Source organism: Crassostrea angulata, chromosome 8 (genome assembly GCF_025612915.1).
Source record: "Crassostrea angulata isolate pt1a10 chromosome 8, ASM2561291v2, whole genome shotgun sequence".
In the NCBI taxonomy this organism is placed as follows: domain Eukaryota; kingdom Metazoa; phylum Mollusca; class Bivalvia; order Ostreida; family Ostreidae; genus Magallana; species Magallana angulata.
The window spans coordinates 59053685-59197863 of record NC_069118.1 but is presented as its reverse complement, the minus strand read 5'-3'; the positions used below and the strand labels follow the sequence as shown (position 1 = coordinate 59197863).

The 144179-nt window shown below is 34.4% G+C and overlaps 7 protein-coding genes across 23 annotated transcripts; 5 read left to right on the top strand and 2 right to left on the bottom strand.

The window, feature by feature from the left end:
- The first annotated feature begins 4243 nt into the window (after positions 1–4243).
- On the top strand, positions 4244–20849 carry LOC128161678 (sulfotransferase 1E1-like). Of its 2 annotated transcripts, none has more exons than XM_052825040.1 (5): positions 4244–4330; positions 15965–16291; positions 16461–16567; positions 19201–19390; positions 19883–20840. In XM_052825040.1, exons 2-5 carry the CDS (start codon positions 15994–15996, stop codon positions 19990–19992), a joined length of 705 nt encoding a protein of 234 aa, XP_052681000.1. In that variant the 5' UTR covers positions 4244–4330; positions 15965–15993; the 3' UTR covers positions 19993–20840. The 2 variants fall into 2 exon arrangements, with proteins under 2 accessions (XP_052681000.1, XP_052681001.1); XM_052825041.1 differs by lacking the exon at positions 4244–4330 and adding an exon at positions 11449–11521 and having other exon boundaries at positions 19883–20849.
- Positions 20850–37283: 16434 nt separating this feature from the next.
- Positions 37284–60308, bottom strand: LOC128161659 (uncharacterized). 8 transcript variants are annotated; one of them, XM_052824981.1, is made up of 11 exons: positions 55289–57235; positions 54870–54973; positions 54152–54231; positions 53725–53933; positions 49759–49826; positions 46931–46993; positions 42493–44201; positions 42091–42156; positions 40855–41826; positions 40267–40349; positions 37284–39912 (listed from the first exon to the last, which is right to left on the bottom strand). In XM_052824981.1, exons 7-10 carry the CDS (start codon positions 44168–44170, stop codon positions 40282–40284), a joined length of 2784 nt encoding a protein of 927 aa, XP_052680941.1. In that variant the 5' UTR covers positions 44171–44201; positions 46931–46993; positions 49759–49826; positions 53725–53933; positions 54152–54231; positions 54870–54973; positions 55289–57235; the 3' UTR covers positions 37284–39912; positions 40267–40281. The 8 variants fall into 8 exon arrangements, with proteins under 8 accessions (XP_052680941.1, XP_052680945.1, XP_052680942.1 ...); XM_052824985.1 differs by lacking the exons at positions 54870–54973; positions 55289–57235 and adding an exon at positions 60293–60308; XM_052824982.1 differs by lacking the exon at positions 54870–54973.
- An 8863-nt stretch (positions 60309–69171) lies between these two features.
- LOC128161679 (ADP-sugar pyrophosphatase-like) lies at positions 69172–79935 on the top strand. 2 transcript variants are annotated; one of them, XM_052825043.1, is made up of 9 exons: positions 69172–69330; positions 69690–69752; positions 70503–70551; positions 70674–70781; positions 75233–75328; positions 76123–76178; positions 77130–77175; positions 77895–77948; positions 79132–79935. In XM_052825043.1, exons 1-9 carry the CDS (start codon positions 69202–69204, stop codon positions 79206–79208), a joined length of 678 nt encoding a protein of 225 aa, XP_052681003.1. In that variant the 5' UTR covers positions 69172–69201; the 3' UTR covers positions 79209–79935. The 2 variants fall into 2 exon arrangements, with proteins under 2 accessions (XP_052681003.1, XP_052681002.1); XM_052825042.1 differs by having other exon boundaries at positions 69690–69757; positions 70502–70551.
- A 1454-nt stretch (positions 79936–81389) lies between these two features.
- LOC128161673 (uncharacterized) lies at positions 81390–102911 on the top strand. Of its 4 annotated transcripts, none has more exons than XM_052825033.1 (2): positions 81390–81496; positions 101616–102911. In XM_052825033.1, exon 2 carries the CDS (start codon positions 101672–101674, stop codon positions 102878–102880), a length of 1209 nt encoding a protein of 402 aa, XP_052680993.1. In that variant the 5' UTR covers positions 81390–81496; positions 101616–101671; the 3' UTR covers positions 102881–102911. The 4 variants fall into 4 exon arrangements, with proteins under 4 accessions (XP_052680993.1, XP_052680992.1, XP_052680994.1 ...); XM_052825032.1 differs by lacking the exon at positions 81390–81496 and adding an exon at positions 89470–89789; XM_052825034.1 differs by lacking the exon at positions 81390–81496 and adding an exon at positions 90753–90833.
- An 8615-nt stretch (positions 102912–111526) lies between these two features.
- LOC128161664 (uncharacterized) lies at positions 111527–121844 on the top strand. 3 transcript variants are annotated; one of them, XM_052825020.1, is made up of 7 exons: positions 111536–112680; positions 112825–112914; positions 118728–118872; positions 119698–119843; positions 120456–120621; positions 120848–120959; positions 121126–121844. In XM_052825020.1, exons 1-7 carry the CDS (start codon positions 112032–112034, stop codon positions 121489–121491), a joined length of 1674 nt encoding a protein of 557 aa, XP_052680980.1. In that variant the 5' UTR covers positions 111536–112031; the 3' UTR covers positions 121492–121844. The 3 variants fall into 3 exon arrangements, with proteins under 3 accessions (XP_052680979.1, XP_052680980.1, XP_052680981.1); XM_052825019.1 differs by having other exon boundaries at positions 111527–112914; XM_052825021.1 differs by lacking the exons at positions 111536–112680; positions 112825–112914 and adding an exon at positions 115100–116371.
- An 864-nt stretch (positions 121845–122708) lies between these two features.
- LOC128161670 (uncharacterized) lies at positions 122709–131662 on the bottom strand. 3 transcript variants are annotated; one of them, XM_052825029.1, is made up of 5 exons: positions 131518–131662; positions 127857–127985; positions 125546–125675; positions 124894–124987; positions 122709–124246 (listed from the first exon to the last, which is right to left on the bottom strand). In XM_052825029.1, the coding sequence occupies exons 1-5, from the start codon at positions 131540–131542 to the stop codon at positions 123290–123292; spliced, it is 1335 nt and encodes a 444-aa protein (XP_052680989.1). In that variant the 5' UTR covers positions 131543–131662; the 3' UTR covers positions 122709–123289. The 3 variants fall into 3 exon arrangements, with proteins under 3 accessions (XP_052680989.1, XP_052680988.1, XP_052680986.1); XM_052825028.1 differs by lacking the exon at positions 131518–131662 and adding an exon at positions 128245–128437 and having other exon boundaries at positions 125546–125663; XM_052825026.1 differs by lacking the exon at positions 131518–131662 and adding an exon at positions 128245–128427.
- A 3824-nt stretch (positions 131663–135486) lies between these two features.
- LOC128161672 (uncharacterized) lies at positions 135487–143324 on the top strand. Its single transcript, XM_052825030.1, has 8 exons — positions 135487–135593; positions 135782–135851; positions 135960–136064; positions 136238–136342; positions 136868–136912; positions 139939–140073; positions 141775–141888; positions 142437–143324. Exons 1-8 carry the CDS (start codon positions 135534–135536, stop codon positions 143057–143059), a joined length of 1257 nt encoding a protein of 418 aa, XP_052680990.1. The 5' UTR covers positions 135487–135533; the 3' UTR covers positions 143060–143324.
- Positions 143325–144179: the final 855 nt, after the last annotated feature.

Genomic DNA, 144179 nt, shown 5'->3' with positions numbered 1-144179 from the left:
ACGTGTAGATACTAATGCCCTAGCGAACCGTTGTAGAATAACTTAATCGAGTAAATACTAATACCCTAGCAAACCGTCATAATTTAGCACTAACGGGTAGATACTAATATCCTAGCGAACCGTTCTAACGTAACATTAACGTGAAGATACTAATCATAGGCGTCGTAACAAGGTGGGGGGGGGGAAGCCCCCCTCCCACTTTTTAGCTCACCTGAGCTGAAAGCTCAAGTGAGCTATTCTGATCACATTTTGTCTGTAGTCCGTCTGTCCGTCTGTCCGTAAACTTTTCACATTTTCAACATCTTCTCAAGAACTACTGGGCCAATTTCAACCAAACTTGGCACAAATCATACTTAGGCAAAGGGGATTCAAAGTTGTGAATATTAAGAGTCACAGCTGTTTTCAAGGGGAGATAATTAGAAAGTAATGAAAAATTTCGAGAAATTTTCAAAAATCTTCTTCTCAAGAACCATAAAGCCAGGAAAGTTGAAACTTGTGTGGAAGCATCCTCAAGAAATGTAGATTCATTGTTGTGAAATCATGACCCCCGGGGGTAGGGTGGGGCCACAATGGGGGCTCGAAGTTTTACATAGGAATATATGGAGTAAATCTTTAAAAATCTTCTCCTCAGAAACTAATCAGCCAGGAAAGCTGAAACTTGTGTGGAAGCATCCTCAAGAAATGTAGATTCAAAGTTGTGAAAATCATGACCCCCGGGTGTAGGGTGGGGCCACAATGGGGGGTCGAAGTTTTAAAAAGGAATATATAGAGTAAATCTTTAAAAATCTTCTCCTCATAAACTAATCAGCCAGGAAAGCTGAAACTTGTGTGGAAGTATCCTCAGGTAGTGTGAAAATCATGATCCCTGGGGGTAGGGTAGGGCCACATGGGGGGGGGATGTTAAAGTATTACATAGGAATATATAGAGTAAATCTTTTAAAATCTTCCCAGAAACTAATCAGTCAGATGATTCTTTATAATTGCTAAGACTTTGGCTCCAGGACAATTCTTCGGCCTCACGAGAAGGTTCAGAGTTTGATGTAGCTTTATATCCCATTTATAAACAATTGTAAATAATTAAGGATCTTTTTAAGAACTGCAATACTAGTGTGATATGACTATAAAATCAGCCTGTTAGAAAAGGGAGTAATGATTAAAAACACGTAAGAATATCCAGGGGGGATGGATTTTTTTTATACAGGATCTACATGTATTATTGTACATTGTCCAGATAGTTTGTATTATGACTCCATTAAGCTGATTTTATCATACCTATTGTTCCTCAGGTGAGCGATGTGGCCCATGGGCCTCTTGTTTTGCAAAGTTGTACCAAACCATTAGGCACATGATATCATAATGGGTTCAGCCCCCCCCCCCCCCCCACACACACACACACTTTTTCCCGCAGGAAAACATAATTGTTCCTTAATTTAGGCATTTTAGCCCCCCCCCCACCCCCCCGAATAAGAAATTTCATTTCCGACGCCAGTGTTAATATCCTAGCGAACCGTTGTAATGTAACATTAACGTGTAGATACTAAAACCTAAGCGATTCGTTTTTACGTTACATAAGCATGTAGATACTAATACCATAGTGAATTGTTTGAACGTAACATTAACGTGTAGATTCTAATACCCTAGCGAATCAACATAACGTATCATTAACGTCTAGATACATGTACTAATACCCTAGCAAACTGTTCAGTTTGATTTATAATACTGTATGCATAGACCTGTCAGTAGGCCTGTCAGTAGACCTGTCAGTTGGCCTGTCAGAAGGCCTGTCAGTAGACTTGTCAGTTGGTCTGTCAGTAGACCTGTCAGTTGGCATGTCAGTAGACCTGTCAGTTGGCCTGTCAGTAGACATGTCAGTTCACCTGTCAGTAGACCTGTTAGTTGGCCTGTCAGTTAGCCTGTCAGTAGGCATGTCAGTTGGCCTGTCAGTTAAGATGGTAAATCACTGATAAATAAGGATCCAAATTTTCCTGTCCAATTTTTTTTTTACGCCCATGCCTCGAATTTTTTTATGCTTTTACGTATCAAAATATTAAACTACTCTCGCACATTTACCTAACGCAATTAAAGTACGTTTCATTGAAAGTCACGGAATTTGGCAGACTTAAAGCCAATCCTCAATGACTCACTGTAAATAGTGCGCTTACGACGTATGGACGATTTATTGACAATTCTGATCGTGATCACTTTCACAGGAAGTTACGTCATCACAAACAGGTGACTACTGTTTCAGACCGTTTACATTATCTTTGACAAGCCAAAAATTTACACGCTAGAAGTGTCAAAATGAATTACGTACGTTTTGTTCGGATACAAAGTACCAAACAAAATTTTTTTATCTAGAAGAAAATAATAATTGAAGTTTTGTTTTCACAAATAATTTAAATGTCTTCCCACAAAATACAATCAGCTCAATTTCATTTCAAGTTTTGGGAAGAGTAAATATTGAATGTGATGCTGCGATATTAGTAGAAACAGCGGCGAGATGAGAGGGAGCGCCTCAGTGATACCAGTGATTCTACCACGGGAACGACACAGCCAATGACAAAGTGCAACAAACGACTGTACATTAGACAGGCATTTCATTTTCATTCGTTTGAACAAGAGAACGACAACTAAAATATCACCGTCAACTTACTCTGTGACGTCATATTCTTTTGTCTGCCGTTGGAATTTTAAAATAGTTAACATTGCATATTTACGCAGTACTTATAATAAAACCATGAGTGTACAAGAAGTTAATGCTCTACTCTTGGTGTTGTGATATTCGGGGATGCAAAGGATCACCTACTAAATCACTGTAAGTATGTGTAATATACACATATGTATATGCTTTTCAAAAATGATAAATTTTCAAATTTGAATATTGATGGTTGTCTTAACTTACGATGACGTGTCGTATATGTTGTTTCAGCTTTTATCTCGGCGTTCTCTCTCCCTAAGATATTTTGCGACCCTGCGCGGCGTGCTGACGATGTTATGAAATGTTACTGGAATATGTTGACGGTTTGGTAATCAGGAGAAATCAGAAAAAAGATATATGTTACAAATCAAAGTGATAATGTAGACCTGCACAAGATCAAGTGTTTGCTGGCATGGATAGAATAAACTGGATGTGTTATTATTAATGTACGATCATCCATAAACTTCTTTAACAAGACTATCATCAACTGATATAGAACTGATATTCATCTAAATCAGTTTTATCGAATTTATTGAATGTAAACAAAAATATGTAAAATATCTTACATTAAGTCAAGATAACCTGGTTTATTTGAAATTGGAAATAATATATACCACTGCAGTCTTCTTTATATGAACCTTGGAAATATATCGGTTATATTGATTACAGGTGGCGTGTTTCTTCGAAAATTGCATCAGAATTTTAAAATTTGATTCCAACAAAATATTAATATTTGATACGTTTAATAAAAAATATTTTGCATACAAACATTTTACTAAGAAATTATAGAGATTAAATTGTTTAATTTTCTTCTTTAAATAGGGAAACAGTCTCCGGCGTTGTCATTTTTGGATGTTTTATCAAATCTCCATCAGTAATAACGGGTTAGAAATTCGCTGTAGCACTGTCATTACAGCAGAGGCATTATTTATGTAGCGGCGACGCGAAAGGACAGCTAAGATACACTATCGTACTAATAAATAATACATATAGTACAGACCAATACACCCCTGCAATGAAGGAATGGAACTTCATTAGAACCATTTTAACAAGAGCTTGAACTTTGGGTAGCTGTGTCAAACAGCAATGTGACGTATGCCTGTCTATTTCATCGCTAGCCACTCAGCCAGGGCTCTTTGAGATCATCAAGATTTGTGTGGCTTTTGAGGTAAGACTACGCATTCGGTACACATTTCGCTTGAACAGCGTCATTTTAACTCATTTTGACGCAAGGACAGATAACTACGCCCTACTGAAAGTCCAAGGTCTTGTTAAAATGGTTCTAAATTTGCCATACCCCGAACTTTGCAAGACATAGTACCTTGTTCTCTACGCATGTAGAATACCAGAGGCTCTCAGCAATAATGGAATTATGGACCTTCCTGTATCCCTTACTCCGAACTGCAGGGTCGTGTTTCTCTATGTTGTGTAGAGCTGGGGATCAGAGCGGTGGAAACCTCAGGTCTCCCGCCGCTACATGTACACTCGGGGAATACCTGGCGGTGTTCGCGTATCCGACATGACAGAGCGATGTTTGCTATTCACGATAAAATCGGTTTCCTCTCTTCCTCGATTCAGAAGTCGCTACATCATGTCAGATTCGGTGGTTGGACTGTTCACTTAATATACGAGGTAACACTGTGTGAAAACCCGTTTAGTTATAGATAATGAGTGTACTTTTTAAAATTTCAAATTGTATTCTGATTGAAAATTATATAATCGTTAGTGTCAATTAAAAGTGAACTACGGTGCCTTACAACCCCCCGATAGTTTTGGTTATGTTTTGTATCGCGAAGGCTGGTTAGTTAAACTTATTAAATAATTTTAGATATACTGTCGCTTCTCTTTCTAATAAGCTTATTTTTTAAAATGCGCTTTCCTTTATAAATCAGAAAAACACAAGTTTGTCCCGTTAACTATTAGATAATAATTGGCCTTCAACTCGCCGCCATTTTTAGTCCACGAAGCTCTACCGGAAGCTTATCAAGTTTAAACCTACAGTTGTTTAAAAAGATCAGTTAATTACTCCTAACTGGATGTTCAATTCTTATTCTTAGATGATCAATTATGTTTAGAAATATGTATAATATGCATTCATTTCGATTGATTGCTTCCGGTCGAGGTACAATGGCCCAAGCTTAAGATGGCCCCAGTCATAATGTCCTTTCTGGTATAATATATTTCAACAAATAATTTCTACAACATAAATGTTTTATTAGAAAGGACAATGGTCATTTATTTATATTATAAGCGCTTTTTGCAGAAATGTAGACAATTAATGTGTATGGCATTGTATATACCGGGTACATGTAGGTTTTGTTTATATTTGCCCAAAATATCAGCTGTTGCTGACCACACTATTTGAAAAAAAATATATAGCAAAATGCTGATTAAGTATATTAACGTTTTATATTCATTTATCATTCATTTTTTTTTAAATTCTAACACAGTTTGGTATCTGTTCGTACCGTCTGTATTGTTTACATTAACTCCCCGGTGAGCTCAGATGTCGGACGGCAGATTTCTTTTTCTGACGTCTAATAATACACGTGTGTTGACAACGTTAGTCTTCACATCCTCCCACGCGCGTGAGATTAACAAGATAATCCCTTCTCGAAGGAGGGGCGACAACATTCGACCGTACAGATATATTGTACGTAGAGAAGAGAAGCAATTTTATTTTCTAAGATGGCTAATGTACGGGGGGGGGGGGGTCCTGACTGATTCCACACTACAAGTCTCAGGATATATACATCTACAATACATGTCACTGCGCTGAACAAACTAATTCATCAGCGATGGTACTTTAAGGTTAATCAGCCTCCAGACACAGCGTGCCTCAGTTTCTGTGTACAATGTACTCACATATAATAGGGCTGTTATAATGATAATAGGGCCGTTATTTATTACGTCGGCTCGGTGACCTCTGCTTCTACCGGGTTTATACAGTGCAGTGTGCTGCAGCTTTCACAATGAATTGAAATTGATTAAAGTCTCAAATTATTCTTTAAAATCACTCGATCTCGCCTCATGAACATAATAAATATCGTCAAATAATAATCAAAATGTCATCATCATCATCATCATCATCATCATCATCGTCATTATCATCATCATGATCCCTTACACATAGCTTCAACTCGACCGAAAAACAAGCATGATTTAATGTTTTTCACAGGTCGTCCATCCGAATTATTTTTCAGAACGGGAGCTACAGACCTGCGTCTACATTTAACCCTTCTCACCTCCGCTATTTATTTTCAGACCGGGAGCTACAGACCTGCATCTAAATTTAACCCTTCTCACCACGGCTATGTATTAATATTATCGAAAATCTCGCAAACCGAAATGTACTGCTGCATGTATACACGACTTTGACACCAGCGGCCCCTAGCTTGTGGTTAACGCGGTGCGAAGAGTGGGGGATAGTTTCATGTCTAGAAAATATTCTAAATATTTAGCACATTAAACATCAGAAGATATTTTAAGAAGTCGATCAGTAAACGGTTTGATATAGCTTTCTTTCTTTTTTGTATTGCCTAAATGATTTCAAGCTACATGTATGAAAGAGGTAAGCTTTTTTGATAAATTATTGGGGGGGGGGTCAGAAAAAAATATTTTAGATCAATACATCCCTTTTTAGAGATTTCAACATTTTACATGTATATTCAGCATGAAACAAACCAAGAATGCTGAGAACATATTTGTATTTATTAGATTTTATAAAAAATAAAACTCCGAGCAAGAACATTTTTGACACATGCGCAGTAAAACTTGATTGATTACCAACGTCAATTTTTTGTTTCAATTTCTTTCTTTTTTTTCCATTTTGAAACAACCTAGAAACTGTTTTACGAAAACTTCAACACAGTCTTCAAATACATGTAATTGATAATGATTTTTTTTAATATTCCATATGTTCATCTTCTTGTTTTCCTTTGAAATCAATCTTTCCATTTTCAAATTTGAATTATTTCAACCCCGTTGTTTAATAGAGAAAATTGTGAAAGATTTAGGTTTGATTTTTTTCTTATTAATATAAAGATGTTAACTTCATAGAACAATATACACTTAAACTCGGTTCGTCAAGCTGTATTGATTTGCGAGTTTCTCTGAAAGCCCAAGCAAAACTAATATGTGAACGCGATTCTTCATACCTGTACATCCTGTTCCCGCGGTCTAGAGCTAGCTTTAGATACTAAAATGAGAAGAAAGAACCAGCTATAACTATTCGGCAATAAAATAGGCGCAGAACAACAGCTATATTGTCATTACAGCATTGTGCCTCCAATCGACATCGAGATGAGATTCAGTTCAGTTTTCTTTGTCTATACGATTACTTTGTAGCATTGTTTTTTTTTTCAAAATTGAAATTTAGATGATGATGTCGGAGTATAACAAAGGACGACATTTTTTTAAACAATTAATGGTTAATTCACACACACCCCAAACATTTCCCTTTGTTACCATGGTATTTCACCTGTCAGGTGAGATATTTTCCTTTCAAAAATAAATTCCTACAGGAAAATAATTTTTTCCATAGGAAAAACAATATTTCTATCGGAATACAAGAGCTTCTTATAGGAATTTCAATTCCGATAGGATTTGATAAAAATACGATAGGAACTTTTAATTTCCTATAGGAAAACTACCTGAATCAAATTCCAACAGGAAATAGTTTTCTCTTATAGGATTTTTAGATAATCCCTTAGGATTGTCAATATTTCCTGTAGAAGAATCATTTTTCCTATGGGAATTATCATTTTCCTATGGGATATTAATTTTTAAAGTTAAATATATCGCTGTCAAGTGAAAGACACTTAACATAAAAGTGGTTGTATACTATCTAGTCAATAGTCTATCATTTGGTATTGAGGATTTTACGAAGCTGCATCTTATAAGCGGGTGCACCTATCCGGCATGGTGGGTTTTTTTTTTTTTTGGTTTTTTTTTTGTTTTGTTTTTTTTTAATTTCCGGAACCAGAAGTGTTCATATCATGCAAGATACTTTTCTTTGCAATTCTTTCACACACACGGTATATTTTTTTCTTCTATTCTCTTCACTACATAATGTTTCGTGGCGTAGAATGCATGCATTGATATCGCAAATTTAATCATTACTTGAATGTACCCCGGAATTAATCATTATGTAGATCTTAAAGAAATGCACTAGGAAATGTTGTTCTTTTTAAACGATTTGTCAAAAGTTTGAATTGTTTATCTTGTGGAGGTACCACAAGGATAAATTAGAAATTGGAACTTTTAATTGACATTTCGATTCACTTTTTTACGATAGAGATAGGACAGAGATACTCTATCTTCAAAAGAAATTACAAAAACGGTTTTTCTGGATGAGATGCTAGTAGATCATAAACTCGTTTTCTTTGAAGTTTCCAATACAGGAATTTTATGATGAAAATATACGACATCAGACAATATTTTAGTGATTAATTGGAATTTTTTCTTTGAGAGTTGAGATTATGTCACAGGTCTTAATTGTTGCTGATACATGTATATTGCAATTGGTTTCTGACTAGAAGCTAATCTCTCTCTCTCTCTCTCTCTCTCTCTCTCTCTCTCTCTCTCTCTCTCTCTGAAAAAACCCCAAACAAGAACAGGAACATATTCCTCCTTGAACTTCTCTCAGTCTGCCTTTTAAATGAAGAATCTGATTAAAACCAAATGCTAGATCCGAGAATAGCTATTACTTCATTTAACGAATTGCTGTATTTTTTACCCACTTCTCGCACAATTCAAACAAATACAAACATTCGATGCAATAAATTAGTTTAAGAAATAAAAAAGAAAACTGTAAAAACGTTCTCTCTTTTTGTTTGATTAATTTACTATTGCCAAAAAAAATTTTAACAACGAACATGCGGCCATCTTTTAGACCCTTCGCTGACGTAATCAATGTAGTAAACTGTATTAATAAAACCCAATCAATGAGGATGTGAGTTGGTTTATCAATGATTCTGTCTAAGGAATCATGATCAAAAGTATTGTAACTGTCCAGATAGGTGTTGGGACAAAATGTAATTTATTCTATAAACAGTGCAGGTTAATTACTAAACTTGTTTAAATGGAAGTCATGCAGCCCCATCCGCATCAGCCCCGTCACATAGTACATACTTTGAAAATCTTATACTTGTAAATGAAATATCATTAATTCATGCAGTGACTCAAATAGTATTCATTTATCCTCCCGAACGTCCTCTATTAAAGTTATAACTCAGCTATTTTATTAATATGGTGTCAACTCCCATTACATGTAGTTCGAAGCATTCGCGAACTGGAGCAGAATTTCATTTTTGTGTATATTTTAGATTATATGGGAGATTCAATGAAGTAATTATAAAAGTGTCATTCTAAAAACAGAAAAGATAACAATTACATGTATACCCCTGTGCCGGATAATGATGCCAGTGCAAAAATGCCCATTTAAGCTGCATGTATCATATGAGAGACCATTGCTTAAAAAAAATTTAACCACCTTTGTGGCGAAGTTATCTCACCTGTCAGGTGAGATAATTACCTTTAGAAATTAAATTCCTACAGGAAAATAAATTTTCCTACAGGAAAAACGATTTTCCTAATGGATATTTGGCATTTCCTATCGGAATAAAAGAACTTCCTAAAGGAATTTAAATTCTGATAGGATTAGAACAAAACTTCCATAAGATTTTAAAAACCAGTAGAAAATCTTAATTTTCTAAAGGAAAACTACATGTCTGATTCAAATTCCTTCAGGAAATTCTTTTCTCCTCTAAAAAAAAAAATTCTATAGGATTTAAAAAAAAATCTATAGGAGTTTTTTCTTATGGGAATTATTATTTTTCTGTGGGATATTAATTTTTAAAGGTAGATATCTCAACTGTCAGGTGAGACACACTTAACACAAAGTGTTTGTATACTCTCCAGACAATGGTTTATCATTTGGCATATACATGCATGGATTTTTACAAAACTGCATCTTAAGCGGGTGCAAAAATGTTACCTTGGCACGGGTATAATTATCAGGCACAGTGTTTTAAATGAACTGTAATAGTCTACTAAATTTATTTTGATATACTGTCATAGTCTACAACGTCATATTTTCGAGGTGTTCACTCTTCGTCTGAGAGGCAAAAGAAGTTACGAGTGAACATCTGGGATTTTTCTTCCATCAGTTGATACTTTGACCCATTGAACAGAAGTGAAAGTTACCAAAAAACAAATATTCTAGATTCCGATTTATTTTGATAAAATTTCACCGAGATTAACGAGTAGCGTCGTCTCTTGGAGCCCCTCAAGCATTACACTGTTTCCAAAACAGCCCTCCGGATTGAACGAAGTCGAAATGAAAAATCTAATTCTTGAATTTTTTTTCCTTGGACAAATATTACTTCCGTACGTGATAAATCGATATTCTGTAAAAAAATTTCAATATAAGTATTGATTCTGCAACGTAAGAGTATTGATTGCAGAACTATTTTCATTTATCAAACCAACAAAAAATTTTATTGATGCATTTATCTGTAAAATGCGCATTCGTTTTGGACCGGAATCACTTCAGATTTAAATTGGGTTACTTTACATACATCATTGAAATATCTTTAAATGCGACACATGATAAAACCTTTTATTCCATTACTTTGATTTTGTTTTCTTGAATTTTAAGATCGAAGACAAATTACCAAAATCATTTCGTAAAAATTCATTTTATGCACGTACAATATAAAAACAAATAAGACAAAATACCAAAACATTTTAACGGAAAAAAATGTTTATAATAATACATGATAAAAAATTACAATAAAACCACAAACGCTTAAGTGCAGATATTGACAACTGCCAAATACTGACAGGTTTTATGGTTGAAGACAGATTTATGTTTTATAAAAAAACGCAAGCATTAGTTTGAAACCGAAAATAAGTGTTTAAAATTAGCTAGATTATCTGCACGAGCCCTGTTATTGGCGATGAAATGCATCTCCGTAAATGTGTTCAAAGTTGTTTTTTGGAGTGAATTTAACCGAATTTCTGAAATAGTGTTTTCAGCTGTGCAAACACAACAAGGGAAAAAAACAGTTTGTGTATTGGACGAGTTCCCTTATTTCTCTCTCTCTCTCTCTCTCTCTCCCTCTCTCTCTCTCTCTCTCTCTCTCTCTCTCTCTCTCTCTCTCTCTCTCTCTCTCTCTCTCTCTCTCTCTCTCTCTCCCATGCCATGGATTTCATTGTTATGATATCTTTATCCTTTTTTTATTTCTTCTAGCAATTACATTTCATCCGTCGAAAAAAAATAGCTCTTCAAGCATTAATCTTTATACTCGTGAATTGTACTGAATTAAAGGCGCGTTTTATAGAGACTCATTAAAATTTTAATTTCGCCATTATATGTGTCTCCATCGACACAGGAGTTCTAAGTATAGACTGGATTTTTCTTGTTCTTAAAATGATCCCATGTCGACTGATAAATATAGAGTAACATTTTTTGAGGCAAAGTTACAACATTAATGTGCAAAATTTAAAGTTTTACTCAAAAAATCGTTGTAGAGAGGATATTTATGAACCTCTTCATATTTTTCAGATATTTAGATCTTCAAAAAATATGCAGTTCGGCAGCTCTTCTAAGTGATTAAAAAGACATAGTTTTATACTTGTATGCATACTTTGTATATTAAACAACATTTAGAACCACATATTTATTGCTCTTTTATCTTTTGGCAATATTCTTGGTCAATTTGGTTATAAACAGGTCAGTTCAAGAAATGTTACATTCTTCTCCTCAATTGCACAAGGTGGAAGTACATCCCTCTTCAAAAGATATCAAGTTAAACACAGGTATTGTGAGTGCCCTTTATTTTCGTCACTATTCTCTTAAAGTCACTTAATACTGAAAAATATATGTCATTTAGTTAAACATCATAATGTCTTAAAATATCCTAAGTACACTTTAAAATCACTTACTAACTGTTTGGCATTTTCATTTTTATCACAATGCAAATTTCGTCATCACTTCTGATATGGACTTAGCCAAAAAGTATATCAATTTATTCGTTTTTTGCCATTTCGTTAAATCAAACAGACAGAGCGGGATTGCTTCTAAATCCAATCAAATATGGAAGGAGAAACATCCAAACCAAAACATACTGGACCCATTGTGTTTGATGAAAAATAAGTGGGTCTCGGTCATCAACAAAAACACGTCATGATAGCAACGTGTATACAGATTGGCGTATTTATCTATTTTGATATTTTAAGGTCAGTAACCTGTTTAACATTTAGAAGGTTATAAAATAGAACAACTTTGTAGTTTGTGAACAGTGAATATTCAGTGGTAATTAATGATTATTAAAATAGAGTTTGCTTACTGCAATTGAATCTCCTAAAGCAAAAAACAGTGTGTGGTATTTATAGAAATGACCTTAATTTTGGATTAAAAAAAAACAAACAAAAAACAAAACAAACAAACATCGGGTTGAAAAATAAGTGGGTCAATTACAAAAGCATGATATTTCTGTGACCAAATATAACATAATTAAAATTTGAAATTCCTATTTGTGTTCTGAAAGTCTAGCATACAATATATAGAAAAAAGAGGAATTTGTTAATATATAATCAATAAAAGCTTCTGACTAAATAATTGCTTGATTTTTTTAGTCATATATATCTACAATATATATCGTCTTAAAGCTTGTGCATTTGAACGTTTATAGACTAGCTTAAGGGTTTCAAAGATTTCTCCGAGGGATACTTTAGCATAAATTTTTGCATCTTTGAAGTACGAGCAAATGAGAAAAAATATTGTTGTTGAATAAATTGTAATAGTCTTGTGAAAGTTGATGACAAGGCCTGTAAATGTTTATTTATTTCTATTACGATTGTTTATCAATTAAACGCTCTCAGTAAAAGGATTAATGTTGTAATCCATTTTTCCCCAGCATACATCTGTTCTGATGTAGATAAGCTTCCAATTCATTGCTGCTGAATAGAACGGGGTCATTGTTTATACAGAGGTCATAAAACTTATTAAACAAAATATGCCTAAATGTAAAGCAAAATGTTATTCTGTCATGAGAGGACAAGGACTCATTCATTCTATTCTACTGACCTAACGTCAGTAGTTGGTTTGTGTAAAATTGAATAATTAATTTCTTAAATATGAGACCAATGCATTATGAATGTTTGTACGGTAATTTGGCAGTCAGTGTTCAGTGTTCTCATTAATAAAATGCTGTTGATAGATTTCAAATAAATAAAAACTGGATGTTTTTCTTTGTATGGGTCATTTACTTTTAATTTTTATATAAATGCGCTAGAAATCTTTCTCCCTTATTGTTTTCTAATATAAGATCTTGATGATACGTTTGCCGGTTTGGTTTATATTGTCAGAAAGAATTCAGGATGCTGAGCAATGTCATCTTCGCTAGCCAAGGGTTTTCGCTCCACTCTGCTCCCCATAAACCCTTGGCGGATTTCATTACGAAAACTCGGTGACAAGCTCCGGTTTATGATTGGCTGCAGCTGCGAGTAGCTGATCCAATCGCAGTGCTGGTAAATATAAACTTTAAAAGAAAACACAAGTGTGATCTTTGGTAAAACATTCAGTGCTTTCAACAAGTTGAGACACAAGTTCCGAGTATAGTGCCTCCCCAGCGATGGTCTAACCAGATCGCTTTAAAAACCTATATATATATATTACTGTGATTGAACATAGTTCTACAAACTTGTCAAGGCTCGCGTGATAGCATGGGAAGTAAACATGGCGAATGTAGAAGTTGCCTATCCCGTTAGTATATACGTTAATTCCTGCCAATGATTATTACTTTTAAGGGTTCAATGAGCTGTGTTTTATTTAATTTCTTTGGTCCGCAATATTCACGACAACGATACGTGATGTTTTCACATAAATCGGCGACTTTTTCACCCCTGGTACAGGAGTACCAAAACACTATGAATAAACATCCCGTGCTTTCCCTAGGTTATAACTTAGTTAATTCGTATTTAATAACATCGTTAATTATATGTATGTTCCGATATTCGGTAGTCAACATGTTTTCAAGTTGTATTAATGCCGCAGTGTGTATAAAACGCGTTGTTTAATTCGATTAAAATGTAAATATGCAATGGGCGCAACTCAAGTTGCTCGCTAGATAGCGCCACTACATCACCGAGTTTTCGTAATGAAATCCGCCAAGGGTTTATGGGGAGCAGAGTGGACCGAAAACCCTTGGCTAGAGAAGATCGAGCAATGTTCGTTTTTTTATGTTGCACATATAATATCCAAACTCATAACAAGATACAGCAAAACTCGTTTAGAGCGAATTTCAGGGGACCACAGAAAAAACTTCGTTATAGCCGTAATTTGTTATATGTTTATAGCGAATTCGCAATTTTTTATAGCGAATTCGCTATAAAACTACACTTAAGCTGACAATTCTTCAAACTATTGTACGTTAATAGAGACCATCGTCAGTAAAAAGAAATAGTCAATACAATATTTTACTTAATTCATGTGATTGTTCAATTCAACGATATTGTGCGTAATATCTAATCTGCTTTTTTTAAAATGTTTTAACTAGCAAAAAAAAGAAATAAAACTTATCATTATTCGTCATTTAACTTCATACCACAAACTTGCAACCGGATACATGTCTGGCAAATTAAAAATAGAACAAATTCTATTTATAGAATTTCTTTTTATTGTGGTAGACAATGAAATTGTATACAATTTATTAACATTTCTTCTATTGTGGCAATCAATGAAAATAAATTAGATTTACAAACATAGATACATGAACATGTGTTCACGGCATAAACCGGTTTTTATCTCGGGCATTATGCCTCGTTAAAGTAATCGTCGGGTTTTAACTGCTTTGATTTACTGGCGTGTATGAACTTTTCAATTTCACACAGATAAGTAAAGAGACGTTCTGGGGCATTTTCACTTCTTTCAAGACATTGCCTCAACGAATGAATAGAGTTAATGCCATCGTCCAGATTTGGAAGATCTGTGGATTCTACGAGTTCGTCATCATTGTCGCTATCAGCGCTGTTTGGTTCAGAGTTAACGCCAAGAATATCGTTGACGATGTCATCTTCGGATCTTGTCTCAACACTTATCACGTTCTCGTCCACACGAACAATATCTTCAAATGACCCGTTGAATCTCTGAGCATACAGCGCTAACGGAACATCATCATCGTAAACACTTTACTATTTACATCACTACACAAGACAAATTTAACATTCTTACGTACATTTTTTAATAAATTTTGTTGAAAAAATATATTCAATATAGGAATTTTCCCGTATCTTAAATGAATTTTTTAGTGAAAAAAAATTTATAGGAAAAATAAAAAAACGTTCAAATTTCATCAGCGGGGATCTTAAAATTACTTTGTTATAACCGTAAATTCGTTATAGCCGTGTTCGTTATACGCGACAATTTTATAAAGGATTATATAAGGACTTTGCCGGGACTTGAAAAAAAAAATCGTTAAAGCCGTAAATTCTCTATATCCGTGTTCGTTATAAACGAGTTTTGCTTTAATATGTAACACCTTCCTTAAATGAAAAAAAAAATTAGATAACAATAATGTTGATCCAAGAACATTCTATTTAGTTACATGTAACATTAACTGCGGGTGGGAATTCATCCTGAGATTCAAAATCTTCCTCCACAAACTGTGAACATGTAAACTTTGCACATCCATTAAAAGTCTCATTTTGATGATGGCAATATAACAATTTAACTCTGTTGCTAAGCGCTTGCAAAAATGCGATATATATCACTGACGTCAGCAGTGCTGCCCTATCTTGGATGTTTAGAGATAACTCAGCAGGAAGTTAATGTTTTGAACAATATGGCAGCGATAATGGATTGCAAAAAATAGCTATTATCAATGGTTTGTCTTTTTACTGCAAGAGGCTGTGTCTAAATGGTTTTCAGATATCCTTACATGTGTCATACTGACCAATTTGAGCTTTTTTTTTTATGTTCGCTGCCTTTAAGGTCAGACGACACGTTCCTCGAGAAACCTTTTGTATCTCCTCGTAATAAAGAGTTCAAATAAAAAATATTAATTTTGTAAATACTTTAAAAATGATCAAAATTTACTTGTAAGTGGTAATATGTCTGGATGGTCGAGTGGTTAGAACCGTGGCCGCTCAATGCCTGAAGCATATAAGTTCTAGAGGTCGTGAGTTCAAAGCCCCGCCCCGGCGGAGATGTTTTTCTAAGAAGATTGTCATTTACGTACGTTTTTTTCTGTTCTTGTTTAGGCACGCACTGGGCGTGGGAAATAGTAACCATGTTACTGAAACAAAGAGCGGAATACTCAAAGGAACCAATGGAGTGTTTCTTTTTGGAAGCTATGCCAGATTTCAATTTTGTGCATAATTTGCCTTCCCCTAGGATCGTCAACACGCACATTCCTATTCGATGGTTTCCAAATCAGTATATCGAAAATGGCGCGAAAATTGTCTACGTTCTAAGAAATCCTAAAGATATCGCTGTGTCAATGTATCACCACTTCAAAAATGTTGGGATGCTTGGCGATGTCGAAAACTTTCAAATCTTTTTGGAAAAGATGTTCATGAATCCAAAAGGTAAGACAAAGACAAATATTAATACAGAGAGGGAGCAAGAAGGATGTTTGAAGAAATGTTAATTGGTTAACGTTGGTTGTAGAGTTTACAATCAAAAGATTTTGGGGTTTTCTTCTTCTTACAAATGTCAATTGATAAAGCAGAAATTAAAACATATTTTATTTGATAGCTCAAGTTATGGATGGATGGTTTAAGTTTGAGAAGGACTTTGAAAAAGCAAAAAAGAACGACAAACGTGGAGCTATTATCACTGTTCATTATGAGAGCTTAAAAAAGGTAATTTCAATAAAAAGCTGATGACTCCATTTTGGCTACTCCATTTTGTGGCTATTACAAAAGCAAATTATTTTTGTTAACACCAGTATCATTGACGTGTTTAGAAAGAAAACCGTTTTGTTTTATAAATATATTAGGTTAATTAAAGCTGCATATGTTTTGTGGACTATAAAAGTAGAAAGAAATATTTAAAACAAATTACTCTTCATTTTAGAAATCATGGTATTAAACTTATTTGCTTTATCAACTGCTAATGACGAAGTCGCATAATAATCAAACCTGTCTTGCTTGGGGGGGGGGGGGGCGAATCCTCAAAAGTGGCGAAATAACGCGGTCTCATCTTATGCAGAGTTTGTTTTCCAGAAAACGTTTCCTCGTTAAAAACCGCAATGCCAATTATTATACATATTTTTAGCACATTTATCATTTTAAAGCGTATATAAATGAAGTTTTATATAAAATCGGAACAAGCAGTTTTCAGGAATTTTGCTTTAAATAGGTCTTACCCTTTATAATGATAACACTTTTTAGAGAATTAATTGACCATAATATGAATATATCTATAAAAAAAAAAACCACTTCGCAATCTTTTTAAGTTTCATTTTAAAATGTTTTGTGTGAATGTTTGTTGCAACCACTATTGAAATAAAACCACTATTGAAATAAATTATTTCAATAGTGGGTGGGAATGCATTTCATTAGAAAAATCACTTTGCAACCACTATTGAAATAAAACCACTATTGAAATAAATTATTTTAATAGTGGTTGGAAATGCATTTCATTTGAAGAATCACTTTGCAACCACTATTGAAATACAACCACTATTGAAATAAATTATTTAAATAGTGTTCCGGGATGTATTCCATTTTGAAAATCAATTTACAGACACTGTTGAAGTAAAACTACTGTTAAAAAAAAATTTCAATCGTAGCTTAGAAAGAATTTCTTTATAAATATCACTTTGAAAATTTATATATTTTTCTTTTAATTTCTCTTTCCACAAACATTTCATGTCCTATGGATATTGTATATTATTTGCACAATAGTGAACATCTTTTTAATTGCCAGAACTTCTATTCAAACCCCCTGCAGCTGTATATTGAATAATTAATTATTGATAAATATTATTATAAATATCACTATTAAAATAAATTATTTCAATAGTGGTTAAGGATGCGTTTCATTTCAACCACTTTTGAAATAATTTATTTCAATAGTGGTTAGGGATACCTTTCATTTCAACCACTATTGAAGTAAAGTATTTCAATAGTGGTTGATGATGCATTTCATTGTTATGTCAATTATTATGTCTGTTTGTAACACTTTCCTTTCTGCTAGGGGAGTTTCTGAATATAAGATGTGTGTCTTATGAGAGGATAAATTCCTTTTTGATTATGATGTTCTTTGATTTACCTCTATATGGTCATGTTTCCCATACCACCTGTCATCTGGAACCGAAAGTGTCATGCACAGTCGGAATAATAGGCATTAAAATGACATGCATCTCCACCACTATTGAAATAGTTTATTTCAATAATGGTTGTAATGAACCACATCCTTCACCATAATTGAAATACTTTACTTCAATAGTGGTTGTAATGAAATGCAAACCTAACCACTATTGAAATAATTTATTTCACTCAATATTGGTCATAATGAAGTACATCCCCAACCACTATTGAAATTATTTATCTCAATAGTGATATTCATTATAACATATATCTATAATGACATGTAAGCTATAAAATATTTTTTTAATATGCAGGGGTTTTGAATAGAAGTTATTGCGTTGTCCTCTGGTACGAATAATTTACAATTTTCATAAAACCTGATATATCTATAGAAAGAGAAATAGGTAAAGAAAAAACATGAAAACAATTCTATATGTTAATCTGCGAGGATTGGTTATTTCTGCACAACAATAAAAATCCTAAAGTAAGTACATTTATTTCACAGTCTTGATAATCATTACCGTAAAATATGCAAGTCTTTAGTACCTTAATTGTGTATTTGAAATTGTTTGTTAGATAAAAACAAATGTATTTGCATGTTTATTTGCGAGAATTGGTTATTAATTTCTACACAGCAGTGAAAATTGCAACATACTTGTGTATTTGAAATTATTCATTAGATTTCTTTTATTTCAAAATAGTTTGCAAATATGATATTCAACTTCTTTTTTCCAAATGAGTTACATTAGTGATTACATAGTTATATTTATAAAGTAATTCATTCCCATCTACGATTGAAATAATAAATCTACTAGTAGTTGAACTTTAATGGTGTTTGTAAAGTAGTTCTTTTAATGAAATACATCCCGAACTTCTATTAAAATCATTACTTCAATAGTAGTAGTGGTTGCAAAGTGATACTTCAAATGAAATGCATTCCCAACCACTATTGAAATAATTTATTTCAATAGTGGTTTTATTTCAATAGTGGTTGCAAAGTGATTTTTCTAATGAAATGCATTCCGAACCACTATTGAAATAATTTATTTCAATAGTGGTTTTATTTCAATAGTGGTTGCAACAATGTTTTTAATTAAACTTTAAAGAAAAACAAACTAATAAAAGGTCATATATAATGATGTGCTAAACAAAGATATACCAATTACTTTGTACACTTTCAGAATCCAGTTCAAGAAACCAAACGACTGGCTGAGTATTTGAATGTTGAACTTAGTAAGGAAGAAATCACAGAAATATCGGATAAATGTAGCTTCAAGAAGCTAAAGCTGGCCAGTCAGACTGTCAAAGACAACTCATTAGTGGCGAATGTTGAACTTTTTAAAAAGACGGAGCCGTTTGTTCATAGGAAAGGTATGGATTTTATCACCATATATTTACATTTTTCCAGTGTCTATGCCTGTGATAAAACTACGTATCGATTTTTACTAATTAACTCATAAAGCCAAATTGAAGCGGCAGCGGGGTTTGCTTATTCATATTTAAACATTTAATTGTACGATGGTGGAAAATTATATAATTAAAATAATAAGGAATCATTCTTTGAATATTATGAGATGATAATTTCGGTCGGGCGTGATCAAATCTATCATAACGCCTTTCGAGCTTTATTGGATTTGATCACGCCCCGACCAAACTTATCACCTCATAATACTCAAAAATGAATCCTTATTCCTTATTTAATAGAAATAACAAATATTGAGTTTGATGCACTAAGCATACTGCAATAGAGTAGTGATAAACATTTTGTCTTAATTTGATTTTTATGTATTTACATAGCCAAACAGATTTCGCGATTATTGAACAATTTTATAACCCAGGAATATATATGTTCTTCTGTTTCAGGAGAAATCGGAGACTGGAAGAACCATTTTACCGTTGCTATGAATGAAAATTTCGATGCAATCTTCAAGGAGGAAATGAAAAATTCTAATATCCAAGTGCAATTCGAGTGACAATTGGTTTTGAAAGTACCAATTCAATCTACGTTTATTTTGGAACGAATATCAATTATATGTATTAGGTGACGTCGAAAAGGAAGCATAAAAAAGAACCCGTTTCATATCTTCCTTTTTTTTTTTTTGTTTAAGGTAGTTTTAGATGTTGGAAGTGCTCACTTCTTGCAAAGCACATTGCATAACTAGGTCACAAATTGAAAGTATTTTGATTTTTTTAGTGCATTGGTTTTTTAAGCTAGTAGTCGTTCGCTTGCAAATAAGAATTAAAAATCTGGTTGAAATAGAGTAATCTAGGATAACAGAAAATATAGAAACATTTTTTTTTCACATTGCATTGCTTGGTTACATATTCAAAGGATTTGTTATTTTAATTGCGATGATTTTTAAGACAGTGCCCATTTGCTTGCAAAATGAACTCAAAACGTAGTTAAATTCCACGTAAGATCACGTGTGATGAGGTGCATGCTCCAAAAAGTTGCATGTACTGTTATCATCTTTTTACATTAAGAACATGATATTTGAATACAAACTATGTGCATGAGGCAATTTTTTTCATTCATTTGTTTTGTAATCATTCTAATGTACAAGTAGCGAACATTCTGCATATTGGTTTCATATAATCTGTCTTGTGCCAAAAGCGGTTTATCAAATTTGTAATATCACTGAAAAACATCAGAAGGAGGAGAAAGATGAAGCATAATTCAGAAAATGATATTTAAATGCAAACAATGTGCATGAGACAATTTTTTTCATTCATTTGTATGAATATGTTTCAACGTCATTGCCTTTATGGTTATTTAAAAATAATCCACATGTTAGATATATTTTAAATGCCCACGAAGAATAAATCTTCTTTTCTTTGCTAAAGAATACTGTAATCTTTTGTGATTTTTTTTTTACATTTAAAAAGGTTTAGAATTTGCTCAGTTTTTTACATGGCTTTTCGCGGGGTTACTGGTAGTATCCATTATTAAAGAAAACAAAAATTAAAGCATATGTAACAGCAAGAATACAAAGCAATCCTTTTCAATCAAAAATGAGAACCGAATGAATTTTTTCTTCTAAAGTTAACTTGTTGCAAATGAAAAAAAAATCATAGCTCATGTTATGTACTAAGTAAACGTACCCAAATGTTAAATAAGTATTATAATGTCTTTGTACTTGGGCATCGTTTTGCTAAAAACATGGCGTTTTGCCTTTTTAATCAATCACACCGCGTTATCAGATTTTCTCTGAGGTTCAATTAAATGTGTCCATGTTTCACCACCTATAACAATATTCGATAAACGTCGTCCATTGCAATTTTTGTATATTTTAAGTAATTTTCTACATATCTCAACCCGCAATTGTTTTTGTTTTTCTGTTAAATAGATGATGTTCCCATCTTGTACCTACCTTTTTCGATTTGAACATATTTTATTATGCAAAATAATATTTACATAATAGGATTGGGCAGCAGGCAAAGCCTATTTAAGCCTTCTCCACTAGGTACAAGGTAGTCATATGTATAAAATACAAGAATTGTGGAGTTAAATGATACAATTAAGAATACATGATTTTTTGTGTGTAGCAAAGTGAACAAAAGAAAAAAAGAGGGAAAAAAAGATAAAATTGACAAAACCGGTTATAACAAAAGTAGAACAGAATTAACAAGTTTTGTCAATAAGGTTACAGCATATATATATATATATAAATATAGGTATATGCATAATTTTGTTTACATTTTCAGTATATGTGTTAATTACATTATTTTCTTTACACAAATCTTCTGGATTTTTTAATGTATTCATGTACAAGCTTGAACAATTTAACATTTTCATCATATGAAACATCATTATCTCCATACAGTAATAGATCTAAGGTAATTGGTTTTTGGAGATTTAACATAGATATTTGATGAAAGAGACAATTTCTTTCATCATTATATTTTGGGCACTCAAAGAAAAAATGATTTGCACTTTCAGTATGAAAACCACAATAATCACAAACAGAATTTTCTCGAATAAAATCACAAAATAAGTCAGCATTTAAACTGCTAGCATTATTTCTTAGTTGACAATGTATAATGTTTTCCCTCCGATTCCCTAAATTAAAAAGTGTTGTTGGAGTCTTAAAAAAATGTTTCTTAATAGCATTTGAAAAGCAAGCCAACTTTGGAAGACTTCTAATAGCTAGTGGAAGATCATTCCATAGCTTAACTGTAGATGGTATGAAACTTTTTAAATAAGATGTTGTTCTGGCTTGAGGGATAGTGTAAGTAGATTCATCATGATTTCTTAAAGGATATGGGGTTATACCTTTTTGAGTCCAAGTTGTTCCTTAAAAATTGTAAATACTGTTCCCGATGAAATGCCTACTAAATTTGCTTTTGTTTAATGTCTAATGGACCATCATCAGTAATGATATCGGTAATGTTGCAAGTTTTGCATCCGTTTAAGCCATACGAGGTGCTCAAAGACGTTGCTTATCCTCGTATTCAGTCTACCTGTAAACTCGGTGACATACACTTGTTTGTATACAAATCACACAGTGTTTTGAAAACTTTGTTCGAGTTATTACCAAGTATGACACTTGCTTTTATGTAGCCTCTTATTTCAGCCTTATTGAATGATGACTTACCAGTTACATTTTGAAACAGTGTCTCGAGAAGGAGTTATATATCAGCTTCTCAAAGAGGTATTCGGTGATGAAACGTGGTCAGATAAACGACCATAAATAGAATATACACAAAATCATGCGTTAAAGACATTGAACCCTGTATTTTATAGAATCAGATAACTGAATTTATTTTCGAACACTCTTCGTATGGCTACAACTTTCTAGTCATCTTAATTAAATCAAGTGTGTGTCTGAGTTTTTATGAACATCTATAAAATAACTGTTATATATTAAACATAGCATTATTTATTTAAAAGCAAAACCGGACAACTTGAAGTATCTTTAAGTTAGCTTAAGGCATATGTTCTTCTCATTTAATGTTAAAATCTAGTAAATAAAATGAGCTAACATTGAATTCTTTTAATTATGTTTCATATCATTAAATTACAGTCATAATGTTAACGGGGCTTATACGACAAAAACAAATTGTGTTTTATACTGTCTTTTCAATATATTATGAGGGAAACTTGCAACAATCTTTTTCAAATGGTTTTGATGAATGAAATATATGAAGAACGCCTATAGTTACTAAAAGAATGCTTTTGAAGATATTAAGTATGCGGAAATATATGTTAATTAGTTTGAACACCATAACATCTTAATCCTAAACACACTTGGAAATCATTCACTACTTATTTAGCATTTTAATTTTTTATCACAAACTTATGCAAATCTTTTGAACTCAGACAAAAAGTAGGTCAATGTATTCGTATTTTGCATTCCGTCAAATTTAAAATTTGTTTTTTTCAATAACACTTTCACAAAAACAAATACCACTTATACTTTAGTAGTTTCTTTTTTAATTAAAATAAATATGACTCATTTATTAAAATATTTATTAAAATACAGAGGAGAGAAATGTATCTTAATAGTTTAAGCTCTGCAACCCGTAGAACATTTAGAAAGTTGTGAAATAAAAAAATCATGGTTGATGAACTTTGGATATTCAGTGGCAAGGAAGACTTTTTTTAAATAGAATTTGTTAATTGTATTTGAGCGGCCAAAAATCCCAGTGCGTGGTACATACATAAAGTGACCTTACATCGGGTGGAAAAATAAGTGGGTCAATTTCAAAAACAAGTAAAAACAGGTAACTAATGGAAACATGTTCATTTGTGCGTGTATGCTATATAAAATCTTTTTATGTGACTGAGTTTAACAGAGTAACAATATTATAAAGTATTATTAATTTAAGCAAAATCTCGGCATACAAGATTTATTTTAAAGCAATTAACCATCTACTATATCTTGGTGTGCATTTGAGTGTTTACAATTTAGCTTGAGGATTTCAAGGTGCCTGTAATAAAGTTGATTCTGTTTTGTATATACTGATGTTTATATTTGTGTTCCTCTTTAATTTTGTTATGAATGGGTTACCGTATGTGAGTGACGAGTGTCGGGTGAGTGTGCTATTTTTAGATCGAGTAATTAAAGTGACCGGTTTGGGTGTAGTGGTCAGTAGAGGGTCCGGTAACGACATCAGCCGGGTGCCACGTTTTGCAGCTCCTGTTTTAAGATATGGTGAATATCTCCAGTTAGCTTAATACTAAGGAGAAACGGGTAGCCATTGAATTTTGGATTCTGTTAGGCGGGCACATGTTTTCCTAGCCGGTAAGGTTGTTTTGTTGTTATTTTGTACATTTCGCTGGTAATTTAGTTCTTAGTGTAATTGGAAGTATGTTTGTATGTTTATCGGGACTTTATTAGTCACAGTATGTTATTTTCAGTGCGTAAGGGTGTTTGATACAATTTCCTGAAATACAGACTGGTGTGCTAGACGGGAATTTTCCTATGGAAGGTCAGGTGGGCAACTGACGAATGTCGGGGACGCATTCTGTGCTGAGTGGGGCGAGGCTTTCTATCCGGGCAGTGGTCGTAGACTGGAAGCGAGAGACCTGCGAGTCCGGGGCTTTCGGTTAGGATAGCGACAAGAGGAACAGGAAATTTGACGAGGGCAGGAGCGTCTCGAGTGCATAGTGACCTTGAGTTCATTTTCAGAGAGGTTTTAAGTGTTTAAAAGCGACTGTTATTACAGGCTTAATTTTCATATACACAATTTTGAGCTGAAATTTGAACTAATTGTAATATCACGGTATTTTGAATTATTGAACTTTAACATTTTTCTAGTAAATTTTTCAACAAGAGTTTTATTGGTTGAAATAGCTTATAAACAACATTTTGTAGTTTACTTCCATTTTATATCTGATACAGTGTGATTTAATCTTGAATTTAGTTGATAGTATCAGATATTTGTTCATTGGTTTAATTGAATTATTATTCTTTTTTTTTTGTAATGTTCGAATGGCAGTGGTGTGAAAGGGGGAGTGAGAATAATGATTTGTTTTGTTTATTAATTTTTTTTTCAAATTAAACTTGTTTATTTTTTTTTACAAAATCGTATTGTTCATTCAGCTGACAAAATCCAAAAAGAACTCATTACAGTGCCCTTGGAGTGATACTTTAGCATTGACTGTATCATCTTTTAAATACATGATAAGGCTTTTGATACAATTGTATTACTTCGCAATGGTAAACACTTAATTAACGCTTTTAATAAGAAATATGAAAGGTAACATGCATATGTGGCCATCATTTTAAAAATAGTATATATGTATTAAAATAAAAGAGAAACTATATTCTGAAGTCGTAATGCAATCACACCCGTCTCGAAGTTTTGGGCGAATCTTCATAAGTGTAAACTACTGTGGTCTCCTCTTATGCAGCGTTTGTTTTGTAAAGAAATTTTGCACATCTTTTTCTACTTTTCCAATAAATGACCGGAAAAACAACTGCAATGCTAATTATTATACACATTTCAACACATCCATCGTTTTAACACTTCGCTGTCTTGTTAAGTTTTATTTCAATATGCTTTGAATATGTTTATTTTAACTTTAAGAATAACAAACTAACAAAAGATGTCACATAATGAATGACCATCTCCTTAAAGATAGCTTAAAGGTGCTTAAAGGGGCATGGTCACGATTTTGGTCAAATTCTATTTTTCTGTTTTTATTTTTTACAACGCTTTAGGAATGCATTTCTAATGATCAAATGAAATTTAAGAGCCAGTTTTTAAGTTAGAAGCAAGGCGCACAATTCTTTGTCATGTAAACAAGGCTCGTGCCCTGTTTTTGTTTACATAGGTTAAATATAAGACTAAAAAAATTTAAAGCTGATTTGTCTCAAGGTGCTTAAAGGTGCTTAAAGGCGATCTTTAACCGACCTTTAAGCCACGTTTAAGCTATAAATGCTGCTTAAAGACTCCTTTTAAACGACGTTTAAGCGAACTCTAAAGACAACTTATTGGTCCTTAATGTCGAAACGTATTTAAACCACCTTTAAGCCACCTTTTAGCTATTTTTTATTGAGCTTAGAAATAATTACAGTTGAAAGAATACATTCAATAAACTGATTATTAACTAAATCGTGTATTATTTCTTCTTTTTAACTTTGTTTAATGAACGAATACACTTTTTTTAATGAAAAGAAAGAAACCCATTGTCGTTGTTAGTTTGTGTGATAGCGTGTTCTTTTACGAAAACAAATTTTGAATAAAAACGAAAAGAAGTAGATTTGTATTGAATTATAAATCCGGTACAATGAAAAAAAATGAATTTAAGATCGCGTGTCACCATCCAAACAGAGAGAGAGAGAGAGAGAGAGAGAGAGAGAGAGAGAGAGAGAGAGAGAGACAGAGACAGAGAGAGAGAGCGTGACAGAGAGAGAGCGTGACAGAGAGAGAGTGAGAGAGAGAGAGAACGAGAGAGAGGGAAAGAGAGAGAGAGGGAGAAAGAGAGAGAGAGAGACAAACAGACAGACAGACAGACAGAGATTTCACCGATTAATAAAAGGCAGAAATAATACTTTAATCTTATTCCATGCGCATATCTAGAGATATGGACGGCGCTTGCCGCTACAATAATTTTGAAAAAAATGGACCAGAAAATATTGTACCGGCGATTTATTTTCATCAAATTGTTGTTGATAATGTTGTTGATAATGGCAATATGTGTTCAATGGAGCGGCAAAATGTTTACGCCAGCAAAACCTGGGTGTAGATACATGTTTCTGCATGATGTGTATAGACAACTAAGACCACCATGGACACCAACCCCCCCCCCCCCCCACCACACACACACATTTGAAACTTTGTCATCACTCAGATTGCCCCCCCTACTTTTACAAAAGAGGTCTGGCATTAAATGTCATTGATAAAGTTAACTGATAAAGAAACTTAAAGACGGTGTAATGACGACTTAAAGGTAGCGTAAACGCCACTTAAAGGCGATTAAATGTGGGTTAATGGTGGCTTAAAGACGTTTGGAATTTACTAATAATTTATAAGGACCTACGGTGCTGTCATCCTAAAAGTTGACAAGAACAGGAAATGATAGGATGCAGGATGCACAATACATGATAGAAATATAAAAGTTAAGTTCTATCCTATCCTATCCTATCCTGCATCCTGTAGCCAATCAGATTCGAGTATAAATTTCAGAGTTATTTTGCAATAACAATATTGTATTAGGTGTAGCTATTTTTTCCGGATTTCTGAACGCCGTCAGATAATTATCTCCGTTTATACATTATTGTCTATCGAAACAAAATGCCCGACGGGGCAGACGATTCAGAGTCGAAACAAATACCACGAATAAAAGGCAAGTCTGTAAGTCGTATAAAACCATGGCGGTCATCTAGATTAAAACATATGAACAAGAAAAGGGATGTAGGTGAAATAGAGAACGACCATGACTATTTCTATGACAAAAATGCCGCCTGTCCACCGGCTCCGTGGCCGGTGTAATGAAGAATAATGACCCCCGTAGAATAATGACCGGGGGTCATTTTTCTACGTAGAATAATGACCCCCCTAGCTGAAGAATATTTGGATTTTTCTGAAGAAAAAAGACCCGGGGGTTATTTTTCTTCATGTTAAACATGAAGAAAAATGACCCCCATAGAAAAATGACCCCCCCCCCCGTAAACATGAATAGAAATTGGTTACCCCGTATCCAAGATATGACTTTGAAATTACTTAATTTTTCACTCTGTTCAACTGATTTTGAAGTTATACACCGAACTTGTAAATAAATCGCTGTATATAGTTTTTCCATATCCGTAGCAAGAACACGCAAAACACTCTGAAAGTGCCACAAATTGATTGTTAACAGTTACGTTACTTCTCTTGTCGACATACGGCGGGAAATGAAGCAAATAAAGAAAAATTCAAATACAATGAAGATATTGTGAGATAATCAACGAACAGTAATCATGAAAGAATAAATGTTGTAATGATATAAGCAATATTCATTGGTGAATGAATTGTCAATCGAAGAATGATACATGTGTATATCTTTATGGAATAAGACTAAGGGGGCAGGTAACGTATGAATATGGATACTTCTTATTTACATTTCTTGGGGAAAGTGATTTTTAAAAAAATCATTCTGCGTTAGTTTTGTTTTCTTCTACGTAATACATGAACATCAATATTCAAACATTTGTTGTAATGTTGTTTTGTGATCATGGATAGACTTTATTCTTTAAGAGCACATTTGTGAAGAATACCTGACTATAGTAAATCTTAATAGATAATAAACAGTGATCGATTATAATAAGAAAGATTGTTTTTAAAAGCGTTGATAAGAGGGTAGGGGGATGTTAGGGGTTTATATCCCGCTTGATTTTGATCAAACGATCTTTATTGTATCCAAAGTTACCAATGCTCATACAAACTATTGAAGCATTAATCATCTTAGCATTAACTAAACTTACTAAAGTATGCCGAGGATAAGGTAAAATATACTTTCTGTACGAGAACTCTCAGTACTTTGACGATTTTCCTTATTGGCCGTTAACCTCTACTGGCGTAATGGCTGCTGTCAGTGCCTACTAACTTCAGCTTGGTTATAATGCCTTACAGTGGAGTAAACTTTTCATAATTTTGGTTTCATCATTAATTCTGGGTGATGAACTTGTATGTACCCAGCAGTATGTATTGTGGAAACCCTCAATGCAAGTATAATTCATAAACAATATGAAGAATATAAAAGATGCGACGGCGAAGCGCAAAGATGCGAAGACGAAAGTGCTGAGTTAAGTGCGAAGAAGTGATACTACTATCACGTCTTCGCCTTTGCAACTTCGCACTCTCGCCTTCGCATCTTCGCGCTTTCGCCATTTAGTCAATGGGAGCATATACTATACCCCCGGCGTCGGCGTCCGGAGCTGGTTAACGTTTTAGTTGCAGCTCCTATATCAAAGCTATTACTTGTCCTCTCTTCACCAAAATTACATGGATGATGCATCTTGACCTACTAAATCTGGTTCCTAACTTTCAGATGCTGGAGGAGGTTAAGGTTTTTAAAGCAGATAAAAGTTTTTGTTGCAGGTGCCCTTTAATAGTAATATCTAAGTTACTTCACCAAACTCGCATGGATGGTGTGTCTTATGATACTGATGCACCTGACAGGCCTAAATGCTGAATTTGAGCCACTGGTTTCGGATGCTGGAGGAGGTTAAGATTTTAAGAGCTGGTTAATGTTTTTGAAACAGGTGCCCTCTGATGATGATGATATCTTAGTTATTACTTGTCCTAACTTCACCAGACGTCCATGGATGGTGCGTCTTATGATACTGATGCACCTGACAGGCTTGACTGCTGAGTCTGAGCCATAGGTTTCGGATGATGGATAATGTTAAATTTTTTGGAACAGGTAACATGTTTAATAGATAATAGTACTATTTCAAACTTGCATATCTGATTAATCTGTAATATGAATGAATCGCAGAGGTAACTTCAAATGCAGAGCCTGATCTCCATTATTAAGGATGCTCAAAATATATATCTTAGTTATTGCAGGTCCTTACTTCACCTAACCTGAATGTATGGCGTGTCTTATGATACAGATGCACCTGACAGGCATGGATGCTGAATCAGAGCCACAGGTTGGAGATGTTGGAGGAGGTGAAAGTTTTAATTGCTGGTGCCCTCTGATGATAATATGTTAGTTAACTGGTCCTAACTTCACCAATCTTGCATGGATGGTGCGTCTTATGATACTGATGCACCTGACAGGCTTGAATGCTGATTCAGAGCCATAGGTTTATGATTCTTGATGAGGTTTAGTTTTTTTTGGAACAGGTCACATGTTTTATAGATAATAGCTTGCATAGTTGATGTAACTATATTATAAATGAAACGCAGAGGTTGCTTTAGATGCAGAGCCTGATCTCCATTTTTAAGGATGCTAGAGAAATCTCCTCCCTCACCCAAACCTGCTTGAAAGATAGATGTGGTTGTTGTTAAATGATGTAACATGATTCCTATGATATATTATTGTATGATTTGAAACACTATTGTTTAATAGGATACAATATAATACCATATGTTATATTGTAAAACGTTATATGATACGATAAAATATTGTATCAATTTGTATGCTCCCTTCGAAGAAGGGATGGCATATTGCTTTGCTGCTGCCGGTCTGTCGGTCGGTCCACTAACAGTTTCCGTTCATTTTCTTCGCAGAGGATGAACATATTGAAATGACATTTGGTATACGTTTTATCATGATAATTTCTAGGTCAATTTCGATATTGGGTACGATCGAGCAATTTTCGACAGAGCTATGGCCCTTGGACGTAGAAAAATTCCAGTTATTTGCAGTTTCCGCTCATTTTCTTCGCAGAGGATCAACATATAGGAATGAAATTTTATATACAGGTTTATCATGATAGTATCTAGGTCACGTTCGATATTGGGTACGATCGAGCAATTTTCAACAGAGTTATACCCCTTGGACATATAAACATTCCAGTTATTTGCAGTTCATTTTCTTTGTGGATGTTTCCAAGGGAGGGGGGCATACTTGTTTTACAAACATATCTTGTTTTTATATTTTATGATATGATATTGTATCATGATATTGTTATGTATAGTATTGATTAATATGATACAATATTGTATAGTATTACATGTATATTGTATTATTTATTTATTATTTAATCACATGATACTATTACATATGATATTGCAATATATAATATTGCATCCTATGATATTATATTGTATATTCTATGATATTTTATCATACAGTATTGTGTTATGATATTGGTTTCTGTAATATAGAATTATATAACATGACATTGTATATATGATATTGTAATATTATAAAATATCGTATCATTCGATATTGTATAATATGATATTGGTTTATATGATATATTATCATATCACATGAAATTGTATTTTATGATATTTTAATATATGTTATTGTATCATATGAACAATGTGTATAATATGATTGTATTATATAATACTTTACTTTATCCCATGATATTGTATCATTTGATATGATACAATGTTGTATCAAATTATAGTGTATTATATAAAACAATTATTATATCATATTAATTATTAAATATGATACAGTATCATACAATACAATATCATACTATAATATTCACATTAACTTTCTTTCCCTCTGTTTAATTACATTGGTTCATTTGAGTGATATTTACGCACAACACAGAAGACCCAATCACCAAATCTGGTGCGTATGAATACATTTAGTATTCCTTCAGTATTTCTCGAAGAACAAGAACCGACTCTTCTCGCGACTTCAAACCGGATAACGACCTGATATTATACTTACGCTGATAAAAATTTCATTGATGTAAATATAGTTTGACAGTTAAATGAATTCAATTGATTAATTTCTTAGTTTACCAAGAGTAAATTCATTTAATTACAGGAAGAAAAATAAAATTGGGTTATTAGAATTTAAAACACTGTGCACTATTTTTGTCAGCATATTTCGGTTGTTCCAGTAGCCATTCCGTTAATTTCGCATTACTCATTAAATAAGACAGAGCTTTTAAAAAAAAAAGTTATACATATGTATTTAAGGTAGGAAATACATGTTTAAAAACGTAAATATAAGCGGTGATTCATTATTTTTTTTTTAAAAATGAGGTCTTATAACTGCAACGATGAGTGAAAACAGATTTTCATAACGCGCTAGCGCGCGTTATACAATTTGTATGCACACCGCTGCAGTTATGTGACCACATCTTTCAAAAAATAATGTTTGAATACTTAATTATACAATATAATATCATATGTTTCAATGTTATGATGTATTATTACAATATGATATCGTTCCATATAATACTATTTTGCATTATGTTTTATGATATTCTATTATTTGATCAAATACAATTATAATGTATAACACAATACAATGTCATATCATACGCTATGATATCATATCTCACATTTTTTACGGTATTTTATGGTAGTATATGATATATATTGTAAGTATGATAGGATGCAATTTTAATTATATATTATTGTATTGAATAACATATGAACATATGATTATCATACAATTTTTTAACAGATGATATACGATATTGTGTCAAAACAGAATCCATGAATATCCAAGATCATAAAGGATGGTTTTCATACAATATGATAAAGGTGGTCTCATAAAGGTGATGCCTCATAAAGGTGATGCCTCGTCTCGGTGAGCTTTGTAGTCTGTGATTACCTATGTTTTATAATTGCGGAGCTCTCCATCGTTTAAAGGGTTCCGTGGCATATTTTGGAATTCTTTTTTTTTTTTTTATAAAATTATCCAGGGGGATAGGGTCCGGACTCCCTTTTCCGTTTTACTGCGTAAAATTATTAATATTGAATTTTCCGGGGGGGGGGGGGGGGGGGGCGGACCCCCTCTCCCCCTCTAGATCCATGCATGAGCAAGGTGTGTCGCATAATGAAATTAGAATGTTACTGTGTTTGGTCCACGGTAAACAGACGGCTGGTAAGTGACAGGAGTTTAGAAGTGCATATGTACACATTATGGCGGACATTAAATTTTGTGTTGAGTAGATAATGATTAGGCATAGACATTACTGGTAAATATATATGTTACATGTACACATTAAAATATTTATAAACATTCATAATTAACGCGATGGCCTAGCGCATTCGTACCAATAAAATAAAGATGCGAAGGCCAGAGTATCGCTCCTTCGCCTTCGCACCTTCGCACTTTAGGCATCACATCTTTGCGCTTCGTCGTCGCATCTTCGCACTTTTGCTCCTTCGCCTTCGCACTATCGCCATTGCAACTTAGGTCGAAGAGGCCCTATCGGAACACCATAGATAAATGTAAATGTAATTGTTAAGATGACAACCATACCCCGATGAAATACAATCAATATCTTGTTATAACGGAAGGATTTTTATATACCCCTTCTTCACTTTAAGTTTATATGAATATGAATTATAATTTCTGTTACTTTCTGTAAACTGCAGCAGTAAAAATTACAATAGTATAAAGACTATTTTACAAATAATAAAAAAAATATACTGAAAAACGTTAATCTACAAGGGGGTCATTATTCTACAGGGGTCACTTTTCTTCATGTGGAGTGTGCTCATTTTTATGAAAATGACACTTATTCTTCAGGCAAAGGGGTCATTTTGCCACGTAGAATAATGACCGGGGGGTCATTTTTCTGCGTAGAATAATGACCGGGGGGTCATTATTCTTCGTAGAAAAATGACCCCCGGTCATTATTCTACGGGGGTCATTATTCTTCATTACACCGGACGTGCCTGACGTTGCTTTGCATTTGGATGTCGAGGACCACGATTCAGAAGATGTCCAATGGTATGATGGAAGAAGAATTGTGGAAATTAAACATTTAGCCGATCAACTGTATTGTTGTAAATGCCAGTCACATTTACACCTCTCTGACATAGTGAATGAAACAAGATACGGACTCGGAAGCTTGTTTAACATTATCTGCAAGAATCAAAGGTCAAATACTAAGTATTCAATTTATAGTTTCTCTACACTATGTTTCAATCGCCCCCCCCCCCAAAAAAAACAACAAAACAAAACAAAACAAAAAAACAAAAACAAAACAACAACAACACCGCAGACATTCTGTTTGTATACAGTTAACAGGAATAGAACTAATTTGCAGACACCACAAAAACAATTTTACAACTCATCGACGCCTTACTAGATGATCATATCGACAATAGCACCCACTAACCACCCTCGTCTCCTTAAAAGAACACGAAAGCGGCAGATAATTCAACTTCACTTCTACATGTAACATTGAGAGTGTGATAGAGTGAGGAAACCCGACGATGATAGCAAATACTTATATAATATACAAATGACAATTAAACGAATGCAGCATGTTATATTATATCCAATTTATGTGCTTATATGAATAAAAACAATCGAATTACACACACACACACACACACACACAAACCCACAGAAAAATAACAAATTACAACAATTTTGTGAATGTTGTTTTGTAGCTTATATGCATATGATATGGTTTGATATACACAAATTATTAGAAAAGAGAAAAAGTAAAGTTTTTAATATGATATATTTTATTTGAACACATATTTTGCATTTCTATCTACTGTTTACAAAACCCTTTATATATACAACATGTGTACGTTATCTATTGACAATTATTATCAAGTATGGTTTGCAAAATAATAAATGTTCAATTTAAAATTTATACAGTATGCAATATGTTCTACTCCCCCGTACGTTCTGATTTCCAAAAAAACGACTCACCTTACGTTATCGTTACGTCTGAATAGAAAAGGCCCCGATTCGTCATTTTTCCAAAGATTTGTCAAGATTTGATTATTGCACTTACAAGGTTGACTAATTTTTTAATTCTTTCAACTGTCTGTAACCCAAAACAAATCGCATATATTTTTTTAAGTCATGCATATTTTGACAAATCGATTACAGCGAATTTGAAATCTGCCAAATAGCATCGAAGTCTTTGAGACTTGTAGACGCATAGAGCACTCGGACCATTGACCAACAAAAGTTTGACCATCGCTGTTTTCCGTGCGGTATATATTATTTAGAAATACTTATTATAATACCTATAAAAGGCGTGACCTAAATTTCTTACGTTTCCGCAGTGGAGAAAATCCACTCCTCCATACTGTTTGTCGACTCCCCCGCGGTAGGGGTGTATACGGTGAATTTCCAATACCCCATCAACACTCTCAGTGAAAATTTCAAGTAATTTTATTTAAATCGCGTAGAGCAAGTTCCAGTTTTAAGTCAATTCAAAACTTTTGTTGTTGGGGTCAATTATCAACAACAAAGTTTTTTCACAGGGTACAGAACATTAAGAAATGGACTTAATGTCTTCCCAAGTTATACGAGTATAACCTGGGTTGGGGCAGTATAATAAGCAAAACGGTTTATAAAAAAGCGTAAATTTCTTCAACCCAGATTATACAAATATAACTTGGGTAGATATTGAGTTAATTCCCTATAATTTAATTTTTTGTAATTAAGTGTACTTTACGTGGCGTTTTTCTTTAAAAAATAATTTTAATCAGTTCAAAAAGTCAAACGTTACGTCAAGCAGATTAATTAGTACATTTTTGACGTCAGAGTATTATGACGTGTCTTGTGACGTGCTTACCGGGTTAACAAATTTAAATTAATTTTTCTAACCGATCAAATGCCGCGTTGCAACCAGAATTAAAGTATTTAGAGAAAAGAAAATATTTCAAGCTGTACCCTGGGTATAAATTTTACGACTTCAAGTCTCCATTTTCTACGTTGATATAAGCACCCCTAGGATCACTATTCAACGTTGAAAAATTACTCTTGTTTCAATGTTAAGTCAATATAGAAGCATTGAATGCTTATTTTTTAAATTGCCGGTCCTAAAACACGGCGGGCCGTGCAGACAAATTGAATAACGCGCGTTAGAAACATTTGTTCATATAAAAGAGTATATACACACCAAGCAATTTCTTGAAAATAATGATCATTTATCACAACGGCATGATAACGATGGCTGTATTAATTCGTCGCTGAATATTAAAATAAATCGTTGCTGTTTCCCCATCAATTTTTTGATTTACCGAGCAGAAGGATAAAAAACTTCAATATTTGAATAATATTTTCCTCCTGAAATGTTTAATAATATCACCCTCGCGTGCAATTATTATGCATAATATATTTACGGGTGCAGCATATGATTAAATATTTGTATATTTCCAGTGTCTTTGTCTGTGATAAAAACTACGAATCCTATAAGATAATTAAGATCAAGCTCTGTATCTTCAGCTACCGTCTATTTACACATCCATTGTAATATTAACTGCACTATATATGGGCAGATTTTTATATATATTTTTTAACCAGCTTTCTGAGTCTAACACAATTTGAGTTGTTACAAAATTTTGGACATGTCTAAGCATCTAGATAACCAAGATCACTCTCTGTATCTAGAGCTACCTCTGCGATTCATTTATATAGTTAAATCAACTATGCATGTTTGAAATAGTACTATTTAACGAATAAAGACTCAGTCTTTGAGTATTATGAGGTGATAACTTCGGTCGGGGAGTGGTCAAATCCAATAAAGTCCAAAGGGCTTTAAGACAGATTTGACCACGCTCCGATCGACATTATCACCTCATAATATTCAAAGAATGATTCCTAATTACTTAAATTTTTATTATTTCCAATTTGTACACTTCAACACAACATTATTTCAAAAGCACTATTTTTTAATGTAGCACATGCTATGTATTACTACGCAGCGCAGCCAATACCGTTTTTCGGTTAGGCTATAATACAAGCCCATTTTGTGTTACTCATGTTTTATGAATTTATTGGGTTTTAGAGTTCAAAATTGATTCTTAATGTTTTCACAGACAAAGACAGTTGAAAATGTAAATAGTATCTATATAAACATGTGGCCTGTTCCAAAAAACTAAACCCCCTTCACATCTGGAACATATTGCTCAGATTCAGCATCCAAGCCTGTCAAGTGCATTTGTATCATAAAGACGCACCATCCACCCAAGTTTGGTGAAGTTAGGAGCTGTAATAACTAAGATATAATCATCGGAGGGCACCTGATCCAAAATCCCTAATCTCAATTCAGCATGCAAGCCTGTCAGATGCATCAGTATCATAAGAGTATCATGCAAGTGTGATGAAGTAAAAACCAGTAGTAACTTAGAATTGCTATCAAAGGGCACCTGCTCTAAAAACTTAAACCTGGTTTAATAACATTAACCTCCTCCGTCATCTGCAATTCATGATTCAGATTCAGCATCCAAGTCTTTCAAGTCCATAAGGTCTAGATGCACCATCCATGCAAGTATGGTGAAGATAAGACAAGTAATAACTTAGATACAGGACAGGCACCAAAAACTTTAAACAGGTCCGTACGCCGACGCTGGGGGTATAGTATAAGCTTCGCCCGCCTTCTTTTCGGTAAGCTAAAAAGTCAAGATTATCTGTTCTAAAACGCCCCCTCTTTCGCTTCAGGTTTCAATAAACAACCAAAAATAGAAAGCTTACGGGGATTTTGCATTGTTAACAAAATTAAGTACTCCGGATGATAAATAAATGTTAACAAATGTGCGAGGTGTTCCGAGTACTTCCGAATGGAGAAAATTGTTAACATTTCCCATTTAGAACCTCTGTACGATGTTTGTTTTTGTTCATGTGAAATTCTCCGCGTAGAAACAGATGATGAATTAAAAAAAAAAAATTTGGATATTTTTTCCCTTTGATCAATTTGAATTGTACTTCATTGACAGGCTTGTTTATTTTAATCAAAAATCTTCAAAATATGAAGGAAGCAATAACTTGAAACAGACTATTGTACAAATTTAAGAAAATGATTTGTTTTTAATTTTAATAAAGGGCGAACAACTCCTTAAAAAGTTTTCAAGTGCAAAACATTCACTCAGTGTTTCTAAATTCTCTCCTGTATTAGAGCAATGCTTCTTTCATATTGAAATATATTTTTGGTGTAGTGTATATTCATCAGATTCGTTCTGTTAACCTCAATAATACATGAACTATCACAATATATACTTTGACTTTATCTTAAGGTTCTAAGAGGGTGACTAACTCTTTTTATTTAGGGAGGTATTGGACAGCTGTCAATGATAGTGTGAAAAAGTACATTATTATCAAAATACTTTCACCGATTCAGAGTTTTTAAATTTTACAATATTTAACTAAAACTATTTTCTAAAACTTTTTGATGACAATTTAAGAAGAAACTATTTATAAATTAAACTTCATTTTATTGTTTATTTCAGAATATAGTACGTCACAACATGATACCATCTTAAAACTGAAATATACAGATTTGAGTTATTCCCATTTGACTATGACATTAAGCTAATATGCAAGATTGCCTGTGTACTTCTCAAAAATAAAAAATAAAACTTTGTCACACACAGCAAAAATTTCAAGGGACAGCTTTAACCTTTCACCAAACTGCACCCGGCCCTTTAAAAAAATGTCAAAGGATATAAATACAGGGAAAAAGTGTATAAATACTGATACTATACCTATTACAATCTACAGAAAGTTTTACCTATATAAAACTTATAAAAATTACAATCACTGATTAGTGCGTAAGTCATATACAAAGAACACAGAGTCCATTAGTGAAACTTTATATTACCATAACATATGTAATAAAATAGTAACTAGAAAACTGACCAGTCAGGAAGGGCCCCGCTATGACAATTAATATAGAGAAGTGAAAAAAACTTTGAATTCCATCCTCTTTATATTAACAATGATGAAAAATAAATGCCCGGCAGAAGATGTAAAGAACTGGAATATATAGGATCTCGTGATTTGTAGTTGGATATGATTTTCATCCAACAATTAAAGTGTTTTTTTCTTGAGCCTTAGTGAGGGGATAAAACACACAAGTTGGATAAAAATCATATTATACTACAAATCATGAGTTTCTATTTATCCCATATTTTATACACCGCAATCAATGTTTACACTGTTTATAAAACTCTACATTATTTTTACTTCATTATGCCTAGGCAAATCCCATTGTAAAGTCATAACTGTGGAATATCAAAAAAATATCCAATGAGTCATATCCACGGGATAAAGTGGGTTAACATGGGATGAAATAAAATTTGTTAAAAAAACAAAGAATTGATACCAATGCAATGATACCTAGGCTTTGCCTCTATTCAATAAAACTATCATAAATCATTGTGTACGGTATTTTAACCAAAAAAAATATGAATATTATATTTCAAATCCATATTTCAAAGAATGTACACAATACTACACATCATTCAAAATTGACCTTAACTTCAAAACAAAGTTCATTTGCAGACACAGGCAGTGCAGTAATTAATCTCAATGTGACAGATAAAGATAAAGCTTAGGATTTTCTTCCTGTGGAAGGTTAATTAATCCCAAAGGACAAATATTGCACAGCCTTCCATGTATACAATGGTAACATTCTCAGCAGTTATCTCTCTTTGCCCATTCATTCTCAGCAGTTATCTCTCTTTGCCCATTCTTCTTATGCATAGTTAGGAATCTACCCCACCACCCCAGCTCCAAACCAGAAGATATAGAGAACCAAACTTAGCATCAAAATATGTATTTCTGCCTACTGAACTACCATACCAAATTTGAACTTGATTGGGCAACCATAAAAAAAGTTATTAGAAAAAAACAGGAAATTTGTGGACGGAAGAGTGACAGACGGACGGACGGACAGAAGGACGGACGGACAGAGTGATTACTATAGGGCACCCGCAAATCCTTGCGGGGCCCTAATAAATAAATAAGTTTTGTAGCGCTCCATATAATAACATAATCACTCTAGCGAACTTTATATAAAATGGACGTGACATAAAACATAGTACATGTATAGGTCACTTAAAAAATAATAGTATTGAACATTATTTTACAACAAATAACAATGAGGATAATTAAAATTCAAACCAAAAAAATCACAAGATTAATAATTCTCAAAAGTTAATTAAATGCTAATTAGAAAAATTGTATTTAATTGTCTTTTAAAAACTTTGAACGGATTACGCATGAGGAATACACATTGGAAGACTGTCGTAAGTAGGAATGATCACCATAGACAAATTGTCCTTTAAGTGCACACCCTCGATAAATTAAGTAGCAAGCTTCCGTCGGATCGTAGGATTCGGTTTATTTTACGGATAATAATCAGTTCTTGTCCTGGACCCGATCCACGCAATGCTAGGTAGGCGTACACAAGAGTTTTGTATGTAGGAAGGAATTTTAGTGGAAGCCAGTGCAAGTCACTAGAATAGAAGTGATATGACCCTTTTTCCTTTTCTCTGTAACAAGTCAAGCTGCAGTTACTCCACCACAAGGCATGGAGATAAAGTTTGCTCACCTGCATAAAACAGAAATAACAATTAATGATATTGTAAATGATTATTTTTTATCAATTGAATATTATTACATGATGGCATATCTAGGAGGGTTAAAATTAATTCTCAAATCCACAAAGTTTAATTTTGCTAAAATATATACTTTATTAGAATACCTGTTAGATGTTTTTTTCCCTATATAGCAATAGACAGCCATGCATGTTTGGAGTATCTCCAAGTGTGAAATAAACAGGAGTCAGTATTACAGTCCATGTGAATTATACACAGGTCAATTTCAGCTGCAGATGTTGAACAAAGTGACAAACAACATGTGTGGTTTTGAGAGCAGACTTGATTTTAACAGAAATATTTACAACCTGTCAATATCCAAGCTATCTCCATTCTACGGCTGGTGTTGAGCTGTAAAAGACATCCTCATCTCTTGAGTATGTATCCTCATCTACAACAATCATCAATTAGCTGTTAATTAATAGATATTATACAGTACATGTATATATACATATATTGATAATGTTAAATTCACAAAAAAGTTTAGACCAACTTCATTTTTTACATTCTTTATTTTTCTAGCTAGTCAATAAAATGGATTAAAATGAGTTGTAACAAAACACATAATTACAAATATATGTGTCACTATGTCTTATTACCAAATTAAAATGACCTCTAATAAATTAAATCAACTACATGTAAATACATTGCGATGGTACTGTACAATAACATCCAATTATTGAATTAATATATCCACTTTCTACAAATTTTATTTGAAGAAATAATTTGCAATGACTGGTAGATTCCACTAACCCTGTAACAACGATATTTTTATTGACAAACAATCACACAGATAAACATGTCTTACATGTATCTTATTGACTGATAATTAACACGGACTGTGTGTCTTAGTTATCTTTATCTAGTTAATGTGAATGATAATGACTCAGACTTACCTGTCAGAGCGTCCTGTGTGTCTATATAACTGTAGACACGCACCTTGTTGTTGTCCCGTGATCCCACCCAGAGACGGTGAGTGTTGACATCATAATTCAGGCCCCATGGTTCACCCATCTCTTGTGATTTTGTCAGTAGATGTGACAGGAACTGACCGTCCTTGTCCAACATCTGTACTGTGTCGGTTACCCAATCACACACCAGGATGTGTGACAGCGCGTCAGTACAGATTCCACGTGGCAATAGTCCTGATCCTGATGGATGTCCTGTGTAGGAGAAACGATGTCTTCCTCGACGCTCTGTCACCACTACAGCACTGAACGAGTCAGACACCACGACATCCCCATTGTTGTTCTCTGTTATATAGCGAGGATCACTATACAGTCCCAGTTCTGTGTTGTCTTTCTGTATGGTGTGTGTGAGTTGTCCACTCTGGTTGTACCGGGTTACCTTGCCTGTCTTTGTATCATTGTTACACATCCCGACCAGTAGATCCCCAGTGGACGGGGACCAGTACACACACTGTGGTTCCCATTTAGAGAATATTGTTTTCTTTTTCAATGTTTTAGTTGTTTTCATATCCTTTGATCGTTTCTTAATATTATAATTCCTATCTATATAAATCAGTTCACTCTCACTGTTCACTGTGTGTAATCCTTTACCACCACGACATGAATCCTCCACACGATGTAGAGGGACACCTGCTGTGTCTGTCAACATGAGATTGTATCTACCACTGACCCAGACCCGGTCTGATGTCACACAGGAAATGTGTTCACAACGATGAACACCTGTCACTGTGAGAGATTGATGGAGTTCAGCACCAGACGTCAGTTTCAGCAGACACTGGTTTCCTACGCGTCGGTTTCCTCTCTCTGTGATTTGGATTGCACTCAGTGACTCCATCACATCCTCCTTGTTGAGTGACTCAGTCATGGAGAGCTGGCTGCTGTGGAGTTTATCAGCAGTGTCTGCAATAAAACAAACATCAGACATGTAATTATATATATATATATGTGATTAATGAATAAAAATAATAAATCTTATTTAAACAGTTGTCTGCATACTAACACACATTCTAGATGTATTAATGCAGTTTATCAATTACATTTGTAATCTTAAATGGCATGTGATTGTATTAATTGATTAATTAATTGAAATCATACACAGATGTATCTAAATAATTAATTTAAATAACATATTCCTATGTGTTTTTGAATCTAATAAGCAATCACCTTGCTGTGGTGTTTCTGTCCTTGTGGTTGGGATTTCACTCAGTGACTCCATTACATCAGCTGAGGCTGCAAGAAAATGTGCAAACATCAGACATCAACAGTTTAAATGCAGCTTATATAAATTAATTACAATGTCATGTAATTGTATTTAATTAATTGATTAATTTAAATCATACACAGGTGTATCTATAAATAACTAATTATAATAGCCTATTCCTGTGTGTGTTATTTGCATTTAACTAGCTATCAACAGCTTAAATCTTGTACATGAAGTTAATAAACTAATATAAATAAGCTGCTACTGACAGCGTGTTAATTTTGTTCTCAAACAAATCAATCAATACCAGACATATGATACATATACGTTCTACATGACTGTCAATGATAATGACTCAGACTTACCTGTCAGAGCGTCCTGTCTGGTGATATACCTGTATATAACCACCGTGTTGTTGTTCCCTGATCCGACCCAGATACGGTGAGTGATGACATCATAACTCAGGCTCAATGGTGAGAATATCCCTGATGGTCTTATCAGTAGATGTGACAGGAACTGACCGTCCTCGTCTATCATCTGTACTGTATGGGTTGTATCATCACACACCAGGATGTGTGACAGCGCGTCAGTACAGATTCCACGTGACCGTAGTCCTGATCCTGATGGATGTCCTGTGTAGGAGAAACGATGTCTTCCTCCACGCTCTGTCACCACTACAGCACTGAACGCGTCAGACACTACGACATCCCCATTGTTGTTCTCTGTTATATAGAGAGGTACACTATACAGTCCCCGTCCGGTGTTGTCTTTCTGTATGGTGTGTGTGAGTTGTCCACTCTGGTTGTACCGGGTTACCTTGCCTGTCTTTGTATCATCGTTATACATCCCGAGCAGTAGATCCCCAGTGGACGGGGACCAGTACACACACCGTGGTCTCCTTGTAGGGTTTGTTCTCTCTATAAATGTGGTGGTTGTTTTCATATCCTTTGATAGTTTGTTGATGTTATAATTCCTATCTATATAGATCAGTTCACTCTCACTGTTCACTGTGTGGAATCCACTATATAAACCACGACATGAATCCTCCACACGATGTAGAGGGACACCTGTTGTGTCTGTCAACATGAGATTGTTTCTATAACTGACCCAGACCCGGTCTGATGTCACACAGGAAATGTGATCACAACCATCAACACCTGTCACTGTGAGAGATTGATGGAACTCAGCACCAGACGTCAGTTTCAGCAGACACTGGTTTCCTACGCGTCGGTTTCCTCTCTCTGTGATTTGGATTGCACTCAGTGACTCCATCACATCCTCCTTGTTGAGTGACTCAGTCATGGAGAGCTGGCTGGTGTGGAGTGTAAGATGTATCTGGGGGAGGGCTGTCTTTATAGAGGAGAGGAATTGTAGCGCACTGAATGTTGACTGTTCATACATGTGTACATATCTCTGTAGGCTGACTATATGTCTGTTTGTTTCCATCTTCTGTTTTAAACATCTGTGTTTGAAATTAAAGTCACAAAACACATTGTTCAATAGATCATATACCACATAGTTAATGAGATCATTCAGTTTCTGGGCCTTTGTTAACATCTCTGATTGATAGCGGGAGAATTCTGTGCGACAGGTTTTGATGTCATCTGTGATTCCTGGCAGGAGAACAGGTCTGTAAAAGAGAGCCTCACTTCTGATGGTGTAAATGGTTCCTCTGTGTTGTTGTTGCTTTGTTTTATAAGCTCCTTGTAAGCTAAGAATCTTGTGCTTACTTTGTCGAAAGAGAGAAACTGGGAATCTATGAGATTTATGATCAAAGCAAGAATCACACACAGGAACTTGACAAGGTTCACAGTACTTTATATAAACATGGCTAGGATGTCTCACACAAATCTCTTGTTTTGGGATATAGTTGAATTTATCACGATATGTGGCAACATTGTGGTCTATTGTTTTGAGGTTTTTCACATGGTTTTCTTTACACTTTTGACACAGATCATATGGACACGATACACAATAGTACTCCGTGCCCCCCGGACACTTAGAGCACTGATGTACTCTATATGTTGTACTTGCTGGGTCCATGGTCTGGAGGGTCTAGGTCTTTAATCCTTGCCTGCAAGTTCAATGAAAACAGAGAGTGATGTCAATCGGTGTCATTCATGTAAACTTCTTTCTATAGATATAATATCAAATCTTTTGAAAATTTTAATAAAAACAGATGTACCTTTAAGGTAAAAATGTATTTCTCTTCATAAATATGTGATGGTTCATCATTCTTGTACAGATCATAGAAGACTCAAACAGTAGGAAAATGAAAATTATCCCCCAAAAATGACTGTGTAGGAGAGAGAGAGAGAGAGAGAGAGAGAGAGAGAGAGAGAGAGAGAGAGTGTGTCTCTAATAAAACTGTATAATTTCTGAGCAAGTATGATCATCAACTAGAGTTTAACCTCAGGTGTTCATGTATTTTCTATCTCTCTCCCACTTTCTCTGCAAAACGTGTACTTATGTGTATTTGTTATACTTTCATGTTAAATACTGAAAAATGATTGGTTTAGACGCAGTTCATAATCTGTTCTATTACCCTCAGCGTTAGCAACGCACTTAGCAACAGGTAACATAACGAATTGTTACATGCGCGAAAATCATGCGCGTACGGTTCGCCTTTGAATTCAAGTTATTCCTATCTAGAAGCAGTGATGTTTTCTTTAAAATTGAGACATTCAGTACATGTATAACATGTATAACAAAATAAATAGTGCCTGTTTGGGAGGATAACAGTTGAAATTGACGGCCCTCGAAAACTATTGTCAACCTCCGCTTCGAATCGGTTGACAATGGTTTTCTCGGGGTTTCAATTTCAACTGTTACCCTCCCAAACAGGCACCATTTATATAAAGTGTCTTTTGCTAAACTTAACTTTTATTCTCTTTCAGTCATGTGATTTATTTCTTTTCTCTCTCTCTCTCTCTAAAACTCACTGCTAAACATGTTCTTTCTCTCTCTTACTCTGTGCAACATGTACATGTACTCTTCCCCACTTTCTCTGTCTGTCTGTCTGTCTGTCTCTCTCTCTCTCTCTCTCTCTCTCTCTCTCTCTCTCTCTCTCAGACTTCCTTTGCTTAACATGTACTCTTTTCCTTTTTTCTCTGATTTCCTTTCCAAAACAGGTATTCTTGCTCTTTTTCTTTTTCTCTCTCAGACTTAACATGTACTATTGCTATTTTTTATTTTCTCTGTTTAAGCTTTAACTTCCTGTCAAACATATAGTATGTACATTGTAAATCTATCAGACATGTACTTTTGCACACTGTCTTTCCTCTCTTTCTCTCTCTGTACTTTTGCTGTCTTTCTCTCTCCCTTGCTTATACTTTCTTTATTAAATATGAATCTTTTCCCTGTCTTCTTTTCGTAACATGTAGCCTTCCTCTCTACTTCTCTCTCTTTCTTTTTTCTCTATAATTGTATCTCTCTTTCTCTTTTTTCCTCTTTCTAACATACTTTTACTCACTCTTTTTTTCTCTGATCAACACGTTCTCGTGCTCCATCTATTGAACTTTCTATGTCCAAAAAGTTCGTGGACAATCGCGCTTTCATCATTTTAACCCAGGCCTACGACGTTATAGAAACGTCATTATAACTCGTCGTCAGACTGGGGCATGTGGCCTGTATAGGCAATGAATATATAATGACAACTTCAACACAAAAACGTACATTGCTCTTATTTTTATACATATACATTATTTTACACTATATTAAGATATTATAATACTTTCTTGATAATGGCACCAAAATTTTTAAAAAAAATTACATCTGTCCATGAACTTTTTGGACAACCCTAATACTCTCTCTCTCTCTCTCTCTCTCTCTCTCAGAGTTTCTGTCCTTCACATGTACTCTCTATCTCTCTCTGTAAGACCTTCTCTCCTGAACATTCAGCTTACTAGTACTATCTCTCTCTGTTTCTCTCAAATTTTCTCTCCTCAGTATGTACTATCCTTCTCTGACTTTCTCTCCTTAACATAAATGTACTCTCTCTCTCTCTCTCTCTCTCTCTCTCTCTCTCTCTCTCTCTCTCTCTCTCTCTCTCTCTTGCTCTCCCTGTTTAACATGTACTATGTATTATCTCTATATCCCTCTGCTTTCCATCTGTCATTCTTTCTCTCTTTCAGACTTTCTCTAAACTAGAACTTGATTTTAATTTAAGAGAAGATGTCTGACAACGACTTTGCCTTTTGGTTGATCCTGTTTTTTTTAAATGAATTGGCCCATAACTACTGCATTTGTAAGTTACAGTATCTATACAAAGCATTAAAATATACAGGTGCGACGCAGTTGTGTCTCAGCTCCAGGTAGAGAACAGACTATAATTGTTATCGAACCACAATTCACATCTTGTTATCAAATATGTGCGAAACAGGAACACGAAAAGTGTTATATGAGGTCGTTTGACTACTGGCTTATGGCCCATGCTTTGCTATTTTACACAACCTTGCTGATTATTTGACTGTCCCCCTGGGCAGATCATTTGACAGTATTCCACATAACCACATGGATTTTTTTTCCTTGTTTGAAAAAACAATCCCTAAATGGGAATGAGGGTGGTTCTTATTTTGTTAATCTCTTGGTAAGAAATTGCTATGCTCTCAAGTAACAACTAGTTCTTACCATAGGGCTTACACAATGACTACTGCCCGCATACCCATTTAAGAGCTGTTTAATATAATGTCTATGAATGACACACAACAACGAACTTACGATAACAATAGGTCACCTGAGTAACCAAGAAAGGAACAGGTTAGCTGCCTTATGAACAGTTTATAATATTCATGAATACTATACCATATACAATTCCTCTTTTCTTTCTCTTGTCTACTGTATCTTTGAAAACCATACTGTATAGATCTAAAAAGAGACCACACAATTCTACACAATGGTACATGTATTAACATCAAAGGCCGGAACGGCCACAAAGGCGTCGAGCTGACATTTTTTTTCTTTTATATAGAATGATATTAATAATTTGAATTTCTGTACTAATAGTCATATCAAATGTTAGACTTAGAATAGAAAAGTATATGAATTCTGTTTTCTGCTGCTTTAAAAACAAAATTCGGTATATTTTCTAATAAAATAGGTATTGGTGCTTTTATAATACAATAACTCATCATAGTTGCAAAAATCGAAGAAATTTCAAAGTTCAAAAATAATTTTTTTCTTTCTGCTTCAGTCTTTGAACAACTTTCACAGGTTCATAATTTGAACGCATTAACAGCGTGTCCCTCATTATAATAAAAAAACATACATTTATTTATTTCAATAATGAAACAAGATTTCCTATGGTATGGTTGTTTACAAACAAATCCACAACACGTGCTATCTAAAATGCTCGACCGAACCAACTGCATTATCGTTTTTATTTTTTGCAACAAAATTGATAGATACCTTTATCGCTTACATTTTTTTTCGAGACCGTGCCCGATAACAAATAAATTTACATCTAAAATGTTATTTCTATCGGGCACGGTCTCCAATTAAAATGTGAGTTGTTAATAACCAGGGAGGCAAAGTTGGGTTTTTTGTACACAATTTAGTTGAATAAATGGAAAAAAAAATCTTGTAATACGTTTAATACTTTAAGGAACTTATTTCTTATGCGCATTTAAAAGGCGGTGCAGAGCATGAATTTTTGGAAGATTGCCAATCCAGACAATCGCTAGAAGGCTGCCGAGCATTAGCTCGACGCCTTAAAAAACCAAAAGACAAGCAGGATAACACACATGTAAAAAAAGAAAAAAACAAACAAATGCTGATGGCAGAAACCATAAGTTAGGGATTGAGCTATTCCGCTACTTAAAACAATTATGGGTGAAAATTGTGAAAACTTGACGGTCAGACCCGACATCGGTTGGGATGCCGGGGCCAGATAGTTATTGGACACTAAAACACGACATTGTCAGAATCAGTTTTGTTTAAAGTTGTTGATAAGAAAGAAATTAAGTAGGGATATCTTGGGAGAGAAATTGACTCTGAACAATCATCATCATGACTTGTGTCTGTCTGGCAGTGTCTTAATCAATCATTTCAGGTACATGCAGTTATTCAAAGAATTTTACATTAGTATTGGATCAGTTTCTTTAGGATACTTTGCATTTTACTTATATTCTGACTAGGTAATGGCTTAAATTTGTTACTCTGTGCATTGGTAGCTAAATCAAACTTGAGTGCATGATTTAGGAAGATGAATAAATTTAACATTAAATAAAAACTTGCTTTAAAAAACATGTGAAAAGGGGAATAACTCCTATTTGTTTTAGCTATTAAAAAAAGAAATTGAGTTGTTCCCCTTTTCACGCTGTTTGACCAGTAAGACTTTTTTATCTAACGTGGTAGTGTCCAAGACAATTAGCCAAATGAACCTGCACATTCGTATATGTAAACATAAAATCTAGTAATCAATTCATCAATTAATTCTATTATTGAAAGAATACAAAGATATGAGCTCAATTAAATATGATTAAAATGAACAACATTACTGCTTTAAAACTGAATACATAGGAATAAGTGTCAGAGAATGTTAATTTACCTCGACTTGAGTTTTGTATGTAATGTAAACAGATAATAATCAATTCACTTATACCATTGTTGAAAGAACAAGATATCTGTGAGCCAATGCTCACTAGTAATACCCCCGCTCTGATGTGAATATACAAAATTAGTAAAGTCATCATTTAACAGGAAGTGAGGTCCAATCTAATTTGTGTAGCGATCTAATAGGAGTGGATCAATGATATAATTTTAATTAGATTGAGTGAGGTCCGATTGGTACAAAAAAATATCCCACTATATCGCATGCCTAAACATATAGTGTATTAAAATTTCAAGCGTCTGCAATAAACAGTTGCTGAGAAATCTTTGACAAAAATTTGTTTGAAAATTTAGGCTGAAAATGAAAAATTTCGTCATTTAACAGGAAGCTGACGTCAGATTGGTACAAAAATATGTCTCACGATATAGTATGCCATAACAAATAGTGTGTTAAAATTGTAAACATCTGCAATAAATAGTTACTGAGAATTCTTTGACAAAAAATTGTTTGAAAATTTAGGCTGAAAATAAACAGTCATCATTTAGCAAAATGTTGACGTCCAGTTGGTACAAAAATATATCCCACGACATGGCATGCCAAAACAAATGGTGTGTGAAAATGTCAAGCATCTGCGATACATAGTTGCTGAGAAATTGTTGACGAAAATTTGTTTGAAAATTTAGGCTGAAAATAAACAAAGTCCTCTTTTAACAGGAAGTTGATGTCCAATTGGTACAAAACTATGTTTCATTGATGAATTAATTAGGTTAGGTAGGTAGGTATTTTTTTTTATTTTATCATATTTTTTTCTGCATGAATTCTAAGAATGTTTGTTTGTGCCTTATTTAAAAACAGATTTTTTAATAGAAATAATATAATAAAATTCACAATGACAATCGAATAAAAACAGACATCTAAAAATGGTAGGATCGGGGCATTTTTGTAGGTTAGGTCGGGTTACCCTAAACACACAACCTTTTTTATTTTAGGCCTAATGGCTATTCCTTCGGAGCGGGGGAATAATAATGATTGATTCTCTGTATAAATTATTAATGTTTCATAATTGAATAAATGTACATACTATACCACGACTATTTGATGGTTTTCCATTAATGGACCAGATGTTTCTACCTTGAATGAGGATAAAACCTAAAAAATGAACACATCATATTAAAATAAATATTCATGCATCACTTGATACGTGTTCAAATTAGTTTCCATTACATGTAAACTTTTACCGTGTAGTTTTCAAGAAAAAGATAAAACTGCTGATGGATTACACATGCACAGCAATACTTTAAGTAACAGGAGGCCGACAGACCTTAACGATCACCTGAGTTTCAAAGCCCATACAAACACCTTTTACGGATTATCATATATGCATTTAATTAAGCTTCATTATCAATATGGAGTAAAATGTTTTTAAAATCTAAAATATGGTAATGACCACCACCTTCCTACCTGAAATCGTACACGTCAAGGACATTGATAGGAAATAACTGTTCTATATTTGTTAAATTTCAAGATAGCTTTTTATAATTTACATTTATACATGTTTTCATCGATAAAACAAAGATGGCTGGTATACATGTTTATTAAAAACAACACCCCCCCCCCTTTCAACAATACCATCTGGCATTTATTCAAAAATGATTGTACACTTACCATACTTTAGTATTTTTGGCCAGCCAAGTTTTACTTTAATATCAACAAGTCTACTGTTAATTTTTAAAACTTCAAATACTGTTTTAGTTGTTTTGTTTTAAATAAATAAAAGACCTATTTAATTCTTTTTAATAGGTCTTTCCACCTTTCAGGTGAAAGACCTTTTGTATTTCGTATGTTTTTCATTATTTTTTTCTTCTTTTTTTTTCCAGGGACAGCATTTTTATTTCTAGAGATATTAAAATAATTTTGTCTTTATGATATTGACCATTAAAAGTTATGGTACCAAATGACCCTTTGCTTGATAACTCCCAGAACTTACGAAGTTATTGCCCTTGTGTACTAAAAGCATGTTATCGCACTCCTCTGAAACCAAAAGAGATAGAGACTTGAAACGTTTACCAATGTCTTAAGTACACTAATAGGGTTCTTCATTCTATTCATACCTAAAGGATCTGAAGTCCCCTTCTAGTAGTTATTGCCCCTGAAAGTTTTTAAATGTTTAAAAAATCACTTCCAACTTTTTTATTTTTTGTCAAACAGATTTCGGATCACTTGGGATGGAAGCGTCTACCTTGGCCGAACAAAATGACATAAAGGTCAAAGGTCAAGGTCATTTGAAAATCTGTTTAGTACACTAAGAGGGTTCTTCAGTCTATTCATACCGAAAGGATCTGCAGCCCCCTTCTAGTAGTTATTGCCCCTGAAAGTATTTAAATGTTTTTAAGCGTCTACTTTGGCTGAACAAAATGTAAAAGGTCAAAAGTCAAGGTCATTTGAAAATCTGTTAATTAATGAGTTTTTAGATCTTTTGTTTAGGATGGTACAGAAAAACTTTTCAGGGATATTGTAGGACTTCTTAAGATATTTCAAAATATAACCCTTCTGCCCCTACCTTGAAACAATTAAAGAGTTTTTGTCCCTATTGTACAAAAAGCTTGTTATTGCTATTTCTCATAAATTGTTAGAGATAGAGAATTGAAATATTACTAATGTATTCAGTACTCTTAAATAGGGTTCTTCAGTTTATCAAACCGAAAGGGCCTCTACCCCTTTTAGCAGTTATTGCCCCTGAAAGTTTCTAAAGTTTGTTTAAAACACTTACAACTTTTGAACCTTACTTCGTAGGGTCATCCAACCTCTTTAAACTAAATGTTGACCTTTACCAGTCAATGTGACATAAAGGTCAAAAGTCAAGGTCAAACCCCCCAAAAAATTCCCATATTCAAGTTTTTTATTTTTTTTATAAAGCTACGCAGAGAAAAGGGTTTTATCAATTATATTGCAAAAAAACATAAAAAATAATGAGGTGGAAAGACCTCTAATTGTTCGATAACAATTAGTCTACTAGTTATATTTTTACTTCTTAATTACATAATTTTACAATAATATATTATTAAATATGAACAGGCAAGGGAGGATAACTCCATTCATTGTAACAACCCCCCACCCTCTTACCCAAGCTCTTGCCAAAGGCTTTCATGATACATGTATCTTTGATTTTGATAGACAGCTTTATTCATTCTCTTTTCTAAATATGTACACATTTCTTTCATTAAAATTCAAGAGCTGAAAAAAATAATTAAAATTTTTAACATAATATACAGTCAACTGACACCCATAATATGGTTTAATTTAACTAACACTATAAGACTATTTTGGCCCCACCCTTGAGTCAAAACCCCTTCCCAGGTGGACATGAAATTTACAATTCTGGTAGGGAACTTCCTTGTCTACATAATTATGATTTTTGAAGATTTTTGAAAGTAAAGTAGATTTCCAAAAAAAAAGAACACATATCAATTCAATATTGCCAAGTGTCAATTTACCATATACCAGTAGTTTTCAAGATGAAGTTAAAATTCTTAATGGATGACAACCAGCAATTAACGTTAATTATAATACATGTTCAATATATGGGCATATTTGACCCCCCCCCCCCCCGCCTCAACTTCTGCCCCATGGCCTGGGCACCACGAGCCTCACCATTTAATATCAGGACATTATGAACATAATACCAATGCATGACTTTATCTTCAACAACTGTGATAGTACAGAAGTAAATACCAAGTCAATACAATTTCAATATGTGGCCACATTGGCCCCGCCCTATGGCCTGAACCCTGACCCAGGAACCATGAATTTCACAATTTGTGTAAAGGCCTTCATGGACATTATTACCATGTAATTAGTTTTTCTCAAATATGTATTGGGGGTAGAGAAGATTTTTAGTACCGTGGTAATATATTTTTACTATATATGGCCATATTGGTCTCCCCTAAGACCTGAACCCCTACTCAGGGGTCATGAACAGAACTTCGGTAGAGTGCTTCGTAACCATGCATTTCATTTTTCTCATATGTATATGGAAGTACAGAAGAGGATTTTCTAAGATTAAATACATTTTTACTGTATTAGCCCCACCTTAGGGTATGAATTTTAAAAATTTGGTAGAGGGCTTCATGGACATCATTACAGTGAATTTATTTTTTCCCCAACATTTGTGGAAGTAGAGAAGTAGATGTTTGATATTTAAGCTTTTTTGTATATTCAGCCCATCTATGGCACCCCAGGGGTGGTAGAGCCATGAGTTTCACATTAACAATTTTGATTTCTCTTACCATAGAGATGCTTCACACCGAAAATGGTAACAATTGGCCTTGTAGTTTTTAAAACGGAAGTTAAAAATCTAAAATTGTTATTAATGCAAGACACACACCGAACAACGACGGACGAAGACTAATTGCAATAACGGTAGGTCACCTGAGTGACTCAGGTGACCTACAAATACATGTTCAATATATGGCCATATTTATCACCCCTGCCTCCTTTCAACTTATGCCAAGGCTACACAAAAAAGGAAATTCATCAAAAATGGAATTACAAATAGGGTTGGGTTTAAACAATAATTAAAACATGTTTGTTAAACATGTATATTCAATTAGGAAAAGTATTTAAAATGAAATCAATGGTAATTGTTTATAAATGTTTTTATGAATAATTTAAACGAGCAAGTTTTACAAAATCATGTTTCATAATGAAAATGTTTCATCATACATGAAATTATAAGTCATTGTTATCCATTTAACAACAGTAAAGATATGCATATGATGACATTGAAATTGTGACCAAACATGATGCATTGCAAAAATTATTCTCTCTTCTCTCTCTCTTGCTCTCTCTCTCTCTCTCTCTCTCTCTCTCTCTCTCTCTCTCTCTCTCTCTCTCTGACAAGACGCATTACCTAATATTATTTAATTATTTAATTTAAATTCTAAATTTAACAAAATATTTGCATGATCAAGGGATCAACTCACATTTATAGTCTGTCCCAAGATATTTATGCAGCACATTTGGACGATTTAAAAAAAAATACACATACCTGTGAAAGAAGTGCACTTGTAATAGTTGAAAGGGATAATTTCCAAGATAATTTCATTGACACATTATCAACTGTCACTCAGAAAAATTCACAGGAACGAAAACAGATTCCTTATGGAGATTTATAATGGGGAATGTTTAAATCTTTACTCCAATTGGATTACACTCGGAATACATCGCGCAATTTTTCAACGATATCATCTGGGCTTGCTGCAATACAAAATCTCTGTAGACATCACATTTTTTAGCATTGAATTGAAACCTGATACGCTAACAGGGGCGTTTTGACTAAAAAATCTTGGATTTTTTTTATACTTTTGAATGAACATCGTTTGAACTCTGAAGTATGTATAAATATCAAGCAATTAAGCAAAATGTGAATCCAAGATATATGGGGACAGACTATAGTGCTGAATTCATTTACCTACTTTACTTTATATATGTTCTGTTCTTATCACTTATTGTAGATGGCTGTCATGCGTTCACTTCCACTGGCCAAAATCTGTGCCTGAATTAAAAAGAAATATTTTAAGGTATGGTGAACCACGACCCCTGTAACTCTAGTCAAGAGCTCTACCACATGCACTCAGCTACCCAGGCCAATATCCTCAGTCCATATAGCCTCAACTACTACACTCCTCCCTTCTTAAGTGATCTTTGCCCTCGAAGCTAGATCACTCCAGGTTATTCCCCCGACAGGAGTAAACCTGTTATTTCCAGGGGCAGGTCACTGTACCAAATGTAATAGAAAAGGAGGAATATTAAAACATATGGCTGGACCGGAAACCGATCCCAGGACTCCAACCTGGGACCCCTGTAACTCTAGTCAGGAACTTTACTACTGAGCTATACCCAGGCCGATATCCTCAGTTCATATAGCCCCAGCTACTATACTCATGTATGTACTCTTGCATGAATGTTCAATTAAACTGACACATCGTTGTTATTTATTCATTGCGCCTCTCAAGAAATCAAAGTTTTATTTGAAATTCTCATACCTGATTAAAAATATTGATTACCCTCCTCAAACATCACGAAAAGTTTATCTACATAAACAATTTATATAACACTTGTGTGCTCTCTATCACTCTCTGTGTATACAGCTCTCTCTCTCTCTCTCTCTCTCTCTCTCTCTCTCTCTCTCACCTGTATTGTCGGATACATGTGTGGTGGTCAGGGTTATGGACCATGCCTATCATATCGCCTCAGTGGTAAATTGTCTGACTATGCACGGGTCCCGGGTTTGATTCCTATACAACATCACGATAATTAATTTTTCATTGATATAAATTTGGTTCAATACCGGATGTTGCACATCTTCGCTAACCAAGTGTCCGATTCGTTTTTCTCATGGAGATGAGACAAACGAATTTGCATTAGTTTTTGGTTTTTTAAAATACCTCTCAAGTACAGAGTAAAAATTTTAGAAACTTCCTGGTCACTGGTATCATACGGAAGTCCTAACATTAACCTATACCTACATGTAATTACAAGTTGTTTGAGGGGAAAATAAATTACAAAGCAGATCACATCGTACAATGTAAACATAATTTAAGCAAACTTACATATTTCTTTTCTCAAACAGTCACAATTTAAACTTAATCAATAAAATCGTCCTTGCTCTTTCCTACATGTAAAAAGTCGTCTGTTCATTACACGGCCAAATGCATTCTCTCACCAGAGGTCGTGCTACAGCGAAGCAGCACGACCTCTGGTGATAGAATGAATTGCAGACGTTTAGGCCCCAACATGTTTAGGCCCCAAGACGGTTAGGCCCCAGGTTAGATGTTTAGGCCCCAAGATGTTTAGGCCCCAAATGTTTAGGCACCTGTTGTTTATAGTAATAACTGATAGTTGAAAGAACATGGCTTTTAAGCACTTTTGTAAGAATATTACCAGAAGTTGTTGCAGCTAGTGGCAATATTCTAGGTGCATGTTAATATAATTTTTTACAGAAATAACTCTAATAGTATTGCCAGAATGCTGCCAGAAGTTATTGCCACTAGCGGCAAAACTCCAGCAGTATTGCCACAATGTTACCAGAAGTTGTTGCAGCTAGCGGCAACATTTCAGTATAGTCTGTCCCAAGATATTTTTGCCGCTTATTTTCTTAAATTATTCAATATAAATACCTCTTGGTTCAGACGATGTTCATTCAATAGTATGAAAAAATCCCAAGATTTCCCCTTTGAAACGCCCCCTCAAGCTTGTCGGGTATCAGTACACGGCTAAAAATAAAAAAGTCTACGAGGTTTTTCCATTGCCAAGGAGATGAAGACGCCCGGATGATAACGTTTAAAAATTGCGCGAGGTGTCCCGAGTACTTCCGAATGGAGAAAAGATGTCAACATTCCCCATTATAAATCTCCGTAGGAAATCTGTTTTCGTTCCTGTGAATTTTTACGAGGGAAAAATGATAATGTGTGAATGAAGTTATCTTGGTAATTTTCCCTTTCATCGATTTTAATTGCACTTCAGTCACAGAAATGTGTATTTTTATTAAAAATTGTTCAAAAATGCAGCATAAATATCTTGGGACAGACTATAGTATTAAAATCTGGTTTCTGGTACCAAAAATGTGTTGCTGTAATATTGCCGCAATATTGCCGCATTGTTGCAGCAATGTTTGGACGTTTCGGCATCCAATAATTTCTACCCCAATTAGTTTCGGTCCCAGATAATGAATATAATAAATAATTAAATATTGATAACTATTCATAAATTCCGTTTTAATGCTATAATTAGCTATAACTACAATTTAGCGAGTTAATATTACGTAACTATATCTTTATTTCAGTCATTAATATACTCAAAGATATAACTTTTTTGAGTTAGGGGGGATTCAACCGACCTGTAGTCAGGGAAAAAAAGGATAACGAAAGACTAAACAAACGACATTAGAAAAGGAAATATTCAACCTTTATAGAAAGGGCTGTGTTGAATATTATAGAAACGATCTGTATATATATACGAGTTGGTTGGTGTACCGTGGGGTGGGTTGATCCACGTTTGCACATACATGTATAAAACAGGTTTGATGCCACAAATGATTATAACATTCCTATATTTACAACTACTAAAAGAATCTTTTCTCTTCGGTCAGACACTTGGAGAAAGATAATGCCCATCATAAACTAATGCACCACAAGTTAATTCACCAGTTCACCGCCCATTCACACTGCATGGTCTGATTACTTCATTTATTTCAAAATGCATATACTGTTTATAAATAATCACGTTTTCAAAGAATTAATGTACGGCATAAATTTTAGACGGCCATAAATGCTACCTCTACCATTCCTGCCCAGTCAGAAATTGATGCATTTTGTCAGTGACTTTGTGACTTGTTTGCAATTTTAATAGGTTTCATCATTTAACAGATGTCAGTTTCTGACACCATGTCTGACACCAGCAATCGTGTTTATTTCAGCAGCAAAACCACCGCACACTGCCACTTGTTGTAAGGAAAGGTTATATACATGTACATGTATCAGTGGTGTCAGAAGCAAATTGAAAGGGGGGAAGGGGGGGGGCTAGACTTATCAGAAATATTGACAATCAAAAAATAATGATGGTTATAATTATGTCTAATGTCTAACTTTGCAAAAAAAAAATTAGAGGGGGGGGGGGCTATATAAGCACCTTAGCGTCCTATGTACTTTATGTATATAATGAAATGTCAAGAATATGAGGGATATCATGAACTTCTGTACTAAATAGGATAATCAATGAAATCGAATTTAACGATTAAAATTTAACTATACATATTTTTTTAAAACAGCGTTTTACAACTCAAGCTTGTTGCCCCCCCCCCCCTACGCACCCCACCCCCTGCATCATTATGCTGTGAGTGAAATGTTACAGGGTTAAAGTACAACAAACAACAAAATTTATCATGAGTGACGGAATTATTGTTTTGTAAATCAATCCACTTGAGTGTTTAAATCAAATTTAAAATAACAATTATATTTACTATAAAAAAAAAATCACCAAAATCACTCATTTGAAGCATAGGCTCAACTCAAAAGGCTTACAATTAAAATGCATGTAAATATATACAGTACCTTTATTCGACAAACATCAAAATACACCGATGATAAGAAATTAACAAATGCCATTCAAAGGGCTGTTTTTCCTATTTTACAAATGATCCCCATCAATCAAGATCATGTGACTGATTTGTAAATAGGTATTTAAAATTACCTGCACGTTATTCATTTCTCTATCTGTCTGTCTGTCTGTCTGTCTGTCTCTCTCTCTCTCTCTCTCTCTCTCTCTCTCTCTCTCTCTCTCTCTCTCATTCATCGATTCTTCATTATTCTGGTTGAGTAAACGTATCTACAATGAGCTAGACCTTATATTGTAATTTGACGTTTCAATAAAAGCGGTCTATTTAATTCCATTAACAGACCATCGTCTTTTTTTCATTTAAATGGAGTTATTGTACAGTTTGAACAAGTCTACCTATTTATAAACATTCCTGGTGCCGCTCTATTGAATCGTTCGTCATCGCTCTATTTCTCTTGTGCTATGAACGTTGTTTATTTTGAGAAATTTAAACCTAAGTATCCAAGTGTTAGGCAGACCTTCTCAGTTTATAATGAAAGGAAAAATGCTATATGGAAACATCAAAAGTGATCATGACGCTGTTGTTTTTTTTCTCTTGAGCTACATGTACATGAATGCATTCGGTGTATCTTCTGGTGTTTAAGGTGATTTAATAACAAAAACATTTAGTCTAAAAGAGAGAGCGTAGGCAATGAATAGACATACCGGTAATTCCCAAACATTTTCATATCTTCTCCTACAATCATCACCTGTTCGGATTACCAGTAACACCCCCCCCCCCCCCACACACACACACACAAAATCGATATACACATACGTATATTTCACTATCATTAATACCCCTGAAGATAATGCACATACCTGTAAATGATATTCTGTATACTATTAACATCTCTTTAAAAACCAGTGCTAAACTTATATATTATATATGTACTTAAATCAAGACCAATCCTTATTTACCCATAATTCTTATCCGGTCTTTTTTAGATATTTAAATGTCCGCAACAGATAAGAATCCTTTACGTCACGCATTTGGAATTCAACTTATCATGCTAATACATTAACGAAGCGTATTGCTACCTGGTTGATACCTTTAAATATTTTCCAATAAATGTATATGATTATATATACAACGGATATCAAGATATCGTTTTTTTTTCCGAAAAAATGCATCCAAATGGAGGGAAGCGAGTTGGTGAAAATTCAAACACTCGAACCGTCAATGCAACTGTCATTTATGTGTCTTTAATTACAATGTCAATAATTATGTTCCCGTCACTACTTATCAATATCAATACAATACTGTAACAGTGTTTTTACTTTTAAAACTTTCCCAGTGGTTATCTTTGGGTTGTGTTTGGTTTCTTTCCTTTTTCTTTATATATTATGGCAGAATTTACTTTTCTATAATTATGGAACGTCACGTGACTATTTTGGATTTGTCTTCCATGATTTGTATCTTAGGTGGTATATAGATTTATGACTTTAAACAGACTGCAAGGAGTTCATTTATAATTTGGATCTATATATTTGTTGGATAGAAATCGGTCCTACATGTACATATAACAGGAGGATGTGGTCGTCCGGCCCTCATGCTGTTTCTCCGTCCCTGTCCTCATCACGATTCTAGGAGTCATCTCGGGGATATGTGTGGAACTAATCGATTGAAACCCATTATAATCATGTTCCATACGGACCCGAGGGGAGGGGGGAGGGATACATTAAAATTGTCAAAATTTGATAATTTAAAAAAGCACCTCAGCGTCCTATGTACTTTATGTATATAATGAAATGTCAAGAATATTAGGGATATCATGAACTTCTGTATTAAATAGGATAATCAATGAAATCGAATTTAACGATTAAAATTTAACTATATATATTTTTTTTAAAACAGCGTTTTACAACTCAAGCTTGTTGCCCCCTACGCACCCCGACCCCTGCATCATTATGCTGTGGGTGATATGTTACAGAGTTAAAGTAGAACAAACAACAAAATTTATTGTTTATTTTGAGAAAATTAAACCTAAGTATCCAAGTGTTAGGCAGAACTTTTAGTTTATAATGAAAAGAAAAATGCTATATGGAAACATCAAAAGTGACGCTGTTGTTGTTGTTTGTTTTTTTTAGCTACATGTACACGTATGCATTCGGTGTATCGTCTGGTGTTTTTAAAAGGTGATATAACAATGAAAACATTTAGTTAAAAGAGAGAGCGTAGACAATGAATAGACATAGTTCCCAAACATTTACTTAATGTTATTTTTATATCTTCTCCTGTAATCATTACCTGTTCGGATTACCAGTAACCCCCCCCCCCCCCCTTGCACACACAAAAAAATCGATATACACTGACGTATATTTTAGTATCATTAATACCCCTGAAGATAATGCACATACCTGTAAGTGATATTCTGTATACCATTAACATCTCTTTTAAAACCAAGTGCTAAACTTATATCATATATGTACTTAAATCAAGGACCTTACATGTACCTTACCTGAATAAAGACCAATCCCAATTTACCCACAATTCTTATCGTCCTGGTATTTCTCACAGGGACCCTAGCGGATAATGACGATAACTCTGTCAGCTGTGCAGTGTTAAAGGCAATGTTTTATCTATGTGTCTATTTCAGTATGAGAACTAATTTTCATCTTCTCATATATCTTAAGCATTATAGCTGCTAATTATTTTGTACATACATTTCATAATGTATGAAATTGTGTTTTATTTTAAATGAGCCGTTACCCTGTTTGCTTAAGCGGTATTGATAATTTATGCACCTACTGCCAGTTGTGACGTTTTACTCTGTTTCAGGATAAACTATATATCACTGCGATAACTGGCCAAGAAATCTCAATAATTGCTTCTTGCTTTTAGGATGTAAACAATTGTCAGAAACACACTAATTAAACAAGTTTGCCTTTTCATATTTCAGCAATTATGCTTCATCGATAAATTCAGTCATTTTCAACGCATTAATTTATAGTTGAGGCAGTATATTTATTTTGTTGTAGCTTATTCCAAAGTACTGACAATGAATATTACATAAATTACATTTAATTGAACTTCAACCGATCAATGGCACACTTTCTTCTACAAGTGTGCATATGTTTTCAAACATACAAAAAACTTAAATTTTACGATACAAATATGTTTAATTTTGGACTGACCCACAGGGGCATCGTATCCGCTCTAGATACACTCTATGATATATATAAAGAATACACATAGAGAGTGTAGAGCGGATACGATGCCCCTGTGACTGACCTGTGATTTACCTTATTTTGTAAATTACTCAGTCTGTAGAAACATTATTTTCATTACAGGCACCTCAATATTCATCAGACAATATTTACTACTGATGGTGACACTTTACTTACTGCTGACTTTCTCTCAAACACGCTTATCGACCTCGGATTGTAAAATTCACGTGCAAATCGAGTCGCCATTTTACAATTGTACATGTATATAAAGAAACCACATTTTACGATGTTTCAAAGATTTTCAGTTCAGATTTTTTGTAATCAAATAAGAGATTGAAGATATATGCTGTAAAACGTCTTATGGATTTCACGGCGTGTCAGCTCGTGTATCTCTAATTTGCAGCAAACGCTAGCTTTTTTGTGAGAAATAACAATCGGTTTAACTCATGCGATATTCCATTTACATTTACATGTATGTTACATTGTGAATGGTAATGTAAGGTATAATAATTTTGTTCACTTAACAGTTTCTGACGAATTTTTTCACAATAAACTGAATAACGCAATTCGATGAGCGAAGTACAACCTGTGACTTTAATGCGCCCGTCCAGGCTGTTATTAGAGAACCTTTTCTTTGGTTTTGGGGGGATTTTTTTCTCTAACAGATGACATTATTTACACATGTACGTAAACATCGCCCCGTTTAATTGTTCTCAAATAATTTTAAACTCGCGAGTACAACTCTATTATGAGCTTTCTTCGATATTTGTTTCCATGTGTTAGTATATAAATAGAGCCTGTTTGGGAGGGTAACAGTTGAAATTGACACCCCGAGAAAACCATTGTCAACCGACGCGAAACCATTGTCAACCGACGCGAAGCGGAGGTTGACAATGGTTTTCTCGGAGTGTCAATTTCAACTGTTATCCTCCCAAACAGGCACTATTTATTTTGTTATACTGAATGTCTTTTTTAAAATTTTTAAGAAAATTTTACTTCTTTTATATAAGAATAACGTGAATTCTACAGCGAACTGTACGCGCATAATTTTCGCGCATGTAACATTTTTTAATGTTATCCGTTGCCAAGTGCGTTGCTAACGCTGAGGGTAATAGTAAATATTATTAACTGCGTCTTAACCAATCAGATTTCAGTATTTAACATGAAAGTATAACAACATCATATGTTCATATGTTGTCAACATGCATTTACAACTAGGCGGGCCTATATAAATGTGCCAGTTTTTTGCGACTCGCATTGAAGTTATACTCTGTCCCAAGTTTTTGCTTCCACCACTTTTTGCTTGCTATTTCAATAATAGTAAAAACCTTTGTGCTCAAACTACGTTCATCCACTAATATAAAAAAAAGTCCAGATTATATGTTTTGAAACGCCCCCACTACACATCCCGAAATTGAAAGTCTACGGAGATTTTGCATTGCAACAGCCATTAATAAGTCCGGATGATAACGTTAACAAATTGCGCGATGTATTCCGAGTGTATTCCGAATGGAGAAAAGATGTAAACTTTCCCCATTATAAATCTCCGTAAGGAATCTGTTTTCGTTCCTGTGAATTTTTCCGAGTGGAAAGGGATAATTGTTCAATGAAGATATCTTGGATATATTCCCTTTTAACGATTTCAACTGTATTTCTTTAAAACTTATTTTGAAAATGTCTGGCCTGAATACTCCAATAATGACATCAACAGATAAGGATCACTTACGTCACGCATTCGCAATTCAACTTACCATGCATGCTAATACATTAACGAAGCGTATTGCTACCTGGTTGATACCTTTAAATGTTTTCCAACAAATGTATATGATTATACAACCGAAAACATTCACACATGTCAAAATATCGTTTTTCAGAATAAATGCATCCAAAGGGAGGAAAACGAGTTGGTGAAAAGTCAAACACTCGAACCGTCAATGCAACTGTCATTTATGTGTCTTTAATTACAATGTCAATAATTATGTTTGCGTCACTACTTATCAATATCAATACAATACTGTAACAGTGTTACTTTCCCAGTGGTTATCTTTGGGTTGTGTTTGGTTTCTTCACCTTTTTTCTTTATATATTATGGCAGAATTACTTTAAAATTTCTATAATTATGGAAAGTCACGTGACTATTTTGGATTTGTCTTCCATGATTTGTATCTTAGGTGGTATATAGATTTATGACTTTAAACAGACTGCAAGGAGTTCATTTATAATTTGGATCTATATATTTGTTGGATAGAAATCGGTCCTACATATAACAGGAGGATGTGGTCATCCAGCCCTAAGGCTGTGTCTCCGTCCCTGTCCTCATCAAGATTCTTGGAGTCATCTCGAGGATATTTGTGGAACTAATCGATTGAAACCCATTATAATCATGTTCCATACGGACCCGAGGGGAGGGGGGAGGGCTACATTAAAATTGTCAAAATTTGATAATTTAAAAAATACGTGGTTTCTACTTCTGCACATCGGCAGGCTAAACTGCATTTACAGTTCAGTAGAACAGGAAACCTTTGACCAATTGTTTTCTTCTTTAATTTCATGTCCTCTTTGGTAAGAGTTTTGATTCCAGAACAAGGATTATATGCTATATAGTGTTAATGTGTATATATATATATATATATATATATATATATATATATATATATATATATATATATATATATATATATATATATATATATATATATATATATATATATAATGTTTAAATATCTTCTTCTGTTGATACTAAGTTTGATCTGACGACTAAATCCTCTACTAAAATGTTCAATTCCATGACCCCTTTTGGTGAGGGATTTGACTCTAGAGCGTACTGTAATGTTAAAAATTCTCTTTATTTCCGCTGAAGGTGAATAAATGGTCTGACGGTATACTAAGAGAGACTCTTAAGCCCTCTACCAAATTTTAAATTCCATGTCGCTCGGGGTAAGGATTTTGACTTTGCGGCGAGGCAAAAATACATGTAATCATATCGTGTTGATGCATATATTACGGGTTAATGTTTATCTTTTTTCCTTGACTTCTACTCAAACTTAATTAAAACTGACTTCATGATTCTAACCTCTACCGTAAATTAAAATTTTACAACCCTCAGGGTAGGGGGTCTTACCGGAGGGCGGGGCCAACACAATCAAGTAGGATACTATACAGTGCTTAAAAAATGTTATTAACTTTACTTTTGGGGGGCTGTAAGTTCTCCATATAATCACCGAGTTGTTCCAAAAAATCAGCAAAACGATTCCTCTTGGTTAATCCCATGTTATCGGATTTCCTTAGAGATGAACTGAATTCAATTGTATGTTATTGATTTTATTCAAAAGAAAGGAATATGTCTGAAAATCACTGTGAAGTTAATCGTAAGCAGGAAATTACTATAATCATCATTTTATTTTACAATTTGTATGCTAAGGATATAAACTGTGTGTATGAGATACATGATACTGAAGCAAAAGACAGAATATTCGAAAGAATCAAAGATGTTTATCTTCATAGAAGCCACGCCAAACCTTAGCATGCATGGTACAAGGAATGCCAGGACACACATGTATAAGCAACATGGACGTCCCCTACTGATGGCTTCCAAAGCGGCGGGAAAATCATCCATGTGGTTAGAAACCCAAAAGTTGTTGCTGTATTACATATATATTTAAGAAATGAACTCAATGTATACCCAAGTTATACGAGTATAACCTGGGTTGGGGCAATTTACGCTTTATAATCCAATAATCTGGCATATTGTGACTTGTTTATACCAGAATATATGTATCGACAAATAAAACTTGTGTTTGTTTTCATTTTTTTATTAAAAAAATACATCATTAGTATATTTCCTCAATTGTCCTTCCTTGTTAAAGGTCAGGATATGCCATCGGTCCTTGGAGAGTCTGGTGATATCAGGTAAGTTGTTGGAGAGTCTGGTGATATCAGGTAAGTTCTTGGAGAGTTTGATGATATCAGGTAAGTTCTTGGAGAGTCTGGTGATATCAGGTAAGTTGCTTGAGAGTTTGGTGATATCAGGTAAGTTGTTGGAGAGTCTGGTGATATCAGGTAAGTTCTTGGAGAGTCTGGTGATATCAGGTAAGTTCTTGGAGAGTCTGGTGATATCAGGTAAGTTGTTGGAGAGTCTGGTGATATCAGGTAAGTTGCTTGAGAGTTTGGTGATATCAGGTAAGTTGTTGGAGAGTCTGGTGATATCAGGTAAGTTCTTGGAGAGACTGGTGATATCAGGTAAGTTGTTGGAGAGTTTGGTGATATCAGGTAAGTTGTTGGAGAGTTTGGTGATATCAGGTAAGTTGTTGGAGAGATTAGTGATATCAGGTAAGTTGTTGGAGAGGTTAGTGATATCAGGTAAGTTGTTGGACAGTGTGGTGATATCAGGTAAGTTGTTGGAGAGGTTGGTGATATCAGGTAAGTTGTTGGAGAGTTTGTTGATATCAGGTAAGTTTGTTGATATCAAGTAAGTTGTTGGAGAGTCTGGTGATACCAGGTAAGTTGCTTGAGAGTTTGGTGATATCAGGTAAGTTGATGGAGAGTTTGTTGATATCAGGTAAGTTGTTGGAGAGTCTGGTGATCAGGTAAGTTGTTGGAGAGTTTGGTGATATCAGGTAAGTTGTTGGAGAGTTTGTTGATATCAGGTAAGTTGTTGGAGAGTTTGGTGATATCAGGTAAATTGTTGGAGAGTTTGGTGATATCAGGTAAGTTGTTGGAGAGTTTGTTGATATCAGGTAAGTTGTTGGAGAGTTTGGTGATATCAGGTAAGTTGTTGGAGAGTTTGTTGATATCAGGTAAGTTGTTGGAGAGTTTGTTGATATCAGGTAAGTTTGTTGATATCAAGTAAGTTGTTGGAGAGTCTGGTGATATCAGGTAAGTTGCTTGAGAGTTTGGTGATATCAGGTAAGTTGTTGGAGAGTTTGTTGATATCAGGTAAGTTGTTGGAGAGTCTGGTGATCAGGTAAGTTGCTTGAGAGTTTGGTGATATCAGGTAAGTTGTTGGAGAGGTTAGTGATATCAGGTAAGTTGTTGGAGAGGTTGGTGATATCAGGAAAGTTGTTGGAGAGGTTGGTGATATCAGGTAAGTTGTTGGAGAGTTTGGTGATATCATGTAAGTTGTTGGAGAGTCTGGTGATATCAGGTAAGTTGTAGGAGAGTTCGGTGATATCAGGTAAGTTGTTGGAGAGTTTGATGATATCAGGTAAGTTGTTGGAGAGTCTGGTAATATCAGATAAGTTGTTGGAGAGTTTGATAATATCAGGTAAGTTGTTGGAGAGCCTGGTGATATCAGGTAAGTTGTTGGAGAGTTTGGTAATATCAGGTAAGTTGTTGGAAAGACACATCGCTTTGGCCGGAGGAAAGTATTTTATCTTTGATTGTTATTTCCTGGCGAAGATTATCCCATTTTTGAGATTTTCAATTACGTTGTAATTTACTTCGCCATAGGGTCTGGTGTAATCAAAAATGGCATACTTTTCCTTTTTGTAGATATGGGCTATATCTGCTGTCGTTCCGTTGAGGAGAATGATAGCATTATATCTATATTTAGATATTCATCTGAGTTTGATTTTCCTCAGTTTTCCTCCTTCTTGATCGTAGATCCATAAGATCTGTTTGTTATTTTGTGATAACAGAGCGAGTTCTGCTTTACGCTGCCAATCGTAGAGTTGTAAATTTTTTTTTTCATCTGTTAATATTTCTTCGTCTTCTTCTGTCTGGAATTCGTCTAAGTATTCCTTGAATTGTTTCTGATGCCATGGGATCATTCCACAATAAGGATACTGTTGGGTTGAATTCAGCATGTTTCCGGGAGTAGAGGTATGCCTTGGATATAACCGAGAGGTAATCCCTGTCATGTCCATCGCACATACACTTGTAGTCCTTCTTGCTGATGTATCTATATAACGGAGTCCTTCACACTTAATATTAGTGACCTGGATATCGTTTGGTTTTATCCGGTATTCCTCTTTGAGAGCTTTCTTCATGTCCTCTAGTCCTCATTCATCTTTGGGTATGCTTGATAAAGCATGACAATGTCCGTTTGGGATGTATTAGCAACCCCATTCGTTTCCGATAGTAAGTTCGTTGATGAATGGATTATGTTTTAATCCTAGTCCAAGTTTCTTCACAACTTCGTACTTACATGATTTCTGGAAAGTCAGGAAAAAGTTAATTTAATTTTCTGTAACTTGTTGTACAAATTGAGTCCGTTTTACTTTTAAAAATAACATTAATCTGTTTAAAATTTAAACGTAACGTCAAGCGGATTAGTCCCTTTTTGACGTTGGTGCATTGCGACGTGTCTTGTGACGTAAAATCCAGGTTTTACAGATTTAACTAAATTGTTCTATCCAATCAAATGCCGCGTTCCAACCAGAATTAAATTATTATAGCAATGAATCATAATTTTTTGAAGTATACACTCTCATAACTGCAGCGGTGTGTGCATACAAATTGAGTAACGCGCGTTAGCGCGTTATTTAAGCATTGAATCATTATTTTTTGAAAGATATAGTCTCATAACTGCAGCGGTGTGTGCATACAAATTGAATAACGCGCGCTAGCTTCTTCCCTTGTCTGCAAATGTGATTTTTACGTCAAAATTTCTGTTTTATCCTAAGGGTAAGTTCAAATTAATGGAAGAGCCACTGTAACAGCCACAAGCGTGAACTTTAATTCTCGCTTGTTACGTTGCATTTTACAGGGTTCAACGTTTGTGACGTCATAATAAAACTAGTCATTCTAACCTTTGAGTACCCTGTGTGTGTTAAAGTCTTATAACTGCAGTATCTTTTCACACACTTTACATGCAAAAAATATTTGGAATGTAAATATTACAATTTAAAAAACATGATAGAATCTACACGAAGCAGTATGGGGGACTTTAAAATGTTCTTTAAAACAAAGTTCATGAATCCTAAACGTGAAAGAAAGAAAGATTAATTTAACAGTATTTTGATGAATATTGTCCACTGTCCGAGAGCTTTGCATTGGGGTGGGATAAAACGTTACATTTTTTTTCAAAAACATTATTACATCAATTTTAGTTAATTAATTGTAGCGGCTAGCCCATATAGCACCAGCAAGGAACGATGTCCAGCGTTAATGAATACCAGACAGCAATTTTTAAGAATAAAGAATCATTCCTTGAGTATTATGAGGTGATAAATTTGGCTGGGCGTTATTAAATCCAACAAAAAGGTTGAAGGACTCTTTATAAAATTTGATCACCCTGACCCTATTTGATCTTTTCACAATAATCAAAGAATGATTCCTTATTAATTATATTTATATTATTTTCAGCAATTGTACGATTAAATATTAGATAATGCAAACCCCGTTTGCGCCCCAAGAATACGTCATTTGAATTTATTGGACAAAGACACTGAAAAATGTATTTTAAAAAAATTCTGCGATAAACAATAAAAGACTTAATTTCATAATGTAAGGACATTGGAGAGACAATGTATTTTTATGATTTTATATCTTTTATTTCCGACTAATGTTTAAATGAAAAAAACCCAAGAAGTCTAGATCAAGGTATATTGTGAGAGGGCCAATGAGGAGGACCTTTATTATCATAGGAGGCAATATTAAATACCTTTATTATCCTACATGTATTTACAAATCTATTATTTAAAACTGAAATCTATCAATGCTGCATAATGACAATTTGTTAAATTCAATAAGTTTTTACCATGTTATTTTCTTTTTATGATTAAAACCACATGCTGTTATACACCGATTATGACGTACTATGACCTACAATTTTAAACCTAAAATAAATATATGGCTGTGTAGCATATTTTAAAATTGAAAATCGTCGATTAACAAGCCTATACATCAAGTTAGTTTGATTAAGGAGGCTGGTTAATAAATCAACCATCAGAGCTTCCTAAATTTTTAAGACTGAGCTATAAACTATAATATAAAATAGGAACAAATCCAAATATTTTAGCTTTTAAATTTGGGTATTTTCCTGCATTCTTTTCCTAATATTCTTTTTATGGAGCTCTTCTTGTAAAGAAAATTAATACAGTCCAAGGCCACGACCATCAATCCCTCTAAAGAAGTTAATCATTATTAAAATGAATATATTACAATAGAAGCAAATGATGTGTTCAAATACAGCATAACGATCGGGCTCGAAATTTCATTTTAAAAGTGAAAGTACAAGGCAGAGACGTTTCTATCGTCAATGTGTTTTTGTACTTTTAGTTCCGTTCTGCGTTTACAACAGAGAACAACTTCATTACGGAGAGTAAAATTAATACAAGCATTCTATACCATGGCTTCTCCAAACGCTGCCAAATTTGTGAAAGAAGAGGTCTGCTCTTTAATTTAAAATTATTTGCATTTTAAACTTCAAAAGCCTCAAGGGGTCGTAATAGCTGCAATAATCATTAATGTAGTTCTCTCCGATTTTGTACACAGTCGTGAATTCAAATATTATTGATTTGATTGGGTGTTTTTTTTAAATTATTGTTTATTTACAGGTAGCTAAAAAGGAATTAATTCTTTAAAATGCTTATTCAAATGTTTAACTTCTTTTATTCAAAATACCCATGTGATTGCATATACTTTGATATTTGATGCAAGTCAATGATATGATTTTCTTTGTTTATAGTCACTGTTGTTGCTAATTTATTCTAGTTTACTTATCGTTTTTGTTTAAATTTTCTTTAGGAAGTTGCAAGAGGAAAGTGGCTTTCCTTGAATAATATCACCTACACAGATCCTACAGGAAGAGAAAGGTATGTTATATCAATGATCTGTATAAACCTCACATCTAACAAACAATATAAAAAAGAGTTATCTACTTGTATTTATTGTATTTATATGCAAGATTTTGAGATTTTTTTGGAAAGTCACAGTTTAAAGGACATTGTAAGAATTTGGTTCGAACTTTATTTTTTGTTTAATTGTTTACAATGTTTTAGTAATGCATTTCTAACGATCAAGCAAAATTTGAGTGTCAGTCGTAGATTTATATGCAAGATACAGGGCTCACAATACTTTGTCAAGCTCACAAGGCTCGTGCCAATGTTTTTGTTTACATTGGTTCAATATATCAGTAAAGTTCTTTTTCAAGCTGATTTTCTATCTGCTAATTTATTTTGCACATAAATAAACCTATTGTTTGTCTTATTCATTTTTGGTCGTTTAAAACTGGAATTTTCTTTGTCATATTTTGAAAAATGTATGCACTAAAAAAACATGACCTGAGCTTTGCTTACATAACAAAAAATTCCGTGTCTCACTTATAACCTCCACGCCTGTCAAACAATTTGATTGACTTTGCTGAATCATTGTAAACATTAAAAAAACAGAAAAAATGAAATTAAATCAAAATCATGACCATGTCTCTTTAAAGCCATTTAAAAAATCATTGTTTGTATAAATTTCATTTAATTGATAATAAACTTTAAAAAATCACTAATACTGTCAGAAAAATTATACATGTAATAGGTATTTTAATTGTTCTGCTCTATACAAAGACAGTGGGAGTGTGTGAAGCGGACAACGCGACAAACAGATTCAGCCGATGGTGGGTAGATATTTATATAATCACAGTAAACTTTATTAATAAATTTTTAAGTGAGGTCAAAATATAGTTTAGGGTGATACCTTCATTAACAACAGACAGTGCACTTGTTATTTATCTGACAGCTGTTGGTATCATCGCAATCCTGAAGCGGATGCTGAAGTTTGACTGTATCGTGCTGGTCCTCCAATATCGACCGCCGATGAAATGCTGCACCGTGGAATTTCCTGCTGGTGCGTCTACATGATCCTGTCATCTGTTATTGTGTATACTTTATTAGTTTGTTTAATGCTTTTGAGTTGTTGATTCTTTTTGTTAAGGGGAAAGGGGGTTGTTCTTTCTTTTCTACGGTGATTTTTGTTGTTTTGTTTTGTACATTATTTTTTGGTTGTTTTTGTTGTTTTTTTTTAGGTCACCTGAGTCACTCAGGTGACCTATTGCAATTGGTCTTCGTCCGTCGTCGTGCGTTAACAATTTTACATTTTTAACTTCTTCTTGAAAACTACCTGGCCAATCATTACCATTTTTGGTGTGAAGCATCTTTATGGTAAGAAGAATCTAAATTGTGAAATTCATGGCTCTACCACCCATGGGGTGCCACGGGCGGGGCAAAATATGCAAAAAAAGCCAAATTTTCAAAAATCTTCTTCTCTACTCCCACGCATGTGAGGAAAAAACTGGTTGCATGGTTATGATGTCCATGAAGTCTTCTACCAAAATTGTGAAATTCATGACCCCTGGGTCAGGGGTTCTGGCTCTAGGGTGGGGCCAATATGGCCATATAGTAAAAATGTATTAAATCTTAGAAAATCTTCTTCTCTACTACCATATATATTTTTAAAAAACTAAATGCATGATTATAATGTCCATGAAGCCCTCTACCTAAATTGTGAAATTCATGACCCCTGGGTCAGGGGTTCATGCTCTAGGGTGGGGCCAATATGGCCAAATAGTGAAAATGTATTAAATCTTAGAAAATCTTCTTCTCTACTATCATATATATTTGTTAAATTATAAATGCATGATAATGACGTCCATAAAGCCCTCAACCAAAATTGTGAAATTCATGACCCCTGGGTCAGGGGTTCAGGCTCTAGGGTGGGGCCAATATGGCCATATAGTAAAAATGTATTAAATCTTAGAGAAAATCTTCTTCTCTACTCCCATATATATTTTTAAAAATCTAAATGCATGATTATGATGTCCATGAAGCCCTCTACCTAAATTGTGAAATTCATGACCCCTAGGTCAGGGGTTCATGCTCTAGGGTGGGGCCAATATGGCCAAATAGTGAAAATGTATTAAATCTTAGAAAATCTTCTTCTCTACTCCAATATATATTTGTTAAAAACTAAATGCATGATTATGATGTCCATGAGGCCCTATATCAAAATTGTGAAATTCATGACCCCTGGGTCAGGGGTTCAGGCTTAAGGGTGGGGCCAATGGCCAAATAGTGAAAATGTATTAAATGTTAAAAAATCTTCTCTACTCCCATATATATTTATTAAAAACTAAATGCATGGTTATGATGTCCATGAAGCCCTCTACCGTAATTGTGAAATTCATGACCCCTGGGACAGGGGTTCAGGCTCTAGGGTGGGGCCAATATGGCCAAATAATAAAAATGTATTAAATCTTAGAAAATCTTCTTCTCTACTATCATATATATTTGTTAAAAACTAAATGCATGGTAATGATGTCCATGAGGTCCTCTACCAAAATTGTGAAATTCATGACCCCTTTATTAGGTGCTGTTGGGGGGGGGGGGGGGGGGGCAATATGGCAATATAGTGTTAATGCATATAATGTTTAAAAATCTTCTTCTCTTTTCTTACTCAGCTATATAAAAAACTGACTAATAATTATGTTAACTAGGAAGTCCTCTACTGAAATTTTAATTTTCATGTCCCCTCAAGGATGGGTTTTGACTCTAGGGCAGGGCCAAAATGGATGTATAGATGTTAATGCATATAACGTTAAAAATTTATCTTCTTTACTCCCACACACCTGAAAGGAAAACTGAAATCATGATATCATGATTTTGTAGACCAGATCTTTTAGTTTTTCACCAAAATTATAGCTTTCACAGTTCTTTTTGAAATGTGGTTGTCATTACAAGTTTATAATTGTTCTACTCCAGTATAAAACCTAATTAATTAGATGCATATGAGTCATTCTCCAAAAAGGTGGTTTTGGGTTGTTCAAGGGCACTAGAAAGTATAATCCTTGATTTTTGCCAAGTTTCACTTTTGTGCTACCTTTGGATATATATTAGCATACATATTGGCACATAAACAGTTAATTCTAACAAAATCTTAAAAATTTAGAAAGTTTATAAGTTGATTTTTTCACATTATTTGACTGTTCCCACTCAGAGTTTGCGACTTTAAATAGGTTTTGTAAGGTAGTAAGACCATTTTTTATTAAAATAATAGGGTCAAGAGATAAAAGGTAAGTAAAATACCTCTCTCAAACAAAAAGACGAAGAAAATATATGAACAATATTTTTCAGCGAGATCAAGTTTGTCTGTTACATGTTTTTATGTCCATGGTGTAACGAAACAAAATATTGGTGTGTAAGAGTTGTTATTCTTAGTAATTTGAAAGATAATTGATGCCTCCTTATTCCCATCGTATAGCTATAAACAATGATAGAAAACAAAATAGCTGAAGATGAAATTTACTCAATTTTTTTAATGATAAGTAAGTAGAAATAAATGTGTAACTTTTTATATTGTCTTTGGGCTAACAGGAAATACTTAGGAAAAAGAAATATTTAGACACTCTGGAAAACAGACAAACTATTGCTAAGTGTTGTTGTAGCAGATAATATGCTCTTTTACTCTGAGGGAGCAGTAATTATTAAGCAGAGACAAGTTAATTCATAAATATGTCCTTTGTGTAACAGTCCTTGGTGTAACAAGAACAAAAAGTTACACCATAGACTATCACTGTTATCCCAGAGACTATAATTTACATAATTTATTTTTTTGGGAAAGATATGATGAAATTATTCAATAAATATATCACAATGTATCACATTTGTTAGTTTATGCTTAAATATAATGTTGATGCATCTGTTTGCTGTAGATCTAGATTATTTCTCAATCATGCAATATTTTGTTACCCCAAAGACACATATAATTAACACCAAGGACATATGACCTAAAATATTCATTTAAAAAAAATTCAGCATTGTCAAATCAAACCAAATTTAGCAATTCAAGTATAATTAATATTGAATTTGATATTGGACTTACAGCTTAAGCCAAATTTTCCCTTAAAAAAATATTATTTGACTTTAAACAAAATGTGTTACCAAGGACTTTTAATGTTACACAAAAAGTATTTTAATTCCCATGCATGTATTTCTGATAGAAAAATTAATAAAACTAGTATTGTATAAATACATTTTATGACAGATTATGCAATGTAGTATAATAAAATATTAAAATTATTCATCAACTAGATAAAATGGTGTCCATGGTGTAACATGTTGTGTCTTTTGTATAACAAACTTAAATTTTAAGCCTGAACTTGTAGAGAATAACAGTAACATGTATAATATATCTGCTGAAAAGTGCATTTGGTAATTTTGAATTCATTTAAAATACTGGTACATTCAAGCTTTCAAAACAAATTGAAATATTATTTAAAACTTTGATTCTTATAACAGACGAAGTCCATGGTGTAGCATAAGTGTCCTTGGTGAAACATACTGGAACTAAATTGTGTAAATAATTTGACTTTAGGGGCACTATTATGCACATTGATAATGATTACTGTTAAATATATGCATTCATAAGTTATAGCTATGAAAACATTCAGTTGTCTCTATTTTGAAATCTGATATTTTTGTGTTTAAATAAAGGTTGTCCTTGGTATAACATTTGGACTAACAATAATTGTCCTTAGTGTAACATCCCTTATTTTGTTTTTATTTTCAAAGATTTTTCAAGAAATATTGAGGTTTTTTCACTTAAGATTATTTTTCATGTCACTTACAAGTGTCTCCCAAAAAATATCAGACATTAAATGGAGAAGAAGTTTTCAGTGCGCTATACAATGTCATGAGATAGATGCATATTTCTCATTCACAAACCAAATATGAAAAATTAAGGAAAATACATTATTAAATTCTTGTTTTATGATTAAGTTCAAGAAAAACTTCAAAAAATTTAACTTTAACACCAAACCAAATGCATGAACAATAAGATTTAATGAAATTTATGAATATTTCTTATGCGTTACACCAAAGACTGTTTTCTTTTCATGTGGTTGTAAATATCATATTTTTATAGATTTTCACTTGATGTACTGTTGGCATATTTTAGCAAACAAACATCATGATATGCCCGATACAAACTATGATAAATTCAATCTGGTTGTAAATACTTTGTTTTTAAACAAGTGGTACTTGAAAAAATCCACCTTTTTTTAGAATGACCCATATATGAGACTCCATGACAAGATTGTGTATGGGATATATGCTACTCAGGTGACCGTTAAGGCCAGTTGGCCTCTTGTTTTTTTATATGTTTGTTTTTGGGGTGTTTGTTTTTCTCATTTTTTTTTTGAGGGGGGGGGGGGGGGCTGTATGCTTAATCATAACTCCTGTTTATTTTTAAAGCACTTTAAACCATGATAAGTGAACTACCAGATATCTGACTTTTTGTTGCAGGCCTAGTGGATGCTGGTGAATCTCCTGAAACCGCGGCCGTCCGAGAGCTTTACGAAGAAACAGGGTACACAGCCTCAGTCAAACATGTCACCCCAGGTAAGTTAGTGTGGGAAAGTTATAAGTATGAGAAATACAGCAGGTAACAATCTAAATGGAAGCCTGAAATATAGTGAGAATAGTTATTACATGTTATTGAAAATTAGAATCATTTTAACAAGAGCTTGGACTTTTGGGTAGTTGTGTCAACAGCATTGTGACGTAGACCTGTCTATATATTGTTGCTAGCCACTCAGCCATGGCTCTTAGAAATCAACAAGATTTGTCTGGATTTTGAGCTAAGACTATTCAATCGATGTATATTTCGCTTGAAAACAGCTTCATTTTTAACTTGTTACTGAAAGTCCAAGGCCTTGTTAACTTGTTACTGAAAGTCCAAGGCCTTGTTAAAATGGTTTGACATGTATTTATTTGATATTTGTTTGGTTTTTATTGCTCCGAATCAGCTTTCTATATGTATATCTGATGAATTATGCATAAGAGTTCAGATTTTGACATGAGAGTGATGGTTATAGACCAGTCAATAAATACTTATGAACTACAGGTGATGGGATTTATGTAAAAAAAAAAAAAAACCTGAAATTAACTAAGGCAAAACAAAACTTGAGACAGCTGTGTATGAGTAAAGAAAAAAGGTAAATACATTATGATTTTTCTTGTAATATAATTATACTCTTATATTTGCGTATTTCATCAGCTATTACATCATCCTGATCTGAATTTGATGTGTTTTCTGTAAAAGTTGATTTGGACTGATAGAAGACAGAACATTGAGACAGCCATGATCTTTGTTCAGAAAAGGAATGAGGACTGTTTTGTTTGTCTGGTTACAGCTCTGTGTTTTGACCCTGGCCTTGGGAACACAACAGTACAGCTAGTCACAGTGGAGGTGAGTCCAAGGTCATTAAAACTAGATCTTTGATCCGCTCCAGTAAGATCACTACACAACGGAGGGGATCAAAGTTTTAATTCTAATTAGATTGAGGTGAGTCCAAATGTACATATACATTAGATAGTTTTGATGTAACATATTTCTCTCAGAGTTATTTCCCTTGGACACCATTTTGTGGAAAAGCCAGTGAATTTTTGTCTTCAAGCAACCAATACTGCAGTATATTTCATAAGATTTTAGTAGAAAAGTCTAAACAATATCACAGTTACTGGAATAAGTAAATAAGGCTTTAACAAATGTAAATTAATCACAAAAACAGCAGCTATAATTACACTTAGAGCTTGATCAACCTATTAAGAGGGCTTGATGGTCAGTATAGCCATTTTTAGAATATGTACAGACTTTCTGTAGAAAAGAAGAGTTCTATATAAAAATAAAGGAAAATACTCATAATACAAAAAGTAAAATATGTAGGTTTTTTTTTTAGTTTATTATGGTTTATGGCTAGAAATCTTAAAATTTCAAGTAAATTTCGAGTAGATCTGATGGTTAATTTGTGACTGACGAGATTCCTTAAGTTGAATCTCCATGTGAAATATTAATACGTGTACCCTGTAAAAACATGTCAGAAATTAAAATACCTCTCCTCAACAGTATGTTATACGCACAGTTTCTAACTCTTGCTCTTTTTAAAACTTCTTATTAATCAATATACACCTGCATGTACATATCACTTCATGCAAACATAACAAATGGCATTGTTGCTACTTGAGTATGTTGTATGTTTTTTGATCTATTACATGTACATTTATATTCATTGATGGCAATGATGAGTCCAGTATACGTTAATTTTGTTATGAGACTTAATATGATGGATATGATGAGACTTGATCAGTTTATGGCTTTTTATAAGAATTGAAAATATGGGTTTTTTTGTTTATTATTCAGATTGATGGCAATGATGAGAAAAATCAAAACCCACAGCAGAAGACTGGTGAGATATTTTTTTGTCAATCCATCATTTACCTTTCGCCCTTGATTTCTGTAGCTGAAAAAAATAAATCAAACATCTGTCCCTCTCTATTCTAAAATAAAATTGTACAAACTACATGTATGAAAATATACTACACATTCCTGTGTTTTATTGATTTTTGAAAAGCATTTATTTTTCTGTTTCATCTTACCATCACGACTTACAGAAGAATCAGGTAAGATGGCCATGTAAAGTATTTTACCTGATTTATGCTTGTTAAAATCCTTCACCGTCTATACATTTGAAGAAGTGTACTGACTTGAGAGAAGTTGTAGATGGTGTGACAGGCACGTGAATGATATTATGCCCCTCTAAAGTATATCTTTAATCATTTGTTTTGTTGTGAAGTGAATTCATAGACACTTTGAGACTTAGCTAGAACATATGATTTTTCTCACACTTTCATGTATCCTCTACATTTATTTGTCAAAATGTATTTTGTTTATCTAATCTATCATCTCTCTCTCATCGCTAAGCCATATTTTTTCTCTGGTAAAACAAAGATATTTTCTATACCCCTCTCTCTCTCTCTCTCTCTCTCTCTCTCTCTCTCTCTCTCTCTCTCTCTCTCTCTCTCTACTTAGACACTTTTTTTTCTAATAAGCAAAATAAATTTTCTTATAATCGGCAATCTGATTTCCAAACTATCACTTTCATGCCATTATTTTGTTTCTATCCAGAGTTTATAGAAGTGGTATTAATTCCTGTGGACGACCTCCTACAACGACTGGATGGTAAGCTTAACTCAGCGCTTTTCATTCTTATAGAACCTGATATACATATCCTCTATTTGACAAAACAAACCAAAATTAGCCAATAGCAAGGACAAAGAAAAAACTATTTACATTGTTAATCAGGATACTTCATTAATTAGAATGGTAGAGAGTTCAGTTAACTCAAATTGATTTTTTATGGCTCCCAACTTAATCTAAGATGCATGCTATTTTTTTTGTGTTTGGTTTGTGGTTTTTTAATCAGTATTTTACATAAAGATGTACTTTGTTGGACAGTATTTAAACAGGTGCTTCCTATGAACAAGATGACCTTTATTAAAGGGACTTTAGGTCAAGGTTAAAGTAACTCTTATCATAACTGCTAGGTTGTCAGATCAATACCTTAAAAAAACATTCGCTGTACATACTTAAACATTAATGCGCAGGTGCCCCTCCCCCTCAAAAATAGATGGCCCTTTTATTGATTTTGAGTTTGCAAACTTTAAGGTCAAAGGTTACACTATCTTTGAAATTGACCATTACACCAATAGATGACTCAACCTTAAACTTAATGCCCCTTAGAAGTAGATGTCTCATTTTAAGATCACAAAGTCAAGGGTCAAGGTTTTATTGATATACAAGTATATGTACCTGATAGAGGAAACATAGTGTACCACTTCTGTTGGTCCACTCAGCACATTGGGATGTACAAGTAAATCTTGTCAATACTAGTATTGCCACTTGGTGGTATATTTTGTTTTGCATGGTCAACATTTTACTTACTAGTCTGGTCTGCTTTGCTGTATTATAATTATCACTTTTACTACTGCATTTTTTTTTAAATTTTATCATTATAATGACTATTTCAATTGTCAGAAAATTCCACCAAATTCATATCTTTTAAAAAGAGATTCCATGCAGCCAATATGTAATGAGTTTGAATTTACTTGTAAACTTAAGCAGTTAAGAGGGCAAGACGGTAGTGGCCATTTTTAGACTGTATTAATCTCCTTAAAATGAAGAGTTATGTATACAGATATAGGAAAATATTCAGATTTTAAAGCTATAATATTTATATTTTTCTTTATCAAATTATTGTGTATGGTCATAAAATCATTCTTCAAATTTTCAGGTAGATCTGTTTGTTAACATTGTTAATTCGTTGACCATTAAGCCTCTTTAATCTTTGATTGATTTGTTTCAGATTATGCAAAGTCGGGATACAGTGTTGATTCACGGGTGTATTCATACGCGTTAGGACTACAACCTAAGACTTCTTGATTAAAACTGTATAGATCTCATAAGATTGCATTATGTTATTATCTTTTGTACATAGTCTCTATAATAATACATGTAATATGCATTATGATTTTACTAATGTTCTTCATTCATACACAACAACTTTACATAACTAGACCAATAAATTCAATTTTATTTTTATACATGTGTCGCACACATTTTAATTTAACAGGCCACGAACGTATCCATTCATCCAGAAATTACTCCTGGTCCCGTTTTCTGCAAGAGAAATTAACAGACACATGTACATGTAATAGTAAATGGTACATGTAACACACTACGACCAACGCGGATCCCGTATTTTCATAAAAGATTGCAATATGTTATTATCTTTTGTACCAAATCTTTATAAAATAATCATTATGATGATACCCATGTCCTTCACCTATACACAACAACTTTACATAACTAGACCAATAAATTCATTTTTATCTTTAATTTTACATGTATGCCATCTTTCTTTTGTTAAAAAATGTGTATAAAACAAAACTTTTTTTTAAAAACCCTTAATGGTTAGTAAATCTTGAAAAGTGTATACTTAATAGCATCGGGGAAAGTTTAGGTTTACGAATTGTTAAGTTGACATGTTATATAGCCCATGCAATGTATTGCCCTGTTCTGTTCGTTTATATGTTTGGAATCCGTATCATATTTACATGTACGTGAATACTGATGGGCTGTAACGTGAATAAAGAATGAATGGTATGTATATGTCGGTTATTGTTGTTGGCATTGCCCTTTCTCTTATGTCTTACACAGTTGAATTTACAGATTTAACGTAGAGTGTAAGCTGTAACAGGCAACGAACGTAGCCATTCAGAATTTACTCCTGGTCCCGTTTTGTGCAAGAGAAATTAACAGACACATGTAATAGTAAATGGTACATGTAACACACTACGGCCAACGCGGATCCCGTATTTTCCCGCGACGGTGATCGCGGGGCCACGATTTTACCGTGATGGTGAAAGACACCGTAACAAATGTGTGCTCGGTCTCATCGATTAAATCGAGAAGAAGAAAAACGCTCTTTGTTTTCTGTTTTAATTTTTGTTAGAAGTAAGATATTATAGATATTATAAGAAAAAAAATTACATGTACATATGTAATAGTACATGCACAAGAAGATGTTCAAGAATATGTTACAACATGATGGTATTATACACTGTATATGTTTATCTGTACTGTCGGTCATTAAGCAGTCTGGGCGGACTCCGAAAAAGGAGTAAACTCCGAAAACGGAGTATTTGGCACCGTCATGCATTGCGATTTTCTCAACTTCCGTTTTGTAGCTAATGTAAATAATGGAGAGTTGCCTCCCTTTCCCGTAAAAACGTGATTGAAAAATAGATTAAAATCCTTCAGAAGCGTGAAAAAAAATATGGAAACGATTCAGAAATGATTAATCTTAAAATTATACCTAAAAAAAATGTGGAAATGTTTCGGTAAACAACAGGAAAAATACATACAAATATTCAAACTCATACGTGGTCGACCAGGACTTATAAGATAAGAAAATCAAGCTTCAAATTAAGACTTGGAAGTATGGAAATTGAAAATAAAATGTTGCACTAATGTAAGTATTCAAGCCTTTAATATAGATGATGTTTTTTTTGAAATACGACAAAAGTGCCGACTTGGCGAGTCAGCGCGTGATCAAAAGAACGGTGTAATGACAACAAACGGGATAAAAAACTAACAGTAATAGTGTACTTCACATCCTTGCACATAAATTATCTTTAATAATAGTGAAATCATGAAAAAAACATTAATTTATTCCCTTTATTGGCTTCGTCATCGGAAACAGAATTGACCAACTTTGACATCAAATAAAATTTGATTTGCCCAACGAACGTATATTTTTGCCAAATACATTCTGTTGAAACATGTCTTATAAAGCATTTAAACGTATTTTCAGACCTGCATATGAATAATCCGCTTTGCACGATCAATTTTCCTGAGTGCCCTGTTTTCACGTAAAAATGGGATATTTTGATTAACTGCGCATGCGCCGAACTCCTTTTACGGAGTATTTTTTCTTTTGATAAATCACTTCCGATTACTCCGTTTTCGGAGTCCGCCCAGTTATAATTGATAATAGTTTATTAATTAATAGTATAGTCAAAAACAAGACACCGTTAATAGTCACCGCGCCTGTGGGTGAATGTAGCGAGTTTGTAGACGATTTACAGCCGTTCACCAGAATTTTAGATCCCTGGAAAGCGATCTGAAGTCACCGATAAGGAAGTTTTCTTGGATTGAAGTCCATGTGGGTAATGTATTGGGTGATTCTATTATCTGGCGATACCTTAAAGTGCCTAGAGTGTCATTAATCTCTAAGGTTCAGTCGTTGAAATTGAATTCATGAACTAAGTTTATACTTATTGTGGATCAAAAGGGAAGTACATGTAGTTGTATTGACTTGGGCCATACAGATGAAAATAGTTTTAAAAGTGGTATGAAACACCTCCTGATATTAATGTGGATAAAAGTACACTATATTTGAAATACTTTTACCCGTTTTGAATTTTTAAATTGTTCAATATATGACCTCAAATATTTTTATTTATTTTTTTTTTTTTGTGGAAAGATAAAAATTGTGAAATTCCAAATGGGTGTCGAACTCATGACCTACTCAAATGCCCATACCCAATGCTCTAAGGTGTAAGGAAACTATTTCGGGAAAGAATTTTTTTTTTACAAATATACTTGATTTTAATTTTTATTTCGATAGAAAGATTGTCACAATATGGAAATGTCGCATACCACCCTAAGTTTGTTTCTGATGAATATTTAGTTCATTCTCAGTCAAATACATTTATATATTAGTTTTTAAAAATCCATGAACCACGTCGTGCTTATAGAATGTTGAATGACTAAAAATAAGAATCCCAATAGCATATTATATGACATCGTCCCAAACTAAAGGTCTCTGATCGAGTAGCGGAGCGGATCTGAAAACCTTGACTTGGGAAGATGTTTAAATGAAAAGAAAACTAAATAATTCCTTTAATTTAATGCAAATTTAGATAATCCAAAGAATGCGGGTTATGTTGAAAATGTAGCCAGTTATTAATAATCATTTATTAAAAGAAATAAACTTCACCGAAGCCTAAATGTATTCTTAAAATGAAAGAAAAAGTACCATACGCCAGAGAAAACACGTTATTGCTAGAATGTGTTTTCTATTATGCAATAATTTAAAAAATGACAGTACATTGCCTTTTTCCTGAGTGTTATGCAATTATATGTCATTGGGAAGCTATATATAATCTGTCAAGCCATGAATGAGATGTGCATACTTTGGAGAGTCACTGCACCGTTTATTGATGTGCTAAATATATACATACTCCTTTATACATGATGTGGACGACTGTGTTCTATCATTCAAATATGAAACAAAATACTAGACACTGAAATGGACCAAGTCCTTGTGAACTTCCTGTTGGTTTTTGGGAAAAGTCTTGATTATTTGATCATTTCCATTGGCGGGGGGGGGGGGGGTGTTCTTCGTAAAGGACGACCAGTATTGAATAAGCGAAGAATAATGTACGTCCATGTAATTTTAATCGTAACATTTTCTCTCCTCGTGTACTTCCTCATGCGCAGATCTGGGGGAGCTTGTTGGGGTGGGTTAAAATTCACATTGTAAAGGTACCGGAAATCAGTCTTGTTTCTCCCATGGAAACAAATATAACACCCCCCCCCCCAAAAAAAAAAATTACTATTGGCGCATGCTTGTTTTCCTTATTTGGTTGTGATAAGGCAAAGGAGAAATAATATATTTTATTTATTTTTTGTTTATCTTTTTAAAATTATCCTGACAGCATTTTCCTTAAACTGCTTTAAGTACACCTAAAGATGCAAGTGGAAATAGGTCGGCTTTTTTAGTCTGAATTTTCTATAATCTTCCTCTGTACATACTAAAGGGGCGGAAATTAACCATGGGTTTAGGACAAGGGGACTTACCGCTGACCTATGATGGATATTACCGATCAGGATATTGGAAAAAGGAAAGATTGTCTTCATCTCGATTGTTCTGAAGGCTGTGACAGAAAACGTGAATCATTTTGTTAAAGGAAACGGTCTATAACTTTAAAATTCGAGTCAAAGACAGCGCACGTCAGCTCAAATCGCGTTCCACTACCCAGATATTCTCCTTTTATTATTTTTTTTATTTTTTTTTTACTTTTTAAAAGAAATGTAGAGTACATCTCTCCAGGTTTATGATTAAAACTTTTATAATTGGAAGAACACCAGCTGTATGTACATTGTATGATCAATGATTGTTTCGGTTTAGTCAAAGTAACCTGTTTAATGTAAAATGGTGTTGTTAGTAAATAGAGAGTATATATTACATATAAAACAAATGTATAACGATTTATTCCGTAGATCACTAGGCATGTTCACCCCTCCAAACTCTGAATTAGATTCTGGGCCTCTCTCTGAAAATTGCATGTGTAAAACTTTACCTGTTTTTTAAAAGATGTACATAAAGAATCTATAAAAATGGTATGTATTTTTTATATTGTTATCATTAAATCTATCACGGGTAAAAGGGGCACATCTTGAAAAATGTGTTCCTATGTGACAGGAAATTCATCGAGTGTGACATGGGAAAATATTTGTTCGGTATACATGTCGATTCGACCAAAAAAAAACAACGATCGTGTATATGTGCGTTTAGGAAGGAATTCATGAATTCGTGCACATTTCATGATTATCGTGTAAATATTTTTTAGTGCAACTCAAATTGAATTTTATAATTGTACGTGAAGAAATTCATAATTATGCTGTTCATCAGCCAGTGTAACTGCATGTAGAAAAGACGATGAGTTGTAAAACTCAATGATAATAAATTGAAAATTGAAATTGACGCAATATGCAGACCGCTGCATAATTATGATAACTTTAATTATCTACGCATGTAATCGCCTTCTCTACAGAATTGTTTGTCAGTAGTGAAAACATTCATTTCGTTTCTAACTATTAAAGACGTCAGTGATTTTATTAAGAAACAACATTTTGTAGATGAAGATTTAACACATACGTCATGTATTGTACGCTGACTAAACAAGATTGAAATAATCAGGCTAATCTTAATCCAATGCCTGATCATTTAACGAGGCGTCACCGATTCACGCTTATATAATGTATTTTCATTTGTTTTCTTCTGTTCCGTGTCGCCGGTCATCATCATTAACTTATAAAGATAATTGTTAAAATTAATTGGACTGTTTTGATTTTAGTGCTTGTTTGATAGTTGTGCAATAATTACATAAGAATATTGAGCCGTTTGCTGTAATTTTTCAAACAATTATGTGTATGCGTTCTTCTAGAATAAACCTTGCATTTGTTTCAAGACAGCATTTTTTTTTTATTGTTAAACAATTATTTTTATTATGCAATAAATATAATAATGATTCGGCTCCAAAAAATATACCTAATGTACTCGGTGTTTGTGCTCTCTGGGGGGAGGGGGGGTATGTTTTCTTTTCTTTCTGTGATTGGCTTCTTCCGATCACGACTGTGTCCCTATGAGACATCCGACAAATTATACTATTTGTGCACGCATTGCGCCTCGCACTTCTTTGTTTTCTATGCTGAAACAGCTTCATGTAAATCTAAAAAAGCATTCCAATGCGTTTTATTTCAAATGAAAACATTTACGAAGGTTGTTCGGAAATTATTGAGACATTTACTCTTACTCGAGAAAAAAAATCATTGAAATTTCACTTGAAAATAAACCAGGATGCCTTTAACAATCTTTAAATTTAACGAAGTTAATGACATCATTTGTTCATTCCTGGTAAACTAACAAACAAACTTGCCTACATACAATGACCCGGCGCAACCACAACCTCATCGCAACGTCATTTTAACGTTTTTTCCTTGGTCCTATGTAATTAACTCCTTACAAATGAAAGTAAAAGATGAACTATTCTTCATTTTTCATCTTTTCTTTTTTATTCCAAAATGACAACAATCGTTACATATACTTTCTATGATTTTCTGTGAAAAAAAAAATCGATCGAGTTATTACTTCCCAAAAGTCAACTTACTGTGGAACTTCTCTTTCATTCACTCTGTACATATCTTAAAACTGTTAAAATCAGTTTGTGTTTTAAAAACAGTACTAAATATTCAACCCCTTTGTTTTAATTGTAGTTAAACAATCGGTAAATGAACCCCAAATAGCTGAAGCTTTTGGCCCCTTTCCATCATATACGGTTACATTGTGATTCAAATCACGTTTTTAAGGTACTTCACTTCACCTACACTTATACTTTTTTTTAGACAGTACGTCACAAGATGGCGATTTAAATGTTTTGTTAACCTGTTTATATCGTTCGAATGGGTTGTATATCGTTGTAGCTCAGTGGCTTAAGTATTGGGATTCTGAACCGCAGATCATGAGTTCAAATCCGCGTGGAGCTTTTGTTCATGTTAACTGAATTAAATTTTTGGAAAAAGTAATTTATCATCAAAAATTGCACGTTTTTTGCCTATTAGACTTAAATACTTCTTATCCATTATAATACCTATCATAATCAAGTAATTTTCTGCTGATTTGAGAAAATATTTCACGGTGTAGTGAGCCACCTTAAATGCGCAAGAATCGTAATCAGAAGTACACTTCGCCTTTTATAAGTGAAGCTTATTCAGTCCTTGCTACTTCGGAAATCAACAAAACGGTTCTTCATATACTATTTTTCATGTTTATAAAATTGCATGTAATTCTTTCGCATTTCATTAACATGAAGCTGATTGGTGGTAACACATTTCGCCAATCATCCCTTTAAAAGAAATACTTGTTATTTTTTCATATTAAATGTACCTTTTAGAATTTTTTTTTTTTTTTTTTTTGGGGGGGGGGGGGGGGTCAAGACTCCATCTCAGACACTGTACTATTCTGGGTATGGTAAGTATTTGAATAGAGCATCAAAAAGTACATGTAATTTATTTATTATATATTGACCTATGTATCGTTTACAATGAAGAGTATACATTTACATAAAATCAAACACCCGGCCAATTGGACTTATAAGTCACTGATAACACTAAACGATATTTTGACACATGCTGCGAGAATTTGCTTTGATTTCTATTTTGGTCCTCAGTTCTCTTGTGAAAAAAGCCTTGAAACACTTCACTGATCCTTGAATCTTAAGAGCATGTATTATAATAATAATTTCCAGACAGGTAACGTAACATAAATTAACATGTCGATATTTATACCCTAGCGAATCGTTCTAACGTAACATTAACGTGTAGATACTAATACCCTAGCGAATCGTTCTAACGTAACATTAACGTGTAGATACTATTACCCTAGCGAACCGTTGTAACGTAACATTAACGTGTAGATACTAATACCTTAGCGAATCCTTCTAACATAACAATAACGTGTAGATACTAATACCCTAGCGAACCGTGGTAACATAACATTAACGTGTAGATACTATTACCCTAGCGAACCGTTGTAACGCAACATTAACGTGTAGATACTAATACCTTAGCGAATCCTTCTAACATAACAATAACGTGTAGATACTAATACCCTAGCGAACCGTGGTAACATAACATTAACGTGTAGATACTAATACCCTAGCGAACCGTTGTAACGTAACATTGACGTGTAGATACTAATACCTTAGCGAATCCTTCTGAAATAACAATAACGTGTAAATACTAATACTCTAGCGAACCGTGGTAGCATAACATTAACGTGTAGATACTAATACCCTAGCGAACTGTTGTAACGTAACATTGACGTGTAGATACTAATACCATAGCGAATCCTTCTAAAATAACAATAAGTGTAGATACTAATACTGTAGCGAACCGTGGTAACATAACACTAACGTGTAGATACTAATACTCTAGCGAACTGTTGTAACGTAACATTGACGTGTAGATACTAATACCATAGCGAATCCTTCTAAAATAACAATAAAGTGTAGATACTAATACTGTAGCGAACCGTGGTAACATAACACTAACGTGTAGATACTAATACCCTAGCGAACTGTTGTAACGTAACATTGACGTGTAGATACTAATACCATAGCGAATCCTTCTAAAATAACAATAAAGTATAGATACTAATACTGTAGCGAACCGTGGTAACATAACACTAACGTGTAGATACTAATACCCTAGCGAACTGTTGTAACGTTACATTGACGTGTAGATACTAATACCATAGCGAATCCTTCTAAAATAACAATAAAGTGTAGATACTAATACTGTAGCGAACCGTGGTAACATAACATTAACGTGTAGATACTAATACCCTAGCGAACTGTTGTAACGTAACATTGACGTGTAGATACTAATACCATAGCGAATCCTTCTAAAATAACAATAAAGTGTAGATACTAATACTGTAGCGAACCGTGGTAACATAACATTAACGTGTAGATACTAATACTCTAGCGAACTGTTGTAACGTAACATTGACGTGTAGATACTAATACCATAGCGAATCCTTCTAAAATAACAATAAAGTATAGATACTAATACTGTAGCGAACCGTGGTAACATAACACTAACGTGTAGATACTAATACTCTAGCGAACTGTTGTAACGTAACATTGACGTGTAGATACTAATACCATAGCGAATCCTTCTAAAATAACAATAAAGTGTAGATACTAATACTCTAGCGAACCGTGGTAACATAACATTAACGTGTAGATACTAATACCCTAGCGAACTGTTGTAACGTAACATTGACGTGTAGATACTAATACCATAGCGAATCCTTCTAAAATTACAATAAAGTGTAGATACTAATACTGTAGCGAACCGTGGTAACATAACACTAACGTGTAGATACTAATACTCTAGCGAACTGTTGTAACGTAACATTGACGTGTAGATACTAATACCATAGCGAATCCTTCTAAAATAACAATAAAGTGTAGATACTAATACTCTAGCGAACCGTGGTAACATAACATTAACGTGTAGATACTAATACCCTAGCGAACCGTGGTAACATAACACTAACGTGTAGATACTAATACCCTAGCGAACAGTTGTGACATAACGTTAACAGTAGATACTATCAACGCAGCGAACCGTGGTAACGTAGCGTACTAAAACCTTGACGATTCGTTCTTACGTAATATAAGCATGTAGATACTAATACCATAGTGAATTGTTTAAACGTAACATTAGTGTGCAGTTACTCATATCCTAGCGAATTGTACTAACGTTACATTAACGTGTAGATACTAATGCCCTAGCGAACCGTTCTAAGGTAACATTAACGTGTAGATACTAATTTCCTAGCGGACCGTTGTAAAATAACATAAAAGAGTAAATACTAATACCCTAGCAAACCGTCATAATTTAGCATTAACTTGTAGATACTAATACCCTAAGCGATTCGTTCTTACTTTACATAAGCATGTAGATACCAATACCATAGTGAATTGTTTAAACCTAACATTAACGTGTAGATACTAATATCCTAGCGAATCATCATAACGTATCATTAACGTGTAGATACTAATATCCTCGCGAACTGTTCAGTTTGATTTATATTACTGTATGCATAGACCTGTCAGTAGACCTCTCAGTAGGCCTGTCAGTTGGCCTGTCAGTAGGTCTGTCAGTAGACCTGTTAGTTGGCCTGTCAGTAGACCTGTCAGTAGACATGTCAGTAGACCTGTCAGTTAAGATGGTAAATCACTGATATATAAGGATCCAAATTTTCTTGTAAAACTTTTTTTATTTACGCCCATGCCTCGAATTTTTTATGCTTTTATGCATCAAAATATTAAACTACTCTCGCACATTTACCTAACGCAATTAAAGTACGTTTCATTGAAAGTCACGGAATTTGGCAGACTTAAAGCCAATCTTCAATGACTCACTGTAAATAGTGCGCTTACGACGTATGGACGATTTATTGACGATTCTGATCGTGATCACTTTCACAGGAAGTTACGTCATCACAAACAGGTGACTACTGTTTCAGACCGTTTACACTATCTTTGACAAGCCGAAAATTTACACGCTAGAAGTGTCAAAATCAATTACGTACGTTTTGTTCGGATACAAAGTACCAAACCAAATTTATTTATCTAGAAGAAAATTATAATTGAAGTTTTGTTTTCACGAAAAAAATTTAAATGTCTTCCCACAAATGCAATAAGCTCAATTTCATTAAGTTTTGGGAAGATCGCAATGGTTATAGTAAATATTGAATGTAATGCTGCGATATTAGTAGAAACAGCGGCGAGATGAGAGGGAGCGCCTCAGTGATACCAGCGATTCTACCACGGGAACGACACAGCCAATGACAAAGTGCAACAAACGACTGTACATTAGACACGCATTTCTTTTCATTCGTTTGAACAAGAGAACGACAACTAAGATATCACCGTCAACTTACGCTGTGACGTCATATTCTATAGTCTGCCGTTGGAATTAATATTTAACATTGCATATTTACGCAGTACTTATGATAAAACCATGAGTGTACATGAAGTTAAAGCTCTACTCTTGGTGTTGTGATATTCGGGGATGCAAAGGATGACTTACTAAATCACTGTAAGTATGTGTAATATACACATATGTATATGCTTTTTAAAAATGATAAATTTTCAAATTTGAATATTGATGGTTGTCTTAACTTACGATGACGTGTCGTATATGTTGTTTCAGCTTTTATCTCGGCGTTCTCTCTCCCTAAGATATTTTGCGACCCTGCGCGGCGTGTTAACGATGTTATGAAATGTTACTGGGATATGTTGACGGTTTGGTAATCAGGAGAAATCATGAAAAAAGATATCTGTTACAAATCAAAGTGATAATGTAGACCTGCACAAGATCAAGTGTTTGCTGGCATGGATAGAATAACCTGGATGTGTATGTACGATCATCCATAAACTTCTTTAACAAGACTATCATCAACTGATATAGAACTGATATTCATCTAAATCAGTTTTATCGAATTTATTGAATGTAAACAAAAAAATGTAAAATATCTTACATTTAGTCAAGATAACCTGGTTTATTTGAAATTGGAAATAATATATACCTCTGCAGTCTTCTTTATATGAACCTTGGAAATATATCGGTTATATTGATTACAGGTGGCGTGTTTCTTCGAAAATTGCATCAGAATTTTAAAATTTGATTCCAACAAAATATTAATATTTGTTACGTTTAATGAAAAATGTTTTGCATACGAACATTTTACTAAGAAATAATAGAGATTAAATTGTTTAACTTTCTTCTTTAAATAGGGAAACAGTCTCTGGCGTTGTCATTTTTGGATGTTTTATCAAATCTCCATCAGTAATAACGGGTTAGAAATTCGCTGTAGCACTGTCATTACAGCAGAGGCATTATTTATGTAGCAGCGACGCGAAAGGACAGCTAAGATACACTATCGTACTAATAAATAATACATTTAGTACAAACCAATACATCCCCGCAATGAAGGAATGGAACTTCATTAGAACCGTTTTAACAAGAGCTTGAACTTTGGGTAGCTGTGTCAAACAGCAATGTGACGTATGCCTGTCTATTTCATCGCTAGCCACTCAGCCAGGGCTCTTTGAAATCAACAAGATTTGTGTGGCTTTTGAGGTAAGACTACGCATTCGGTACACATTTCGCTTGAACAGCGTCATTTTTAACTTATTTTGACGCAAGGACAGATGGCTACGCCCTACTGATCTTGTTAAAATGGTTCTAAATTTGCCATACCCCGAACTTTGCAAGACATAGTACCTTGTTCTCTACGCATGTAGAATACCAGAGGCTCTCTGCAATAATGGAATTATGGACCTTCCTGTATCCCTTACTCCGAACTGCAGGGTCGTGTTTCTCTATGTTGTGTAGAGCTGGGGATCAGAGCGGTGGAAACCTCAGGTCTCCCGCCGCTACATGTACACTCGGGGAATACCTGGCGGTGTTCGCGTATCCGACATGACAGAGCGATGTTTGCTATTCACGATAAAATCGGTTTCCTCTCTTCCTCGATTCAGAAGTCGCTACATCATGTCAGATTCGGTGGTTGGACTGTTCACTTAATATACGAGGTAACACTGTGTGAAAACCCGTTTAGTTATAGATAATGAGTGTACTTTTTAAAATTTCAAATTGTATTCTGATTGAAAATTATATAATCGTTAGTGTCAATTAAAAGTGAACTACGGTGCCTTACAACCCCCCGATAGTTTTGGTTATGTTTTGTATCGCGAAGGCTGGTTAGTTAAACTTATTAAATAATTTTAGATATACTGTCGCTTCTCTTTCTAATAAGCTTATTTTTTAAAATGCGTTTTCCTTTATAAATCAGAAAAACACAAGTTTGTCCCGTTAACTATTAGATAATAATTGGCCTTCAACTCGCCGCCATTTTTAGTCCACGAAGCTCTACCGGAGGCTTATCAAGTTTAAACCTACAGTTGTTTAAAAAGATCAGTTAATTACTCCTAACTGGATGTTCAATTCTTATTCTTAGATGATCAATTATGTTTAGAAATATGTATAATATGCATTCATTTCGATTGATTGCTTCCGGTCGAGGTACAATGGCCCAAGCTTAAGATGGCCCCAGTCATAATGTCCTTTCTGGTATAATATATTTCAACAAATAATTCATACAACATGAATGTTTTATTAGAAAGGACAATGGTCATTGATTTATATTATAAGCGCTTTATATAAAAATGTAGACAATTAATGTTTATGGCATTGTATATACCGGGTACATGTAGGTTTTGTTTTATATGTATGGCATTGTATATACCGGGTACATGTAGGTTTTGTTTATATTTGCCAAAAATATCAGCTGTTGCTGACCACACTATTTGAAAAAAAATATATAGCAAATGCTAATTAAGTATATTAACGTTTTATATTCATTTATCATTCATTTTTTTGAAAATTCTAACACAGTTTGTTATCCGTTCGTACCGTCTGTATTGTTTACATTAACTCCCCGGTGAGCTCAGATGTCGGACGGCAGAATTCTTTTTCTGACGTCTAATAATACACGTGTGTTGACAACTTTAGTCTTCACATCCTCCCACGCGCGTGAGATTAACAAGATAATCCCTCCTCGAAGGAGGAGCGACAACATTCGACCGTACAGATATATTGTACGTAGAGAAGAGAAGCAATTTTATTTTCTAAGATGGCTAATGTACGGGGGGGGGGAGGGGGGAGGGGGGGAGGGGAGGGATGGGGGGGGGCAGACTGATTCCTCACTACAAGTCACAGGATATATAAATCTACAATACATGTCACTGCGCTGAACAAACTAATTCATCAGCGATGGTACTTTAAGGTTAATCAGCCTCCAGAAACAGCGTGCCTCAGCTTCTGTGTACAATGTACTCGCATATAATAGGGCCGTTATAATGATAATAAGACCGTTAATTATTACGTCGGCTCGGTGACCTCTGCTTCTACCGGGTTTATACAGTGCAGTGTGCTGCAGCTTTCACAATGAATTGAAATTGATTAAAGTCTCAAATTATTCTTTAAAATCACTCGATCTCGCCTCATGAACATCATAAATATCGTCAAATAATAATCAAAATGTCATCATCATCATCATCATCATCATCATCATCATCGTTATTATCATCATCATGGTCCCTCACACATAGTTTCAACTCGACCGAAAAACAAGCAGGATTTAATGTTTTTCACAGGTCGTCCATCCGAATTATTTTTCAGAACGGGGGCTACAGACCTGCATCTACATTTAACCCTTCTCACCTCCGCTATTTATTTTCAGACCTGCATGTAAATTTAACCCTTCTCACCACTGCTATTTATTAATATCATCGAACATCTCGCAAACCGAAATGTACTGCTGCATGTATACACGACTTTGACACCAGCGGCCCCTAGCTTGTGGTGAACGCGGTGCGAAGAGTGGGGGATAGTTTCATGTCTGGAAAATATTCTAAATATTTAGCACATTAAACATCAGAAGATATTTTAAGAAGTCGATCAGTAAACGGTTTGATATAGCTTTCTTTCTTTTTTGTATTGCCTAAATGATTTCAAGCTATGAAAGAGGTAAGCTTTTTTGATAAATTATTGGGGGGGGGGGGTCAGAAAAAAAATATTTTAGATCAATATATCCCTTTTTAGAGATTTCAACATTTTACATGTATATTCAGCATGAAACAAACCAAGAATGCTGAGAACATATTTGTATTTATTAGATTTTATAAAAAAATAAAACTCCGAGCAAGACAATTTTTGACACATGCGCAGTAAAACTTGATTGATTACCAACGTCAATTTTTTGTTTCAATTTCTTTTTTTTTTTCATTTTGAAACAACCTAGAAACTGTTTTACGAAAACTTCAACACAGTCTTCAAATACATGTAATTGATAATGATTTTTTTTTAATATTCCATATGTTCATCTTCTTGTTTTCCTTTGAAATCAATCTTTCCATTTTCAAATTTGAATTATTTTAACCCCAATGTTTAATCGAAAAAATTGTGAAAGATTTCTAAGGTTTGATTTTATTCTTATTTATATAAAAATGTTAACTTCATAGAACAATATAAACTTAAACTCGGTTCGTCAAGCTGTATTGATTTGCGAGTTTCTCAGAAAGCCCAAGCAAATCTAATATGTGAACGCGATTCTTCGTACCTGTACATCCTGTTCCCGCGGTCTAGAGCTAGCTTTAGATACGAAAATGAGAAGAAAGAACCAGCTATAACTATTCGGCAATAAAATAGGCGCAGAACAACAGCTCTATTGTCATTACAGCATTGTGCCTCCAATCGACATCGAGATGAGATTCAGTTCAGTTTTCTTTGTCTATACGATTACTCTGTAGCATTGTTTTTTTTTCCAAATTGATATTTAGATGATGATGTCGGAATATAACAAAGGACGACATTTTTTTAACAATTAATGGTTAATTCACACACACCCCAAACATTTCCCTTTGTTATCATGGTATTTCACCTGTCAGGTGAGATATTTACCTTTCAAAAATAAATTCCTACAGGAAAATAATTTTTTTCCATAGGAAAAACAATATTTCTATCGGAATACAAGAGCTTCTTATAGGAATTTCAATTCCGATAGGATTTGATAAAAATACGATAGGAACTTTAAATTTCCTATAGGAAAACTACCTGAATCAAATTCCTACCGGAAATAGCTTTCTCTAATAGGATTTTTAGAAAATCCCTTAGGATTGTCAATATTTCCTGTAAAAGAATCATTTCTCCTATGGGAATTATGATTTTCCTATGGGATATTAATTTTTAAAGTTAAATATATCGCTGCTGTCAGGTGAAAGACACTAAACATAAAAGTGGCTGTATACTATCTAGACAATGGTCTATCATTTGGTATTGAGGATTTTACGAAGCTGCATCTTGTAAGCGGGTGCACCTATCCGGCATGGGTTTTTTTGTTTTGTTTTTTTTTTTTTGTTTTTTTTTTTGTTTTATTTCCGGAACCAGAAGTGTTCATATCATGCAAGATAGTTTTCTTTGCAATTCTTTCCCACACACGGCATATTTTTTTCTTTTATTCTCTTCACTACATAATGTTTCGTGGCGTAGAATGCATGCATTGATATCGCAAATTTAATCATTACTTGAATGTACCCCGGAATTAATCATTATGTAGATCTTGGAGAAATGCACTAGGAAATGTTGTTCTTTTTAAACGATTTGTCAAAAGTTTGAATTGTTTATCTTGTGCAGGTACCACAAGGATAAATTAGAAATTGGAACTTTTAATTGACATTTCGATTCACTTTTTTACGATAGAGATAGGACAGAGATACTCTATCTTCAAAAGAAATTACAAAAACGGTTTTTCTGGATGAGATGCTAGTAGATCATAAACTCGTTTTCTTTGAAGTTTCCAATACAGGAATTTTATGATGAAAATATACGACATCAGACAATATTTTAGTGATTAGTTGGAATTTTTTCTTTGAGAGTTGAGATTATGTCACAGGTCTTAATTGTTGCTGATACATGTATATTGCAATTGGTTTCTGACTAGAAGCTAATCTCTCTCTCTCTCTCTCTCTCTCTCTCTCTCTCTCTCTCTCTCTCTCTCTCTCTCTGAAAAAAAACCAAACAAGAACAGGAACAGGAACATATTCCTCCTTGAACTTCTCTCAGTCTGCCTTTTAAATGAAGAATCTGATTAAAACCAAATGCTAGATCCGAGAATAGCTATAACTTCATTTAACGAATTGCTGTATTTTTTACCCACTTCTCGCACAATTCAAACAAATACAAACATTCGATGCAATAAATTAGTTTAAGAAATAAAAAAGAAAACTGTAAAAACGTTCTCTCTTTTTGTTTGATTAATTTACTATTGCCAAAAAAAATTTTAACAACGAACACGCGGCCATCTTTTAGACCCTTCGCTGACGTAATCAATGTAGTAAACTGTATTAATAAAACTCAATCAATGAGGATGTAAGTTGGTTTATCAATGATTCTGTCTAAGGAATCATGATCAAACGTATTGTAACTGTCCAGATAGGTGTTGGGACAAGTAGTAATTTATTATATAAACAGTGCATGTTAATTACTAAACTTGTTTAAATGAAAGTCATGCAGCCCCATCCTCATCAGCCCCGTCACATAGTACATACTTTGAAAATCTTATACTTGTAAATGTAATATCATTAATGCATGCAGTGACTCAAATAGTATTCATTTATCCCCCCCCCCCGAACATCCTCTATTAAAGTTATAACTCAGCTATTTTATTAATATGGTGTCAACTCCCATTACATGTAGTTCGAAGCATTCGCGAACTGGAGCAGAATTTCATTTTTGTGTATATTTTAGATTATATGGGAGATTCAATGAAGTATTATAAAAATGTCATTCTAAAAACAGAAAAGATAACAATTACATGTATACCCCTGTGCCGGATAATGATGCCAGTGCAAAAATGGTATTTTTACACCCATTTAAGCTGCATGTATCATATGAGAGACCATTGCTTAAAAAAATTTAACCACCTTTGTGGCGAAGTTATCTCACCTGTCAGGTGAGATAATAACCTTTAGAAATTAAATTCCTACAGGAAAATAAATTTTCCTACAGGAAAACCGATTTTCCTAATGGATATTTGGCATTTCCTATCGGAATAAAAGAACTTCCTAAAGGAATTTAAATTCTGATAGGATTAGAACAAAACTTCCATAAGATTTTAAAAACCAGTAGAAAATCTTAATTTTCTAAAGGAAAACTACATGTCTGATTCAAATTCCTTCAGGAAATTCTTTTCTCCTCTAAAAAAAAAATTCTATAGGATTTAAAAAAAAATCTATAGGAGTTTTTTCTTATGGGAATTATTATTATTTTTCTGTGGGATATTAATTTTTAAAGGTAGATATTTCACCTGTCAGGAAAGACACACTTAAAACAAAGTGTTTATATACACTCTAGACAATGGACTATCATTTGGCATATACATGTATGGATTTTTTTTTTACAAAACTGCATCTTAAGCGGGTGAAAATTTTTTACCTTGGCATGGGCATATTTATCAGGCACAGTGTTTTAAATGAACTGTAATAGTCCCCTAGATTTATTTCGATATACTGTCATAGTCTACAACGTCATATTTTCGAGGTGTTCGCTCTTTGTCTGAGAGGCCAAAGAAGTTACGAGTGAACATCTGGGATTTGTCTTCCATCAGTTGATACTTTGACCCATTGAACAAAAGTGAAAGTTACCAAAAAACAAATATTCTAGATTCCGATTTATTTTGATTAAATGTCACCGAGATTAACGAGTAACGTCGTCTCTTGGAGCCCCTCAAGGCAACACTTTACACTGTCTCCAAAACAGCCCTCCGGATTGAACGAAGTCGAAATGAAAAATCTAATTCTTGAATTTTTTTTCCTTGGACAAATATTAATTCCGTACGTGATAAATCGATATCTTGTAAAAAATTCAATATTAGTATTGATTCTGCAAGGTCAGAGTCTTGTTCGCAGAACTATTTTCATTTATCAAACCAACAAAAAAGGGGGAAATCTAATTGATGCATTTATCTGTAAAATGCGCATTCGTTTTGGACCGGGATCACTTCAGATTTAAATTGGGTTACTTTACAATGATCATTGAAAATATCTTTAAATGCGATTCATGAGGAAAACCTTTTATTCCATTACTTTGGTTTTGTTTTCTTGAATTTTAAGATCGAAGACAAATTACCAAAATCATTTCGTAAAAATCCATTTTATGCACATACAACATAAAAATACCAAAACATTTTAGCGGAAAAAAAATGTTAATTAATAATACATGATAAAAAATTACAATAAAAACCACGAACGTTTGAGTGCAGATATTGACAACTGCCAAATACTGACAGGTTTTATGGTTGAAGACAGATTTATGTTTTATAAGAAACGCAAGCATTAGATTTGAAACCGAAAATAATTGTTTAAAATTAGATTATCTGCACGAGCCCTGTTATTGGCGATGAAATGCATCTCAGTAAATGTGTTCAGAGTTGTTTTTTGGAGTGAATTTAACCGAATTTCTAAGACAGTGTTTTCAGCTGTGCAAACACAACAAGGGCAAGAAAACAATTTGTGTATTGGTCGAGTTCCCTTATTTCTCTCTCTCTCTCTCTCTCTCTCTCTCTCTCTCTCTCTCTCTCTCTCTCTCTCTCTCTCTCTCTCTCTCTCTCCCATGCCATGGATTTCATTGCTATGATATCTTTATTCTTGTTTTATTCCTTCTAGCAATTACATTTCATCCGTCGGAAAAAAAATTTAGCTCTTCAAGCATGAATCTTTATACTCGTAAATTGTATATTCAAAGTAGATAATTTTAATCATTAGATTTATTCAATATTGTGATCCAAGGGAAAATCCACAAGTCGGACGGTATGCGTAATAAAAGTTTTATGAAAACCCCGAAAACTCTAAAACTGCTGAATTAACAAACAAAGTGAACATTTCTATACCGATAACAAACACAGGCACCTGACGTTAGAAATATTTTTTTACAGTAAGATTCCAAGAACTTTGACAATAAAAAGATTTGTGACAGTCGCCATTTTGATTTTTAAGACTGGCTTATCTGACACGATTTTCTTTATTTGCGATTCATGCAAAATTAATAGGTAAAAATAAATCCGTTCGCCACTTACTACTTTTTTGTGTAAACTCGTGCATCACCCACACAAATTACGATACAACCGTTCCTTTCATTAAAAATCATACTCCTAAAATCAGAGACATATATAACAGAGATTGTCAACTCCGCCATTAGCGTGTAAATGTTACGGGACCAACCTTACTTTGAGAACTACAAGTGCAACAGCAATCTTTTAAAAGTCATTAAATTTGAACATGATAGTGAACATGAACATAAACCTGTAAATATTTTAAGCATGTTTTATTTATGAAATATTTACAAAAAATCTTTATTAAGTTTTTAAATTACTTTTTTAAAACTTATTGACTTTTCACAAAGTAATAGTAATGCATTACTTTACTCATGTAATGGTAATGAAGTAATGGTAATGTAATGCATTATTTTACAATGTAATTCACCCCAAGCCTGATTCCAACTAAGCCGGAAAACATGAACATTAACATTTAACTTGGTTCTTCAATCGATAAGATTGTATATATTATACGATGTATAAGTCTTCCAAAATGTATAATCTATTACAGATTTTGCTTACAATGCATTGTTTAAAATTTAAATTCAGTTAAATCAACTAAAGAGCCAACGAACGAGAAGGCAAATTGTTTTTATTTTCTTTGTACAAAATTCCTTTAGAGACGAACAGCAGTCATACCGCAAGTAGACTGGAAGCAAATGAAACACCTATTTAATTTGTAAAACATCTGTGTATAACCCGCCCTGAGTTTAACTTCGGCTTGCGCGTGAAGTTTGGTAGGATTAAGGTGAAAGATTGTCAAAATAAAGTTCACAACTTTTCAAAAATGGCATATTGCGTTTTGGAACTTTAATTTCGATTCCACCATTAACCTCTTCTACTGATTAATGAGCTCGTACACCAACTGAATCGTCAACGGAGCTGTGCATTCAGTTACGTAACTCATTCCACATTTGAACCCGAGCAAGAATATTTTGATCAATAAAACTATTTGTTTATTTTCTAAATAGAATTTTGTTTATACACAGAGGACTTACAGAGATTTAATGCGTGTTTTTATAATTATACATATTTACTTAAATGCATGAAAACCATCTGCACTATTTTCTTACGCGTAGACTCAATTCATGTGTTCTACGCGTGCCTTCCGGTTTGAGACTTCGGTTGACAGTAAACCAATAGACGGGGTCACGTGACCCCGTCTAAAAATAAAACTTTTGGAAAATGTACAAGTATTATCGGATATTACAAATTAACGGGGTGAACTTCTCGTCTGTAACTCCAAACGCAGAATGACCGTAATAAGTCTAAAAACGAGTTTTAAATTGCGAAACAAAACTGTTCCTTCCTTTAAATTTGTCAATTCAGTAAACGCACAAATTTAAAAAAAACAAAAAACAAAAAAACAACAACAAACAAACGAATAAAAAACAATTGCTTATTTTTACAAATTAATTCACTTGATTTTATGAATATTACATAGCAAATCTTTCAAAGGCCTTCTCTCTACCTCCGTTAAAGCTTTTGTTTGCAAGAAATTTGCAGGAATATGTGTAAACAAGCGTGCATTTAAAAGCAAGTACATGTATTATTAATTCGAAGTTAACTAATATTTTCCTGAAAAAAAAAATACAAAGGATCAAAGACTACAAACTTGTTGCTTGGAAAATTTAGCTTGATATACTTCCAGTGCCAAACACTGCTAACCCTTCATTAAATCAGCATGTGCTTGATAACAATGATAACAATTATAACCTTCAAGATTAACTAAGTCACAAAATGAGGATGCAATTAGTTCACTTATTACATAGCGTTAGTGATGGGGAGGAGAATCGATGAGGTATTGGACACTGCCAATAAATGCTTATCGCTATTCATTGCGCTTAAAACCATAAGAGGGTCACATGAAGGTCAGATAACGGGACTCGGAAAAACTGTCTTTTACGCTCGCAGAAAAAATTATAATAAAAAAGTTCATGTCATTTGCCAAAGAGATCGCAAGGCGTAGAGACACGGATAACTTATTGTGGCGAGTTGCATCATTACATGGCGAGTGTTGCAACTCTTAGAAGTGCATTGAACGACAAAAATAACCATCTGCATTCGAGAGCGAGTTTTTACTATCGTAGGAACTACATGGTGAATGAAATGGTTTAATTGAAGAAACGAGACCCGGAAAAAAGACACTTGATTTATTAATGAGGCATGCGCAATAAAATGTACATGTGCAATCCATATCATTCCTTCAACAATTCGCTTTAAATCGTGTAGAGCGTGTTAATAATTCTACAGTGTGTCTCGATTCTTTTTTTTTCTTGGAATGATTGATATCATATACAACTCATTAAAAATAATAATAATAAAACAATTCTGAGGAAAATACGTTTTTATGGATTGTTATTACATTGTAATACCTGTATCGCAGTGACTCTATCAAAGAAGTATACACTGAAATAAGAAACACAGAATATAGTCAGAATAGTTTACACCAAAACACCTTGTGTCTGATACAATGTCACATGACCAATTTATCTAAAGGCTTTATAAATCTATTAGTTTGGTAAAACATCAAAACACTTCATGTCCAAATAGGTTTTTTTCTACTAATCTTTGAACCGAATAAATTCTTAGATGTATATTCTGTAGGCTATGGACTTCTGTTAAAGTTCACTTCACACTGTTTTTTCTAGAATCGTGAACCAATAAAAATATGCTCAATAAACAGTTCAGCAATGAAATTCAATTGATGAACCAGTGAATTGAGCCAAACAAAAAAGTGACATTCCGCACGCACCAACAAAGATGGCGGTTACGAGGTGCTTGGTGTTTGATCAGTTCATCCGATATCCAATGAATACAATTCGAGACCTAATTGTGAGAGAATTTATAGACCATCTGCTTACTGTTGGGTCTCTCATCTTTTTCAATTTCCTCTGAACTATTTAAACCAACGTAAATCGTTGTTTACGCTGATCGCGTTCGTCTCACCAGCTAATTACCCTGACTATAATAAGCATCAAAGAGCAGATCCCGATTCTAAAGAAACACCTCCATAAACAAACATTCTATTGGATCGTTCTGACCTCGACTTGGGAGACAGGGCTGTTTTTGTATTCTATTGTTTCCATTTTCTTCCTGCTTTGATTCCAACTGGCCTAACTGACTAGTACACAAAAGATCTAGAACAAGGGAGAATTCATTATTATTGCACAAATTCATTCTGTATTCTTTATATAAATATCTTGCAGGTTCTAAAACAGATCTATTGATTGACGCAATCTTCAGTGGATAAGATGTGAATACCATGGCGATTTTCAACACAACGTTAAACGTAAGTTTCCCGGACAACTCCAGCCTGACAAGGACATCCTTCCTGATACTGAACACGGTATATCCACCATTTTTGATCATATGCGGACTCATCTGCAACATTTTGGTCGTCTGCGTCATGCGAACGAGGTTTTTTCAGAAACAGAACATATCCGTGTACATGACAGCACTGGCTCTAAATGACGCCATTAGTTTGTGTATTTCTATGACGTCACATTGGCTCTACGTTTCTTTTGAAGACGTTTATGACAGAGATAAGCTGACGGACATATGCAAATTTCTTCAGTTCTATGGATGGGGAAATTGCGATTTCAGTATCCTGGTGTCCACCACGATGTCTGTAAACCGCGCCATTGCTGTTTCACTTCCGCTCAAAACTAGATGGAAGTACTCTAGCAGACGACCAAAGTTTGTCATCCTTTTCCTTCTATTTGTTGTGCTTGTGAAGAATATCCATTTTGTATTTTCATCAAAAATTGTGAAAAAGGATTATATGCGAGAAAAACTTTGTGACGTGTTTCCGGAATCGGAAATTTACAAAGTATTCTGGGAAAACGTATGGCCATGGCTTCATGTGTGTTTCCTATTTCTGTGCTTTGTCATCATCGCCGTCTCTAACACAATCTTGATACGTCAGCTGTACGCCTCGTCACATCTAGAAATCAGACGTCACCAGTGTTCAAATCATCGGCGGGAAAGCGTGGCAGTCGATTCGGCGGATTCCCGGTTACCGCTCAAACACAGAAACTCTTGTATGTGCAGCGAAAGCAGCAGCAGTTCTGCGGATCAGAGGAGGGGCTCTGTGCTACACAGCAGTGGGTTTGGGGGACACGGGAGCGCCGGGTCAGGGGATTTAAGACAATGGCAGACCATAACCCCCATGTTGATCGGAGAGTCCGTACTTATTCTTCTGCTCACCTTCCCGTTCAGTATAAAGCTCGCAATCGCTAGCGCCGACGCGGGGTATTCTCACATGCTTTTTTCCGTATTTTTCTACATGCTCTATACGAACAAATGTGCAACCTTTTTCGTGTACCTCGTCACAGGGTCTCGCTTTCGCATTGGTTTGAAAAAGCTGTTCTTCCGGTGCTGTCACAGTCGGAGGGCGGTCAGACGGAAGCAGTTCAAGGAGACGTTATTGTGGATAAACACGCTGTCGGAGGGAATCGTCCACAGACATTGAGGCTAATACGTTATTTATTTCTTTGTTTTTATTTATTGATTTAGCTCAGAAAATCTTGACTATAAGGAACCTAGCATACAAAGCAAATATCATTGGTGCAGAAGTTATATATGTATATAATATACACTTTGCTACAATGTGTTAAGGTTGTAAATCACTAAGAACTCATGTCAAGTTCCTTATAAGCAAGTTTTACTGTATAATTTATATTTACAGTAGATCTCTTTATTAATGACGTCATTTCTATTTTTGTTCCTACTCTCAGAGATTTCTATTTGTATAAATGTTTTAACTCTGTACAATTGTTTTATTTTTACTTAAATCACTTTGCTTTTTTAATTAAAATTGTTGTGTCAAATATTTGATGTGTCGTTATCATTTTGACGTTTGGTCGGGATCGGACTCCATGAAAAAAAAATCAAATTGACAGCTTCTCTGTATTTTCCACACGCGGAAAATCAGCTTCGAATGTACTTTTCCTTTCACAAAACAACATGAATACTGAAAAAAATCATTATCTGGTGTAATGTGGGGAAAATGTTCTTAAATTCAAAGATATGTCATAAAATATGCTACAAAACAGCCATGATACGAGGCGTCAAGCCGATATTGCCATTGATTCGGGGAGCGACTCCGTTTTGTATAAAATTCTTCTAGCATCAAGTGACGCCACACTGCACAATACAATCCAGGTGTTTTTCTGAGTTTTGCATAAAGGCCCGAGAACTTGCGATTGTAAAACTTATGTACATGTATGGTGGTCTATCGGCGGTTGATGATCAACTACATGTACGAGTTGATCGTAGTTTGATCTGGATAATTAAAGCTTAGTGAGGGTCCGAAAAATAGAGGATCAGATTTTTTCACATAGAATGTAGCAAATCGTACCAACCGTTTAAAATTATTTTATCTGAAAAAGTTGCACACCAGGTTGCTTTAAAAACATCTCATATTCCTGATGCATTTCTATTGATGGTCTTTTCTACACCACAATTAATGTTTCAAATCTGTTTCATCGACGTGGTATAAAAAATAAATGTATGATTCCAAGAAGGATTTAATTTTGGCTTGTGCAATAAGAACTTGGAAAGTACATGCCAATGATTCAGTAAGGTATAGAGAGATAGACATGTTGGAGGCCACTACGCATCTTGCATGAACGGGTCATTGAAAATTGGGTGCTATATTTACTATGAACGAATTCCAAAAAGCTATGCAACAAGCCAAGAGATTTATAGCTTTTTAGCTTCAGATTCACCTTCCCCTAATGAGTTTCTTCAAAGGACTGGTGTTTAATTTTTCATCAAAAAAGAACGAGTCTTGGTTTTGGATGCCAGCGAGCATACATATCGAGAGACTTCAGAGAGGTCTGGCTGCTCCACTCGCCCCACGCCTGTCTGTGTGTGGTAGAGAGATTCACCGACAGCATTTGAAAATCAAAGTACTGATATAACTGATACGCACATGTCGGGCATTAATGTTCGTTATACATGTGTTAAAGCTTTATACATGAATTCATAAATACACATTATTTCCCTTTTATCTCCGACTAAGTTGTTGATTTCTATTGTTATAATTATCGCTACACATCCTCTATACTATTCATTGCAGTGAGGCCCCGCCGTCACCAGTTTTCTTCAAGTCAATACTCAGCCTCAAGTCTGAGGTTTGACCTCAAATTTATGCACTTTTCTTGAAAGAATTTGAGTTGAGGAAATTCTGGTGACGGTGTAACCAGGTATTCTAAAATCCTCGATAAAGTAGAGCGCTAAAGGTGTCTTACTGTTATTTTGCAAATGCATAAACCATACACTGTATTAGATCGTGCAGTGACATTATAAATGCGTAAACCATACACTGTATTAGATCGTGCAGTGACATTATAAATGCGTCAACCATACACTGTATTAGATCGTGCAGTGACATTATAAATGCATAAACTATACACTATAGTGGATCGTGCAGTGACATTATAAATGTGTAAACCATACACTGTTGTAGATCGTGCAGTGACATTATAAATGCGTCAACCATACATTGTAGTAGATCGTGCAGTGACATTATAAATGCGTAAACCATACACTGTAGTAGATCGTACAGTGACATTATAAATGCGTAAACCATACACTGTAGTAGATCGTGCAGTGACATTATAAATGCGTAAACCATACACTGTAGTAAATCGTGCAGTGACCTTATAAATGGGTAAACCATACACTGTAGTAGATCGTGCAGTGACATTATGAATGGATGAACCATACACTGTAGTAGATCGTGCAGTGACATTATAAATGCGTAAACCATACACTGTAGAAGATCGTGCAGTGACATTATAAATGCGTAAACCATATACTGTAGTCGATCGTACAGTGACATTATAAATGCGTAAACCATACACTGTAGTGGATCGTGCAGTGACATTATAAATGTGTAAACAATATACTGTAGTAGATCGTGCAGTGACATTATAAATGCGTAAACCATACACTGTAGTAGATCGTTCAATGACATTATAAATGCGTAAACCATACACTTTAGTAGATCGTGCAGTGACCTTATAAATGCATAAACCATCCACTGTAGTAGATCGTGCAGTGACCTTATAAATGCGTAAACCATACACTGTAGTAGATCGTGCAGTGACCTTATAAATGGGTAAACCATACTCTGTAGTAGATCGTGCAGTGACATTATAAATTGGCAAACCATACACTGTAGTAGATCGTGCAGTGACATTATAAATGCGTAAACCATACACTGTAGTAGATCGTTCAATGACATTATAAATGGATGAACCATACACTGTAGCAGATCGTGCAGTGACCTTATAAATGCGTAAACCATACACTGTAGTAGATCGTGCAGTGACCTTATAAATGGGTAAACCATACTCTGTAGTAGATCGTGCTGTGACATTATAAATGCGTAAACCAAACACTGTAGAAGATCGTGAAGTGATATTATAAATGCGTAAACCATACACTGTAGTAGATCGTGCAGTGACATTATAAATGCGTAAACCATACACTGTAGAAGATCGTGCAGTGACCTTATAAATGCGTAAACCATACACTGTAGTAAATCGTGCAGTGACCTTATAAATGGGTAAACCATACACTGTAGTAGATCGTGCAGTGACATTATGAATGGATGAACCATACACTGTAGTAGATCGTGCAGTGACATTATAAATGCGTAAACCATACACTGTAGAAGATCGTGCAGTGACATTATAAATGCGTAAACCATATACTGTAGTCGATCGTACAGTGACATTATAAATGCGTAAACCATACACTGTAGTGGATCGTGCAGTGACATTATAAATGTGTAAACCATATACTGTAATAGATCGTGCAGTGACATTATGAATGCGTAAACCATACACTGTAGTAGATCGTTCAATGACATTATAAATGCGTAAACCATACACTGTAGTAGATCGTGCAGTGACATTATAAATGCGTAAACCATCCACTGTAGTAGATCGTGCAGTGACCTAATAAATGGGTAAACCATACTCTGTAGTAGATCGTGCAGTGACATTATAAATTGGCAAACCATACACTGTAGTAGATCGTGCAGTGACATTATAAATGCGTAAACCATACACTGTAGTAGATCGTTCAATGACATTATAAATGGATGAACCATACACTGTAGTAGACCGTGCAGTGACCTTATAAATGCATAAACCATCCACTGTAGTAGATCGTGCAGTGACATTATAAATGGATGAACCATACTCTGTAGTAGATCGTGCAGTGACATTATAAATGCATAAACCATCCACTGTAGTAGATCGTGCAGTGACATTATAAATTGGCAAACCATACACTGTAGTAGATCGTGCAGTGACATTATAAATGCGTAAACCATACACTGTAGTAGATCGTGCAGTGACCTTATAAATGCATAAACCATCCACTGTAGTAGATCGTGCAGTGACATTATAAATGGATGAACCATACTCTGTAGTAGATCGTGCAGTGACATTATAAATGCGTAAACCGTACACTGTAGTGGATCGTGCATTGACATTATAAATGCGTAAACCATACACTGTAGTGGATCGTGCATTGACATTATAAATGCATAAACCGTACACTGTAGTAGATCGTACAGTGACATTATAAATGAATAAACCGTACACTGTAGTGGATCGTGCATTGACATTATAAATGCGTAAACCATACACTGTAGTAGATCGTGCACTGACCTTATAGACTATTTTTCTGGAACTAATAGAAAAAGTCTTCACATTGTTACCGTTTTTGATTTACTATCACTGTTTACCACGTTTGATGTGGTGCGACCGGGGTCAATACTAAGATGCAGACGTTATGCACTCTGAAAGAACGACACACGTATTCAATGTGCAAGCGAAGTAAGGCAACACTATTTGTACAAGATAATGCGAATACCTTAGACATGAATAAAAAATATATTATGAACTGTCCCTCATTTATTTATTTTTTACAGTATCTTCGTTTACTTCATATTTTCAATCTGAGAGTACTTTTACACTGAAGTAATCACTAACTGTTATTTCATTTAATTACCTAAAGCTGGAAACATTATCTATTGTTTATTGATTTGCAAGATAGATCACGTGATCATATACTCTGTACTATTTTAGATATAACTTGAAACTGTTTTTAAATCTGCTTATAAAATTTCTTGGCAGTATATCGATATATAAAGAATGTTCTCTTCAGAACAAAAACATACATCGGTATTTGAGGACGGGGACGATACTGGCTAGTCATTAAACCGTAAAATGTTGATTAATTACAATTATACGCATTCCAAACAAGCTCGCTAACTGTTTTCTATCAGTTTTCCAGTACTATCAGTCCTTTGATTTCTTCGTTAAGATTAGCATTATAACTGCCATTTTTTTTTCTCAAACAGTATTTTATTTTTATAATAGAAACAATTTGATAAGTAAGCTTATGTATGAATTATCTTAATTTAGTTAATTAATAATAAACCTTAATTTCGATAGACATTTATTTGATTTCGTGGATTGACACAGCAATACCAACGGAAACTACTGTAGAACGAATGCTGCTGACTGAAAGGACGTGATATTAAGGTACCTCTCTAAACGTACTCAATAAAAACTAAAGAATACATTCTCGACCATATCTAATGTAATCGCTACTGTAACAACAATGCCATATATTTACATTCTACTGTGTTTTTCCATTGAATTCCGTGATGTTTAAATGCCTCTAAATGCAACACCTATTCACTGCGTATGAATTTACATGTAATTTACATAAGTAGTTCTCAAACAGTGATTTCTATGTAATCGGTTAAAAAATGTATTTCATAAATGTTGTCAAAACACCATGTTTTATAATTATTCAACAAAACAGTTGACTTTATTGTTAAAAGCAACATTTCAATATTTATTTTTCATGGATTATATTTTCATGCTCGTCGATCTCATCTCAACGGTCTCTGTGAAAACCAGTTTAAACCGGTATTACAAATCAGCTGTTCTTGCTGTTACTAATTTACTCCCTCCGTGGTCTTCACTTTATATCGATTTATTTCAGTAAACAATTGATTTCTTCAGTAAGGGAATGTAAATATAAGCATTAAATGATTTATTTTGGACGTCGTCGTGTCAATAACTGCCGTCAGGTGAGCAGACAAATTATCATAACGCCCTAACGCGCGTTATTCAATTTGTCTGCTCACCTGACGGCAGTTACTGACACGACGACGTCCAAAATAAATCATTCAATGCTATAGTATATGTACGAAATTATTGGTATAAATAATTATGATAAAGCTAAAAATTATAAGGAAAATTCGCATGAATGAATAGTATTACACACTGGAACTTGGATATGCTACACTGAGACAATAAAAAAAATGGAACACTTTATATAAATTGTATTTTGAGTAGGGTTTTCTGAAAATATTTTCGGAATCATCGAAAATGCAAGGGCGACAAGGAATTTGGTTTTATGAAATACACATGTACTTATTGTACATTGTAGCTGGTGCGCGATTATATCATACGTTGGAGACAGAATACGACAAAAACTTATATTCATTAACTATAACAATGGACATACCATCATTAAGTCAAACTTTTATTGACATGCATGTTAAAACATATTCTGAATTCGCTTCAAAAAGTTAAACAGCAGAAAAGTACATTAAGCGTAATCCCTGAATTCTGACTTACACTAAACACGTCAAGTGGCTGAGGATTGTTGTCGGAAAACACGCACGTGTACTGCAGGCCGTCTCCACATTGCGGACACATGCACTAAAAAACCATTTTTGATTTTGTTTACGGGAAGGTGTACCGCTGAAAATCAACATTAGATACTAGATTTTTTGGCAAAAACAATTAACAAACTCAACATCCTTACAGCTTTATTTTTGACTTGTTTTATTTATTTATTTATTTTTTTTCTTTGTTAAATTTTTGGCGCAGATGTTTAAGGGGAAAAAACAAATTTAATTAGATCAAGATGATTTTTTAAGGTTAATCAATTTGCAGGGCTACTTTATAAACAACGAGAAAAAAATGTCGGTCGAATTTTTAATATATTGTAATTAAAGTTCACGGAATGCCAGGCTTATTCATGGGTTTTTTTTTTTTTTAGGATGTTTAAACTAAATATATCATAAATCAACCCAAACTTTAAAAACTGCATTCTTTCATATCATCAAATAATGAGCACAAATGTTCATAAGGTTTAAAACTTTTTCATGTGGTTATGAAAAGACAACCATCTGTGTTTGCTATTTCAATTAAAAGTAAACTATACAGAATTCAAAACCGCTTGTAGATTCCTATTTAAAACAAAACAGACCTGTTGTGTCTGAGTAAAGCGTTTGTTTACATCAGATCAAAGGCAGTCTCAGCGCCCCCTTCCGTCAGTAACAGGGTGAAGGTGTCTTCGTGTGTAACACCATTAAATCTTCATTAACATGTAACTTGCAAATAAATTTATATCATAATCGAACCCCACATCAAGATACAAAGATTTGTTGATAGACAAGACAGCGGTGCGAATTATTAATCATAATTAATATAACTGTGTCAGGACATAATTAGGGACAAGGGGAGGGAGCACTATTTACCGTGATATTTAGTTGGCAAGTACCAAATACAAGTTTTTTGAAGTTTTTTCTTTGTTTTAGAAACAAAAGATGACAGAATAATTGAGTAATTGCTCCACTCTAACAGTGTCCTAATCTGATTACTGGCGATGCCATTAAGTAATTATTATACAATCGTGGACGTTTTAATGAAACACATTTGGAAATTGCTTAAAGGAAACGAGAATATAATAATATGATCATACAAATGTAGCTCCGGATACAGTTACAAGCACATGCGCATGGGATGGTTTTAGAAAGTCCTATGATTTCCGACATGCAAAAATAAAAACTTTTAGAGTGATGTTGGATCAGCTTACAGTTAAAGACTTTGACTCCAAAGACTCTTCACCAACTGTACAGTATTCAATTATCATTTCCCTTTTAGCTATTGCATTTCGTTAGTAAGAATTCCCATTTAATCGAGCCCTTTTATTTTTTAAGTACACTGTAAAAGTAAAGACTTAAGTCGCATTTTGGTTTTACAAGGTGTTTGATGGAGGAATTAAAAAATCTTCTTTTTTTAAGGGTAAAATTCTTCTCTCTTCCGACTTACTAAGATATAATTCTCATAAGAATCTGTAGGAGCATCTCTTTAATCTGATTGTACGTCTTCGATCTTTTCTTTTCTTTTTTACTCTTTTATATTTCATTTTCATGCAAATCTTGGAATAAAACAAATGACAGTTTCTAACGTTTAATGTAAATTGTATATGTAATGTCTACTGCTCATAATTTTGTTATTGTATTATTACGATCCAGTTTGAATTTTTTGCGGGAAATTGAAAATATGCAACAACAAAAAATTAAACAAGAATCACATTATACAAAGTAATATTTGGTTTAATAATTTTTATGAAAATTGTCAAACTTACATTCAGACTTGGCATCAACTAAAATGTTAAAATATCTATATTTCTTTTTTAAACGGCCATTATTCTGAAAGAATCAAAAATCACTCTTACAGTAGTATGCCTTGATCAAATACGGTCGGGGCGATCAAATACAATAAAGCTCGGCCTATTTAGTTACAATGTAATCACTTCATGATATTCAAAGAATGATTTCTAATCACTGATAATTATATAATTTTTCGCATTTAAACGATTCAGTATGATAAATAGTCGCCATTGATTGAATTTATGAATATGCCTTACAAAATCCATTCGTAGTGTTATCACAAACAAAACAATAAAAAATGTAAATGTTCCTTTATAATAACGTTATAACGAATAATATATTTGTGTATGTTGTTTTTAAAGGTTAAAATATCAAGTAGGGTTCATGCACCGAAGTATGAAATGCCTTAATGTAAAAGGAAAGGAATTTCATTCTTTGACTATTCCAAATACAACGGTTGACATTACACAGCGGAATGTTTGAAATGATGTCAGACTTAATAAATAATAACAAAATTCAAAAAGTTGTTAATAACAAATATTTTTTCACACCATTTAACATCCTGACGTTCCCAACGCAGTGTCCCACGCAACGTTACACTTCTGTGGTACGGTCTTTATGTTTTGATGTGACAGATTCTTACGTCGGTGTCAAAGTATGTCAGTTCTGAATTCGAGGTTCGGCGATGCGGAACCGTTGACTGCAAACAGCCGTGTGTAAATGAAACACATCCAGAACGCGCCCTGTACTAGAGAGCGTGTGGTCATTGAAGTGTGACCTTGGTCATCCATCAAAGTGTGGTAATGGCGTCACGATGTGCAATGACTTATCATCCAGTAATTATAGATCGCCCGCAATCGTTTGGCTGATTCCTCAACATCGGAGGGTCATATCAAAAATTTACATAGAATTTTGGAACGTAAACAAAACTGGCGCTTTTGGTGGGAGGAATTGGATATATTTATAAAGGTGAAAAAATGATGGATTCGAAGAACATACTTCTGTGAAGGAATACTTAACAAGGTGTCAATAGAATTGTCCTGAGTTATCATTATTGTGAAGCAGGTGCGCGCTTGGATTAATCAAACAATAGCGGTTACATTGGCTACAGGCGGCAATGGACAACAGTGTAGTGGACGTGACGTCTTTATTTGTGGACACTGATGAGGTCAGTTCTTCCTCTCGTCCAACCACCCCCTCCTTGTTTCACCAACGTCTGAAAATCAATCATGCATCGACTGTTGCCCAGGAAAAAGAGGACAGCAGACTGGAAAACGCCCAGTTCAGCCGAAAACAGGACAAACTGTTAAAGATTGAAAGGAAGAGAGAAAAGAAGGAACAAAAAATGGAGGCTAAGAGAGAAAGAAAAGGACGAAATTCAAATCCAGACTTTAACACACAGAACGGTGAAGCAGCCCGTGAAGTAACCACCAAAGCCCCGCACAAACCAACTTTCGATTTGGCTGGAAATATTGTGACCAGGCCGCCGCCTGTAAAACAGACAACCAGCGATGATGTCCTCCTCCCGGGAACAACCAAGTCTCCTCACAGCTGGCTGGATGTCGGTCCGCCATTGATACTGCTTACAACAAAGTCCCCGGATGCAGGCACCGCGGCACCCGACAGTACCAGAGTACCAGTAAAAACAACACCATCCACCCCTGTCTCCACCAGAAGTTCCACAACCAGCTCCACCGGAAGTTCTGTCTTTGGAGGGCACAGTCCGCCCCCTCCATCCTCCACCCCCAGCACTGCAGACCCTCAGGGTACGTTCATACCTCACCCTAGTTCCCGTTCCCCCACCCATACTATAGACTTAACTCACGATCTTAATGATAAAATCAATCTGAATCTAAGAAACCTGACGGACTTGCACAACGCGACTAATATCAGTATTACCATTAATGTAGTGGACAAAGGCGGACCTGACAACGATAAACTATTGGACAGGTGGAGGAAGAGGCAGGCCAGGAGACTGAAGTGTCCGAACGAGGAAAAATGTAGGTGTATCTCTCTCTCTCTCTCATTAAAATCTAATATATGAAATATTTGTCATCTGCATAGTGTGCCAGAACAGTTCTAATAAACCTTTCAATCATAAATGTATACAAATTTTGAGCAATTCAGAATGTCGTTATTTACCGAGTCAAAAATGTGTAACAATAGGACGAAATTGTGAACTAATATAAAATCTAAGGGATATAACCTTATCGTAGTCCAAACAGATTATACAATTACCAGGGCTTTTTTGAACTGTAAATAATTTTTTTTTTAGGATTTCTCATCATTTCAGTAATTTTAGCAGAAATAGATAAGCACATTTTAATCGTTACTTCCTGTTACCTAAATGAAGATGGATTTCTTTTTTTCTTTAATTTATTCTGATATCTGTATAGGAGATTCTTTAAGCCCAGACTGGATTAAGATTTCTTCTGTTTTATTTTGTTTACTTTGTTTTATTCTGATGTCTATACCAATGGGGATAAGACAGATTGCTTTGTGTGAACTACACTTCCCTACTACAGAGTTATCCTTCTTGTTCTCCAAATATCTGTGATTGATGGCATAGTTTTATTTGGTCACAAGCGGCCTTGTAAACTAAGCCCCCTTAAGGCTACCAGAATCTCATAAACATCGCGTGTGTTTATATGTTTCTTACTAATATTATCATAATCTGTGATAAATTGGACAGTGCACCTGCAGGAAAGATATCGGTAATACTGAGACAAACAAGGTATACAGTGTGTGCGTGTGTATACATCGGACCGGCCTGTCCTTTATGTGAAATTAATCACTTGATTTCTTGAATTTTAACAACTTCCACAAAAAAGTAACAACAACAATAAAGAAACGAACGAACAAAAATCATTCATGTAGTTTTTAAAGTATAATTTATTTTCGTATGCAGAATGATCTCTGCACAAACTTAAATATCGCGCATTGAAAAATTAAAAAAAATAATCAATAAATCAATGCTAATTTAATTTTCTTGAAAAAAAACCCCTCATTTATATTGAACTTTTTCATTTGCTATCGATAATTTAAACCTTCAACGATAAACGCTAAAACAGAAACTGTCATTTTTAGAAAAGAGGGAAATCATGAATGAATTTATACACGATCCGGTCAATCTATTTGTTTTATTGTTTTTTTTTTTTGTTTTTTTGAAAAAGACAATATTGATTATGCACAAAGAAATAGATAAAACTAAATGAATAATTGAATGAAAAATATTTAAAAAAAGATGAAAATGATGAAAATGATGAAAAGTTGAATATGTTTAATACATAGATATGAGTTAAAACAAGCATTCTGAGAGTATTGCATAAGCAATACACGTCCCCTACCGGTTTGTATTATTCTATGAAAGCTTCCAAGCACACAACTATTTCAGAGCTATAATTGTAAACGAGATGTCATGCTTTAATCAGAGATAAAAGAACAGAGGAAATTAAAACTATATAGTTGATATAGAAATTAAATAGGAAATAGGTAAAATAATACTCTTTATTTCATCTCCTGTAATTTTGCCAAGTATATTCTGTATTCGCTGGTAAAAATTTGTGAAAACAATGCACTGTTATGAACAATATCATTTCTTACCGTCTTCTGTACCCCGAATCAAACGAAACAGTTAAACAGCCCAACCCGACAACGAACCCGATTGTAATAATACTACAAAAAAAACCTGCCGATTAAATTTACAACACAATGCTTGACACTATTTTATAAAATTTATTTGTTTGTTAGAAATGAGAAAAGGAATGGTACAGGAAAAGGAATGGTACAAGTAACGCACGATATTATTATATACTGACTACATACTGACCTCGTTTATTCAGGTACACACCGAACCCGATAACGAACCCGAACATTAAAAAATTGGAATATCAAAAATTAATTTTCTCGAAAATATGTCAATCAGACGCTACAAAAGTGTAAACTTGATCTGTAGTTTGACATTTTGAAGCTGTTCAGCAAGTTTCATATTATTCCTCAAATGCATAAAGAAAAAAAGTGTGGAAAACTGAAGTGGGACAGACAGACGGACTGACGGACGGACGGACAGACGGACGGACGGACGGACAGACGGACTGACGGACGCAGAGGAAAGCTATAGTCCCCTCCGGTGAAACCGGTAGGGGACTAATAAATAGCCATAAAACTGTAAAAAAAAAAAAAAAAAAAAAAAAGAAAGATATAAGTATACAAAAAATTTAATTCACAAATAGATTTATAATAACAAAATTGATTATGAAAAAAAATGTAATTAAATTACTAGATAAATGAATCCTTATAAATCAGTTCTATCTTTAGATCATCTAACTCTTGTTGATTATCTCAGGGTGACAACGATATGTATTACAGATATTCCTTATCCATTACTAATGACCTGATAAATCTCCCGGCTTATACCTCTACCCCCGGGGGTAGATACGTTATAACATTGCGCACCCTGGGGGCCAGTGTGTACAAGTACACGGATTGGTGAAAGCGTCGATCACCAAAAAAAAAAAACATGACAAATTAGCAGATCCTCAACCTTCCGATAAACACTTGTATTTTCTTTGCAAGTGTTACCAGACATATTATTTATTAGCTTGACTTGGAAAAATTTGGACATGTTCATTGTGTAAGCTTGAGAGTTTTAAGTGCAGAAACAATGTTGGCATGTCGCTGAAACAAAAGCCTGGTCACGGAAAACTCGCAGTTTTGACAGGATCTGATGAATTAGACATACATGACGTCATAATTCGCTCCCCGTCGGTTTCCCTTGGTGTTGTAGTCTAAGTCTTGTCGGCCACTGAAGCACCGAGCAGCAGGAGTCACCTTGCTCATTGTGTACAAGTAGAAGGACATATTCAGAGATTTCTGTAAACAGCGAGGCGGATCCAAAGTTTAAGTGTGACATGGCTCTGTTTGGTAAAGAATTCAAAGGGGATATTTTGAAACGAAAGTCGGAGCAGCAAAAATTCAACGAGAATTCAAGACCGGGTTTCTTTGGTGACGTCAGAGGAACGGTTCCGGGAAAACAAGGGGATGCACGGGGCCCGCGCCTAATCCCCGGGGCCTCGCGTGGACGGACCAGACCCATTTTTGACGGGTCTATGAAACTGGTCATTCCACGTGAGTTAAATGGTAAAACACAATCACCGGAAGTTACAAAAACAACAACAGAGGACCGAGTACCGACTTCCGGTCAAATGCCAAACTTCAAGGACTTGCCACAGAACGATGGAGCGGATCAGAATCTGGAGATACCCCGTCAAAACAAAACCCCGCGGGGCATGGATGAGGATCCATCACAGTCAGGCAAAAGACCTCCAGCCCACGGTGACGCTGTGAGGGGGTCCGGCCCGTCTCCCGGGCCGTGGACTGCCCCACTGACGGGAGGCGTGTCGGGGTATCAGCTAGGAAGTAGAGGGAAGCTAGACTGCGGGGACGAGAGTGCTCGAGGTAAACCTAGTTCTAGTATCATACGAAGGAATAGTAAGACGTGCAAATTAGACATTTTGGGGGAGAGGAGTGAAAAATGGTTCGACTATACTATGGTCGGTACAAAGGAGGGGTTGGGGGGAGGAGGACATGTTCAAAACAGGCTTGTGACACAAGTCATGACACATGGCGATATTGAAATGTATGCTGTTATATGTATTTACCATGCGGCGAGGAAGCTGTAAAATATTGATTCGTTTTCACATACATTTCTATAATAACTTCCAGGAAATCGGTTTTTAATTTCATAAACTAGCTATAGAAAAGTCGGAATTAGGGAATGAAGTGTCCTTGTTCTATTTTCAACACAAGCGGTTAGAATATCAAGATCGTGAGTGAATTATCTACATATTAAGAATTGTATTTCCCAAGGCTAGTTATATATAGAGAACTATATTTTCAAGCATGATAGCTTTATGCAGGCAGAGTATATTGAATATGATTATTAATACAGAGAATATTAATCAGAAAGCAGATCTAGAGCTTATAATAAGTTATTATTACAACTCATGAGTTTATCACGTAAACATACGACTGATTGGTTGATGTTTGAATTCTTTATCACACAAACAACAGGAGCCTATAATTGTTCTTCCTAGCGTGCATTCATTGAACCATGACAATGTCGTCGTCTTTAATGGACTAGATCTATTAATAAAACAAATAAAAAAGATATTAGTGGAACGAATTACAATATTGATGAATTACAAGTCCCCCACAACTCGCGTAATGCACTACTGTGACGTCAATCACTGTTCCCCCTTCATCGGTTCCGCCATTACTGGATTTCTTAATGTCAGCGATCATACAGTTGTTTACCTTAAAGAAAACTCATGAATCATACTAGCCCTAACAGTCAAAATGACCTACAATCATTGAGTCCACTACACTCTAGCCATCGAGTCCGCCGTTCTGTAGCCATGTCTAACTCTACCTCGGGTATCGAACGCACCGCCAGGAGACTAACGTCGTTTGAAGTCTGGATCTGTCGGCAGTGGAGCGGTGTTTATCGTTGTGAGTTCGAATCCTTGGTTCAATTATGTCATATTTCATTAAATAGTAGATGAATCTATTTTGTGTCATCTGTGTGCCTGTCATGTAAATTGGATTTTATATTATTTTCCTGTGTTTCGATTCGTTTACCCAAAATCATTTGATTACATGGATTCACTAGTCGACAAATTCTCAGGGAAGAAAAAGGGAACTTTTGTTTATCTTTTGGTCGAAAACATACAGGAAGAAAAATTGCCTGGATTATCACGCACTTGTTTGTACATAATACTGTGAGAGGCGAAAGCTGTTTTAACAAGACGCAAGCGAGACACGTATATAGTACTTGGGAGTACTTTAAGTACAAACCAGAGACCATCGTGATGTGTATGATTCATCTCTATGTGGACTGACCGAGCAAGGTTGTGTACATGCAGGCGGGGATTGCCGCGTGACTATGGCCGCCATTAAACCTATTAGGGCGCGTTTGATTTGTTACAGCATGTTCCGGAAGTTCATATCGCTCCGGGGCAAATTCTTTTGTGATGTGTTGCTGTTTTTTTTTTTTTTTTTTTATAAAAAGTCACGAAGAGAGAGAGAGAGAGAGAGAGAGAGAGAGAGAGAGAGAGAGAGAGAGAGAGAGAGAGAGAGAGAGAGAGGCAGTGAATTTAATGACCAGATTAAAAATAATATTCAACAATGAAATGAAATGACAGAAAAATACAAACTGTGCTATTATATGAAATTTGATTTGCGACTGTGTGAGCTTACCTATAATGTATGTACGGAGGGTTTTAACCTGCTGTCCAAAATACTGGGCCGTGTCATTAATTACTACAACACTCTCATTATTAACTCATTCACATAAAAAATGAAAAGAGTTTTATCTGGCGTTGAACATTGTAGATCTTTGTAGTAACACTTACGTTGCCCTAATCATGTGTGATAAGGAGGACTTTCAGGGTAGGAGTTTACAACGATTTAGATAGTATTAACATGTTATCCAATGATGTCTCTGTCCTTGTGTCTGTGTTGTCTAGTTGACTCTTTTTTTTTTCTCTATCTCATCTTTAGTAAGCTATTGAAACATCTACAGGCAGGTTGAAGATTCGAATAAGACTTCAAATCCGCCAATCGAAATTCATTTCGTATTTCACTTGAAGACAAGTTATGCTGTTTCCGTTCTTAGACTAAAAGTTGCCATCTCTTTGCCAAAGATTTTTCAAAGTTTAATTGTAATATCTATCAATGTGTTTACATGCAATGTTTAACACATCTAGGTACAGGTGCACGAACTTGACTGAGTGACTGTTTCTTTTCATTGCAGATTTTCGGAATTCCCCCGAAGGATACAGATGCTGTATAAAATCAGCCAAATGTTTCGAGAATTTACCCGATGACATTGATGACGTTTCGGAAGCATCCAATCAGAATGCAGATCCAGCGACCGGAAATTATTCAGAGGCTTGTGGGTAAGAAAATATCGATATGTTCTTTAATAGTATGTACTAGTGCATCATTTCAACATTCAATAAAATATACACTTATGAGGTGTATGACCAATTGCAATTTACAAATACCAGGATTTTTTTTTTGATTCTCAGATTTATTTGATTATAAAAGATAATAATAGCATACTTAAGTAGAAAATAAGGAAATAAATGGATGAGCTTTTGGAGTTGAACTTTAGAATGAGGAAGATTATTTTACTTGTATGTTGTTTTGATAAAACATACAAGTATTAGTAGAAAAATCAAGCTCTACAGATCAAATTCTGTTGATTTGACAGAAACTGTGTAGATTAAGGACCCGGAAGCAGTTTTTGCGTCTCGTGAATCTACAGATTGTTTTTAAGATGGGGGTTTAGGTTTTTATTCAAATTTTAAACTTTTACTCTATCCATTAAATCCCTGCATGTTAAACCATGGCAAGGCCTGGTCCTTGTTGATGGTTATGGGATGGATAAGCTCTCGTTTAGAAGTAAGATCAAGAGTGTTTACACTCAGATTTTTATTATAGTATGTTTAGGGTAACATGGATATTCATAAATTGGAGCACCTTGTCTTTGATAGTGTTTGCTGTAGTACCAATGCATGCATAACTAAATAAATGACTAAATAGGTTTATTCTTTAGTAGAAGTTGACTTGAAAGGTGGAGGGCGGACGGACCGTAAACCCTACTCTAGATCTGTGGATGCGATAAATTCCTTTGTGAACTTGTACAGTGGGATATTATACATTTATGGAACATGTATTTATAAGCTCTTTATACATCGATGCTAATCTGAATGTTTCAGGAAGATCAACGAATCGTTGGTTTGTATGGCCAGCGTGTTGGGGAGGGACAAATGTGTGAGTGCCGCGGAAATCGTCAACAAGGATCTGAGGGAGGAGCTGGTGATGGTCAAGGACTTCCACAGACGCCACTGTCAGGGACTGACAGGTAAACACACCTCCACCCCACACACACACACACATACACTAGCCCACAGACCCACATCACGGACACAAAACATACACACACACACACACACACAGGAGCTGAACTTTCACGGACGCCACCGTTAGGGAGTACCATGTAAATACCTCAACCTCCGCCCCATCCAACCCCACACCACTCCACCCCCAAATTAAAAAAAAAACGCACACACTCTGGTAAATACAGCTAGTCTATAAAACACATACGGTAATGCACAAACACATACAAACGGTTCAGTTTGCTAATGCACAGACACATACATATAGATCATGGTCAGGGAACATCAGCTACTACCCCCAAAACATTCCACACATACTCTTCTCCCACGAATACATCTATACAAACATTGTATATATAATCATATACATACGATCTCTGTCAGCGACTCACACGAACGTATACACCCGCCCCGACCACACCTACCACCCATCCCACAAACAAATATATTTTATATTTTATATATTTATATAGCATTGACTTTCTTCAGTTGCCATATTTGTCCCAAGCCATATACCTGTTGGGTGATGATAAGAATTCCAAATTTCGTTTACATGCTTTGATATTTTTTTTTTTTAGCCGGCCAATCCACAGTCTCCTCTGTACCAGGTGGACAGGGTCAAATGTCAACATCCGGGTCCTCCTCCCTGCCGACGTCAGCTGTAATCGGAGCAGCTATTGGTGGAATATTTGTCCTCATTCTGATCATCGCAATTGTTTGTTTTGCTCGACGGAAAAAGTCAAGGTATGAAACATAATCAGTATTATCAATTTACATATAAAAAATTATATAAAAACCACAATTTCAAAGATGAGAGAATCGGAATTATTTTGCTGGTACATGTAGTATGCGAGTACACTACTAGCTACAAACCACACAGGTCCAACTGTTAACGAAGTTTTTAGCGGGTCAGTTTGATAGACAGTACTTGGATACAGTTTTATTGATTGACTATTGTTCTACGTCACAGCCCTCCCATGCAGGATAAAGTAGCGTTCCATCATTCCCCAGAACCCTCCACCCGCTACAAGGAATTCATGAGGACCAACTCAGAAGTGTACGCCGAGATCGACGAAAAACATGTAAGTGTATACAATCCCCTAATTATTTTATGAATTAACCAAGGTACAGCAAAGTTATCTGCTCTTGGAAGCAATCATAAAAACCTATGTATACTAGTTAACAAAAATATTTTGTTCCACTTTACATTACCTTCGAATTTAAATTCACATATGCGCAATTTTTTAGTTACAGAGATCCTTCCGCGCAAGTGACGACACGACTACTTTTGAGAAAATGGAAGGTAGCGGAGGAAGCACCGGAAGTAGGCCACTACCTACAGCGCCCTCTGGTGGGTTGGATGAAGATAAAGCGGGTTATCTCACCCCTAAATTAAGCAGAGAAAATCTTAACGATAAAACTGGCTATGACGAGCTCTCTAACGTCTCAATCAACGAAGGAAGTTGTGCAGATTCCTACGATAAATTGGCGCGCACAAAAACTGATTACGAACCAGAAGCTATTGATGGTGACTATATAACCCCAGAGTCTGAACCGACGGAAGAAAAGAAAAATCCGGAAAACTCTCACACATATTTTGTGTTAGAAAAGTGACAGATTTTTATTGGGCATTTCCTGTCCCTTATTTATTGTAATATGTACATATCATTGGATAATTTGGTTTATCTATTTCGTTTTTGATTGCTGAACATCTTTGAAGATCTTTTGAAGGTTGAAGTTACGGATTATTATATTTTCTCTGTATATTGGTCTTATTTATTGTCATTTTTTGTTGGAGAACAACTGTGATCGAGGTTTTGCGATTTTAAAACTGGTGCATTATTTTTTAAGTTATTTTCAGTGTAATGTTTTAATCTCCTGGTTACATGTTTCTTTTGTTTGTTGATACATATACATGCATTTGATTTTACTTTCTGAATAAAGCCAATAAAGAAAATGTAAAATAAGTGTTTGTGTCATTATAATATACTTGTAATTAACTAGACTTAGTATGTAGGCACGTCACTTTTATTCTTTGTAACCTTCAATAAGGAACTGTAGACTAAATATTGAATTTGAAGTGATAAAGTCTATTTTAGCATCTTATATTTGCATAAAATTCACATATTTACACAATTCTTGAATATTTGAAATGGGGAAGGAATTCTGGATGCTTTCCTGTGTCACATATTTCGACATCAACAATTTGTTAATGATATAACTTGGATGAAATATTGTTTTGAAAGTGTCAGACAATGAAATACAAACAAAACAAAATACAGTACCAACATGGAAAGGCATGTCATGGTAGAAACACAGTTTAATTTTAATGAAGTCTCTAATCAACTACGGCACACTTCCCTAATGTAATAATACATAACTAGTGCCTGTTTGGGGGGGGGGGGGGGGGTGACGGTGGAAATTGAAACCCCGAAAAAACCATTGTCAATCGACGCCACAATGGTTTTCTCATGGGTGTCAATTTCAACTGTTACCCTCCCAAACAGGCACTGTGTATGTTATTGTGTTAAAAAAATTAATGCTTTTATTTTTGTTATCTATTCGCATTATTTTACACACAACTGTGAAACTCCAGGCGCCTAATTTACGCGCATGTAACAATTCGTTGTGTTACCCGTTGGCAATGTTGAAAACGCTGAGGGTAATAGAACAGATTATTAACTTAATCCGCTTTCAGTACTAGTATTTTACATGAAAGCATACTGTAGTATATTGTTGTGTTAGCTCTTTGTGCCATAGAAATAGAGTTAATCGGCATATCTTAACTATATACGACTAAAATGAAATATTGCATAAAAGAGAACAATAGATATATTTGCACATCATTTATTCCAATTATATAATTATTTAGTTTAATATTTATATTTATCATAGTTTGAAATCTATAGTTAAGTATGTATTCATATATCAGTGTCGACCGATTATATATCATTCATTGCTGTATTGTCAAAATAAACTCAAGACATAACGATGTTTTAAATATATAGTTAATCAACGTCAGTAATTGTAAGCAATTTGTTATAAAAAGTCCAAAGCCCTCAAAGCTTAATTAGATAATTAATATAATGTCCTATTAAAAAACGGTATGCTTCAAATAAAAAAAAAAACACATAAAAATTAAAAAGCAGTCCTTTCATAAAAAAAAAAACAACAATCTGATTTAAGCAAGATCCCTTCATCCTCTCTTTTGTAGAGAAGCTCGTATAAACTTAACATGACTTTGTTCGACAAATTAATATCACTGGGAGATCTCAAGCATTCCCTTGGATCACAGTGGAGTTCATTGTTAAGTTCAGAGGCCTCTTACTTCAAGGGTCGCCTTCCTCTTAAAAGCAAAGCGGACACGTTATCACCAAAAACATATGTCGCATTGAAACACAAGTAGATCACACTATTTTTTCACTTGTGCGTAGGCAGGAATACTGCCGACTTTTGTTTTCTGACCGTGAGAGAAATCAGCCACTAAATCCACGTAGTTATGTTTTTGGAGTTCCGAAGCCTCTAGGTATGATGTCCGATTTGAATTTCCCGCCGCGTTTTCCAGATCTAAGTATTCATTGGACGGCAAAGAGGTTTGAGTTGGTTTAGCGTTTGAATCGCTCTCTTTGGCCAGCGTGAAATAAGTATTACTCAACCTGTTCGATACTTCCACTTGTTGACTTTTCGTGTTGGGATTTTTTGGTTCTGAATTCACACTAATAACTATTTCACTATTCACATTTGGGTCTCTCTCGGCGTTTTCGGTGCTGAGTCTTGGCTCAGAATTATTTTCAAGTGCACGCACAGATTCAGTAGGGATTATAACGCCTTGAGAGTTAGTTTTGCACAACCCACTTTCCGAATTAACTCTGTTCACTTTCTCCAGACAGAAATACCCATCGCTTTGATTGATTGTTGGTGCTTCTGCGACGTTAGTGTCAATGTTGTTTGATTCTAAAACAAAGTACTCGCCTGTTGCCTTGGCGTCTGACTCGTATTTTAGAATCTGGCTTTGTCTGAGAGCATCATACGGGTTACCGTCCACGTAGTCCATCTGCATTCTTTTGGAAGACGCCAGGTGATGGTATTCGTTACGGGCACGGTCTTTGACACTGTCTGAGCCGATCTCCGTATAGTCATCAATGGCTTTCACCGTGTCCTTGTTATTGATTGCTTCCGGTATAGCCGGAAGTGGCTGAGCTCGCTTGTAGTCCGTGGTGTAGGTAATGGTGGTGTCCGTACTTCCGGTGCTCTCTCCATCCTCACTCAGCAGGCGCCGCATGGCGGAGAAAGGGTTGGTCACGCCTTTTATTTTGCCTTTCTGTTTCCGAGTTGGCAGTTTTAGTCCATGGTTATAAGTTGGATCTCTCTAGAAATAAAGAAATCAAGTCGAAATCATTAGTTCATACTTTTCATTAAAATCTTTGTTTTGTGACACTGACCAATAATTAGTTATGATTGTTTATGACGTCACTAGATGTCATTATTGGCGTGGACTGCCAACGCTGAGTGTTTATGACGTCACAAGACGCCTTGGGGCGCTTTCCATTAACGTTGCCTCGCTGGCGACGTTATCGGGAAACGGTGACGTTAATGGAACAGTTGGCAACGTCACAATGCTCCAACGAGGCTTAAAACTGACACTTATCCCAAAATTTTGTCCAGAAATTTTGGCTATTTGCAGTTTTAATGTTTTTGATGTAGATCTAGTAGGACAAGCTTTAGTTACAGAAATCCAGTTTTGTTAAATATGGAAACCTAGACGACATATTGTTTCCTAATCGGCAATGATAAGATGCATCGCCACAATCGCTCGCAGGCGAAACACGTTACAGCATTCGGCAACGAAGGCAACACCGGCGAATCAGGCGATGCCTGTTCAATGGAAAGCACCCTTGGATTCATTTATGACGTCACTAGACGTCATGGTTTTGTTTATTAGCGGGGACGTCCCACGCTGATTTGTTTATGATGTCACTAGACGTCTTGGGTTTTTTTTTATCGGCATGAACTTACCATGCTGAGAGTTTCGTAAGTACACCCATCCTCTGAGTCCGTGATATTGGTCAGCGTACTGGCCACTATCTTGTACTCGCCTTCAATCACCTTTCTGAAAATTCAAATCAATTGTTTCAAAATAAACTCCATCTGATTCACTTTATGAGTGGCCGCCCTTCAGTATTATGATACCTAACGCCTCTTGAAAAGAAATAAACTAAATACATTACTATATTACATTACAAACATCAGTCTTTGCTTTATCTTTTTGTAACAGATTCAGATAGAAATACTGATAACGGTATGATTTTCTAAGCTGGCCTGATTAGAACTTTTAACTAAATAAAGTGTTTAATTTTGTAAACCGTCTCTGCTTAAAAGTTTTCCGGACTTCAACCATATACTGTTATTATAAGGTTACTATTAAATTGAATAAAATTAATATTGCACTGATCACAACTGGTTTTCTTAAGAGAAAAAAGCATTGCAGACACGTTTCATTGAATTTGTTTACGGTGAAAGTTGATATCATTTCTTACCCACGAATGAACAATCGCAGCTTACTACTTGAGAAAGGTGACTCTAATTTAAGAAATTTCCAAGTATAGGATGGGTGAAGCAGAGAGGGGGGAGCAGAGAGGGGGGTAGGTCGACAACTAGGTTTGCCTACCTTTTCTTTCGCTCCCTCTTTGCGCACAGACAGCACACGGTGATAACACAGGCCACCACAACAAAGGCCGCTATTCCCGCTATAACAGGGACAAGGTACAAGCTCCAGAACCCAGGCTCTACAGATTTATCTATAATAAGGTCAAAATCATATCAACAGAATCGACTATGACAAGGTCAAAATCATATCTACAGAATTCACTATATCAAGGTCAAATATTGTTCATATCTACAGGATTCATAAGGTCAAATATTGTTCATATCTACAGAATTCATTACAACGAGGTCAAAATATGATTCATGTGTCATGTTTTAAATGTTGTATTTACTGCCACCCGCTAAATTGATAAGAGTTACAGCGCACTTATTATGCGATTTCGCCTACAATATTTTTACAACCATAAGGCATTTTTAGTATTATTCAATATTTAGTTAAAATATATTATAAAAGAAACGCAAATTACGCAATTTCCATCTTACACGACATTTATTTAATAAAATCTTCATTTTTTTGTTAGGGGTATATAGAAAAATAGATAGTATGCATTTTAAAAAGTTGGATATTTGACTATTTGAACCACTTTAAACCAAAAAAATTGACTAAATCATGTTCTACATGTATGACACTACATGTTTACATTGAAGTAATTTTGGTTTAACCTGGTCTTCGTACTGAAATTTAGACAAATATTTCAATTAGTGATTTTTTCTAATATATTCATGTATATAGCCACATTTACATTAAAGTGTTATATGCGTGGCCTAGTGGTAACGAGGAGGTCTTTTTTGATTTTGCGGTCGCTGGATCGATTACCAAGTAGTAAATTTTTTTTTATTTTCACTTAAAGCATGATAAAAATAGAGAGTTTATATTACATGTGTCTAATTTGCTGCATTTTTAGCACATCCAATGTAAACATCCATTAGTGGCACTACACTCTACACTTACAGTTCATAATTTCAACTAACTTTATACACAGGGTCCTACATATTCATTTGTCGATGCAGGTTTCATGTATTTATGAAAAATCAGCGGTTACAGACACAATGATTAAATCAGTAGCTGTAGCGACAGGTACCTGAATCTATTTTTAGTAACAGGTACTTTCCGTTCAAACACGGCTAAAGCCGAAAGTTTAACAAGGTCATAATATTGTTCATATTATACAATATTTAGTTAAACAGAGTCCTATATATTCATTTGTCGGTTCAGCTTTCCTGAATTAATGATAAATCAGTAGTTACAGACACCATTATAAAATCAGTAGCTGTAGCGACAGGTACCTGTATCTATTCTTTATTAACAGGTACTTTCCGTTCAAACACGAATGCAGGCGAAATAACGGGAAAAGGCGCCATACCTCTTTACAATATGAGACATGCTTTATTGCGCAATGTTTGTAACACCAAAACAACCTCCCAAAAACCAACAAGTAACACTTAGCTATTAATTTCAACCAAGTCCCAAAAATATAGAAATGTTTCATGTTGCGAATTTGAACTTTTAATATAACAAAAGAGCTAGGATTAACTACTTTAGTTTAAAAATGGCATCGACCAAATCCTCTTTAAAGGAATTCTAATTATCTAAAACATGTCTGTACATTTACATTCATCCCTCACACACTTAGATTAAGACCCAAAAATAGGATCAAAGTCGACACCAACTCCTTACTAAAGATATCTATTTTATACTTAAAAACCAGTACAGATTCTTCAGCGTCATTAAAAGAGGTCAAATCAGTAACGACATAATTATTTTCCCCCTGAATTCCGTTAGCTCCAGACCTGTAGTTCAACAGACAAATCGGGTTGACGAACCGTGGAGCTACACGTATATCCACGTGAAAAAATTGTATATCTATTGTGCACATGAATTTACGCGCGACTTTGGACTTATTAGCCTCATCAACGAATATGTCCTTTGAAAAAGATATTTAGAGGCAAGTTCAGTTATGACGTCAAAAGTAAAATGTTTCATTATTTTTTTTGAACTGAAATTATAGATATTCGTTAAAGAGGTTAATATGCCCCAAAAACCGCGCGGAACTTCTTGTGCGCAGTAAATTTACACTAACAGTTTTCCATATGGATTGACCTCTAGCTTCATAGTCCGTCAACTTGTGGAGCTGCAGTTCTGCAGCTAGAGACACGCCGACTCTCACACTTATTCACCCTTCACAAACACTTACTGAAAAGTCCCCCAACATACCCCAATTTTTATGCAGTTGACATTAGAAGATAAATTCCTAACTGCGTAAATATACAGAACTTTGGTGCTCACTTTGATAAAACTGGATCTACTTATTTACCTGCGTTTCTATTGGCCGATTTAGTGGTAGGCTGCGCAGTCGTTTCCGACGGGGTGTAATTCGCTGGTTTTTCGTCCTTATCAAAGTAGAACTGATAGCAGACGTCCAAATTAAACTTATAAGTTTTTTCTGAAAATAAAATAAGGAACGAATTCAATATCCCCCAAAAGGTCATATGAAACATATAAATCTACCAATCGATAATGGAGATCGGACAAAAAATTAAGTCAGTGTTCCTCCTATCCGCCACCCCGATATCTGTGAACATTTCAGCAAACAGTGCGCGATGAATCCAGCTCAAAATTTGGCTATAATTTCCCTACATTATTGTAGGAAACTAAACTCCGTTCAGTGAGCAAATTATGGTGGGGGTCGATAGATATCTTACCCATCCTTGTTAGGGCCCGGGTGTTTCGGGCAAGTCTTCCTCTGTCCATTCAGCCCCGTGATATCATGGTCTTACTCACGTCTGCTCTGACAATCCAAGATTAACACTACAAAAAGCCAGCTAACAACTACAAACACTACGTCACTTGTTGGAGTTTCCGTCAGTCAAACCAAGCCGGAAATGCCCTCTTTATCCTTCAAACTTGTACATTTTTATGTAAAGTGGGTTATAGCTTTAGAAGAGAGAGAGAGAGAGAGAGAGAGAGAGAGAGAGAGAGAGAGAGAGAGAGAGAGAGAGAGAGAGAGAGAGATACACTTGTCAGAGAGATGAAAAGAGCGAGACCGCGAAATATAAGTAGAGAAAAAGACAGGCACAGAACACAGAGAGAAAAAGTGTAAGATAGAATGGAATACCGGAAGTCTCATTTGTCCTTCGCTACTTTGTAGCTTAAATAAAGATATATGTTACTAGTATTGTATGATTTGGCTGGGCTTATGTAAAAAGAGATCTTGTGATAACTAGTGTCTATTTTGGGATGCAGATATTTAATTAAACATATGCACGTAGTACTTCCTTGCAGGAATAAAAGCTATAGCTAATATTTTAAAACATACACGGTACATACGTTTCCTCTTTACAATTAAAAATCTTTCAGTTTCCTATTTCTCATTTCTATATAATATTAATCATTGCATAATGACTTAAGCAGTTCAACCAGTATTATAGATATATTACATGACACTACATGGGGAGATGGCATACCGGGATAGCTGGCCTTCGGTGACAGGAACACCCTAGAATGGTGTATTACCCGATGCCGAAGGCCGAGGGCGATACAACGCACTATCGGTCCTTTCTGTAAGCCTACCGGGCCTTTCTGTCGGCGAGGGACAAGAATCATGTAACATGTGTTATATATATAACTTGTATAAAAACAAAAACAATATTGGTTTACGAACATATTTGCTTCATTAACAAATGCAATTTGTTGACACATGATCACATCCTTCAAATTAGAATATTTTTTTTTTTTTAAATTCGATCGGTGATTTTCAATAATAATGATGATATTATGAAGAACAGTGTTGTTTATTAATTGCATCATTTTAGCTTACTTTCCTGTGAAATATATTTGTTTCCGAGAGGAAATATATAACTGTTTCCGGTGTTATTTAGCAATTTTCAGGGCAGAGATATAAAGTAAATTCATCTGTGACATCACCAGAAAACGCAAAAAATGCAAAAATGTTTTCTTTTAATCAATAAAATTATGCAAGACATATAAATTCAAATGATGTTGTCCCGATAATTTTGATGTTGCATTTGATTTGCAAATGGTTCCTTGTATTTATTATATTTCCATGTGAAATGCGGTAGAAAATATCATAAAATGACATCCATATCAATTATCTATGCACAAATATGAAAGAATTAAAATTTTGAATTGACCTGAAAATTTGAACTAATCTGTTTAGTCCTCTCGCGCAACTTGTTGCGTATGGATATAGCACCGCTGCTTTGCGTGTTTGTGTATGTATGTGTGTCCATCTCGGCCTTTTAAGCAAAATTTAAAGTAAAACCCTCGCATGCATGTTTATAAAGTTTTGTACAAATTAAAAGCATGGTTTAAAAACAAAACTTGTTCGTTTTCAAGTAATAATGTTAAATATTTATTAAAATATCGTTAATCAAAACACTTAAAAAAGACATTTTATGTACAACATGAAAATAGACATTTCCTGTTCGCGAAAGTAAACATTTCAAACACTTGATATTTAGTTGGATTTGGGCCTGGAAAGGTAAGAAGCAAGCGGTTTTTTTTCAGAAATGGGGAGTTAGAAGGATGTCCAAAGTGTAAAACTGGGTCGAGGCAAGCAGGAGAGAGATTAAGTTGATCCGTATTAAATCAAAACAAGCAGCTTTTTAAGACGCATTTCGGGCTAAATTTCCCAAAATACTACAAGAGAAGAACAGGTCTATAAGTCAGAAGAGAGGCTTTGACGAGTATCATCAACAATATTAACTGGGAATCCATTTCATATTCGCTGTATATACGTTACTCTATTTAAAAAATCGGGGGTTGAAATTACTACGTTAATTCGAATTTTCCCATAGAGCAGACTATACATCACTAAATCTTTAGCTACGTTTCATATTCATAATGAAAATGCGTTTGTGTTATTGTGTTCGCTAGTAATGTAAGGAATTATACAATCAGGTAAATGTAACCCCCAATGGATACACCCCAGAGCGTGCATGGGGATAGGAATAACGAAATACATGTATTTTAATTCAAAGAGGGAAGAAGATGTATATTTGGTACCTTTAAAATTGTGCAGATTCTACCAGATGAGCATGATCTTACATGTACCTTTATAATAATCCATTTCCATTTTATCATGTGGTCCCTTGAAATTATATAAACTAATGCATGAAGTTTTAATTCAATACAATGCAAGAAAAAAAACCCAAAATGGGTTGAAATACATAATCTCCAAGAGAATATGGTGAGTTGAACTTTGTATTTATAGAATAATGTACAAATCAATGTGTTCTCCATTACTTCATACTATGGCAATGGTCATACAATTACCGTTAGAAATGCTTACAGTAACGAACACTCGATTCTTAATAATAATATTAAAATGTTAAACTACAAAACGTGTTGCTTATATCAACTATTATAATATTATATATTATAATAATATATCAAAATTGACCATAAAAATAAGCAAAACCAGCTCGTTATTTTCTTCTTTGTGGTGTGTTTTTTATGTAAACAACCAATGATGATTCATACAACAATTGTATTTTTTTTTTGGCCCATTTGACGCTATTGTCAATATGATTTCTTGTCTTATTTGTAATGTAACTTGGATCATACACAACCCCGGGTGGACATGAACCAAACGATTGACTTCGATCGTTTCAACAGATATGCACAGTGAGCATATTGTATTAAAGTTTTATTTAAATCCCTTAAAACTCTTTCAGCTGAGTTTCCATAATAGCAATTTTGTTTTTGATTTCCTTTTACATGTAATGTTGGTTCAATATAGGTAAATTCTACTGAATGAGCAGCATCAACCTGCTAGTCTTATGACGTTAACAGTTGAACCTTAAGTGTATGCTGCAGGAAACGACCAAGGAGACGAAAGTTAGGCACGGAGCAAAGTTCATCAGGACATAACCAAATTATAACGTATTCATCTTCCTATCCTTAAAAAATGGGAACAAAATCAAGAAATATATGGAAAAAAAAAAACCCTTTACCGTAGTCATGCATTGTTTCCACCATTGTACAAATTTCTTGTTGTTGCTGTCACGTGATCACAAGTACTAGTGATTTGTGAGTCAGATCTCAAATATCCCCGCTCCCACTTCCAGCAGTATAAAGCGATCATTTTGTTTGTTGTATAGTAATTGAAACGAGATTAAAATCGACAAGTGCCCAATGTACTTCTAATGATCATGCACGTAGTAACGCTTGCGCTATCAATATACCCCTATGCTTTGTTATGTACACTTTAGAGTTTAAAATTCATACATTCGTTCAGCAAAAAAAAAAGAAAATAAAAAAGCCCACACAAACAAACAGATCAACAAACAAAAAATCAAATAAATACAAAACACAGAAACCAAGGATTTAATAATGAATATCATTACCTCAATGGTTTTGCCCCCGAAGATTGCGGGCATATTTGTGTTTAGTTTATTCTTTGGCTTTCTCCCCATCTTATGTAATTCAATTATAATTTTAAAAAATGCTTTTCAATAAAAGATCACATGGTGGCATGGTTTGTTTGGACCTAATCTTTTTAAAACGAAATGTTACGTTTCGGGATCGCACGATGTATCCTAAAAGTTCGATCGGGAGCGATATTCCTCGATCAAAGCCGACCTTACCTTTTTTTTTGGGGGGGGGGGGGGGGGGTGTAACTTCAAATTCACTCTAAATTTTCTTTGTTTATTCCAATTTTTTACATACTACCAAAAAAGTGAGGGGGGGGGGGACTCCATGATGATTCAATTTTTTATATGTACATTAAAGACATTAGTTGCTGCGAGAAAAAGTTGGGGGGGGGGGGGCACCCCCTCCCGATGCTACGTGCCTGAAGGATGAAAGAAGCATCCCAAGGTTCATAGTGAAATAGCAAATATAGCAGGGAAATGGCGGTATGAAACAGGTCGTATTATTTTAATGAAATACAGGTAAAGTCTGCTGCATACATATGTTTATGCATTATTTAAGCCATATTGAGTCAATTCACATTAATTTTAATAACACCCCACCCCCTTGAAAAAAAAACATTAATAACAAAAATCCATTACAAACAAATCATTTTGAATACAAAACAGAATTATATCGCTAAATGTTACATCTAAAGCAATTCTATTATATATTTTTTCTGCTCTCTTTTCTTCAGATTGAAAATCTTGTAAAATTAATTTGTTTGATCGTCCGTTGGTAGAACCCCCCCCCCCCCCCCCCCCCACGTACCAGTTATATTCCTTGTGCTGAACAACAATATTACGTAATATTTGAAAATGTTCATAGCCTGCATATCTCACAAATCACAGAGGACAAAGGACACTGTCACACAGTCCATGTCACGCACGCAGTCCGACGATTGTAAATTGTTTCAACTCAAGTCTGTTTATCGTCTTCAAAAAAAAAATGCATCATCTTCTGAGGAAAAAATGATATAAAAAGTAGATAATGTACAGATATTGCGGATGTACGCTACAGAATATCTCTATATAGCGATGTACGCTACAGAATATCTCTATATAGCGATGTACGCTACAGAATATCTCTATATAGCTATGTACGCTACAGAATATCTCTATATAGCTGAACCTACATGTACATGTATCGGATGTACGCTACAGAATATCTCTATATAGCTGAGAACCTACATGTACATATATATGTATCTCGGCAATAAATTGTCGTTCTTTGTCAATTGTCACCTTAACAACTGTTTGTTGTATATACAGATATATGTAATTAAGACGAAATGTTTAACAAAATAAGATACAAAAAATCAGTATATAAAGTTTTTTTTGTCCAAAAAAAAAAAAAAACAAACAAACAAACAAACAAACAAACAAACTTGTGGGAAAAATTCATTAAAAAAATTATTTACATAATTTATTTAGTTTCTCATTAGGACGCAGGTTTTTTTATAATAAGCTGGCAGGTTGATATTATCGTTAAACTCTACGGAAATATTACTCTGTGTATGTATACGTTGCAAGTCAGATTTGACAATGTATATAAATATACAAAAATATTCAGTAATGAAGAGCATGAATATGAAATGAGTGAAAATGTTCTGAAGTTCTCCGGAAATACAATGTATGAACTTAGTCACGTGTTCTGGAAGAACTGGAAGAACAACCAATTTGCCCTGCATGCGAACACTGCCGAACAGCAAAACAACAACGGTCAGTCTAGCCTTTAGAAAAAGTTACACGTACATCCACGTCTTTTGTCACAAAGGTGACTGGCGACCACTAACCCTGTGTAAAGATTTAAATCGTTCTTTGTATCCGATTTAGGTTTTTCTTTTTCCACATTTGAAACAGTTTTTTCCCATTTACGCTTGTAGAATACTCAAATATAATTTAACAAATTGTTGGCAAATTAATTAAATTATCATTCTCTTAGGGGTAGATAACACTATTTAAATTTTCATAATTTTGGGGCTCTAACAATATCGTGAGTAAGCTTTACATCAAATCCCACACCTATTTCAAACGAAGATTAAAAAAGTGATACGTTGGTTTATAATAAGATCTATATATTCCCCAAATCCAAGCAAAGTAAGGGAAAACTCATTATGTTGCAAAAACAGATGATCCGATTTGTTGCAGATAATTTGCGGACTGACTAGAATATTAAGTCAAGAATTAGAATGAATTTTTAAAGTAAAATAAGCATTAAATAACCGTTTTATCATATGACTGATAAATTCCTAGCTAATCTAAAACCTAAGAGAAACAGCTGCGCAATAACCGTATATTATACTGGCCAAAATTTCTAGCGCCCCACATTTACTTTTTTAATATTTACAAAACTTTTACATCAGTTTTCAAGTGCCAGTATCGACTGCTGTTTAAAATGCTAAACTGTTCATGTCCAAAAAAAATTGTAAACGAGTAAGTAATTACTCGACCATGACCGTATTTGTTGAGTAGGTGTTCGATATGTTTCTCGGACGTGTTTTTCAAAAGAACTCGATTCGATAGATTCCCTCTTTAACTGATTGTACAAAGCACTAAAAAAATTTAGAACAATGCTGTGCATTTTGCTTTTTTTTTTAAATTTTATTATTATTTTTTTAACCTTTAAAAATGGAGTCCTAAACAATAAAACAGCTTTCCCTAATTCAAAATTTTTCGTCCCATATCGTTAGATTTTTTATAGAGACCACTAAATCATTCTAAGGCTTTACCGGAAGTTCAGTGCAACCGGTAGTGTTGAAGACTCACCATGAAGGTCAAAACGTAATGTAACGACACGTCAATGTTACCGCTACATTAGGGTAAATCACCTACCGCTACATTAGGGTAAATCACCTTTCCGATAGGCACAGTACAGCACGCGAAACTGCACGGCACATTTTAGACCAAATCAATGGCTTTTATGAGCCGTACAGTATAACACCAATAGTGAAGAGTTCCTCAGCATCCGAATTTTACAGAACTAGACCACATAAACAAATGGTTTTTATTCAATCGGGGAATCTTTATGGGATGTTGTTATAAGCGCAAATGGGGGAATGTATGAAGTACTAATGTTATGATTTTTATATCTTAGGGTACCTGCACCTTGGTTTTGACTTGTATATTAATTGCGCGATAAAATGCAGTTTAGCACTGTTCTTTTTTAATTGGAACTGAAGAACGACGTTGTTAACCATGCAATATCAACATGTCTAGCGGGATTTTGTTGCATTGACAACAAGATCTCAAATTCACAAAAATTAATCTATGTTACCTCATAGATTGACCAGGGTTAAATATCCACATCACGATTTTTAAAGTTAACTTTATTAACACAAATATTTTACCTTTGGTATTTACTAAAAAAAATAATAACAAGCGAGCGGAATCTCTAATCCCGGATTATTCATTCATAATGGTCCGCTTAAAACACCCACACCTTGTTAACTCGGCATTGAATCCTTTGACAGAGAGATTAAAGATTAATAGTTTTAATCCCAATTTTTCTGACCCCGTCTCTATAATTTAATCGACGTGAATTCATCGACATTAACAACATGGCGGCCAAAGAGTGGTGCGTGATTATTCTTTGTCTGACGGCTGTGACAGCATCACCCGTAAGTCTCTCTCTCTCTCTCTCTCTCTCTCTCTCTCTCTCTCTCTCTTTCTCTCTCTCTCTTGTGCTTTTGTCCTTTTTGCTTTTGCTCAAATAACTCTCTTTTTTTGTTATTTTTTATCAAATAAAATGAAATCCCAAAAGCTTAATCTAAATGTTTTTTAATTGATATTTTCGTTTCCTAAAAAGGTAAAAAGAAATAAGGATGCAAGGGGTGTCATGGGCCCCATGTCTTTATCGCCCGACCAGATTGAGGAAGGTACACACAGAGAGAGAGAGAGAGAGAGAGAGAGAGAGAGAGAGAGAGAGAGAGAGAGAGAGAGAGAGTAAAGTAAAAGTAATCACTTTGCATCATCATCTATTGCAGCATTTAAACACCTGCCAAAAGAAACAATCAGAGCCATTGCTAAAGAAATGAATGAAAAGATAAACGATGCTGTGGAAATGGCGGAAAGGATGAGTAAAATTAAAGGTAAGAGAGAAATGTTTTAAAGACATGCATGTGTAAATGAAGGAATTGATTTCTATAATATTGACACTCTCTACCATCGGCTCATACATTCACGTGTCTGAGAGAGGAACGAACGACAACTCTGCATGGGAGATTGTAACATTGACACCATTTGTACATGCTTGTATTTTTAGAACCAATCCGAGAGGACATGACACCCGATCCGGAAATTATGAAAGAATCCGGGTTTTTGATGGAAGATTCCGCCGAGTTGTCCGATCTATTAAACTCCCTGCCACGTGAGTTCATTTTATAATAGCTCCAAAGAAAAAACTCTGAGAAAGGACTTGAGTAAAAATTCTATATACATAAAGATTAAGGCAATAGCAAACATTATAATTCATACCTTTAAATTTATAGCAAAACAATCCAATCTTAAAAGCAAACGTTTTTTAAAGTTAATAACGAATTACTTAAATTTGAAAGATCAAAATGATTTGTTACTGGCATTTTTAGTAAACGTGTTTTACAGTAAGTGTACTGTTTCGAAAATTTAAAAAGACATTGATCACTTAATCGTCAAAAAATCATACAATCATACAGTCAAATAGTTTTTGTTGAAGAATAAACCAAAACATAAAAACCTTTGATAAAAGTCGATATTGAATTCTTAGTTTTGGGTCTTAGAAGTTTGTTAAGCACACTTTACTTATTCGAAACACTTTTAGAGGTTACCAGATTGTTTATAATCAACAAATCTTTTAATAAGATTTTATCCCTGTCAATATGTTTCAAAATAAAAATCTCTTTTGTTCTGTATGCAGCTTTGAAAAAAGAAGACATGCATTTCCTTCACACGTGCGTGGCTAGTAAGTATTAAGTAATATTCATAATTGTTAAACATACGCTCTTAAAGTTCAATATGGAATCAAAGTTACATTGAAGGCGTGAAGTCTCACACACATGATTTATTGCGTAAACTTCTCGCTGATTCAAAGTAATACCTTTTCATTCATATTGAGACTATCAAACTATTGAATTCCCCCTATATCGTATTTGGAGACTATTCCATCTACATCGAGGTTGTTTGAATAATGTATGGCGATTTCCACATATACCGGAACAATGCAAAACATATTGGGGCTATCTAATTATTACGACCATTCAATTCATACTAAGACTATTCCAAACGAGACTATTCCAACAATACAGAAACTATTCAATACCCAGACTATTCCAACAATACCGAGACTATTCAATACCGAGACTATTCAATACCTAGACTATTCAATAACAAGACTATTTAATACCGATACTATTCAAAACCTAGACTATTCAATAACAAGACTATTTAATACCAAAATTTTCCGACCATATTAAGACTTTTCAATAACGAGACTATTTAATACCGAGACTATTCAATACCTGGAATATTCAATAACGAGACTATTTAATACCGAGATTATTTAAACCATATCGAGACTATTCATTTCCAAGACTATTTAATACCGAGACTATACAATACCTGGACTATTCCAACCATACAGAGACTATTCAATAACGAGACTATTCAATACCAAGACTATACCATACCTGGACTATTCAAACCATACCAAGACTATTCAATACCGAGACAATACAATACCTAGACTATTCCAATCATAAAGAGACTATTCAATAACGAGACTATTTAATACTGAGACTATTCAATACCTGGACTATTCAATAACGAGACTATTTAATACCCAGACTATTCAATAACGAGACTATTTAATACCGTGACTATTCAATACCTGGACTATTCAATAACGAGACTATTTAATACCGATACTATTCAATACCTGGACTATTCAATAACGAGAATAATTAATAACGAGACTATTCAATACCTGGACTATTCAATAGCGAGACTATTTAATAACGAAACTATTTAATACCGAGACTATACAATACCTAGACTATTTGATAACGAGATTATTCAATACCTAGACTATTCAATAACAAGACTATTTAATACCAAGATTATTCAATACCTAGACTATTTAATACCGAGACTATACAATACCTAGACTATTCAATAACGAGACTATTTAATACCGAGACTATACAATACCTATACTATTTAATAACGAGAATATTCAATACCTAGACTATTCAATAACAAGACTATTTAATACCAAGATTATTCAAAACCTAGACTATTCAATAAGGAGACTTTTTAATACCGAGACTATTCAATATCTGGACTATTCAATAACGAGACTATTTAATACCCAGACTATTCAATAACGAGACTATTTAATACCCAGATTATTCAATACCTGGACTATTCAATAACGAGACTATATAATACCGATACTATTTAAAACCTGGACTATTCAATAACGAGACTATTTAATAACGAGACTATTCAATACCTTGACTATTCAATAGCGAGACTATTTAATAACGAAACTATTTAATACCTAGACTATTCAATAACGAGACTATTTAATACCGAGACTATACAATACCTAGACTATTTAATAACGAGATTATTCAATACATAGACTATTCAATAACAAGACTATGTAATACCAAGATTATTCAATACCTAGACTATTCAATAAGGAGACTTTTTAATACCGAGACTATTTAATATCTGGACTATTCAATAACGAGACTATTTAATACCGAGACTATTCAATACTTAGACTATTCAATAACGAGACTATTTAATACCTAGATTTTTTCGACCATATCGAGACTTTTCATTACCAAGACTATTCAATACCGAGACTATTCCAACCATTCCAAGACTTTTGTCATGTTGTGAATTTACACTCATTTAATTGAAAGTCTTATTTTCAAACACTTGGTTAGTCTGTTTCACCACGTACCCCTTCCTACCAAAGCAACAATTTGTGTCCAACAATTCTATATAATTGTACCTTTGATATAATGAACTGTAACAGTTCCATTGCAAGTTGTAATGTGGGTTCAAAAACTGCTAATGATTTTTAAAACGTTGTTAATATTTGGAATATAACAACTCGTAAACAGTATTAATAACATTAAATCATACACGATGATTATTTTTAACTTATTTGAAATATCATTTTCTTCGAGCTATCTTTAAACAAGTTTCGGCACGGTGATTTGAGACTTGCATCTGAATTAAGTCCAAAACACTTTATTCCGAGTCTATTCTACCAGGCTATGTTATATGGCCTATTGTATCAAATGGTTCACCCGCAGTATTTTGTGGTCCGGCAAACATAAACCGGACCTGTTATTACTGTTGTATTAACAGATCAGACCTGTTATAACTGCTGTATTACATTATTACTGCTGTATTACGTTATTACTGCTGTATTACTGCTGTATTACGTTATTACTGTTGTATTACGTTATTACTGCTGCATTACGTTATTACTGCTGTATTACGTTATTACTGCTGTATTACGTTATTATTGCTGTATTACGTTATTACTGCTGTATTACGTTATTACTGCTGTATTACGTGATTACTGCTGTATTACTGCTGTATTACGTGATTACTGCTGTATTACTGCTGTATTATGTTATTACTGCTGAATTACTGCTGTATTATTTTATTACTATTGTATTACGTTATTACTGCTGTATTACTGTTGTATTACGTTATATTACGTTATTACTGCTGTATTATGTTATTACTGCTGTATTACTGTTGTGTTATCTTATTACTGCTGTATTACTGCTGTATTACTCTCCTTCTTGCGTCAATTTTGTTGACTCATTACATTGTCATCAAAACGTTTGAGACGGTTTACCCAACCCAAGAAGTAGCTTATGATTTAATATATTTGATGAACACTGATTGCTTTATTAACATAGTTAACATTTTTTTTACACCCTTATTTGTATTCCCCAGGAGCCGAGGAGACAGATTTCAATGAGTTCACCGACAGACGTAGTCTTATGAATGAGGTCCTGAGGCAGGTGTTTACCTGTACCGCCATCGGCCTCAACCTCATGGAGTCAGAGACCTACCTGGACGACCTCACAGGTAAACAGGGCGTGTGAATTAATGTAAAATAGAGGCTATCGAGATTACTGTGTAATCAAATTTGTAGGGGCCAAATTTCGTAATTTGTGGAGTTTTTCCACATTCAAATCCGTAGGAATGTCATTTTGTGGATGCGTTGGTTTCAAGTTTCAATAAGAAATTTAAACTAACTCTATAAAAAATTTACTTTTGTCGAAGATGTTATTTCGAGGGGTAGAGCTATCAAAAAATACCACGGAAACTAAGCCACCGCGAATTTTAACAATTCCACAGCAGTGTAAAACAGAACTTTAGTCTATCTGAGATTACTTTATTTTAAGGTGGCTCTATACACCCACAGTTTATTCCAATTTTCAATAGAAGACCACAAAACATATACTTATCAAATATTAAAATGACGATAGGGATACTATAGGTATTTTTAAAGAATTTTTTAATGTGTTTTCGTGTTTTTGTAAAATATTTTTTAAAAAGACAGCTATCAACAAATTGAGAGAAATTATTTTGTCATATGATGGATATTTCCTTCGGACACATAAAAAAAATATAACACTTCTTAACATTCAAAAATGTTATTATTGCAATTTTTTTTAGTATTTCCCCAAAACATAATTTTTCATATTTTCTTACTCTGTTGACAAATCATCTGAAAAAGTTGCTTGATGTTATAAGAAAATGTATTTTAATAAATGTGACATAAAAAATTGAATGAAAACCATTGCAAATAAACACAAAAAAAAATGTTAAATTTAATTTGGTATGAAAGTTCCTCATGTAAGGGTTATCGTTCCTAAGTCCCAAGGCCCAAACACCTTGGGGACTTTTCATTTCTGAGTTGAAGAAAATTTCCTAAATATAATGTTGGAATGATAAATACATACATATTTCATTATAGACTTTGCCCTGTATAAGTGAATAAATTCGCTTTAATGCAAAACTAAGTTAATTAAATAAATAAAGGGGAACATTGACTAGGCTAATAGGATTTATGTATCCCAACCTGAGAGAAATTCAAAGCAACCCTCTCATCCCCGTTAGGTGTCGATATTAATGTGCATTAAAGTATATTATAATTGAAATATTTTCACCTGTTTAGAATTTTCTTTCACGGTATTCAACCAAAAAATACGTTTTAGAAATTTTTGGAAAGTTAAAAAATTTATTGTTCTCAACAGGAATCGAACTCATGACCTACTGGTTTGTAGTGAACCCACTAACCCACTGCACTACGGTGTAACATATCGATTATGCTAAAGAAACTTTTTAAAAATTTATACTTGATTTTATTGTTTATTTTGATAAATAATACCACACAACGTGAAGGTGTCACATACCACATTACTTGTAAGTAATGAATTTTCCAATTATCAAATTAAATCTATCCATTTAACAAATTTTTCAAAATAGCGGTTCCCATACAATTCACCTCAGTTTAAATCAGTCAGTACCGGAAATGCATGTTTCCAGATTTACTTTTTTGCGTACTGCGTCATCAAAAAGTGGTGTATAGAGCCACCTTAAGGAAATTGATTTACTGGTGTTGATGTTAATATAATCAGAGGAATACATGTAGCTTATATGGATTTAAGACAGACGATTCTGTGGAGATTGCTTCTTTTATTTGGTTAATGTTAATCAGAAGAATATATCCGCTTTGTCTCCGTCCTATATAGTCTGGTATCTTGTTTCTCTATTTCCCAGACGAGGAGCTCACGATTGACGAGTTTGTCCACAGGTTTCAGAAAATCCAACAGATGTCAATAGAGTTCCTCCACCTCGGCGGATTCGTCTTCCAATTCTCCAGACGCATTGAGAGTAAGTTCTAGAATCACGTCTTTTATGAAACACGAATAGCACCTGTTTTTGTAGATATAAAAACTTCATAAAATGAAAAACGTGAAGCACATGGTTCAGTGGTCATAGGCGTTCGGCCAGCAACCAAAAGGTTCCGCTGTGATCACTTGATTTTGTATGTTGTGCAGTTAGACAAGGCACTTTATCTACATTGTCTCATTACAAGAAGCTGGGATTGGGTAGCAGTACATCACTGGGACGTAAGCTGTAATGTACTGTTGTCCCACCCAGGGGGAACCAATGACTCCTATCCGCTTAGCACCACGAAGACAGTGTATCTCCCTTCTGTGCCTTTATGGCAAGGAAAAGGATTTAACTTAACTAATTTAAAAATAAGAAAAACACACTTGGTCCTGGGACCATTAAGCGCACCACAAGCGCACTTTTGATCTCAGTCTCACTTTTACAAAAGGAATATATAGCAGAAAAGTGAGACCAAGATCAAAAGTTAGCTTGTCTAAGTTTTATGGTCCCGGGGCCTGGTCTTTAACAAAATAACGTATTTTCAGGTCACTTTGGAACTGTTTCCAACAATGAACTGGTACTAGGAGGTGCTGGTGAACCAAACAAAAACGACCCTTATGGAACAACTGTTACAAATGACCCGTATGTCCATCACACTTCAAAGGATGGAGGGGTCGAGGTCGGGGATGGTAAAACGGAAAGTAACGATGGTCATACAAGTAAAACTGATGTCAAACTTGATGAAGCCGTGAATGAGTTAAAGAGGCTCTTTGGTTCAAAGAAGATAACAGGGCTTAAAGACAAGGTTAAAAGCAAGATCAATAATCTTATCGGAGGCGGAAAGGATAAAGGGGCTGGAAAAGATTCAATCGAAAAAACGAAACGTCCTGACAACAAGGCTGAAGCGGATAAAAAAGATGAACAAGGAAAATTTAGCTTGCTGAAAAACAAACTGAAAAATCTTCTATCGGATTTCTCTGATGACAAAAGAAACATCAGTCCCGAAAATGGAAAGACGCCTGCCGAAGTTGATAGTAAAGAGAAGAAAGTACAGGACGCAGATCAGTCGGACATGACTGGGAAAGGTCAAAGTTCAGACCGTGAAGTCTTGTTTCAACTCCTCTCCAAGCGACGACAGATTTTAAAAAGGGAAAACAAACTAGATTAAGTGTGAGCTAATTTTGACAAATGAAAGCCTGCATTTATATTAACACTAGGGTTTTTTTTCAGTAAGACTTATTTCTCCTAACAATATATATAAAACAAATCTGCCCGAATTTAAATAAATATGCTAAAAATTTATTAAATTTAGCAAAATTTGACAACTGGTTATGTTTTATTGTTTCTGTAAGATATTTTAAATATTCAAAATAATCTACGAATTGTAAACGTTTTCAAAAAGCAATAAACTATGTAAATAAATCATTATTTGTCATTTATGTTTTAAAGCATCGAGATTAGATGAGCTTAACACAATGGTCTTGAAAGCAGTTATAAAAAGAGTTTGTGTGTCAAAATGTTCACCTTTTTACACACTGCAAATTGTGAAAGTGACATTATTAATTAATAAGGCCATTACAAAATTGATTTCAAAACATTGCCTTTAAACCTTGTCGTTACCACTTTATTGTACAGGTGATACGATTTATCAGTCTTGACCGCTTTGCTCCTTGATAAAAGTTATTGATAGTTTATATTAGAAGGCAAAATATTCTAATATGGCTTCATAGTAGATAAGTTTTGCTATTTTTCCATCTCTAGCCTCGCTTGCCATGGTAACCGTTACCACAGTAACCAATTTTTAGTGTCTTTTTGCGTTTTACACCTAGGCGTATCCATATATAAGATATAAAGAATACTGGTTACCATGCGTGGCCAGACGTAAATTATTGAATTGATAATAAGGCCCTGTCCCGAAAGTCCCGTGATTTTGTGAAAGCAGGGAAGATATGGTAGTGTGTCTCTGTACTAGAAACTTTAATCAGAGATTTTGTAAAGAACACATCAGTTAGGTCTAATTATTACGTCCACAGATGACGTCTTAGAAATTCTGAAAATGTAAAGTCAGATGTGTACAAAGAACTCTTTTCATTCATCTGTTAATACTATAAATTTTACAATGTAAACCTACAATGTTCGTTCATTCTGTTTATACGACAGGTATAAGTTTTATATTTAAGCTGCACAACATTTTATGCCTAAATTTTTATCATTGGCTGTGAAAAATTGAAAATTGTTGGTATGAATGGGTCTAACCTTCATTGTAAACGTACTTTTATTAAAAGGAT

Bases quoted from the DNA above. Each gene is read 5' to 3' on its own strand.
- LOC128161679 (XM_052825042.1), top strand. From the start codon at position 69,202: ATGTGTTTTTGTACTTTTAGTTCCGTTCTGCGTTTACAACAGAGAACA. The intron at 70,552-70,673 runs GTGGGTAGATAT...TTTATCTGACAG, and splicing joins ACAAACAGATTCAGCCGATG to CTGTTGGTATCATCGCAATC. The intron at 76,179-77,129 runs GTGAGTCCAAGG...TTTATTATTCAG, and splicing joins TACAGCTAGTCACAGTGGAG to ATTGATGGCAATGATGAGAA.
- LOC128161670 (XM_052825026.1), bottom strand. From the start codon at position 128,293: ATGGACAGAGGAAGACTTGCCCGAAACACCCGGGCCCTAACAAGGATG. The intron at 127,986-128,244 runs GTAAGATATCTA...TTTTATTTTCAG, and splicing joins CCGGGCCCTAACAAGGATGG to AAAAAACTTATAAGTTTAAT. The intron at 125,676-127,856 runs GTAAATAAGTAG...ACCTTATTATAG, and splicing joins ATCGGCCAATAGAAACGCAG to ATAAATCTGTAGAGCCTGGG.
- LOC128161664 (XM_052825019.1), top strand. From the start codon at position 112,032: ATGGACAACAGTGTAGTGGACGTGACGTCTTTATTTGTGGACACTGAT. The intron at 119,844-120,455 runs GTAAACACACCT...TTTTTTTTTTAG, and splicing joins CCACTGTCAGGGACTGACAG to CCGGCCAATCCACAGTCTCC. The intron at 120,960-121,125 runs GTAAGTGTATAC...GCAATTTTTTAG, and splicing joins CCGAGATCGACGAAAAACAT to TTACAGAGATCCTTCCGCGC.
- LOC128161659 (XM_052824985.1), bottom strand. From the start codon at position 44,170: ATGGACCCAGCAAGTACAACATATAGAGTACATCAGTGCTCTAAGTGT. The intron at 41,827-42,090 runs GTGATTGCTTAT...GTTTTATTGCAG, and splicing joins GACAGAAACACCACAGCAAG to ACACTGCTGATAAACTCCAC. The intron at 40,350-40,854 runs GTAAGTCTGAGT...TGATTGTTGTAG, and splicing joins CACACAGGACGCTCTGACAG to ATGAGGATACATACTCAAGA.
- LOC128161678 (XM_052825041.1), top strand. From the start codon at position 11,449: ATGTTACATTCTTCTCCTCAATTGCACAAGGTGGAAGTACATCCCTCT. The intron at 16,292-16,460 runs GTAAGACAAAGA...TTTATTTGATAG, and splicing joins GATGTTCATGAATCCAAAAG to CTCAAGTTATGGATGGATGG. The intron at 19,391-19,882 runs GTATGGATTTTA...CTTCTGTTTCAG, and splicing joins GCCGTTTGTTCATAGGAAAG to GAGAAATCGGAGACTGGAAG.
- LOC128161672 (XM_052825030.1), top strand. From the start codon at position 135,534: ATGGCGGCCAAAGAGTGGTGCGTGATTATTCTTTGTCTGACGGCTGTG. The intron at 135,594-135,781 runs GTAAGTCTCTCT...TTTCCTAAAAAG, and splicing joins CGGCTGTGACAGCATCACCC to GTAAAAAGAAATAAGGATGC. The intron at 135,852-135,959 runs GTACACACAGAG...CATCTATTGCAG, and splicing joins GCCCGACCAGATTGAGGAAG to CATTTAAACACCTGCCAAAA.
- LOC128161673 (XM_052825033.1), top strand. From the start codon at position 101,672: ATGGCGATTTTCAACACAACGTTAAACGTAAGTTTCCCGGACAACTCC.